Source organism: Heteronotia binoei, chromosome 11 (assembly GCF_032191835.1).
Source record: "Heteronotia binoei isolate CCM8104 ecotype False Entrance Well chromosome 11, APGP_CSIRO_Hbin_v1, whole genome shotgun sequence".
In the NCBI taxonomy this organism is placed as follows: Eukaryota; Metazoa; Chordata; class Lepidosauria; order Squamata; family Gekkonidae; genus Heteronotia; species Heteronotia binoei.
The window spans coordinates 54,810,954-54,955,132 of record NC_083233.1 but is presented as its reverse complement, the minus strand read 5'-3'; the positions used below and the strand labels follow the sequence as shown (position 1 = coordinate 54,955,132).

At 42.8% G+C, this 144,179-nt stretch overlaps 2 protein-coding genes across 13 annotated transcripts; one reads left to right on the top strand and one right to left on the bottom strand.

Moving 5' to 3' along the window:
* The first annotated feature begins 4,069 nt into the window (after positions 1 to 4,069).
* Positions 4,070 to 28,486, top strand: LOC132579468 (acyl-CoA dehydrogenase family member 11-like). Of its 2 annotated transcripts, XM_060249847.1 has the most exons (14): positions 4,070 to 4,648; positions 7,159 to 7,391; positions 12,284 to 12,383; positions 15,012 to 15,129; positions 17,106 to 17,248; positions 17,373 to 17,522; positions 18,731 to 18,825; positions 21,153 to 21,252; positions 22,647 to 22,787; positions 23,561 to 23,653; positions 24,213 to 24,320; positions 24,995 to 25,166; positions 26,021 to 26,087; positions 27,824 to 28,486. In XM_060249847.1, exons 1-14 carry the CDS (start codon positions 4,349 to 4,351, stop codon positions 27,948 to 27,950), a joined length of 1,947 nt encoding a protein of 648 aa, XP_060105830.1. In that variant the 5' UTR covers positions 4,070 to 4,348; the 3' UTR covers positions 27,951 to 28,486. The 2 variants fall into 2 exon arrangements, with proteins under 2 accessions (XP_060105830.1, XP_060105831.1); XM_060249848.1 differs by lacking the exon at positions 23,561 to 23,653.
* Positions 28,487 to 35,145: 6,659 nt separating this feature from the next.
* On the bottom strand, positions 35,146 to 114,346 carry MTMR3 (myotubularin related protein 3). 11 transcript variants are annotated; one of them, XM_060250244.1, is made up of 22 exons: positions 114,168 to 114,346; positions 86,100 to 86,165; positions 84,540 to 84,620; positions 81,872 to 81,961; positions 80,622 to 80,738; positions 78,618 to 78,650; positions 76,014 to 76,096; positions 71,121 to 71,287; positions 66,661 to 66,757; positions 65,534 to 65,647; positions 64,032 to 64,237; positions 56,745 to 56,876; positions 53,963 to 54,074; positions 52,520 to 52,715; positions 51,712 to 51,897; positions 48,308 to 48,478; positions 47,007 to 47,152; positions 45,421 to 46,810; positions 42,573 to 42,683; positions 41,999 to 42,087; positions 39,870 to 39,896; positions 35,146 to 37,773 (listed from the first exon to the last, which is right to left on the bottom strand). In XM_060250244.1, exons 3-22 carry the CDS (start codon positions 84,540 to 84,542, stop codon positions 37,602 to 37,604), a joined length of 3,642 nt encoding a protein of 1,213 aa, XP_060106227.1. In that variant the 5' UTR covers positions 84,543 to 84,620; positions 86,100 to 86,165; positions 114,168 to 114,346; the 3' UTR covers positions 35,146 to 37,601. The 11 variants fall into 11 exon arrangements, with proteins under 11 accessions (XP_060106227.1, XP_060106229.1, XP_060106234.1 ...); XM_060250246.1 differs by having other exon boundaries at positions 35,146 to 37,746; positions 114,168 to 114,339; XM_060250251.1 differs by lacking the exon at positions 42,573 to 42,683 and having other exon boundaries at positions 114,168 to 114,340.
* Positions 114,347 to 144,179: the final 29,833 nt, after the last annotated feature.

Genomic DNA, 144,179 nt, shown 5'->3' with positions numbered 1-144,179 from the left:
GGTTTCCCACATTTAAAACAGTTCCCCGCGGGCCGTTTGCCTCTGTCCCCATTTCCCCGAAGGGCTGCGGCCAGAAGCGCCATCTCGTGCTGCTTGGAGCCCACCTCAGCACAGGCTGTTAACATGTCGGCTAAGGTGTAGCCAGGGCGGCTGACGACAGAGCTCAGAACTCGCTTGCAGTCAGTGTTGGCATTCTCATAGCCTAACTTCACCAGCAACTCGCTTTGCGCCTCGATGTTATCCAGCTGCCGCTGGATGGCCTCTTGGAGGCGATCGATGAAGGCGCCATAAGGCTCCCCGTTACCCTGCCGGATGGCACTGAATGATTTTTGTGCCTTCTCTGTAACTGGGACCCGGCGGAAGGAGCGGAGGATGCAAGCTTTAACGCCTGCCAGATGAGCGTCAGTGAGCTGGGCTTGAGCAGCCAGGTCAGCAAACTGCCCCGCCCCATAAAGCTGGTCGGCGGTAATTTGAGCAGTACCCGCAGCAATGGCGGCGGCCCGATATTCGCTGTCTCACACGACATATTGGGAGGGGGACAGAATCATACGAGCAAGAGCCTTCCAATCATAGGGCAACATAGAATAACCTTGTGCGATACCTTCTAAGGTCCCCTGCACAAAGGTAGACTTCAAGCCATAATCTTTAATGGATTTATTCAATTCTCTCAGGATGGAATAGGGCAACCCTGTCCAAGTTCCTTGAACCTGGTTAGGGTGCCGCGGATCCGGGGTCCGTGTTATGGGGAACAACCCCGGAGATTCCCCACCCCAATCCTCTGACAAGTCCAGTTCCCCTGCCTCTCGGGCTCGAGCCAAGGAGCGTTCTAAGGGACTGAGAAGGATGGCGGGAGAGGACTGGGGCGCCGGGAGGGCTGAGCCCAGCGGCTCACTGGGAGACACAACCGTCTGGGGAGCTCCCGCGGGAGCTGAGGCCTCTGGCCAAGGGGCCAGGGCCGGGTAGAGATAAGGGGGGGTTCACCCGACGTCTCAGGGGGCTTACAGAGGATGTTATCAGTCGGAGTGAACTGGCAAATGGCATGATGAATCCGCTGCCAGGTTATGAGCAGAGACATAGGAGCGCGGGGTTCCTGCCGCAACTCTGCTCCGATTTTCCCCCAGTCACTGGGCTTCATGGAACCACATTGTGGATACCATGGACACTGGCAGTCTATCTCCCGCAGGAGCTCAAGGATCTCTTTCCCTGACGGACATCTGTCGGGCTGCTGTGACTGACATAATTTCCGTAATTCATCCGCATGCGCTACCTGTTCTTTGGACAATGTTTCCCCCATACTCACCTGAGAAGGTGCACCGTGAAGACCGAGAGGTCGGGCGAGTAGAGGCGGGGAGCTGATCACGTCGGGGTCACCAGCTGTGGGAGTCAGGAAATGAGACGAGATGACCGTGGGTGAAAGCTGACCTCCTCCAGGGCGGGAGCGCTGCTTTATTTAAATCCATGTGTAAGCCAGTGATTGGACAGTTTGGCCACAGGACTGCACATGCTCTTTACGCCATGAGACACTAGGCACTTGCTGATTGGGCTACGTCGGGTGCAGGCAGCACAGGCTTCCATGTGGTTTGCCAGCGTGGCGTCTGGTACTTTTCCTACACCCTACAGATTTTGATAATGTGTCATTGCATTGTGATTACTTTCTTCCCCCCTCTGATTAAAATCACTCCTATTATAATTTTTTTCCAAATAAGATTGTTACAACGCAACTAAATAAATAGTGACGTTACACGAACAACTTTAAAGATGTGCGATTGCCACCTTTATCGACCCCCCCCCCAGGTATGGCCTCAAACGGGAACAGGAATTTGATTATGTTTATAGGTTTATATTTTTGATAGGTTGGGGAAACTTTCTCCCTTAACCCCTCTGCATAAATCTCCCCCCCCCCCACCTTCATGCATCTGTAATTTGTTATAGCTTTTAATGGAAAACTGTGTGCTTAACATTCAGCTTGTGTGGATAAAAATTGTGGGTCGCCGACTCAGATTTGCCGGGGCTTAGATAACCTGCCAATGGCAGGGCGAAAGGAAAACACGTGACTTTGCCAGTATTATGCCTCTGGCATTATGTTGTAACGCATACAAAGACGATCGCGTTGTAACGCGAACAAGTATGAGTGTTTAAAAAAAAAAGGGAAATGTATGAGGGAGGGAGAAATTGCTATGATTGTGGGGGAAACTCCGGGAGCAGCAGTAATGCAAAATCGGAACACACGGAACAGATTGGGAATTGGATCCGGGAGAAATCCTCTAGTGCGGAATCGGGAAATCACACCCACATGGAGCGAAAGGGAGGCAAACACCAAATGCCGAATCAGCCCTAGTGTGACAGTCACACTAATGCACAAGATCAGAAGGAATGATAATTCAGGTGTTCTCCTCCTCAGTTAAACCATATCTCACGCATGCAGGTGTGTTGTGTGGTACTCCAGACAGAGGAAATGGAGTGCCAATTGCTAACTGCAGACACAGGAAGCAGAGTTGCAAGCTGCTAGCTAATGGTACAGTGATGGGACTGAGACAGAATTCACACATTCTGCTTGAATCACATTTCAGCCCTTCTTCAGCTGGTAGTGTGCACATGTGAGAAACATAAAGGCAGCTTTAAATGCTCTTGGTTTCTGAATCAATTAATGCCCATGCAGGAAAGCAGATTTATAACAGCATTTAAGCCTTGCAGTCCACAATGCATTTGTAAATCTCAGAAATGTTCCTGTTCTAACTAGCTGAAAGAAACAACCCCCTGTTTGGGCCTCTTTTAACTCTTACCTAGTGAACTTTCCTCTAGCTATAAAGTTGCTCCTATAAACAGGAAGGGGCAGAACAAAGGCTACTTTACTATCTCTCTGATGTCCACATCCTCAAACATTAGAACCACAAAATGGTTCCACACAAGATCCTGCAAGCCAGGATTTGATCTTTATGTTCCTTCTTCCCGCCCAGCAGTTTCTGAATCCTGCAGGGTTTCTTTGCATCTAGTCTTGCCATTTCCAAGTATGGAATTCCTGCATTCAAGTCCACTGTCTTCCCTCCCTTACTCAGATAAATCCCCCATCTTTTAAAACAAATTATTTGTATAAATAAATTATTTTTTTAAACCCCAAATCATTAATTGCGTTGTAACACTGTGATGTTATTAGAGGGGGGAAAAAACTATGTTAATGCAGTGGTCACTGAGTCTCATAACACAAAGCTAATGAGTTTGAATTGGAGGGGAGGGGAGGGGAATATATATCATTTATTTATTTTGAAAAATTGGCATTTTTAAAGAAAGCAACCCCCATCTCTCTTTGGGTTAATGTTGCTGTCTGAGAAAATAATAATCCAGAGAATTGTTCGTTTTCAACATCTTTGAACACACACTTTGAACAATAACATCAGGGAATCATGATTATTTCTGTTGACAGCAACTTTAGCCAGAACTTCTAAAAAAATGTCCATTTAAAAAAAATTCCCCACAAGATTCACTCATAAGCTTTGTATTATGAGACTTATCACTAATCACTGCGCTAACCAAGGTTCCATACAAAAAGCTTCTCAACTTTCTAAGTGGAGCAGGCATCAGAGTAAACAAGGAACTCACCCCCCACATGCTTGTTTCTTTAAACAGCCCTCTCTTTTAAAAAGTATTCCCGGTGGAAGCTGGATTTTCAGGTAGCCGGCTCGAGGTTGACTCAGCCTTCCATCCTTCCGTAAAATGAGTACCCAGCTTGCTGGGGGGAAAGTGTAGATGACTGGGGAAGGCAATGGTAAGCCACCCCGTAAAAAATAAAAAAAGTCTACCGTGAAAACGTGAAAGCAACGTCACCCCAAAGTCGGAAACGACTGGTGCTTGCACAGGGGACCTTTCCTTTCCTTAAAAAGTATTAGGCAAGTTTGTTTACGAGATCAGATTTCGAGCCAAGTGGATAAGTCTTGCTCTCCCCCATCCGCCCCCCTCCCCCCGCCAGCATTCCAGGGTGTCTCCCCCTCCGGTAACGTCACAACACAAATGCAAAGAACCAAGGGGGGAGGGGAAGTATAAGAAAGGCTACAGCATCGTCGTATTGCATGACGGGAGTCTGAAAACAGGGAACGAAAATGCATGATATGTCTACAGCCAGAACTTAATGTGGAACACGAGACGTGGGGGTAACTGCTGGCAACTGCAGACAAAGGTGCTATTGCCGAACTCCTCCTGCCAACCCGAAGCAACAGATCCACCTTCAAGTCCCTGGGAAATGAAGGCAACCCTGTAGCGCGGAAACGGTGGTGTCTCTTTAGTGTGAAGTTCAACCTGTAAACTTCTATACATATTGATGTGTGCTATAACGGCATTTTAAACTGCAATCTAGATGCTTCCGAGGATCTATTATATCGGCTGCTTGCCCATCTGGAATTCTTCTAAGCTGAGCCCGTGCCTGTCAAATTGCAAAGAGTGGTATTGTGTTTTGGGACGCAGAGGAATCCAGCAGTCTAAAAAGTGGAATCAACAAACAGAAACCATGGTGGATGCATACACCGGGCAACATCCAAGAGCATCATTTGCCAGAGCAGAAGCTGGGATCTTTTGTCAAGAACCACCCCAGCTTGGAAACCCATATCTGGAAGACCCTCTTCTTCAGGCTTACCTGAAATCACTTCTACCACCCAAGGTTTGGGTTATGTTTTCTATTATGTACCTCCATAATACCTCCATAATAATAACTATTTGCGTGGCACTTTAGATTCTCCAAAGCCCTTCAAATACATTATCTCAGAAATCCTTGTAATTTAATTTTATAACACCATTTAAAAGTTTTAAATTATAAATTGTTTATATGTGTTTGATTTTATAATGTGAGCCACCCAGAGTCCGTATGTTGAATGGGCGATATACAAATTTAAAGTAAATAAAATAAGTAAATAAATTATGTAAACACCAGTATTTCATATAGAAAAAGCTAGACCTGTTTAACATGCTATTATCACAGAAGGATCACTGCCTTCCTGTTGCACAAATTTAATAGCCTAATGCATAAAATGATTCCCAGTCTATAGGGAATTGGACTGCCTTTGACAGTTCTTTGGAAGCTTCTGTTAATTAAAAATGCAACAGCTAGGCACTGTGATAACCCTCTTATCTCATTCAGAAGGTTTTCTTCTGAGAATGGGGAATGCCAGATTTTTATGGGGGATGGATATATGGATGTGTGTGTAAGTAAAATATGTTGTTTCGACTCCACTTTTAATTTACTGCAGAAGCAATTGAAACTCAATCCAAATAAGACTGGTGCTGCTGTTGACTAATGGCAGCGCCAGTCAAGAAGCTGGGATCACGTGAGAACAGATAGAGTTGCACTGCGCCTTAACTGATAGGTTCATAGCCTGAAGTGTGCTGTCAGAGCTGTGTTTGCAGATGAATGTCAGATTTCATCTGTAGTACACAGCACGTAGCACGTACAATTTCTGACCAGCCTCCTCAGTTGTTTAACAGTTCTTCAGAAGCTTCAGTTAGTTCAAAATGCAGCAGTGAGGCACTGTGATAAAAGAGAACACATTTTGCCACCATATAAAGAACTCTACTGAGTGGTTGTTGATATCCAGGCTCAGTTCAGGCTCTGGTTCTTAAATGTAAAGGCCTAAACAGAGACTAAGGGATATATTTGAACAACCACTTACTCAGTCCAGAGTCTACTCAAGACCTGAGGTTGCTATCTAATGACTGCTTCAGGTGAGACCTTAAGAAGTGAAGTGGGTGGCTCCTAAGGATAAGGCCTTTTCTGTTGTGGCAGCTTCTGGTGGAATGTCTTCTCCCTAACCATAGCACCACATTGTTTTAATCTGTTTTAATTGTTTATTGTTTAATTTGTTTGATGTTTTAACTGTTAAAGTTTAGAATTATAAATGTTTTTATTGTTGTGAGCCGCCCTGAGCCTGCTTCGGCGGGGAGGGTGGGATATAAATCCAATAAATAAATAATAAACTTGGCCTCAGATATACCAGCTGTCTAATACCAAGCTTAGTGATTAGTGTCTAGTTTGTTGTTTCCTGACTTTTGGCTTAGTTTCTTACTGTTGCTAATTTTCTAAGTCTACTTTGTATAATTTGAAGACTTCTAAGATTTATTGTCTTGACAGAACTATGGATGTGTTCACACTACACTAAATAATGCATTTTGCAACTGTGTAAGAATAGCAAAAATCCAGTTGCAAAACACATTATTTATTGTAGCATGAATGCACCCTATGTGTGCTGACATTCATTAAGAGATCCAGATAGATGATACAAATGATCTAAGATTCTGGAAATCCACTGCCAGTCAAAGTAAGCTGTACTGACCTTGATGGACTGAGGGTCTGATTCAGAGGCAGTGTCAGGTGTGCCCAAAGGGCAGACTTTCTCAACAATACCACATTATCACTGTGCACAGATCACTGAAGAACCCCCAAAGCAGTGTGAGAGACTAACTAGCCATTTAATTCATGTGGAACAAGAACCTGTTTAACATCTATTGACAGTTTCTTTTCAGATTAAAGGTGCTAATTTAGGGCACCTTCCCAGCTGCAATCACTCTTTAAAAATACAGAGTAAACACACTTTCTAGTAAATGTAGGGTCAAATCACTAACTTTCAAGGCATCAGTTTTTAAGACTGACTTTCTAAGCAAGCAAACAAATAAATGTCATCCCCTATTGGCATAGTTACATAAAACACTGTTGTGGTCAGCTAAGCATTCCTTTTGGCTTGGTGGGGTATGCTGGTAAGTATAGAAAGGGAGTAATGGGGAAAAGGAATTAAACCAGTGTTGCGGCAGAGTTTATTAGAAGGAGTGTAATTCCTGAGCAGATGAAGATGGAAATGCAGGGGCCAGGGTGTTTATTGTAGAAAAAGCCCATCAGGAATTCATTTGCATATTAGGCCACACCCCTGATGCCAAACCATCTGGAATTGTGTTCCTGTGCATTCCTGCTAAAAAAAAAAAGCCCTGCATGGGCCTCAAATCAGTATTAGATACCTTATTAAAGCTGCATCAAAATGTTCAGCCCCATTTCACAGAAAAATGACTTTAGATCCAGGATCATGTTACAGAGCAAACAATTCAGTAGCTGACTATCACTGCCAAATATTTACTGTTTGTCCTGCATCTCCCCTCCCCCTAAACATTTGCACTCCTACTTTGTAGGTGTTTACTGAGATAAATGCTGACCTCCAGAGGTTTGGGGCTCGTGTGAAGAATGAAATTGACCATCTGGGACATGAGTGTGAGTTAAACCCTCCCAGGTTGCAGCAGTTTGATGCCTGGGGCAGGCGTGTGGACCAAATTATCACCTGCGCAGCCTGGAAAAAGATGAAGGAAATCTCAGCCGAGGAGGGGTTGATTGCTGAGGCTTATGAGAGGCGATACTCCAGCTGGAGGTAAAATATGGATTTTCCCCCCAATTAATTTTTATAAAGGAGATTTTAAAACAAAAGGACAAAATTCCCAGAAAATATTAAGAAAAAGAGATGCAGAACTATAAAATAAAGCAGGAAGGATTGAAAAAAGAAAATATAAAGAAGTGACTTCCAATTTTCTCCATGACAAATACAAAAGAAATTACAAACTTAACACTTAGTATCAAATAAATAAGGTTCTCTTTTTTTCCCTGACCTCTAATATTTTTGCCACCCTTAATCCTCAAATCCACATTTCATCTGTTCATTTATTTCTATTTCCTGCAAAAATCTATAACGGGTTTCCAGTTAGCAATAAATGTAGATAATGTATTTTTCTCTTATTAAGGAAGTAAGCCATCTCTGCAAGTTCCATCATCTTCACAACCATTCCTGTGCAGTGGGTAATGTCAAACTTTCCCATTTTTGTGCAAATATTTATCTTGCTGCTGCTGTCATGTATAAAAATAAAGTTCCATTTTTTTTTCTAGCTGCCTGTCCATTAGTCCCAAAAGAAAAGCCTCTAGTTTCATTAGAATCTTTTGAATTAAAGAGTATATCTGTGTCCAGAATTGTTTAGCTTTGTTACATTCCCACCATAAATGATAAAAAGTCCCTTCATTTTGTTCACATATCCAATATATAGTTGATATACTTCATACATTTTAACTAATTTATTTGATGACATATATCATTGGTGCATCATTTTGTAAAAATTCTCTTTAAGACTGGAGCTTAAAATAAATTTGAGGCCCTTCCCTTTTGTATTTTCCTATTGTTAAATTTCTATATTTCTATAGTTTTAGCCCATTTTATCATAGACACTTTCACACATTTTATCTTCTGTTTCAAATTTCAACAAAAGTTTATACATTTTGGCAAAAACATCATTTGTACATAATTCTGTTTCAAATTCAGTTTTAGAATTCTTCAAAACTGTAAGATTTTTATCTGCTTTAAACTTTTCTTGTAATTGTGCATTAAAAATTGACAAGTATATCCTTCTGTTATCAAATCTTTTCATAGTCGAATTTTACAATTTACATTCCCTGCAGCCAAGTATAGTTTCAAGTCATGTAAACCCAAGCCTCCTATTTCCTTTGCATCTTGTAATACCTTATGTTTAACTCTCTTTTTTCCAAATTCAAAATAAATTTAGATATGTCCTGCCATAGTTTGAATGGAATATCGGATGTCAAAATAGGTATTGGCAGGAACAAAAATAACAACATATAACAAAAACAACATAGGTAAAACATTCATCTTAATCACAGTATTCTCTCCAACAAAGACAACTGCATTTTATCCCATCTTGACATATTTTTAAAAAATTTGTTTGCCCCATGTTTTACAGTGCAAGCCTAAGAAAACGTTTCTGGAAGGAAGTCCCATTTGATAGATCCAAGGATTCTGAATAGACCTGTTTAGGATTAATGTAATTATTCTGAATAACATACAATTCATATTTGTATTTAGTGATTTAACTAAACCATGTGAGATCAAAAAGGGACAAGACAGGGTTGCCTCCTAGAGATGGGCATGAACCAATCCATGAATCACGATTTGTGCGTGAGCTGAACCAATTCATGGTTTGTGCCAAACCAGTTTGGCTCTCAGTGATTTGTTTGATTCATTTTTGCAGTTTGTTTTTCCAGACAGCATAATGCTGATTCAATCAATTCCTAGGCAATGCTGGGCGTAGATTTTGGCAGCCCTAGAAATACCCATAGCAGTTGCCTGTAGCTTGAATGGCAGCTCTGAAAGCCAATCACGAGGGTCCCATTTTGCAGCACGAAGAGAGAAGAATTGGTTGTTGTGAGAGCTGAAGCTGAGCTTTTCTGGGAGAACCCACTTTGGGGGGCTGGAACTTGGACATTCCAAATCCAATCATTGCCATATTTGGAGGGCCGGTGGAGGGGAACCCGTTGAAGACTCCTGGTGAGTTTTATACCTCCTGAAACAAATTTATTTATTTATTTATTTTTCGCATTTATATCCCGCCCTTCTCGCCGAAGCAGGCTCAGGGCAGCTAACAACATTATTAAATATCCACAATAAAACAACAAAACCATAAAGCAATAAAAACAATTACAGTAAGATCAATTAAAAGTAACAATTACTTTAAACATTGAACAGATTTTAAAAACAGTTTTGGTGCCATACTGGCCATCCATCAGCAGATAAAGCTGAGTGTCACCTGCATACTGATGGCAACCCAGCCCGAATCTCCTGACAATCTGGGCAAGGGGGCGCATGTAGATATTAAACAACATCGGGGAAAACACTGCCCCCTGAGGCACCCCACAATTAAGCGGATGCCTCTGGGACGATCGTCCCCCTATCGCCACCCTTTGTCCCCAATCACAGAGAAAGGAGGAAAGCCATTGTAAGGCTAAGCCCTGAATCCCTGCATCGGCGAAGCAGTGAACCAGCAACTGATGGTCGACCATGTTGAACGCCACCGACAGGTCCAACAACAACAGCACTGCTGACCTGCCTCGATCCAGTTGTTGCTGGAGATCATCTACTAAGGCGACCAGCACTGTCTCCGTCCCAAAGCCGGACTGGTGTGGGTCTAGGACGGAAGCATCCTCCAGGAAGCTCTGCAACTGTAACGCTACTGCCCTCTCGATAATTTTACCCAAAAAGGGTAAATTTGAGACCGGCCGATAATGCGCCAATTCGGCCGGGTCTAATGTTGGTTTTTTCAAGAGAGGATGGACTACCGCCTCTTTAAGAGGTGTTGGAAAAAGTCCATCCGAGAGGGACCTATTTACAATATCCCGTACAGGATATTGAAGCTCCATCCGGCAAGCTTTAATCAGCCAGGATGGGCAAGGGTCCAAATCGCATGTTGTTGGGCGTACAATTGCGAGTATTCTGTCAACTTCCTCCAAGCTGAGTGATGCAAAACTGTCGAAAACCGACCCTGTAAATAGGCATGGAGCCTCGAGTTCACTTACTGTTTCAATTGTGGCAGGGAGGTCATGGTGGAGCAACGAGACTTTATCCGTGAAAAATGTTGCAAAAGCCTCACAGCCTATTTCTAATTCCCTATAGTTTGGTCTGCCTTGTGGCAGAGTTGTAAGAGTCCGAATGATACTAAATAATTGTGCTGGGTGTGAATTCGCGGATGCAATCTTGGCCGCAAAGTAAGTTTTCTTTGTGGCCTTAACTGCCATCTCATAGGATCTCATATACTTACTATAAGATGCTCTGGTTGCTTCGTTGTGAGTCCGCTGCCATCGCATCTCTAGTCATCTGAGCCTCCATTTCATCGATCACAAATCCGCATTATACCACGGCGCCATCTTTTCACGGGGGTGCAGAGGACGCTGAGGAGCAATCTCATCAATGGCCATGGTGAGCCGATTTGGCCATAGCTCAACCATGTCATCGAGCGAGTTGCCAGGGGGCCAGGGATCCCTCAGTTCCCTCTGGAACCATAGTGGGTCCATTAGGTTCCTTGGGCGAGCTAAAATACACTCGTCGCCTAGACAGGTTTGGGGTGGCACATCCATGCAGATCTTCAGGGCATAGTGGTCCGACCATGGCACCGCATCAGCAGTAATTTGGGTCACTGTAACCCCCGACGCAAAGATCAAATCCAGCATGTGCCCGGCCTGGTGAGTGGGTGTGGCTACAAATTGAGAGAGTTCTAGCATAGCCGTGGATGACACTAGGTCCGTCGCCCGATTGGAGTCCGCATCATCGGCATGGACATTGAAATCACCCAGGATTAGAAGCCTTGGGTGTTCCAACGCCCAGCCTGTTGCGGCCTCCATCAGGGACGGTAAGGCGCTGGCTGGTGCGCTAGGCAACCGGTACACCAGCCAGATCGCCAACCCCTCTCCCACATCCCACTTCAGACCCGCACATTCAATGCCGTCAATCTCTGGCGCTGGTAGCGCCCTGAAGAAGTAAGCCTCCCGTATGAATAATGCCATTCCTCCCCCCCGCCCACTAGTCCGTGACTGGTGAAAGACTGTGTATCCTGGGGGGGCGCTACCTGGGAGAGGGCTACCATTTCCCCTTCGCGTACCCATGTCTCAGTCACGCATGCCAGGTTCATATCCTGTTCACACAGAAAGTCCCGAAGGATCACAGTCTTATTATTTATGGACCTGGCATTGCATAACACCAGTGATGGAGGTGAGTAGTTCAACCTGTCCCCACCCCCTGTCACCCTTGGGATGGGACACAGACTAGAAGGGGGCCAAGCTCTCACACATCTCCGCCACCTTTCATTACATTTCTGTCTCTTCCCACCATCATATCTTCCCCTCCCCAGGAGTACTGGAATCCCCAGGCCGGTCATCCCCCCACTGGTCTCCACAATCACCTCCAACCAGTGTCAGATAGCCTGTAGTAGTCCTTTGCTAGTTCTGAGCCAACGAACCACAAACTGGTTCTGGCAACTATATGAACCACAAAACAACATGAACTACCATTTCCCCAGTTTGTGCCCATCCCTATTGCCTATTATCCTCCCTCTTGTTTATCTTGGTCCTTGAAATATTGAATAGAGACATAAGAAATTATGAGCAGACTGGAGGTATAAAAATGAAAAAAGAGACTCCCTCTAAGCTGTGGAGTCTTGTGAGCAAAAATTCTACTTTGTGAGCTACTGCCATTAAAGTTGTGAGCTACTGCATAAATTAGCTTGCTCTGGGGCATTTTCCCTGAGCTAAGACAAGAATGTGTGAGCTGGAGGCTAAGAAACTGTGAGCTAGCTCACACTAACTTAGCTTAGAGGGAACACTACTTATAAGCTAAGAGTCTTTGTAGATGACTTGGGATAATTTTGGAAAATCCTTTAAAAGGAATTGAAATATTAAAGGCATCTTGTGTTTCTGATTTTTGTCTTTCTGCAGCCGGGTTTATCAGGTGGCCAAATTGTACCTGTATACACCTTCTGCTGGCCTCTTCACATGTCCTCTGGGCATGACTGATGGAGCAGCAAAAGTAATTGAGGTGAGAATCCAGCTTGTGCTGCATTGTTTTTACATTAATAAAAAAGGCCTGTTACAAATGCTCAAAATGCTGCTCCCAAAGTAAGCTACCTTAACCGTATTCAGAAGGTGTTACCTCCCTAAACACTTTCAACAACACCCTCAACAAACCATTAAGGGTTTTTTTAATACCACATATGGAATCGTCTGTCACCATCTGTTTCTTCCCTTTATGTGCTCATCCACTCTGCCATCTCACATCCCATAAGGAAGAGAGTTGCTTGGATTCTCATCTATGTTGCAGGGTTATGGTGAAGCTGAAAGACTCTTCTGGAGGAAGGGCAGGATACAAACGGAGTAAAGAAATGATTTTTTCCCCTCCCATGTGTTCTTCCGTTGGTCATAGGCAGGGCTTTCTCTCTTTCTTTTTTTTTGAGCAGGAACGCAGTTCCGGCTGGCTTGGCATCAGGGAGTGTGGTCTAATATGCAAATGAATTCCTGCTGGGCTTTTTCTACAAAAAGCCCCATGTAAAACAAAGGCGCTGTCAGAGGGTGTGGCCTAATATGCAAATGTGTTCCTGCTGGGCTTTTTCTACAGAGAAAGCCCTGGTCATAGGAGCTGCCCTTCATCCCACATTCTCCCTTTGTTACGCTGGCATGCCTGCATCTGTGCTGAAGGCATTTTGAAATAGCAAGCAGCCACTTCCCAGTTCCTCTGCAGATAATGACAGCAATCATGATAGCACACCCCAGCCTTAGATCTGGTGAGCCTTTTAGGAAAGGGGGAGTAGTAAATATAACAAACTAAGGTAGCTGAGGTGAAAACCTGATGGGGGACACCAGTAAAACCTTGTGTTCCGTGGTTCTCATAAGGCGGGAGATTTAGGAGTGGACAGGGCTTTTTTGGTAGAAAAAAACCCAGCAGGAACTCATTTGCATATTAGGCCACACACCCCTGACATCACCATTATTTAACACAGGGTTTTTGTTGTTGAAAAATCCATCAGGGACTCATCTGCATATTAGGCCACACCCCCTGACACCAAGTCAGCCAGAACTGCGTTCCTGATTTAAAAAAAGCCCTGGGAGTGGAACATGGAGAGGACAAAGTTTGAGAAAGGGAGGATAGCTCAGTGGGGTACAATGCCATAGAGTCCACCTTCTAAATCAGACATTTTCTCCACGGTGACTGATCACTGTAGTCTGGAGATGAATTAAAATTGCAGGAAATCCCCAGGCCCCACCCGGAGATTGCAAGAATGCCTTAGGTATTATAACCCCAAATAATGAAGAATAATACACAAAATATTGAGATAATTACATAATAAAGCCTTGTCTATACAAAATTATAATAAAGTGATGAGAAATAAGACGCAAGGAAATTTAAAGCATTAATTACACACAGCTGGTTTCCAAGTTGAAAACATACATTCAAACACAGGTTCTTAATGCAAAGAAGAGCATACTAAGTCCAATATGAAATTGATTGGCATAAAGAGATCTCATAAGAAACATGCAAAATCTAGAGCTAAATTTAAACCATAAGGGATAACAGTATTTAATTTGAATATCCACATAGACTCCTATCTTAAAGGAACTTGTTGGATATTCAAGTTATGGGGTGACTAATGCACCCCTGGTTTCCCATTTTATTGAGAAACAACATAACTTTGCTTCTTGTAGACTCTTTGTTCTGTACAAATATGAGGCCAGGGGCTCTGTGTGTGATATCCAATGAGATAATATGAGAAATTTATATTTGACATTTGGACATTGGGATTATATCCCTCTTTGTGGCATTCTGGTTTTAAAATGCATATGAATACTCTGTTATAATTTTGTCTACATAAGGCTTTATTATTGATGTAATTATTACAAATTTTGGATTTGTGTACCATTCTTTGTTATTTGGGGTTATGATACCTATGGTATTCTTCTTGCACCCTGTTGTGTAACCTTCTCTCTATTTTTGCAGTTCTTATTGCACCTAGAGATTGGCAATCCTACCAAGTCCCCGGATCTGGAGCTCACATCAGGCACCTTTGCAGATAGCAGAATACTTTACTCTGAACCTGTGAGGAAACTGGAAACAATCTCTTCCTTGGGGCAGCTGGGATGCAAGGAATTTTTTTTAAAGCTGTTCTAGGTAGTTGTCTTCCAGAGGCAGAAGTATCAAGGTGTATGTGTGCTCAGCAGGAGAGTTAGACGCAGGAAAGTATTTCATTGGAGAGGTAGAACAGCAGCAGGCAGGATTTATTATGTATTTATTTACTTAATTTATACCCTGCCTTTCTCCCCAATGGAGACTAAGCTGTTTGCTTGTTAGAACTAACAGGGATAAACACAAGGATTAGGACACTCTCCATGTGTATTGTGGTTGTCAGACATGCTAATTCAGCACATCAAGTGGTCACAAAAGGGGTTGTCTGAAAGTGTCCCCTATCTTCTTTTTCCCTTAGAAAAGGATGGGATTGTGGGCCTGTGTGCACTTGGTATGAAATCACCATTCTGACCAATGTGTCTCTGTTTCAATCCCATAGCCCTAGGCACTGAGATACACCCCAGCTGATTTAGGGACATTTTCCACATCTAAGGAAATCCTGGTTTTTCTCTCATCCCCCCCCCCCCCCCCACCTTACAACTCAAACAGTCTTTGGGCATTCCCACACCTGTGCAAGAAGCCTATGCCAACTTGACATCACGCGACCCCAGGAAGTTCTGGACCTCTGGCCAGTGGATGACTGAACGCAAAGGGGGCTCTGATGTTGGTAAGCATGCCACGAAGTGGGAGGGCCACCAGATCTCTTCTCTCTGCTGTCCCTGCTCTTTCTCCCATAAAATTGAACTTTTTCAAAAACAGTCAGTGAATGGATTTGAATGGATCCACATTTATTTCATCAATTGCATTTATGTTTTAAAGATGGTCTTCTGTGAAATTTTATTCCTTTTCATCTATTAGTTTCTCTTATTTTGGGATACTGTTTTCGATAGAGGAACCAGGTCTCCTGCTATAGCAGCAAAAGGATAAATTTAAGGTTAAAAGTGATGCTGTGGTTTTGACAGGGCTGGAAGCCCCGTGGCAGTTGCTGCTAAGCTAGTGATTTCCCTCGCCTCGGATGCAAGAACGGGTGGAAGGACTGAACTGGCGCCCTCCCCCCATAGCTGCACTCCAGGCATCTGCCTCAAGATCTCTATAGAGTTTTACTATACTCTAATATAGATATAAATATATAGATATATATATATATACACACACAGGGGGTGCCTACTAGAGTGTCCCAGCAATGTCTGACATCACTTCTGGTTACATGACCTGAAGTGATATTTAGGACCCTTCCCAGAAGTTCCTGGGGCACTCCAAATAGTTGTAAGGGCATTCCAAATGGAGCACTCCAAATAGTTCTAGGAGCACTCCAAATGGATTTGCAAAATGGTGCCCACATTGCAGAAGCAATGGTAATCAGAATGGAGACAGGAAGGGATGGGTTGAACATGGTCCTGGCCACATACATAAGAAGAGCCCTGCTGGATCAGACCAGAGCATGTCCAGCCTCCTGTCTCACTTTTGTCCACACTGCTGCTACTCATCCCTCTCCTCTTTAGTATTGTGTTGGTGAATAAAACCCTGAGGTTTTATCACACACACATACATGCTGGGCAACATCACTTTCCCCCTTTACAGCTGGACTGTGGTTAAAGGAACACAGGCTCAACTGGGAAGGGCAACCAAATATAACTCTTTAAAGGGCTACAGTGTATTGGAGGGGAGCAAAATAGAGCTGGAGAAGAATCTTGAGAGTCCCTTGGAGTGCGGTCACACTCACCATTAAATCCATCTGCAACGCACCTCTATTATAATCCGCAAAACCAATTTTCTGATCAGACAACAGCCAGGCTCCCGTTCTATCCCATGTGGGTCCCGTCGCTGGTTGATCAGAGTGCTCTACCGGACCTCGTTTCATGAGATGTCAATCTGCATTAGCGCAGGTGCAGTGATGCCCGCTATCTGCACTGCAGCCTTCCCACTTCTTTTAAGTTGGAACAAAGGAGGTTTTTCCTGCCTTGAAGGAGAAAACCCCTGGAACCACACATAGTCTTGCTTGGAATGAGGAAGAGATCTTGTAGACACTCCCAAAAGGAGCATGGGAATTCTTAGGGCAACTTCCTTATGGGCAATCCATCTTAAATGGAATATTTTGCATGTTTGTACAGAAGAGCAATTAAGAAATGCATAACTTATTCCAAAACCATACAACCAATCCATGTCAGTGGTGAAATTTGAATTTTGTTCTCCAAGGCCTCAAGCTATTGTCCTGTGTCACACATCTTCTAGCACTGAGGCAATCACTAGGAGAATGTAGGTGGTGATTGAGATATGGTAATTTGTGTGGGTTCTGGTTCTATATGTTTAACCTATGTTTGATATGAAATAAGGCAGCATGCCTTAAACATAGGTGAAACATCAGATCTAAGCTGCTAAGCAGGGTTGGTACTTGGAACAGAGACCACCAAGAAAGATTCTGCAGAGAATGGTGATGGCAAGTCTCTTCTGCTTCTCAGTTTGCTTTGAAAGCCCCTTGCGGAGGTTCCACCAAGTCAGGTGCAATTTGATGGCACTTTACAACACACAAGTTTGATTCAACACCAAACAACCAGTAGTATTTTCTTCCTCAACTTCCAGCCAGTATTGTTTGGTTACAAAGACTCTCCAGCAGCTAAGATCCTGCATTTTTTTTTCTTGCAGCTAATGGCACTGAGACAGTTGCCCGGGAACTGCCTGATGGCAGCTACACCCTCCATGGTTTGAAATGGTTCACATCAGCTGCTGACTCGGACATAAGTCTGACCCTGGCAAGGGTCATAACTGCTGAGGGGCAGGTAGAACAGGTCAGTTTCCCAGGAGAGACTGGGAAGTTGAAAGAGACATATGCATAAGCAGTAGCATATTTACCATTGTCCTTCATTGCTGCTTGTCAAGAGTTTTCTCATGTGAGCATCTCTCTGGATATAGGGCTCTAAAGGCCTATCTCTGTTCTACCTGGAAACACGGGATCACGAGGGGAAGCTTAATGGAATCCAGATACAACGGCTGAAGGATAAGCTGGGCACAAAGCAAGTGCCAACAGCTGAGCTCCTCCTAGATGGAGCCAAAGCACATCAGGTAAACCTAAGAAGGGTTTCTTGGGGGAAATATTGGGCTCAACCCTCCTATCTCTGTGAGATGGGGAAGGAACATACTTTTGGGAAGAACAAGGTCTCTGTGAGTTTTGTGCATTTAAGGGGCAACTGTACAGGAGCTGAGCCTGACAGCCAGTGATAAATGCAGTATGCTCCAAATTGTAGTTTGTTTTCTTTTTAAGGAAAAGGAAGTTGTCACATGAAAAGAGCATGAAAATACACAAGATGCCTAGTTAAATCTTCCAGAATCCAGAGGCAGGCTGAAGAGAGCTTTTGTGCATGTTTGTATGTATGAGAGAGAGGTTTAGCATCCTTTTCTGTAGCTTCCACATAACTCCATCCATCCACCTGTGATCATAACTGTTTCAATACTATAATAATAATAAATCACCCCATCCCAGCCAGTGCATATATTAATATCAATAAAATCAGTTACATTAAAAAGAACTTATAAATTCCAATGGCATCTCATTTAAAGTGCTATTATTCAATTTCCCAGTCGTTACATCAGGGGTAGGAGGATCCCCCCAAGCGGGTGGGAAGAAGGTGCCAGCATGGCAGCCATCACTGTCCTTATGCAAAAGCTTGGTGGAACACCTCTGCCTTTCAGGCCCTGCATACTGCATTTTTAAAAAAATAATCAAGGCCCATGGAAGGCTTTACATTTTAAACACCGCTCTCACTTTCCTTTTCCTTATTATCATAGCATATAATCCACTCTTGACCAATGTTCCCTCTAAGCTGCAGAGTCTTGTGAGCAAAAATTCTACTTGCTGAGATACTGGCATTAAAGTTTTGAGCTACTGCATACATTATTGTGCTCCGGGGTCGTCCTTCCTGAGCTAAGACAAAAATGTGTGAGCTGGAGGCTAAAAATCTGGGAGCTAGCTCATGCTAACTCAGCTTAGAGGGAACACTGCTTTTGACCCTCCCTGCCATCTTTGATCTTGAATAGCATACCATCATCCACTTACCTGGCTAAATGTTCAAAATTTGCATAATTCTGGCTGTGGAATTTGATGTTGGTTACCACAACTCTCTGCATAGGTCACGCCCAGAGTGGAGATTTAGATAGGGTTTAATCTGCCTAGAGAATAGAGGAAGGGGGAGCAAACAGAATCCATGTGCTGCCCTATTCTTGACAGAGCATATCCCAAAACACAGTCTAAGCTATTACTTTGATTCTTCCAGCTCTCTGCTGAGGGTCGAGGTGTGGCCTCCATTGCTAACATGTTGACCATCACCAGGATCCATAATGCCATCTCTTCAGTCGCAATCATGAGAAGGTAATTTCTGTCCCTTATTGTTACCCAAAGGAGTGTGTGTGTGTGTGTGTGGGAGGGATATTAGCTCTTAAAAGACATCTTACGCTTAGTGTGGGGGGGTAACAGTGAGCTCTCTCTACCAATAGTACACCAGGATTTTTCCCTAGAGGACTCTCAGGATTAATCAGATGGTTACTTAACCAAGGGAGGTTGTTTTATTAAGAGAAAATAATAAAATACTACACACATACAGAGAATAAATGCACACAGAAAAACAAATGCAAGTTGCAGAAATACAGGGATAAGAGAGGTTGGGGGAAATATATTTACCATTCAGAGGGCCAGAAGTCCATGGAGCAGAGGCAGTAAAGATGGAAAATGACCCAAACGAATTTGGTGGTGATGCCAGTGGGTGCCCAAGGCAAGACACACCCACAATGGAGAAGTGCTAGTCCAGATATAGGCAAAAATGTTACCTGGGGGCATGCTCATGTATCTGTCCACTAACACAATGTACTGATGGATTTACTGAAAGTAAAACAATGTGCTGGGAAATACTGAATGAGGTTCCCAGGAAAAGACAGAGATGTTGCCATATTTGCATCTATGTGCAGGGATAGATTTCTGGGTGTAAACAGGAACTGATAACATGTCTTGATGTAATTTGGCCAAGAAGGTAAAAATGCTAATGTTTGTTGATGACCTTAGATTGATGGAGAGAAAAATTGGGTGAATAGCTCATCAATTAGGGTGATCGGATGAGGAAGGGAGGAACTAGATGTTCGGATTTGCAAAGGGGGGAATTATCTTCTTTCCTGTGGGCTCCATAATGCTGAGAGATACTTCTTTATTTTTAAGTTGTTGGGGACAATTAGCCTGACAGACACCCTAGAACTTACTTCCAAAACAGCAAATGCAGACTTGTACTTAACTGCCAGGAACCATTTTGTTCGGCTGCACTCCATCTTAGTTTTTACCTTACACTTCCAGGCCACCCTCTGGCTTACTCCTAAACCAGACATAGCTGGCACTTGTACTCTGAGAGAATTGTGGATGAAAAATGATAAGGGATGTCTTTTACCCTGCTTACCCTTTGCAGGAACGCATCACTACTGCACTGTGATCTTTTGTGTAGAACCAAAGGACCTGAGTATAGTAGCAAATAGATTCTGAAAATGCCTCTTTAATCATGGTAGAGTTTCAGAGCTAGCTTTCCAATGTATTGCATACAACAAGGGTTCAGTTCATCCCTCACAATTTCTATTTGTTTGCAAATAAAGTAATTTTATCATTTGAGAAAGAAACAGAGGACATTTCTTCTTGAAAATGGGATAGGTTGTTACACTGACAGCAGGCCACATAGCTAATGTGGGACTCTAAATGTGACCATCATAGGTGAGACTGCGGGGGTCCCCAACATTTTGTTTTTTAAATTTTCAATAACTTTTATTATGAAGTTATCACTATTACAGACATAATTAGGAAGTAAATTAAATATGCCAACGTCATATGTCTATGTTGAATTAATACACAGAAAATACTGCATAAGCTATTTTCTACACATCTAAGCTCATATTATACTGATATCAATATTTGTGGTTATTCTTAATAGTCAGTCTTTACTATTACTTTTTTCAGAGCCAAGTCTGTATATACATAAATCAAAAATAAATTAAACTATTATAATAATGATTCTTCGGAATTAGCTCATGTTCTGCCATATATGTAATAAATGGATACCACACTGCTACTACTTTGTTTTGATATTGTGTTTCTGTTGAGATTGCTAAAGTATATGTTAATTTGTGCATTATAAAGCATTCCCAATTTTTTTCATGCCGTAATTGTATCGTTTGTGGGGAGTGGTCAACCCATTTGACTGCTAAGGTGAGTCTTGCTGTAGACAGTAAAATTGCTATTAGTTCTTCTTGTGCTTTATTACCTTTATTGCTTGTACCTGTCCCCAACATTTTTGAGCATGCAGGCACTTTTGTAATTCTGACAGTGTGTGGGGTTCAGCCACAAAATTACTGCCATGAAACAGCTGCTGCAGGTGGTGAGGCCAGTCATAAAATGGCTGCTGCAGCTTTACTTCAGTCACATAGTGAAGATCCTTGTGCTGTGGTGCCAAACCAACATTTTTTAAAATCTGCACAGCCAATCAGAAACCTTCCTAGGCAAAAGCCCCACCTGGTCCCACCCACTTTCTAAGGGCACTTGGTTGGTGCCAGGCAAAGTGTCAGCAGGTACCTGGTGCCCATGGGCATTATGTTGGGGACCCCTGAATGAAGGTATGGAATAAGATCATGAAATGAATCCTGGCTGACTTGTTTCACTCCCATTCCCAGGATGATAACTATGGCAAGAGACTATGCCACCAAGAGGGAGGCCTTTGGGAAGCCTCTTAAGGAGCACCCCTTGCACATGCAGACCTTGGCACGGATGGAGGTAAGCATTCTGAAGGGCTACTTATCTTTGTCCTTGACTGCTTACAGGAAATGCCTGGCAAAGACCTCAGCAGTCATGTAAAGTTCTCAGTGAGCAAGATCATCCATGTAGATTGGTCTCCAAAATATTTGTCAGTTGTGCTGGAATACACCCCTACCTGCTGTATTAGAGCAAGGGTGGCCAAACTTGCTTAACAGAAGAGCCACACAGAACAAACGTCAGATGTTTGAGAGCCACAGAAGATGAAAGTTAGTTGTTTGAGATTTGCAAGACAGACAGGAAAGAAGGAAGGAGAATAGATGGAGAAGGGAGGGAGAGGCTGAAAGAAAACAAATTTAACTTTAAATGCATTCTCCAAGCAGCTGGCTTGGCTTGGCTAAGTGATTTAAAGAAAAAAATGCCTTCTCCAAGCTGGCCGATGGGGCAGTGGGGGCTTCTAGAGCCACACAATATGTGTGAAAGAACCCCAGTTTGGGCATCCTTGTGTCAGAAGAAAATGGAAGATTTGTTTCACTTGCTGTCAATCTTTCTTCTACAGCACACCCTTCTGGCCTAGGAGCCATGTTCTTCGCATCCTGGGGTATACCTCTTTTGTATATCCCTAGGACCGCTGGAGAATGGAAGATTTGTTTCGCTTATTGTCAGTCTTTCTTCTTGGTGGTCCTACCTTAGGTTAGAGGAAGTTCCTCCAGTTTAAGGAGCTTTTCTCCATTGCAGGTGGTTCTTTCCTTGGAGGAAGAGCCATGTAGGTTGGAGGAAGTTATCAAACTTGGCTCAGTGACGCCAAAGGATATGCATGACTTTTGACCTATATACGCTCAGATTGCCAGGTCTGAAATTCACCTTAAGTCCTTAACTGTTCAATTTAGCTGATGTAGTGCAGCAGATAAGAGAGTGATTTGTGAAACTGGGTCATATGATCTCAACAGCTGGGATCTCAGATGGGTCCTGCTTTGCTCTAATGTTTTGTAAAACCATTGTGTGTAGCATTCACTGACACACATGAATAAGAATAGTGAGCTAGAATATAGGGTCAATTGTAAAGATTAGCAAGAGAATGCATAGTAAACATTCTGAACACCCCCCGCCAAGCTATATAAATGTCAGCACTACTGGAAGCACGTTGATTTTAAGCGCAGCCAGCTGCTATAGTGCACAACAGAACAGCATGGGCTGGACAATGCAGAACACTTGAGGGGAAATAGAGCAACCATTTTCAATGTTAGATTAGCAATTTTGTCTTGTAATGCAGAGGTGAGGCCAAATCCTCCCAATATAGTCCATATCTGTATTTCTGGCTTGGTTCTCTTTTGTTTTTTTGCAGCAGCAGGGGGTGGGGGAGATTCTGCATCCCACAAGCTTTCTGCATCCCACAAACTTTCTTGACTGCACAGGTGCAAGTCCGAGGAGCATTCCTCCTTCTTATGGAGATGAGCCGACTGCTTGGGCTGGAGGAAACCAACATGGCCACCGAGCAGGACCGGCACATGCTCAGGTTGCTCACACCTGTTACAAAACTTTACACAGGAAAACAGGTAGTGTTCATTGGGGCATTTTCCTCCTGTGCTCTCCTGTACTCTGAGGCATAAAGGGAAGTAGTAGAAGAAGCCACAGTGCCCCACACTGGATTTGGTTCTGTGTTTATATTTAAGGACAAAATGTTAGCAGCAACAATTCCTTCAGACTTCTCTTGTCTGGCCTCAGTCTCAGCCTATCTTTGCTTTTTTTGATCAAGTTTCAGCCATCTCTGTTCTGTATGCCTTAAACTAAGAGGAAAGGCAGGGCATAAGTATTTAAACATATAACGTTAAATAAATATAAATGACCTCAGCAACTACAGACAGTTCATGATGGAATGGCTGTATTGTGCCTGTTCTGCACCTTGACAGTACATAACAGGCCCTGACCTGGTTAGCTCAGGCTAGCCTGATTCTGTCAGATCTCAGAAGCTAAGCAGGGCTGGCTTTGGCTGCTAGTAGTAGGAAGGGCAACCTCCAAGGAATATCAGGTCAGAGGCAGGCAATGGCAAATGACCTCTGAAGTATTTGACTTAAAAAAACAAATCTAGCTCACAACCTAATAGTGCAGAATGCTGAAAGAGCTAGAACTTCCAGCTGCCAGACAATCTTAGGATCTCCTGGCTAATGCCATACGATAAGTATCAATTATTAGCAAGCACTGTATATTATACCCAATACATGTCAGTGAACCAAACATAAGTATGAGGACAGCTGAGAATTGAGAGGTGATCTGCCTTTCTGCAAACTATGTGGGGATGTAAACACAACCTCACAGTTCAATTTTGCAGGCTGTTGCTGTTGCCTCAGAAGGGCTGGAGTGTTTTGGAGGGCAAGGCTACATGGAAGACACAGGCCTCCCAGCTGCTCTCCGAGATGCCCAGGTAAGGAAATACCACACAGTAATGTGGTCTTTTGCTCCCCCCCCCCCCAGCTGCTCCTTGAAGGGTCAGAGGAAGGAGAGAAAAGTTCTGCATTATGGGGTTCCAAAGCTTTGTACTGCATTTATTTGAAATATGTATATACTTCCTCTCCCCCAAGCTGCTTGTACCCTCTGGACGTTTCAGATCTTGTTTTCCCTGCAGACACTAGAGTTTGGAATGCAGGGCAAAGATTAAGCAGTTGAACCCCCTCCACTATGAAGAACTTTCTGTTGAGAGGACTTTGCACTGTAGAAGTGAGCTGTTGTGCCTTTATTAGACATGACAGTAGTATAACCATTCCCTTCCCCCCACACACATTCACTCCACACAGGAAAGATTCTTGCAAGCAGAATTAATCACAAAGGACTTGTAGCTGTTCTTCCAGGCTCTTAATAGTCCAGTCTCCTTCAGTAACTTATATTTTGGCCACTGTCTTGATCCGCTGTGGGTGGGAACCTCAATGAATCTCACTTTCCCATACTTGAACAGCTTTAGCACTGCATCTCCCTTCCCATAACAGGTGCTGACCATTTGGGAAGGAACTACCAATATCCTTTCCTTGGATGTCCTCCGCTCTCTCTTGAAAAGTCAAGGAAAAGTGCTAGATGCATTTTTCTCCTCTGCACAGGTAAGTAAGTTTATGCTATTGATTTGCCTTAGGGAATTGTCCCTTGCCGCTCAGTTTGCAAATGCATTTAGCAACAATGTACCAAACCAGCTGCCAAGGAAGACCAAGCAAAAGTGCTGCAACTGAACAGGCCTTGATAAGTTTGTCTTCCTAAAGAAAAGGGAAGAATTATGTTGTGGCGTCTATTGTGCTGCTACAGTGAGTCAAAAATAGTCATCTTGTGTCAGCATCTGCAATCAAGATTTCATATGGCATTACTGGGGGAAAGACATCTCTAAAGAACTGGAATCAGGACAGGGAGGTGCACTTTTCTGACTCAAGTAGGAGTGGCGTTACTCACTGGTAGCAAATCAGTTCAGAGTATTAGTATGAATGACATGTCTGGAACTGAAAAGGAGCAGAAGAGGGGGAAAAAGCACCATATAAGCTCTTCCAAGGTAACCTTCTGGGGTTGACCTCTGACTTTAAAAGTTTTTAAACATATAAGATGAATACACAAACAATAAGTTGAATAACAGCTATGAGCCGAGACAGCAGCAAAATGGAGCATCCCATGTTCCAAGATAATAGAATAAATGGCACTTCCTTCAAAACAGCTCTTTCTAGTTACAAGGACTGAGGTTGGCCAATAATTTTAGACCTTTGGAAACTTAACATATCTGGTTTTCTTGCAGGACAAATTGGAGGCAGCTTTCAGCCTCTCTGACCTGAAGCCTTCTGTGCAGACAGTTCAAAGTGCTCTCCACAAGCTTGGACAGTTTATCCAGAAAGTGGGTTCAAAGAGGGAGGCAGCAATGCAGCTGGCAGCAAGGGACTTTGCCTACTCTCTAGCCCGGATATATGGAGGTAATGACAAAAATTATGGTTTGAGGCAAACATATGGCCCTTAGATCATAGCTGTGGCTTACAGGAGATGCATCTTTCATTCAGATTATTAGAAATCAAATCACATTTCTATGAACGTGAATGAAAATATACCCAGTAGGTTTCCTATTTCCAATCAAAAACCTTTATTGGCATAACAATAACTTTAAGGGTTTCCTATTTATTCCCATACAACTAATGTTTGCACCTATTTATTTACATTTTTTTTAAAAAAATTGTGCAAACAGATAATCCATTTTGGTTGTGCTATATCACAGGCTGTATTTCAAAACTGAGACTCTTCATTGAGTCAAGAATACACAGAAATCTGTATAATTGACTCGATTCTTTCTGAACCCTTCCCAGTATGTACTGGAGGAAGAATCTATTTCTAGCAGCAGCGTTTCTTCCCCGAAATTGCATTCTTTGCATCACTTACATTCAGGCCCTTTTCGCACTTCTCTGAGATTTTCATTGCTTTGTGGATGTTATGTCCATAGTTTAAAATAATTATAAACTCACTGTGCAGGGTTAGGAGAGAAGAGCATTTATGCAGTGGCCATAGGTTATAGACTTGCATTTATGTTATTTCCATAAGGAAGTGTGCCCTTTTTACCCTTGCCTGTTCCTAAGCCCCTGTCAGGTTTTTGCTCATAGAATCAAATTTGTCACAAAGCATCCATGAAGGAGACAGCACCAGAACTTTGAATATTGTGACTTTGATGACACACTGGACTAGATGGAGGGGCTAAATCCTTGGCCTAGAAAAACTGCAAGTAGTAGATACCTCCTCCAGGACTACTAACCTAGTTTGGAAATGCATTTGCTCCTTGCAGGAGTGCTTTTACTGGAATATGCCAGCAGGCCCAATGCCTCAACTGCAGACACCATTGCTGCTCAAAGGTACCAAAGATGCCTGATTTTCTCTCCTATCCTCCCCCATATTGACTGAGCTGTCACAGAAGGACAGTCATAAAATGTTGATGTCAGTTCAGCTGTTGTAAAGTATGAAGGAGACCTGTTTGAATGTGACAAAACCTTCTCTCAGGGCCTAAAGGCAGAAGGGGTGTGCACTGCCAGAGAGAAAGATGGAAGAGTATGAAGTAGACTCATACAGGGTCTGAGACAATGGGCTGTGTAATACTGGTAGTAAGGGGATGCAAACAGATTGTCCCTCTTCCTCTTAGCCTTGCAGGTGGCATTGGCTGCAGCCTGTTCTCCTCCCCTTGCTAACTATATACCTGTTTCTTCCCTGGCTTCCTCTTAATTCCCAAACTCATTAATTCATTTCATTCACTCACCATTTTTGTTGCCTTCCCCATCTTGAGAGCCAGTCTGGTGCAGAGATTAAGTGCGCAAACTCTTCTATGGGAGAACTGGGATTGACTCCCCACTCCTTCACATGCATCTGCTGATGTGACCTTGAGTCAGTCACAGGTTCTCAAAGAGCTGTTCTGCTCAAAAGCAGTTCTGGGAGAGCTCTCTCAGCTCCTCCTACCCCGTAGGGTGTCTGTTGTGGGGAGGGGAAGGGAAAGATGATTGTAAGCTGCTCTGAGAATCCTTTGGGTAGTAAAGGGCAGGGTATAAATCCAATCTCTTCTTCTGTTTCCCCTTTTCTGTCCCCCCACTCCAGATTTCCCTTCCCTTCCTCTTTTTAAACACCCCCCCCAAGGGCCTGGAATGCTCAGCAATGTCACTTATCAACTCTCCAAATGGCCACCAAGATCTTTTAAAGAAGCAGACATTATTAATTTATTATTTATAAATCTATGGTTCTATGGTTTTCCTAAGTCCCCAATGTACTTTTAAGCATTTTTCTATAAACTGGGGTTCCCAAAAGCTTGTAGGAAAATCCTCTGATCTGTCCCTGGACCCATTGTGTAATTTTTTTGTTGTTGTGGGAAGGGGGGGGGTGGCCCACACTCCGTGGCCTGGTTCAGAATTAGATGATTGCAAGTGGGTGACCTGTAAGGATTTGTGGGATTTCCTGTTTTCCTTCTCTTTGCAACCCCCATGTCTTCACCTTTCCTTGCTTTCTTCTATCCTTCCCACTCATCAGTTATTTTTACCTTTTATCTGCCCCAGCTTCAGCCATAAGTATTAATTTATGCTTCATCCTTCTCTATAAAAGGGATCAAAGCAACTTACATAATTCTCCTCTCCTCCAATTTATTCTCATAATCCCCCTGTGATGTAGATGAGTCACTGACTAGCCCCCCTAAAGGCCAAAACAGTCCTAGAAAAGGCCTGCCCTCTCCTTTTTTACTGGCAGAAATGGAGGCTTGAAACCTGGCAATACAGGTGCTCCACAGTGAGGGAACATATGTTTCTTAAAACTACAGGGACTGCTTCTATTATTGGGTTTTTATAAAACTTCCCATATTGTGTTTTTTAATTTTTCTGCAAATCTGGGGTGTTTTTCAGACTTGTACAATGATCTATCTCTGTCCACAGCTCAGGTCTCCACAACCACAGATTTGGCCATGTTAGGGGGCGGGGGGAGAGAGAGAGAGATGACAAGAGACAATGTTTTCCAGTTCAGCGTTAGTTCACAAAAAATCAAAGAAACACTGAAACAAAGCTTAAATCTGAATTACAGTTTAATGTTAAATTGGATAAATGTATTGCTTTTCCCGTAGGTGGTGTCAGCAAGACCTTTGCCCTGTAGACGAAGAAGAAAAGGCTGGCTCATACAACACCCAAGCAGCTTTTCTTGATCTCTCCTTAGTTTATGATGGAGGTCCAATTCTGGAAGGAAAATTGTGACAAAGAATCAAAACATTCCATGCACCTGTTTGGAATGAAAAGCAGCTGGAGGTGAAGGCATAGTCATGTGTATTTGATAAAACAAAGCCATGAACGTAATAGTGATTGTGGGGGAGAATGAATGAGTGCATGCCTCACAGCACTGACTAATCTTCCTCTTTCTAGCAAAAAAAAGAAAAGTGCCTCAAATATTATAAACTTTAGTTAGGTAGAAAATTCTCTAGTTAGGTAGAACATTTTTTTAGACAGGAAGAACCCCCCCCCCAAAACCTTCAGAAGTTTAATCTGATGCCCAGAGAGCATGATTTTTGTTTAAGTTGATTAACCTAGTCAGGCGGCTCAATCTTCCTGCACTCACATCTTAATTTTGATACATGGGTACAGTAATGTAGGAGGGGCTCTGACCTTGATAATTTCTTAGTGTCGTACTGAGCACTTAAGAGATAATTAAGTCATTCATTTCCAAAAAAGAAGCATTACTTCTCGTGTTGTCTGGATGAAGTGCTGGAAAGAATAATAAAAAAAAATTGCAGATATTGGCTAGTAGCTCCATTATTTCCTTTAACCACATTTAGTAAGACCCACACTCCTCCCACATTTGGCTATGCCCCTTTCTTTAAAGAAACAGACATTAATTCAGATATAATTGCATTGGGTTAGGGCTGTGCTGTATGGTAAGGGTGAAATTTTCTCCTCTCATCATATGCTAAAAGAGTTCTTCTGAACAACAGGGGTGATCTAACTAAGCTTATCTGGGGTCAAATGTTAACGTTTCTATCCTGCTTTTTGCTGCTGAAAAAGTTCTATCAAGAGCAACATACGACTCATAAAGGCTTTTGTCTCTTATTGTCTGGAAGAGCTATCAAACATCCAAGATCGTAATTTCAGTGGGGAGGAGGTAGAAAATTCAGTCATATTGAGGAGATCCCTATATTTTAAATACTTAGGGGTCTGGCTTGACCAGAGATTAACTTGCTCAATGCAAGCTGCTCAAAGACTGGTTACGGCAGCATCAAATATATGCGTCATTCCTTTTATTCATCTGGGGCACAGTATATTCCAGCTGTAATCAAACTGTTTAATGCCAGGATGGCTGTGCAAAGTTTATATGGAGCTGGTATCTGGATTGACAAAACGGGGGAGTCCTTCAATTCAATTCTTCTTAATTGTTCCACCTGCAGAATTCCAAATTGTGTAGTGAGGGTAGCTCTCCAAGCTGAATTGGGACAACAGTCTCTTGAAGCTCAGGAATGATTAAAAGCTTTCCTTCTTAAAGATAAAATTATTCACACTGACATACAAAAGGGCTACCTTGACTTAGTCAGAGAGAACTCTTTACATTTCCCACTGGGATAAACCTGTTGAGCAATTACTACAGTTCCTCAATCTTTCCTTGGACTCTCTTTAGTTACCAGACAGAAAGTCATAAGAATGATTAAGAAACGTCTATTTAGGTACAATTATAACAGTACAATCTGTAGAGCATATGCTAAAAGAGCTATTCTGAACAACAGGGATGCTCTAACTGACCTTATCTGCTGTTATTACAGTGAATTGTTCAGGGAGGAGACTCAGGGAGGAAACACAGCCCTGTCTTCATCATGCCTTGACTTTACACTCTGGAAACTCCAGGAAAACCATTACCTTTCACATGCAATGTCTGGATAAAGAATGTAGAAGAGTCTGAATATGTTCTCAGTGTGGGAATTGTATTGTCGCAGAGTTTTCCTACTTCACTGTAGTGCAGTGGTTCCCAGCCTCTTTGGTTATGAGGCACCCCTCCTTTTTGAGATTAAATAAATTCATGGATCTCCTATATAATAGCAGTGGTACCTGCTGATTGAGAAAATGCATCAAAATGACAATGTGTGGTACACATGCAGATTCATGGACCCCTTGCAATGACTCCACAACTTCCTGGGGTACCTGGATCCCAGTTTGGGAACCACTGATCTAGTGTATAACAAATGGGTATTTGGGACACACTGCCTCTTCTGGCAGTGAAGGTATTTCTCATGATTTTTATAGGAGACTTCATTTGTCCAGTATAACTGCAGCAGAAGACTACAATTACTCAAGAGATTTTTTTGAAAAGAAAAAAAAAGTGAATTTGGGTGGATAATGGGAAAAAAGTCGGCCTCTAGACTTGAGTACTACTCAACATGGGCAGACAGAAGGAAATTGAAATGTGCTTGAGTCTAGAGGCTAGCAAAACAGACTATGTTGTTTGTTGTTGTTGTTCAGTCGCACAGTCGAGTCCGACTCTTTGCGACCCCATGGACAAAGTCACGCCAGGCCCTCCTGTCTTCCACCATCTACTACTGCCTAATTGCTAGAGGAGTACCTTGAGCCTTCTGGTTGCTGGGATTCTTACAAAGATTGCCAGACAGAACTTGGGCCTTTCTAATAAAACAGCTCTTGCATTAAACAAGATGATCACTTTACACAGATTAACTACACCTTAAGAGGACCTCAGAATGCACATTTGCTTTGTAACCTCTGCACACATTGGTAGACCATGAGGATGCTAATAAAGTCAGTCCACTGTTGCCTTATTGTAAGTGTGTCACAGGCTATGCCAATCCATGATAGCACAGTATGTTCTGCAACTCCATTCCATACATTTTGAATGCTGTGTGTGCGCCTTTTCCTCCTGGACTTCTTTGTCAGCAAGGACAAGAGAAGTGCTGCCAGTTAATTCAGAGGGCACAACCTGCAAACCTTCATTTGACATAAAGTCCAGTGAGATCACTGAGGGATCTCGATGGCAAAAGCAGCTTCTCAGTGGTCAGTAAGACTGAATAGAATCCTTCCCTCAACTATTTTATTAGTGCAAAACTGAAGGAGATTGAATCTAGCAGCTTGTTTCTGAATTTATATATTTAGGCATTTACCTGGGGAAGAAAATTTTTGTTCAAAGCTTGCTGGGAAATTTCGGATCCATCTTGGAAATTTCATCTTTCTTGTACCTACTGGTTTGCTCTTTCACAACCTTACCGTACAGGTATAGCTTGCCATCCTGGGTATAATTAATCACTTAATACACACTGACCAACTGCTCAGAGGAAATGGAAGGCAGGCTTAGGAAAGACTTCCTGCAGATACAATATCCCTCTACCGCAGCTCCTGCCAAATTTTAACAAAGCACTTAAATAGGATTTCACTATGAACAATGAACCTATAAAATGGTTAAGGAGTTTTGCATTTTTAGCCCATACTGTAAACTGAATCACAGGCATCAGGAACTTCTAGCTACATAAAACTTTGGTATAAGGACAGCAAACACATAAACACAACAATCTTTACTTATATTGGATTGAGAAGGCCAATGCTAGTCTAAATTAGGCCACTGTACATACTGTGCAGTGCTGATCTGCCAAGATGACATACTCCAGGACTGGCTGCCACACAGATTTCGGCACACTTAAAGCTATTGTACACACTGGGCATAGCCGTAAATAAGGCCTTTGACACAAGGAGATGAGAGCACGTCTTCCTACATGAACCTGCTATTTGCTGCCCTCTATGGATGGAAAAAATAATCCTAACCCTCCTCATTACTCACTCCTCCCCAGGCCTGTATGCTGGATGAGATTTTGAGCTTTCTTATCAAGCAGAAATTAATAATGGAAGAAGAACGACCCTGTGTTCAAAGTGTGAGATCCAGTCATCCATTAATTCCTTTCCCTGTCCCCACCAAGGAAGTAGTATGTAAGTCCAAGGCCAAATTCCAGGTGTCCAGTTACAAGTTAACTGGACATTAAGTCCTTTTTCTTGAATGTAACTCTTTCTGCAGCATAGAGTGAACATTAATTCTCAAGATTTGGCACTGAGAACTACTTGCAGGGCTGGTTAGCACAGCAGAAAGCATGCTCTATTCAAAACATGCATTTAGGCTGTGGACAGGGACTTGATTGACTTTGTCCCTGTACAGTGTTTAGAATCTTACAAGTACTTTTAAATGATGTTGCAGACAGAGGATCCCAAATTTAAGCTTATGCAGCCGTTTCAATTTGTAATTCCAAAAGTCAACAGGACCAAGGGTTCCTGAAAATGTGTAATTACTCACTGGTAGACAGTAAGTCCACCCAGTTCTACAGTGGTTACCTGCAGCTGAGAAACTGTGCGTGTGTGTGTGGGGGAGCTGGTAACAGTAGCCTCGCCACACAACCAAAAGAATACAGATAATTGGTTCTTGATGCAAGCCTTTTCTATAACACAAATGTTCTCATGAAGCCACCCAAAGACTTGCAACACTGGCAGACACGCCGTGCTTTCTACAACAACCGAATGGAGAGAAGAAGGGGGTACGACACTTCTAGCACTGAGATTCTTGCCAAAACACAGTAGTTGAAAGGGAAGTGCTGGGAAGTGCCAGGCTTATTCAGAGATATAAGTTGTTGCTCAGTTGCACAATCGAGTCCGACTCTTTGCGACCCCATGGACAAAGTCACGCCAGACCCTCCTGTCTTCCACCATCCTCCGAAGTCTGCCCAAATTCGTGTTTCTTACAACAGTAATGCTGTCCAGCCATCTCATCTTTTGCCGTCCTCTTCTTCTTTTGCCTTCTGTCTTTCCCAGCATCAGGATCTTCTCCAGGGAGTGCTCCCTTCTCATTTAGTGGCCAAACTATTTGGGCTTCAGCTTCAGCATCTGACCTTCCAGGGAACGGTCTGGGTTGATTTCCCTTAGGACTGACTGATTTGATCTTCTTGCAGTCCAAGGGACTCTCAAGAGTCTTCTCCAGCACATCTCAAAAGCACCTATTCTTCTGTGCTCGGCCTTCCTTATGGTCCAGCTCTCACAGCCATACATTACTACTGGAAATACCATCGCTTTGATTTCACGGACTTTTGTTGGCAGGGTGATGTCTCTGCTTTTTATTATACTGCCCACATTCGCCATAGCTGTCCTCCCAAGGAGCAAACGTCTTTTAATTTCATGGCTACAGTCATCATCTGCAGTGATCTTGGATCCCAGAAATGTCTAGTCTGTCACTACTTCCATGTCTTCCCCTTCTATTTGCCAAGGTGTGATGGGGCCAGATGCCATGATCTTATTTTTTTGATGTTGAGTTTCAAGCCTACTTTTGTGCTCTTCTCTTTCACCCTCAACAAGAGGTTCTTTAGGTACTCCTCACTTTCTGACATTAGAGTGGTATCATCTGCATATCTGAGGTTGTTGATGTTTCCCCCGAAAATCTTAATTCCTGCTTCTGCTTCATCCAGGCCAGCGTTCCCCATGATGTACTCTGCATATAAATTAAATGAGCAGGGTGACAATATACATCCTTGTCGAACTCCTTTTCCTATTCTAAACCAATCAGTTGTTCCATATCCTGTTCTGACCATTGGTTCTTGACCCTTATACAGGTTTCTCAGGAGACATGTGAGGTGGTCTGGTACTCCCATCTCTTTAAGGACTTGCCACAGTTTGTTGTGATCCACACAATCAAAGGCTTTAGCATAGTCAATGAAACAGAAATAGATGTTTTTCTGATACTCCCGTGCTTTCTCCATAATCCAGCGAATGTTGGCAATTTGATCTCTAGTTCTTCTACCTCTCCAAAACCCAGCTTGAACTTCTGGTAGTTCCCGATCTATATACTGCTGAAGGCTAGCTTGTAGGATCTTTAACATGACCTTGCTGGCATGTGAAATGAGTGCAATGGTGCGATAGTTTGAACATTCCTTGGTATTACCCTTCTTTGGGATTGGGATATAAACTGACCTTTTCCAATCCTGTGGCCAGAAAAATGCTTATAGCACAGGAGTGGCCAATGGTAGCTCTCCAGATGTTTTTTGCCTACAACTCCCATCAGCCCCAGCCATTGGCCATGCTGGCTGGGGCTGATGGGAGTTGTAGGCAAAAAACATCTGGAGAGCTACCGTTGGCCACCCGTTATAGCATGAAACTGGGAGCACTGGAAAGGTTGCTTAGAGCAGGTGATACCACTCTCTGTCCCCAACAGTATCTCTTTATATACTCTTGTACTGCAGATTTTGAATTGCAACAGAATGAGGTGGTAGAATAGACTGTCGTTGATGGATTTCATCTTTTAATGTTACTCCCAGGGCTTTTTTAAAAGTAGGAACATAGGAAAGCAGTTCAGGCTGGCTTGGTGTCAGGGTGTGTGGCTTAATATGCAAATGAGTTCCTGCTCAGCTTTTTCTACAAAAAAGACTGTGAAACAAGGGTGCCACCAGGCCTAATATGCAAATGAGTTTCTGCTGGGCTTTTTCTACCAATAAAGTCCTGGATACTCCACATAAAAAACTAGATGCAAACAGAAAATCAGCACAGTAGAGAGAAAGCTTCTACCCCTGCTCTTCATGTGTTATGGTCATTTTCTATTTACAGAGAGCGTGGTGCAGTGCTAAAGCTGCAGTACTGCAGTCCTAAACTCTGCTCACGACCTGAATTCGATCCCCGGTGGAAGCTGGGTTTTCAGGTAGCCGGCTCGAGGTTGACTCAGCCTTCCATCCTTCTGAGGTCGATAAAATGAGTACCCAGCTTGCTGGGGGGAAATTGTAGATGACTGGGGAAGGCAATGGCAAACCACCCCATAAAAAGTCTGCCGTGAAAATGTTGTGAAAGCAATGTCACCCCAGATTTGGAAACAACTGGTGCTTGCACAGAGGACCTTTCCTTTCCTTTAACATAAATCACTCCAAATGTGAACTAATGCTCTCTATTTGCATTCCAAGATGACGCAGCCCTTTCTGTCAGTGCATTATTCTACTGCTTTATCCTCAACTTCCTGTATATGTAAAAAAGGCATAAATAACTGCTCCAGAGAGTAGGAATTCTACACTGAGGCATAGCAGGATTTAAGCTGTCAGAAACTTAACTCTTGCTCTCCATGTACTTTTGGATTGTTTGGGATGGGGGGGGGGAACCTTTGGGCCAACTTTTAAATGTAATGGCCATTAAAATGGACAGAGAAATTAGAAGAATTAAAATGCTCTTTGGTTCTTAAGCAAAAAACAAACAGTGGGGCTTTTTATACCAGAAAACCTCAGCCAATCAACTTGGCTTCTGAAGGCAGCAACCTGGGTCTTCTGTGCTACTGTTCTCAAAGGCATGTCACTTTCAGGGAAGCAGGCACCAAGAGCACACACTGTCACCAAATACCAGGCGAGCTTTCTGACCCAGGAAAGGGCAAATCAAAAGTAGGAAGCAGGTCAGCAAATGCTCCCATGCAAAACTCTAAACTTTATTTACTTTTATTTATATATTTAACAATTCTAAAGTATTTACGTCTTGCTTTGACAAAAAAATGAAAAATATAAAGGAGCAACTCTGCTCCTCTTTAGGAAAGAAAGGGTTATATATATATACAGCTATGTAGAGATAGTTTCCTGCTTTACATACAAAGAAAAATATTAATAAAAAAGTGCTTCATTCATCAAAAAAGACTAAGAGCTGCAAGCGTTTATTCACACTGTACATCACAGACCCCAAAAACCCGTATCAGAACCTCTTGGCACCTGTCATTATGAACTGCAAAATATCAGACTTTGTTCTCACCATCTATTTGTACCAGAAAACCACACAGCCATCCGTGTGTAATGCAATCCCATTCCCCTCCAAAATAACCCCCCCCCCCAACATTAATGGACAAATACAGAAAAAAAATCTGTACTTTCTCCCATTTCCCGTTCCAACAGTCTCTGCTGTACCTGAAATTGCAACCTTTATAGAAATTCTATGCACTGCTGCATAACCCCCAATAATTTAATTTGATATTTTAAAAAGTCCAAATTGAAATCTGCACCAATCCTCCCTATCAGAAGAAGTAAAAAAATGGCAAGATGCTAGACCTTACGACTGCCTTAATTATAAAAAGGCTCTTCTACACTAGCCTTCTGGGATCCTGGTTTGCACCCCCCACCCAAAACACCTCCTTTCTCAAACAACCTGAACAATTCAGACATCGGAGTCACATGCTGACACACCCTTTCCATGGATCTATCCGATATCCCAAGACAATCTCAGCCTTATGAATTTCACTTCAGAAAGCCATCACTGTTACATTACACAAAAGGCAAAAAGTCCTATCCTTGCTGTAGATTCTTTGTCTGCAGATTCTTTTCTTAAACCTGGTCCACGCATTCATGACACTACTGCTGCATGAAATGACCTCCCTGTGGTGGCTCTTCTTCCTGCGCAGTTCAGACACGCCATGTGAAGAGTTTTCATGCCATCTTTGTGGCAACTACTGGCTCTGATGTGAAAACTACTAGCACAATTCACAAGAAAGCTGTGCAGAGTATTACTGCATCAAGCTTACCAGGAGAAGCTACTACATCGATGCCATCCCAAGAAGTAACAGTGTAGTATGGAAACATGCAGACTAATCCAAATTTTGGGGATGGTGGGGTAGAGGCACATCATTAATCGATGACATTAGGCAGAAACCACTTCAGCTTAGCTATGACAACAAACGGGGGAAAGTGGCATTATAATGTCACTCCAGCTATCAAGCAGATTAAAAGTGGGGCAAGTAGGCCAATATAAACCCCATAAATGTAAGCACACTGTCAAACCTTAACAGGGCGACATTTAAAAAGTGATTTTAATATAAGGGAAGCTTTAAAAGTTGTTTTGGTCCAGTCATATCCTTAAATATGAGATTTTTTGTGTAGGAGCAAAACTGGGAGAAAAAGTGCCTCACTTTGCGGGCTTCAGAAGACCAATCTTCCCTGGCCAGCAGCTCTCCTCCTTTTCTGGGAAATTCTGCTCAGCATAAAAGCGTGACAGGGAGAATCTGACCAACAACATTATGCAGGCCAACTTTGCATGCAGCCTCCTGTGTAAACCAATCTTTAAAAGCAGGGCAAGGCAAGATGCTTAACAGGTTCTAACAAGCCCAGCCACCAATTTATTTAAAACAGGGTGCATGTACAGAGTCCTACATAGAGGCACCAGTTTAAAAAAACCACTCTGTGAACAGATGGCCTGCCCAATCACCTTCCCTTGCACTTTCCTAAACAAGCTCATACTTCCTTTAGCCAAAGCGTCCTGACATTTCCCACTCCAAGCCACAGGTTGGCCAACAATGGCAAAGAATTGCCTGATGAGGTGATCTGCAACCAGCCCCCATTTTTCATGCAGCAAGGATAACTAAACCCGCTCTAAGAACAGAGAGGGAGAGAGTTCTCTTGAGAAGGCAGCTTCCACTTCTTCTAGCAGCAATGACTTCCCAAACAGCAGTTTGTTGTTAGGAAGTAACAGGAGTGACTGAAAGCACTAGCACTGATACTACAGGTATTCACAATGTCCCTGGACTGATTGCACCTACTCTCATCTTGGTAAGACAGGATTTATCTGTCTGCAGCACAGTTCAACAGCAGGGCAGCAAAAATGCCTGTGGGAGAAACAGATTCCAGGCCCAGCCCTCTTTTCACAGTCTTTCAGCAAAATCAACACAATATAACACACAAGTAGGATGAGAAGGAAATGGGGAGCAACAGATGGAAAGGAAAGATTTCCACACTCCACCAATACATCCTCACACCCTCTCCCCCTCTGAGCAGTGTTCCGTACTCCCCACTCCAAAGTGCACGGCCTCTCCAGTCGAGGATGCGCATGTCCACTTTGAGGGCAGAGGTGGCAGCCTCTCCCCCAGCTTCCTTCCAGGCTGGAGCTTCAGTTTGAAGTGGCAGCAATAGGCTTGTCCAGTTCAATATCAAGGCTGGAGCTACTAGGATGCAAGCTGCTGTAGCAGGATTTGCAGACCCGGCTTGGTTCGAAGAGCTGCTGGCTGGGGACCGGCACCTTCTGGTTACAGCAGCTGGAGCAAAACACATTCCCACAATTCCTTCAGTCAGGAACAGGAAGAAAAGAAATTAAAATAAATTTGCAACTCAGGAGCGCAGTTTACACAACAGCAGGACAAAGAGTAATGTATTGCTTGCAACAAAAAAGGGGTGGTGGTGAGCAACCCACTGGTCTATGTGCTAGCTGGCAGAGAACAGAACTTGAGCAGAGGAAGGGAAGAGCCTTCCCTCCCACAACTTGCAGTGGATCAGAGCACTATGGGATGGTGATGTTGCTATGATGCCAGCCCAAAGCAGGAGTGAGGACCTGGAAGGAGAAAAAGGATTATAACCCTTAAACTTTCAGCTACTGAGATCTTGTCCACCATGTAATGGGTGCACTGGAACACTTCAGCTACTCCTCCACATTTCTCCTGGTTAATGCTTTGCAAGGGTTAAAGGAAGAGAAGTAAATTAGGATCAAACCTGAAAATTGGCAGTCTGGTCACTACTACAAAAATATACAGCAGCAACATATTGACCCAGCTGTAAACCAGAGGAACTACAGCAGCACCATTCTTCAGCACGGAGAGTATGCAAGTCAACAAGGACCATGCAAAGCCACACAGGTGAGCAGCCAGAGATGACACAGCCCATATGCCTTGAATGATAAAACAGTCAACACATTCCTGTCAGGTGTCAGTCAGCAGGAGCATACGAGCACATGCACCTTCAGCAGAAAGGGATATGTGCGCGCACATGTGTACATAACAGAGAGTGAGAGTGTGTCACAAACTAGAAATTGCAATCCCACACTTTTGCTGTCATATCCTCTCCCCCAAACTGGGATTCTGATCAGCTTAAAGTGACAAAGCAGAAGGTTGCTGTCCTCCAAATCTAGGCAAGCATTAAATCAAACTTATGCACTTTTCACAAGTTAATTGTTGAGCTTTTGCAAGTTGTTATTTTTTTTTACACACAAAAGCTGACAACTTGCATCTGTTCCACTTCAGCATTCTGTACCTGTATTGACTGATGGAGGGAGGTCTGAGGCAATCGGCAGGTTTTATGGAGAGAAATATCTGATGACGTATCTCATGCAGCCTTGATTTAAAAGCTCCAGTGCCACAATGTGATTTCTTTATGCTAGTAATTAGTGCAATGGCAACCAAGCAAAGGGACACCCCACACTCCATCTTCCATCTCTCAGCTTGACCCTTCTAGCTTGGCAAGGCAGCCTCTAGGAAACATACTCAGGCTAGACCTGGGCAGTAAATTTGAAAGTCTTCTTATGGACTTCAACAGAAACAGCAGGAGTGAAAACTTGAGTGCAGTGAGCATTTTAAAAAAGCATTATGAAAAAGCCATTCCAGTGTCCTTGTGGCACTGATTCTGAAGGGATGATAAATTACAGCATATACTTGCTAGGGACTAATATTTGTTTTGAGAGAAGCTCATGAATATTTTTGAACAGTACAGTCCATGTATGGAACCTTCTGCCTCAGTATCTCTGTTTTTAAATGTCAGGTAGGGACTATTTGTCCTCAGGCTCCTCACACAGCCTGTCCAAAGTGTCACAACCCATATGGTCCAATTTGGTCCCGTTCCAAAATTCATGTTCACTTGTTTCATTTTTCTCTACCAGAATCCTGGAGCAAACTGTAAAAGTTATGCTCCTGCTCAGAGACTGCACTTCACTTGACAAGCAAAGATCCTACATACCCACGCTGCCTTGCCCCAACTGCTATCCATACTAGCCTGGGCCTGTCAGCTAAAAAAACTCCACAACGCTTTTACTCTCTCTCATCATCAGGCTGCTCAAGAACCACCACCAGACCTCTCTAATATCAACAAGAATTATTCTTGTGATTCCTAAATATAAACTCATTGCCTGCTGTTACAAGAGAAGCACTCCCCACTGCTCACAGAACATACTTGGTGAGGAATATGAAACAAAAGGCTGGATTATATAATTTATTGTGGGAAGAGATGCTTGATCCAGTGGCCATGGACTGAATCACACTATGCAGGCTGTTGCCATTCACCTCAGGCTTCACTACTTTTATGTATGGGCAAAGGGAGCATAGGGGAGAAAGTTAGTCTGGAGAGGTTATCAGAGAAATGCGGACAGACAACAGAGGCTGTTGCAAATGCTCACCAAGTTTGATCAACACGTTCAGGGTCCCTGCAAGGAGGGGAGAGAAAGCTCAGAGGGGAGACTAAACTGAAGAAATTTAAAAATGAATGGCAAGATAGTTTTTCCTTCAGTCTTACAGAGGGTAGTTTATAAATGATTTTTTGTTACAACTATTTTTTTTTTAAAAACTGCTGTAAAAGAACAGTTAGTGCACTGTGAGAAGTAATGACCACAGTACCAGTCACAGAGGATGCTTCTGCCTAATGCATCTCTTTATGATTAAATACCTTGGGTAAGACTTCCAATGTCCAGAACAGTGATATACACAGAGACAAACTGGGTGGGCTCCACTGAGGAGTAATTCACCTTCAGGACTCCCTCCACTATGGATGAAGGGGGAAAATGTGCCTTGGGAATAAAAAGTTTTGAAAACACTGTTCTGACCAGGGCTTTTTTTGTAGCAGGAACTCCTTTGCCTATTAGGCCACACAACCCAGATGTAGCCAATCCTCCTGGACCTTACAGTACGCCCTGTACTAAAAGCCCTGTAAGCTCCAGAAGGATTAGCTACATCAGGGGTGTGTGGCCTAATATGCAAAGGAGTTCCTGCTACAAAAAAGCCCTGGTTCTGACTATTAAGGGAGCTGTTTTGGAAACACTGTTTTGACTATTAAGAGATCAGATGTGACAACCCAAATTTAATAAACTGTTAAGGTCTACTTGTTCCTTATAAGTGTTCTCAAACATCAAGGATAATATGATTCTGATTTCAAACAACAAAAAGGGAGTTTCCAACACTGTGCAAAAATTCTTTTCTATAGTATTTTAGTCCAGGAGTTGTGTGTATTAGAGGGTTACCTTGCGTTCAAAAAAGTTGAGTATAAGGCACAGCAACTACCCAGATGCTAATCAGCAGAATGAATTTAAGAAGAAAAAATTATAAAAACGAGACAACACTGCCCAATGGCAAACATAATATAAGTCAGCAGGACACCGTGAAACAAGTCAACCTACTAAAATATAAGCAGAGGGACAACCTTCTCAAGTCCCTTTGGCACATACAAAAAGCATCACAAACATATAGCATTCACAGAGTACTTTAGATCAGAGAAAACAAGACCTGTCCCTGCCAAATATAGACATTTGGAAGTGCATTACAGTATTAATTTTTCAACTGACTAGAAAGAAAGCAGTGCGGCTCCAGCAAGGTGAAAAAGATGCACAGGCAGCAGAACTTGGGTGCTAGAAATGAGGCAGTGGGGGAGAAGAATCTTTTTCATGGGACTCAAGTCACTGGGAAGTTCTCTGAAACAGCACTGCTCTTTTGCACATTTCGTTCCTTTCAGTGGGAATAGGCGCAAACAGAAATATCCAGTGGGCTGAGCCTCATGTTAACAAGGAGGGAGTGGGTGTACCAAATGGATTTTCTGCCCCAGGTTCTAGCACATTTTGGGGCAGCCCTGATTGAATCAATTATAAAATGAAGGGGATCAGCACATCTTTAATTACAGCCCTCTCATCTCATGTTTGCCCCAGAGGGGAAGAGCCACGCACATAGATAACAAAGGGGTACAGGTATGCTTTCCCCCATGTGCCAAATAATGCATATGGGTGTGTGTTGTTCTCTAGCTGACCACAGGCAAACTACCATTTCTCTGTCTCAATCCAATAGCTTCAAGGAGGAGGGAGAAGGGAATAATAGTACTGATCTCCCTTGCAGGACTGTTATAAGGATTAATTGAATTATGAACAAAAACACTTTGAGCAATTGAAAATATCCTATATAAATGCCAGGGTGTTATTTTATCATCGTGTTGGAAGAAATGAAAATGGGCAGGATATTTCTAAATACTCCTGTAGCCTGAATAGAGCAAATTGCTTCTGTCATAGCCCAGGGAAGGAAAAAGCTGATTTCCATAAGAGACATGAAACAGATGCAAACAACATGAAATTCAACTGCCCTTGCAGTACTGCTTTTTCTAGCAGGGGCTTATACTCTCTGCAACAAAAGATATATAGTTGTGACTGGGGACAAGCTCTACCAAGGAAGAGTGCTGGCTAAAAGGAACAGGAATCCCTCCAAGGCAAGATTACTACCTGACTTATCAGCAACATTCTCATCACATTGTTCTGCCTGTAGCACACATTACCTGCAGTGATGCTTCCTGCTAGCAAGCCAGAATGCACTGTCGCAGCCGTAACAGTGTGCAGCCAAGTGATCAGGAAGCCACCGTGTCACCTAAAAACACAAGAGATAGCTTTAGACAAACTAATGTAGTGAAATTTTAATAAATATAAAAATAAAAAAGAAGGCAATCTCATGATTTGCAACAAACAGCAGACACTGATTACTGCAAAAGAATAAAAGATTAAAATCTTTCAGTGTAACCCAAACACCAAATTCTACCAGCCACGGGGGGGGGGGGGGGGGGGGAGGGGGAAATCACAGCCAAGTCCCCCAATTTCTTTGTACTGTTAAAAGCTACAGAAGCCAAATACACTGATACTGCATGTATTAGTCATAATTTCTTAATGAGAGTCCAGAGACAGGTGCTAACAGGGGGGCCCAAGCATGGAAACAAAGTATTAGGAACAGGAACAAAAGGCAAGATTTACAAAGACCAGTGTTAGAGCTGAAGGGATATATATGAGCCAGATCATTAGTATAATGTGCTGATGTAAGAAAAGGGAGAGGAAGGCCACGGAGATGTATTTTGCCTGTACCTCTGTGTCCTGTTTATCCACCTGCTCCCAGCTGGCTTCAGAGAAAATCTCTGTACTGCAGCGAGACAAGCAGTTCTGATCCAGATTGCTTTCCGAGTCAGGTATTGAAGTCTGTTGGTAAACAAACACAGCTGAACAGAACCTAGTCTCAAATTCTATGCAAAATGGATTAGACAGCTGAGAGCGGGGAATCTGCACATTCCTGCTAAAAAGATTATGGGGGGGGGGGGGATGCCACCAGCCACTTCTACTATTTTTCATGTTGAAACAAAGATGTTGCAGGTAAGAACCCTATCTTAAGCGATTTTAGCTGGAGCACTTTCAAGGTTTCACCATGTTGATAGAGATTCAGGTGCTGAAACTAAGGGACACCTGTTATCTACTCTATCCATCTTGTCTTCATGTAGTAAATACATTTCAGGGATGGCAAAGGTGCAAATGGATATACAGAGACACAACAGAATGTAAAACCTCCAATGGTAAGCTCTTTAACACCCAATGCAGATCCTCTGGTTTCCACCAAGACGAACTCCTCTCATGCCACAATATTCCAAGGTTGAAGTTCATTCCCTTCTCACAGGATGATCCCCCACCCAAGTCTATAATAGTTCAAGGGCACCCAAAGGAATAAGATTTTCCTGAACCAATCTGAAGCAAAAGAGCAGACCAGCCTTGAACATGAAAACATTCAATGTGGATGCACGAGAAAAACCAGCTCAAGGAAGAAGTCGAGGGTATGTCCTAATCCAGTCCAAGAAAGCCTGCCTCTTGGTATACACAGAGATCATGCATGGAAACCGGATGGCAGCAAGTACATGTGTGGGAGGGCAGAATCAGTGGTGGTGTATAAATTTCCCTCTAGGTAAAACTCTGAGCAATTTTGGTCAGGCAATGAAGAGTGACAGCTGAAGGAGTGCATGAGGCATTTCTACTGATAGCAAGAGTGAACACATCATTGGTGAGAGTGAGAACAGTCTTGGGAGTTTGTTCCATTTGCGTACTCTGTGAGCTGGGTCCACCACTGCTCAGGCACTTCCTAAGCCAGCATTCACAGATGCTGCTGTTCCCAGTTGCATACAGTTAACACACTCTCCTCTGTGGATGCTGCCTGTCAGAGAGTCATGCAAAAGAATATACTCCATGCTGCCTCCTGTAAGACAAGCACTTTACAGCAATAGTGGGCCAATCAGGAGTTTCTAGATATGAAAAGGCAGAATGGCATTCACTGATTCGCATGTTGCTGGTGCCTCCTTGACAGCAAACAAGGAGTTCTAAGAACTTCATAATTTCCACAGTCATTCCTGTTAAACTATAGTTTGAGCTCTATTGCTTTTTAAAAGATCTGTTCTCAATAAGATAAATTCAGAGGGTAGTGGTATTGGTCTGCTCTGCAGTAGATAAGCTAAATCAGAGTCCAGTAGCACCTTAAAGACCAACAAGATTTTTTGGGGGGCGGCGGCGTAATAAGCTTTCAAGAGTATCTGATAAAGGGAGCTTTGAGTCTCAGAAAGTTTATACCCTGAAAAGCTTGTTGGTCTCTAAGGTGCTACCAGACCTGAATCTATCTGTTCTTAATAATCTCTTTGGGTTACCCCTCTGGGTTACAAGACCAAAGGAAAGAAATTAAAACCAGAGCTCATTTTCAGTCCTCAGAAGAAACATTCTTTAAAAGAAATTCACCTATCTTTGCTTACAGATTATTTGATCACATAATATAACAAGTGCTTGTTCCCAGCTATGACTGGGAATTCACACCTTGCATTCTATTCTGGCATTTCTGAGTCCAGATACAAAAAAATGAAGGCAATGCCACATTCCAGTATGAAACCAAAGGACCCAACAAAAAGTACGAAGCTCAATACAACCTAAAGTTCTGATGTCAACACTGCCCCAATATTGTGGGTACAGTGGTGGTTGTATCACCGGCACACAGTACTGCAGATTGGCCTCTTGGCATGTTTAGCACAGATAACAATAACGTCAGATATCTGGACAGTACCAGTGTGCAGAATGGGTTTGATCCAATTCCTGTCAATCATTGGCTCTCCACTGGAGAACTTCTGCAGCACTCAGAACTCTTGTTTAACTGCTCATCATACATGATGATTTACCCTCCGTCCCACCCACCACCCACCCCCCCAAGTGCTGCCACACGTTTTCTACACATTTGGGATGGTCATAAATGCCTGTATATTTACTCACAGATGTGTCTGCCTTTAAGTCACCACCAGAGTGAAACTGATGGCAGCAAGTGCTCTTTTGAAAGACAACCAGTGAACATGAAAAGAGGAAACAAAAAACTGACATGAGGTGGTGTGTATACCTGAAACACTGAGTGAGAGCCACCTAACAGACCCAATTGTTGCACAATCTCCTATCACTTCAGTGGGTTTCAAAGCCAGAAATGAGATGAATTGATAGCTATACAGCATCAGTGCTTCAGTGTATTATCCTGATAAAAGCAGAAGTTCTTATAACAGGTTTGAGGAGACCACCAGCCTCCCCAACCAAATAAAGCACGTTTGATTTTACAATCTTTGTTGAGTAAAACCAACAATTTTAAACACACACACCCTCCTACCAAAAAAGCAGTAAGCAGGCTTATAAGCAGCCACTAGTCAGTTGTGTGACACAATTAAGAATTACCTCGAGGCAACTAGAGAGAAAAGCATTTGTGAAGAGAGCGCACCAAAACACTCCTTTTTGTGCTGCAAATTATTAGCATACATGTCTGTGAAAAGATAGCTAGAACATGTTTTGTGGATGTAGGCGCACTGGTAGCTTTGCACAACATTTACCTTACACAGCATCATAGGCACAACCCAGAATGACTGAATTCTTGACTTACCACTTCATCTCCATAGTCACCATTGAAACGTAGCGAGCTGTTCAGGTACTGGCTCTCCAAACGGCTCCTCAACTCTTGCACCTGCTTCTTTAACGTCTCCACCTCTTGCTGATGTCCACTTTCAATCTGGCGGAGGCGCTGCTGAATTACATCAGCATAGATCGGCATCCCATCATCATCCAGATGGCTACGAACAGGCTGGTCTGGGCTATTTGCTGTCTGGTGCCGGCCTGCAATGGAATGAATCCCCTTGTGGTGCAGGTTCCTCAGATGCAATGGAGCAGAACTGCAGCTAGCTGTGGAGACCTGCCGGCTTAAAGGGACCTTTATCCTACCTTCCTCTCCATTCACACAGTGTCCATTTGGCGCAGGGTACTTCTGGGTAACACTAAATCCTGCAGGTTTCTCTGTCACCTTGTTCTCAGACTCTACCTCCCCATTACAGACAATCTCCTCTTTACAGTCAGTTAAAGTCAAGGCACAAGGTGAAGGCAACGAGTTGTGCATGTTGCTAATCTTAGGAGTCCTGTTTAAGTTTGTTGCCAGTCTGTGAAGTTCTATCACGTCATCCCTCTCAGGTCTACTTTCAACAGTCTGGGGAAGTTCATCAGCACTGTTTTCCATGGAATGGAACCAATGGCAAGAGACCTTTTGGATCAGTTCTGGCTTCACTCCATTCTCTGTTAAGGTTTCAGTAGAACTCTCCATGTTTGATATTCCTGCCTCCTGCAGGACAGGCAACAGTGGGCTATGCTGCGGGGTACCATGGGAGTTTTCCGTTTCTACAGATAGTCTAACACTGTTCTCCTCTGCTCTTTGAATGCTACTATTTACAGTGTTGTCCAAAAAGCCAGACTGCAGTCCTCTCAATTGAGATGGCTTCTGGACAGCTATATGCTCATTCTCTTCTCCTTGAAGTTCAAAAGCACCCTGCTGGATGGAAACTGGATTGTCCACAAGAGTATCTGCCTCCTTCTCAGTCTTTTTACATGTGCTATCAGCATAGCCACCCAAGTTTTCAGTCCTGCTTTCTTTATCTTGGGAAACATCCCCTTCCCCTTCTTTATCTGCTGCTGCCACAGTGCTCCTCATGCTTTCCTCCAGGCCCCCTTCCTCCTTTGTGGCCTCCTGCAAGATGTTCACCATCTGTCCTTCTGCTACACCGGCAGCCACAGAAAGTTCTGCTCCAACTAGAGTCTTGCCTTGTTTGCCCAGGTTCTCTCCATCAAAGAGATCATCCCCTGGATTCCCAAGGCTACTGAGCTCCAGAGAACGGCGGTGTTCCTGCCATTTCTCATTGAGACTGGGATCGCTACTGCGCCGGTTGGTTGTAGGTACACTGCTGTCACAGGCCGTTGTCAGATTGTCAAAGGACCTTGTCTTTGGAAGCCTGAAGAAGAAAGAACAAAATGCTACACACCATTTTAACTATTAATTGCATTTTCCTTCAGTCACAACAAAAAAATCACTTTTGTAAACAGTAAATTTTAGCAGGCCGCTGTACTTACCTAACAAGTTAGCACTTCCCTCACATGCCAAGGATTTGGTTACCTTAAATTTCACCACCAACAGCATGCTGAACTCACCTTCCCAGAGGCTGATCTTCAGGAGTGGAGTTTGGGACTGGATAAGGGGCACAAGTATCATCTGCTGGGGTAGAAGGGGATGAACACGGCAAATAAACTGCACTCCAAAGCATTAGGTTCCGTACGTGGCACACAGGATACAGCACCTAGAGGAGAACAAGGAGAACAAATTTTATTTAATTTATTTAGTCTACTATCTAACTACCATGCAATACCCATAACCTGAGTATCGCCTATCTATCAGATAGAAGAAACTCAAGTTTAGCCTTTTCTGTTAGGCTCAATTTTTTTTTTCAATCAATGGGAGTGATGATCTCCTTACATGCCACGTTATAATACGGGTATATGAAAAGCATGTGCTCTGTGGTCTCAACCTCCCTTAATGGGCAAGCGCAGAGGCTTTCTGTGAAAGGAATATTCTTATATTTACTTTCAAGTACAGCAGAAAGGAGGGCAGAGCACCTTGCCAGACAGAGCAGAATGCTGCTGTCCCTTTGTTAAGATTGCCTGTCACTTACCAATGTGCAATTACATATAGAACATATGCAAGAATGGCCTTTAAATTGTCCCCCTCTCCCACTGAAATGTCTTTGCCCACCACTGATAACAGCGTTCTTGCCAGAAGACAGCATGTGCATGCAGCAACAAATCTTCACCACCTTAGAAGAAGACTGGAAAGACTGGAGAAGCAGCGCAACTAACAACCAGACAGGAGTTACCATAAACGAAATCAGATTAACAACTAAAAAGTCAATTCAGTATGCCCTCAAAATGGTTTTATTTTATGAATTATGCTTTTACCAGAGGAGCTGACAGGGACTTGTATTCTATTCTCAGTTTGCTTCCCCAAACAGGTAATATCTAGTGGTTTTACTTCAACAATAGAACTACGTTATGTGCTCTCAAGCCATACCCTGAGCAGACTACCACCTTGGGGTGCAGCTCCCATATATTTCAGTGAGACTTGCACAGGGAGATTTTCCACTGGATTTGGCCCTATATTGTTAGGCTTTGTGCCACACTTACTCTCAAAGTGCTGCAGCACTATGCATCTATTTAGCAACTGGAAAATTTGGCTATGCAGTGCAAAAACTGACAACACTGAATAGGTTCAATGGTTAATAAATACTGTAGTTGTATTCTCCCAGAAGGCAGACTCTCTTACTCTGTTTAGACACAATTTTTTAACCCACAAAACAGATTAGAAGTGCCTCACCTTAAATATATTTTCATTCCTCCACTTAATCTGACAGCTATACTACCCTATTCCACTTGGCACAAGGAATTAAAAAGGTACACACAGATTCCGATTGGGAGGAGTAGAGCAGATTTTTGAAGGCTTTGTTTCCTGCTCGCAGCAGAGACCAAACTGAACATGTCCTTTCTTGGGTGTGTTTTTCTCCTCTCTCCTTCGCATTGTTGCACAGGAATGTACCAAAAAGGCAAGAGTAGGTGTGCTGCACCAACTTGACCTACACAGAAATGACAGTGTCAGCACATAAGCCTGAAAAGCTCTCACACCTGAAGACAAAACATAGAATGATACATTCATTTGAAGTTTTATTTATTTCATGGTTTTGAAGACAGGTGCTGTAGTAAAATGTGCCACTTTTGTATTTTGTACCAGGAAACTTCTACTCTGGACAATCATGTATCAAACAAAGTGGGTTCAAGTCCACAAAAGCTAATGTTGAACAAAATGTGCATTTAAGTTTCCACAAAACTATTTTTTCTAGAGGACTAGCTCATACATGCAAGATGGCTGCTTATTTCTTTCACACACCACATGTACAGATCATATAGAGAAATCTTTGTATGAATCACACTATACAATTATAAAACCTAGAAAAATTGGTGATGTAATCACAACAGCAGTTATTGATTACCATCAAACTGTACTGGGGTAACACCTAGGCTACTCTGATGTATCTCCACTCAGTCATGCTCACAGAAGTGCATGAGCAAAGAAATCAATTCGTTTACATTCGTGTACTGGCCTAAAGATGAACAACATGACAACTCTTTTTTCCATTTGCTAATTTAAGGCAACAAAGGTAAGAAAGCAATTCATTTTTCAATACCAACAATGGAAGAAGATTTATATTCCAGTTTAACAGCTAAGTGAAACAAGATGTTGGAATACAAAAGCCTAGGAGTGTTTTATCATTTGTTTGCATTCTCTTTCTTCTAACTGCAGAAAAGGTTAGGTGGCCCTACAGTCAACAGTTAGAAATCCTTGTGAAGAAAAAAAAATTACCCTTTTCCAAATGAATGCTGGATATACAATTTGGAGATTATTTTATTCAACTGGAGTGAAATTATTAAGAAACAGGAGCATATTGGGAGTTATATTAAACCAGAATTACCAACTGGTAATAGTCTCAGATGTCTATCTAAAGGACTGCTTTTCTCCATATGTTCCCCAGGAATACAAAATCTGTTATCTATCCCTGGACCAAGGGAGGCCAGATTGTGCTCTACATGGGCTAGGGCCTTCTCAGTGGCAGCACCAATTATGTGGAACACCCTCTCAGAGGCCATGAGGACCCTGTGGGGTCTCTCCCAATTCCACAGAGTCTGTAAAACTGAATTATTTCGATAGGCTTATAACACCTAAATGGGAGAAAACTGCCACTTTATATTGCTGAGCAATATCTATTACGAAGAATTGTAACCAACACAGGATCACTGTCAGGGGAAAAAAAGAATGGACAGCTGATTGAAAAAAGTTATGATCCCGCCTATATAAAATTTTTTGGAGTAGCACCATGAATTTTTAATTAGTTTTAATTAAGTCTTATTGTTTTAAATTGTAACCTAAAACTGTTGTTCTAGATTACTGTTAGCTGCCCTGATTCTGCTTGCGGAGAGGGCTAAAGTAATAACTAACTAACTATACAATAAAATGTGCTGATTACAGCAAAATTGGTGTCTAAGAAGGGGTTCCCCTAGTAGCTGCCTAGTTATTAAAAATCATATGCAAAAATGGTAAAATTATTTTATTTATTTTTTAAAGCGTGTGTGTGTGCGCGCATGCACACACACACATGCTTGCATGCCTGGAAGTCATAGATTTTTCAAGGTGGCTTGTATCACCTGCTTCTGCATCCCAGCCCTGGTATTCCTTGGAGGTCTCCTTTTCAAGTATATGCCAGGATCAGCCCTGCTTAGCTTTTGAGATCTGATGAGATTGGGCTGCCTGGGCTATCCAGGTCAGGGCACAAAAATAGTAAAAATATAACTAGTTTAGTTAAAATCAGAGAGGACAGAGATTTGATTAACTTCCGGAACACAGAGATGTCCCAGGCAATATCTAAGTACTATTTTTATCCCTGAAGAGCCCGCTCAGCTACTTGACTCACTGCGAAGCTGGGAGCAATAAAACAGGCTAGCAGACAGCTTGAGTGCAAGAGGAGAAAAACTTCAAATAAATGTGGTTCATCTTCTTGCCTTTTCTGTGGTGGCAATGGCAGCAAAGTTGATTACTTCACCACTACACATAGTCACCAAACTGAGCTTACAGTGAGATTCTTGCAAGGCATTTTGCTCATAATTTTTTTTGTATCCACAATGTCTTAAACTAGACAAATTTGCCAGTTCTCAGAATTACCACAGCTGTCTGATCACAATTACTTAAAGATGAATTTCAGTTTCTGTAGAATGAGGATTTCAACAACCTGCCAAGCATCTTCATTGCTCAACCCTTGCTCATCTTGACATGAAAGAAAGCTAGCTGAAAGGGATTATCTAGTTGTGTCTAGAAGATACTAAATGCCTCTTTAAAGCAGGGAATAGTACCAACTGCCCTGAAGGAGGTGGTTATTTTCCCTGAAAAAAAAATCAACATTGGATCCTGAAGAGCTTAACTATAGTCTTCTAGTGATTATCCCCTTCTTAGGAAATGTGCTTGAAAGATACCTTCAGGCTTTCTAAAAAAATTTCAGACCCATTTTGCTTTAGCTTCAGGCCTGGCTTTGTAACTAAAACCACCTCAAGTCACCCTGAGAATGTCTTCTCCAGGAAAGAGACTGGGAAGTGCAACCTGTTTATTCTCCTTGATCTTTCAATGGCTTTAATACCACTGACCATGATGTACGTCTGCATCATTCACTGAAGGTGGGGATTTGGGGGATCCAATGGTTTATCTGGTTAATCAGTACCAGAAGATGATGCTGAGCCAATGGCACTTGTGCTATGGGATCCCACAAAGGACGACCACAAACACACCTATTTTCTAATATCTACATGAAATTACTTGGTGAAATCATCTGGGGATCTGGACTGAGGTGTCACTAACATACAGATGGCAATTGTTATTCTTAAGATCCAGGAGAAATTATAAATGTTCTGAACCAGTTCCGCACTTCTATTAGCAAAGCCGCAATTACGTGGCTCTGATACATCTATCTTGCACATTTCACGTGAATGAGAGGCATTGGGGCAATTTCTAAATTCAAAACACAAGCAATGCTGCAATACCATGCCACATCGTCTGAGTAAGAATTACTCTATTCCAATGAGGTTCTGATGAATACTCTAATATTTGAACTATTTTGCTTGGTGAGGATTGTCAAGATAGTTTTCACATATTTTATTGAACTATGCCACTAAGATAGCTGGAGAAGTGAGAACTTGCTACAGCCTGGTTATTCAGAATATTCATCTGTTGATTTAGATGTGGTGTGGAAAAACAGACTCAACTCACAAGGAATGCTTCGTTAAACTCGAAAGAGCAAGGGAATTGCCTCTGGAGCTGATGGACACAGTCGAGCCACTGCAAAAACACCGGGCAGCGTTCATTCAGGTCATCCGAATTCTCACCATGGCCACAGCGATCAGCAAACTTATGGCCAAAATCCAGCCACTCTGTTTCCACCAGCACCTGGAAACCCTGAGGGAAACAGTGAAATGAGAGCTGCTCATTTAATTCCCTTCCACTCCAGTGGACCTGCCAAAAACATTTTGAGATCTCAGGTGGAAAATCCAAAATCCTTCCATTCCTGACAACTACTTCACATAGGACACAATCCACCAGAATGTACTCTAACCATGATTAAATGAACGACTGTTCTCATTCATTTCAATGAGGCTTGCATAGAACTGTTTCCTTCTAGATTGTGTTCCAAGACTCTGCCACCATCAACAGCATCTAAAATCCATCCTTATCTTCCAATAAAGCCACCTCTGCCCTTCCAAGACTCTTGTCTGATGAAGTGTGCTTAGAGCACACGAAAGCTTACATTCTGAATAAAACTTTGTTGGTCTTAAAGGTGCTCCTTGATTCCTGCTTTGTTCTTCCAAGACTCAATTACACATATGCCCTACATCCCTGAAATGTCAGCATTAAATTTACTCTTTTCTCCATTTTTACTCTGCATTGGTTCTCTGCCCAGGGAAATAAAATATCAATATTTTAAATAGTAAATATACTTTAGAACCCTCACTAAAATCTTTTCCAGTAATACTCAGAGGCAGCCCAGCTCTGCTACTACTTCCCATCCCTTGTTACAAACCTCTATGGTCCTGTAATATGGATCCAGTAGCAGCTTAGCCAAAGCCACTATCTGTGGTGTTCGGTCCCAGCCATCTGAACAATGCACCAAGACAGGCCGCTGGTCTCTGTCCACTGCATGAACGACCAGCAGTGCCGATTTCAGAAGTACAGACAGGTGTTGCAGCCATTTGGTGCTTTCCAGAGCTGACAGCCAGCTGCAGATAACCAAGGCAGAATAGTCTGAGCCTCTTTATATCATAAAATGAAGTTTCAGGTCAGCAAATTAAATTACTGTTAAAACAGACACTGGAGGACTCCTCCTATCTTTCACCTGCACTGAGTCCGTATAGTTCAATGCAGTGATCCCTGGGGTGACCTGGTAAATCACCTGTATTTATCTGAAAAAGGAAAATGACCCTGAATGTAAGACAACTCACCTAAAATTTCTACACACTAGGAGGGTTTTTTTTTTTTAATTACAGTGCATACTTATAATTACTTGTAGGTGAACCTAAGACAACCCCTCCTCCTAGTCTTCCTTTTGGGTAAGTACAATACATCAGAAGTGGAAGTGAATGGTGATGTAGTGATTAGTCAGGTCACGTCCAAGAAAACCCAGATTCAAAACCCCACACAGCTATAAGCTCACCAGGTGCCTTGGCCTAGTCATCTCTCTGCTTAACCTACACAGGGTTGTTCAAAAGATAGAACTGCACATGGGAAAACCACCTCTTAGAGGAACTCCTTAAGAGGATGTAACAGTGTGAAGACAGACTGCCTACCACTATTGACCCTTCCCTGCAACAAGCAACTACAGAGGGATCATGGTTACTCTGTCTGCAACAACAATGGTCAGAAAGTCTATGAACTGAGCAGGAGTGCACTTTACAACCCACTGCAAACCTGCAGGGTTTCCAAGCAAAAGCTTTTCTAGTGGGAAGATTTCTTTAAAGATAGAAAATAACAAAGTTGCTGAGCTAGTGGTCATAGTAATGTCACTAGTCAAAAGTCTGTATACATCATCACATAGCTGTTGTGAAACATGAGGGAAAGCAATCATACACTGCCCTGGAAAAAGTTTCACGTAATCTACGTCAACTAATTTAACTTTCTAAGGAGGTACTGATCTGTTGCACTACAATATTTTAAGAGGATTTTTTTTTAGATTTATCTGGGACACTGCAGGCAACTCAGTGTTGCTAACAGACAGAAACTGAAAGCACAGTATTAAAAACTCCTTAACAAGAGAGGACACCAGCCGAAAGAAAGCAAGAGTAAGTTTTTAAATTGATTTTTGTAGAGATATGTGGTCTAAGCTTTATCATGTGTTGCCTAAAAATTTCTATGTGAACTGGTCAGAACCATGTCAAATTTACTTATATATGGTGTGTGTGTATACATGTATAAATAAAATTAAATGCAGCACTGGAGCCTAACAGGGAGCAGAAAGGATGCCACTTACTTTCCAGGGTCTGGCATTTGCGTGCAGAGCAAACGCAACGACTGAAAACTCTTCCGGATGGAATGGATGTTTGCCATTCCCATGAACACTACTTCACAGTTTGGATAATACTCTGTTAAAAAGCAGAAGCATAAGAGAAGCTACTTCAAACAAAGCAGAAACTAAATGAATGAAGCAGCTTTACCATAAAAACAAGCTGGCAGCAGCTGTGGCCCCTGCTAAGCTCTATTATCTCATCAGCCTTTGAGATTCTCAGGCAGTCCAAACATTAAAACAAAGAGCGATTGTTATGACAGAAAAGAGGGGGCTATTCTAACACACTGTAAGGAAAACACATGAACTTATTTATCCACCAGACTGGGAACAATAGGGTTCCATCCATAAAATCCCTTTCAAACCTCATTTTACCCCCACAAAATGCAATTCTGATAACTTCCTTAGTTGGCAGTGGGACATGATGTGGGAGAGGGGAGTGATGCAGAGCGCCACTATTCCTAGGGCCTCCCAATTTCAAACTCTTTAGCAACACATTTGTATCAGTCACCACTTACTAGGATGTGGCACCTGTTAACTGGATGTATTATTTATGTATTTATTTGTTAGATTTTTATCCTGGCCTTCCTTCCTTGCAGGGCTCAGGGCAGCTCACAACAATTAAAAACGCAGACACAATACAATCAAAACCTTTTACAGTTCTAAAATTTGGCACACACTAGATACACCAAGGTGGCACGTAAACCTAAGAGCATGCTCCTATAAATCTACAAAAGTGCCCAAGATTAAACAGGTAGTGGGCAATCAACCTCAGTAGATATACCAGATGGGGGGTGGAGCAAGGAATGTCAGAATAAATGAGACACTCATTGCCTCAACCAAAGACTCAGCGGAACATCTCCATTTTATAGGCTCTGAGGAACTGAAGCAGATCCTGCAGGGCCCTGATCTCACTCAGGAGAGTGTTCCACCAGGCTCTAGTCAAGGCTAAATGCTGGTCCTTCAGGCTGGGGACCACCAGAACTACTGTTCAGATGAGCAATGCTGTTCAAGGGATATAGTGGGAGAGGCGGTCCTGTAGGTATGTAGGTCCCAGACTGCTCAGGGCTTTGAAAGCTAATACCATAACCTTGAACCAGATGTACCAAACCAACTGCATCTACACACTGCACCCTATGCAGGAATCTCAAATATTCCAAGTGACCGAAAGAATACAAACATGGTAGTTCTTTGGTATAGGGGAAATATCATCACAGAACTTGAGAAATTTTGATATAACTATGATGTCCTTTTGGGCTTTTGTTTTTTGTGGCACTGGGTTGTACTTTTACAGTGGCTTGTGTTTTTAAAACTGATTACCGTTATTGTTATGGCTTTACAGTAAAGATGCATGCTAAACAGGGTGACAGGCTGGCACCTTGTTGGGAGTACCATTCTTTTTTACACAGATGTAAAAAAGGCTAAAGAATGAATACGGCACAAAAGTACTGACCTGTTTTCAGCAGAACACAAAGTATATCAGGTTTACTAAGAGCACATCATGCTGGGTGTATGCTAAAGTTTAATCACGCACGTACACATATTCCATATGTTTACGTGGGCTAGGATGGCCAGTTTCAAAGTAGCCACAATTTAAATATTCAGGACCAACTCCAAGTTTTAGGAATCCTGGGCAAGCTGCCCTTCAGTGACACTCCACTAAACATCATCACCCTTTCCTGCATACAAATACAACCATACTCTCTCCTGGAGGACAGCGGGATGCTGTTTGAGCCCTGTCAGCACTGGCAAGGCTAAAAGTGAGTCACGCTGCTACAACAATGCAGTGTTTCTTTTTGGCATCATCTAGCGCAGGGGTGGGGAACAGTGGCTCTCCAGATGTTTTTTGCCTACAACTCCCATCAGCCCCAGCTATTGGCCATGCTGGCTGGGGCTGATGGGAGTTATAGGCAAAAAACATCTGGAGAGTCACTGTTCCCCACCCCTGATCTAGCAGAAGAGGCTTCAGAAGGTCATCAGCTGGAACATGCATGGGCATTTGTCTATGCGCAAAGAACAAACATGTTTCTTACATGTTTACTGGCAATGATTCTTTACCAGTATGCATATGAGACAGGGAGGGCACATAGCTAAATACGACACATACTTTACATGTAATAAGGTCCAAATTTAATCCCTGGCATCTCCAGTTAAAGTGGAGGTACAAAAAGCTGGGAAAGACAGACCTCTGCCTAAGACATGAACTGTTGCTGTCAGAAAATACTAGGTTAGATGGACCAATAACTTAATATAAGGTACCTTTGTATGACAAAAATACAACATTTATACAAAATACACCTAATAATTTCCATTTGAGTAAATTCTTAAAAATCACATTCATACTATTTTAAATATTTCACCAACCATGTGCTTCTGCATGATGTGATAAATGCCCACTGATCCAAGTATGCCTATTTTGGAACACTACTGGTTATTATTATTAGACCTCCCATCATCATTGTTTTACTCATGCTCTTTATAACATGTAACTACTGTATAAAAATTGCTAATAAATAGTGTTTGAACAAATGAACAACTTGGGCCTCAGTAATGTTGCTTAAAAGGATGGACATAACCCAGGTCTAAAGTGATCCTCCATTTTTGGATCTCTAAATTTTAGGGCATTTTCCTCCTTTCTCATCATCTTTCTGTCTCTACAAGCAGCTACTCTAATCAAACTGACGCAATTTAGATAAGATCTCTATATAAAGGTACTAATACAAACAATATGCACAACACTGTGACTTACCTGGGCATTCACAACCTCCTCCTTTGGCCCTGTTTGCCACAGCAGCTGCATAAGAACGTGCATCCAAGATCAAAAGTTTCTGAGGCTGGATAGCTAAGCTTTCCGCTCCTGAAGCATTTGACATGGAGGAATCTGTATTGGGGGTGGGGGGTGGGGTGGGGAGAGTTATTCTATAGCAGTTATCCAAAAGGACAGGTTTCTTACCTGTAACTGATGATCTTCGAGTGGTCATCTGTGCAGTCACACATATGGGTTTATCCGCCAGGATCGAGCCCATCTCGGAGAATTCAAAGCAATCCTAAGCGTTATTTTTGGCGCGCCTTTTCCCTCGTCCCGGGGAGGGGGCAGCGACTGCGCATGCCCAGACGAGGGGAAGGCGCCCAACCCACTCAGTTTCTTCCAGCCGCCGGGCAGGTATATATAAATGCAGTGATGCAAGAATGTGGAGGTCCAGCAGCGGGGAAGGCTGGGTGGGTATGTGTGACTGCACAGATGACCACTCGAAGATCATCAGTTACAGGTAAGAAACCTGTCCATCTTCATCGTGGTCTCTGTGCAGTCCCACATATGGGTGACTGGCAAGCTCCCTGGCAGGAGGCGGGTGCTGGATCTGTAAAGAAAGTCTGCAAGTTAGAGTAGAGTAAGTAGTATGAATTGTACTCACAATAGGATGCAGGTGACTTCAGTCGAAAATTGATCTCAGCACAGCCTGTCCAAAGGATGTGTCACGCCGGGTACGAACGTCGAGAGCGTAGTGCGAGGCGAAGGTAGATGGAGACGACCAGACCGCAGCAGCGCAAATGTCCTCCATCGGAACGCCCTTACAGAAGGCTGTTGAGGTTGCGACAGCTCTGGTGGAGTGAGCTCGCAAGTGCTCAGGTACGGGCTGGTTAGCCAGTTCATAGCATAAAGATATGGTGGAGGTAATCCACTTGGAGAATCTTTGAGTAGAAATTCTAGCACCCTGATTATGCGTAGCATAAGAGACAAAGAGTCTATTGTCTTTTCGGAACTGTTTAGTCCTTTCAATGTAGAAGGCCAGAGCTCTGCGTACGTCCAGGTGATGCAGGGTGCGCTGGGCCGTGTCTGTAGGGTTCTGAAAGAACGCAGGTAAGACGGAAGGTTTCCCAAGATGGAAAGGCGATACCACCTTAGGTAAGAAGGCGGGATCAGGGCGCAGCACCACCTTGTTATGGTGAAAAATAGTGTACGGAGGGTCCGCCCTGAAAGCGCAGATGTCGCTTGCTCGTTTGCCAGTAGTGATGGCTACCAGAAGGGCAGTCTTCCACGTCAGAAGGTGTAAGGAGATAGAAGCCATAGGTTCAAATGGTGGCTTCATTAGCTGGCTGAGGACCAAAGATAGGCTCCAAGCAGGTTGTATTTTGCGAATTGGAGGGTGAAGGTGAAGGATTCCCTTCAAGAAGGCCTTAGTGGCGGAGTGAGAGAATACAGTGGAGCCGTCTATGCATGGATGGAATGCCGAGATAGCTGCCAGGTGCACTTTCAGGGAAGAGTAAGAGAGTCCAGCCTTGGAGAGAGTCAGGGTATAAGTCAAAATCTGATTGATGTTGGCTGACTCAGGTCGAAAGAGATGTAATTCAGCGTACTTAGAGAAACGTTTCCATTTGAGGTTGTAGGCTTTCCTGGTAGCAGGTTTCCTAGCATTGAGTATGACATGACGGACTTCTGGTGTGAAGGTTAGGAGTTGATTCTCCAAGCCGTAAGGCGGAGGAGAGTAGAGTTGTGATGAAGAACCCTGCCCCTCTGCTGAGAGAGAAGGTCCTGAGCTTGCGGGAAGTGGTGAAAGAGACCGTGCGACAGCAGGAAGAGAGTGGTGAACCACGGTTGACGTGGCCACCAAGGAGTCACTAAGATGCAATTGGCACTGTCCGTCATGATTTTCTGCAATACTCTCGTAATGAGAGGAATTGGTGGAAACATGTACAACGTTGGGCCGCTCCAAGATTGTAGGAAGGCATCCCCTGCTGACAGTGGAAACGGCTGGCCGCGGGTGAAGAAGCGCGGGCATTGAGTGTTTTCTTGCGTTGCAAAGGCATCTATGTCCGGCACACCGAACTTCTGAAATACAGGAAGGAGATGACGGCGGTTGATGGACCACTCGCGATCGTTGATGGGGTGTCGGCTTAGAGTGTCCGCCTGAGCGTTTTGGACTCCGGGTAGATGCACTGCAGATAGGAAAATGCCGTGGGCAATGCTCCAGTGCCATAGGCTCAAAGCTCTCTTGCACAATCTGATGGAAGCAGTGCCCCCTGGACGGTTTATGTAGAAGACAGTTGCAATGTTGTCCGATGCGACTTGGACATGCTTGTTGTGAAGTGATGGAAGGAACGACCGCAGGGCCCTGTGGACTGCCATCAACTCCAGACAATTTATATGAAGGGAGCGCTCGTATTCTGTCCATTGGCCTTGTACGGTGAGCTGTTCTAAATGGGCTCCCCATCCCCACTTTGAAGCGTCCGAAGTGACAATCACCGATGGAGGGGTCCGGATGAAGGACATTCCCTTGAGAAGGTGATGGCGCACGGTCCACCATTTGAGAGACGGAATGATGTGGGCCGGGACAGTGAGCACGGTGAGCTGATGTTGACGCTGAGGATGAAAGGTTCTCACGAACCACAGCTGAAGAGGGCGCATATGCAGTTTGGCAAACAGGAGCACAGAGGTGGTGGCGGCCATGAGGCCTAGCATCCTCTGAAAGGTGAAAGCTGTCTGGGAACGATGCAGGATAATGTCTCTGGCCAGAGACATGATGTGTTGTGCTCTGTCTGCTGGTAGATATGCTTTGCATGACAGAGTCGAAAGATGAGCCCCTATAAATTGAATGGATTGAGTAGGTGTTAGGTTCGATTTGGAAGTGTTGACTTGAAGGCCCAGAGTGGCCAGTAGGGACAGTGTCACTGAGACATTGGACTGGAGCTGTTCCTTGGAATGGGCGACGACCAGCCAGTCGTCTATATAAGGGTAGATGGAGATGCGCTGTTGTCTCAGAATCGCTACTACTACCGCCATGCATTTCGTGAATACTCTCGGGGCTGTCGAAAGGCCGAAAGGAAGGGCACGGAATTGGTAGTGTTGCTCCCCTATGGCGAATCTGAGAAATCTCCTGTGATGATGGCTGATGGAAAGGTGAAAGTATGCGTCTTGGAGATCTATCGACGCCATCCAAGCTTATTCTGGGAGTAACGGGAGGATGGATTGGAGTGTGACCATCCGAAATTTCTTGTGAAGAATATGGTGGTTGAGTTTTCTGAGATCTAGAATGGGGCGCAGGCCCCCGTCCCTCTTCGGAACGAGGAAGTAGCGGGAGTAGAACCCGGTGCGATGGTATTGGGGGGGGACTGGCTCTATAGCCCCCTTGGCCAGCAAGGTTGCTACTTCTTGGAGAAGATGGGGTGACGGAGGAGTAGAGATGTACCTGCGGTGAGTTGGGGTTGAATTGAACTCTATTGAGTACCCGTTTTGAATGATAGAGAGTACCCAGGAGTCGGATGTTATGGTTTCCCAGCTGTGGAAGAACGGCTGCAGTCTGATGTCTGAGTGAGGAGTTGTAAAGAGAGGAGGAGGAGAGTCAAAGAGACTGCTTATTGGTGGGTGTTGTCTTCTTTGCTGTCTGGGGGCGAGCCCTCTGCTGGAATGGTTGCTTAGTCTGGGGAGGCTTGCGTCTCCAGGGCTCATTTTGGCGAGGGGATCTGGAGCTTTTGAAGTAATTGGGCTTCCAAGGTCTTTGTTTGGAGGTGGATTGTGGCAGGTTGACTCCTAGCCGCTTTGCTCGTTTTCTGCTATCGTCGACGTTGGTGAGTATGTCATCCGTTGTGGCATTAAATAGTCCAAGACCATCAAACGGCAAGTCCTCAATTTTGAATTTGATGTCCGGCTGCAGAGAAGACCACCTGAGCCAGGCGTGTCTGCGCAGGGCAATGGCTGAAGCTAATGTCTTGGAGGAGCATTGGGCTGCATGACAGGCAGTATTTATCTGCTGCTTGCTCACTCTGGAAAGTTCCTGAAGGGCATGATTGGCTTGCTTTTGGGTAGCTTCCGGAAGGGCTGTGACCAAAGAGCTCAGTTGAGTTGTAAGGTTGTGGGCATAAGCGGAAAAATATGCCATGTAATTAAGTATCTTGGTGGTAGCAGTAGTGAGGGAGTAAATTTTTCTCCCAATAGTGTCTAATTTCTTACCCTCTTTCTCGGGGGGTACAGGGTGTCTGGTCTGCTTGGACTTTGATGAAGAGTGGACGATCACAGAGTTGGGGGCTGGGTGGCTGAAGAGGAATTTGGACTCTGGTGCATGTACCTTGTATAATGCTTCAACTCTCTTGGACGTTGGCGGAACAGAGGCCGGCTTGTCCCAAGCTTCCCTTAAAGTTTCCAGATGAACTGGGAGCATAGGAAAGGATGATCCCGTAGGGAGGTCTGCATGAACCAGGTCGTAGACCACGTCCGTGACTCTCGGGACGTCTGATGTCAATTTCACATTGAGAGATGTAACCATGTTGGATAGAAGGTCAAGGTAAGACCTAGGGCCCTCGGATGGAGAGAGGTCCGCCGGCTTGGCTATGTCTGAATCTGGTGAGTGGAGGTTTGACGCTGAGGAGTTTGATGATACGGATTGTTCAGCCTCCGAGTCATCTAAGGTGTCAACCTCTGGAGTTTTTCTGATCTGCTCAGGTGCAGAAGGCTCGAGTACAGGTGGTTGCGTCGGATTGATAGGGGACGACAGTTGAGGCCTAGAATCACGGTGCTGATGAAGATTGAGGCGGAGCCTCTGGTAGTCATGAGGAGACTGGTCCCGGTACCGAGGGCGGTCGCGTTCACGGGAGTAATCCCTGTCCCTGTAATAAGGTCTCTCTCGGGATCTGGAATGTTCACGGTTTCGAGAGTGTCCTCGGGTGCGATGTTTGTAGGAGCCGGGGGAGGGCGATCTATAGTATCTGTGGTACCTGCGAGGAGATGGAGATCTAGACCTCGAAGGAGAATAATAATAATAATGGCCCCTGCGTCCACTTCGGGATCTATCATCTCGGCGCCGAGGGAGTTCTCTCGGGGTCGAGGGGTTCCTCGTTAGCAGAGGTGAAGTGATCGTATGTAGCGCAGGGAGGTCCCGGAGGCGGTCAGAAACCAGGCGCTGACTCTTGGTCGAAGTCGGAGACTCGGTATCTAAGCTTTGCTCTGGTAAGGATTCGTGCACTGATGGAGATCTTGAACTAATGCGCACAATTTCCAACGGCGTGATGGCCAGGTTCGAGGTAGACGTCGAAGCCTGGGTCGTCCGTGTCGAGGCAGCAGCAGTCAAGGCAGGCCGAGGTGTAGATGGCCGAATTATGACGACGGGTTCGAGAGGAGGTCGAGTAACTGCTTCGGGTTCGAGTGCCTTGTGGACGAGTTTTTGTTTCTTGGGTGACTTCGGATTCGAAGGGTCCCTCGGAGTCGAGGTCGAAGGGTCCCTCGGAGTCGAGGTCGAAGGATTTCTCGGGGTCGACTCGGTACGATGCCGTTTCTTGGAGTCGTCAGACTTCTTGTGGTGCTTGCCGGATTTATGCTTGCTGGGAGTCTGTGCCACGGAAGCAACCGGCTGAGTCACTTTCTTTAGAAGAAGGGAAGACGGCGAGGACTGCGAGGCTGCGGCTTGCGCCATTACTGGGCGTAGAGACGACTCTAGCAAGTGGCTTTTGAGTCTCGCCGCGCGGTTCTTCCTCGCCTGTTTACCGAACTGGCTGCAGTGCACACAGGAGTCTGTTCGGTGGGATTCCCCGAGACAAAAGAGGCAAAGAGAGTGCCCGTCCGTAGAGGGTATTTTCGCTGAACAGCGAACGCACCTCTTAAAAGTAATTTTTTCTTTTTCCTTCCCTTCCATCCGCCCGGAGAGGGGGGGGGGGGGAGAGAGGGTCGAAAAATGAAGTAAAGAGAAAGATTTTCTTTCTTTTTTTTTTTTTTAATACGATACCAGAATGAAGAGAAGAGGAATCGGAAAGAAGAACGTAGATCGAAGAACGGGAACGTAGATTAGTAAAGGACTGCAATGAAGCGGGAGATCAGCGAGATAGGTGTTTCCAGACGGCGGTAAAGAAGAAACTGAGTGGGTTGGGCGCATTCCCCTCGTCTGGGCATGCGCAGTCGCTGCCCCCTCCCCGGGACGAGGGAAAAGGCGCACCAAAAATAACGCTTAGGATTGCTTTGAATTCTCCGAGATGGGCTCGATCCTGGCGGATAAACCCATATGTGTGACTGCACAGAGACCACGATGAAGATCCACACAAATCATATACCAAGCAAGTTAATGTATATTTCACATCTGAGGTACAATTAGGCAGCTTAAGAATCTACCAACTTCAGAATATCCTAATTGAAAGTAGGCCTATAACCAGCACCTTTAATATCTATATATCTTTTATACAACAGTACAAAGAATTGGAGTACAGATACAAAATTTCTTGAAATTTTTCAGTCATGAGGGGAATAGACATTTTCCCATGATTATCTATCCCAGCAAAAATTAGAACTTGAAGAAAAACTGAAAAATATGCAATAGTTAGCTTATCAAGCCTGAACATTTTGCTGCTTTAACAATTGAAAATATGTATTTTAAAACACAGTAATCATATAAAAGTGTACTGTATCACATATTTATGAAATGTAAAGGCACAAATGCTTATACAAGCCAAATGGTTAGTGTACCCCATACTAAAGAAAGAGAGCTGCAGACGGACGCACTCTGTGCTATATTACCACGTGTATCATTAATTTTTGCCATATGAAAGGCAGGAAAAATAGTGAAAATAGAACACACAAATTTTGTTGTAACAAGAAACTATTTGAACAGAAGCACAACAAGGATTAGCAGCATATTTGAATACTGAGATAAACTTTGTAATTGAAAACACTGAACTATTCAATAGTGTATTATAATCAAATGCACACTATGTTGTATACACTTATAATACACACCAAAATTATTATATAATGCTGTCTTGTATTAAGAATTGGATACAAAATTTACACAGATTTTGGGTAAAACTCTGTCTTTAAAAAATTTCACTTGTTTCAAAAGGCAAAATATTCTGTAATTTCAGTGCTCCAAGATAATAGTTTCAGTGCTCCTAAAACATCCTCTTTTACTGAATTTTGACTCTGCCCCTTGGGGGGCTTCACATTTCTAGACTGCAGGAGAAGACTGCCATCCATACGCTAAAAGTCAATGGGGGCATCTCATTTTTAACTTAATGGAAAAAGGCATCCAACATTTCAAATGTAAGGACTTTGGAAGCTTACCAAATTCCATATCAGAAAAGTCTCCTCCATTGGAAAAATCTCTTGAACAGTTTCCATTCATTAGTTTACTGTTGTTTGACTTAGAGTCTGAGGCACAGGCTTTGGCCACTGACTGGACAAGATGTTCATCATCAGCATTTCTCCAGCCCCACCAACTGACTTCAGGCTGCCCACAACGGGAAATTACAGCTCCATTACTCTGGTGCCTATACAGGAAACAGAAATCAAACCATTTAAATGTAAACAGAATAAGAGGATCCTAAACACAGACAGTGCTAGAATAAAGGCACCTACTGAATCAGGCTCGGGGCCAAGGTACTTAAAGGATCATCTTCTCCTGTGCCATCCAGCCTACCAGTTAAGATCCTCATCCCAAGCCCTGCAGAGGTGAGGTGGGGAGCAACCAGAGACTGCTTTTCCAGTTGTAGCCCTGCACCTCTGGAGTCCTTAAGGCTTGCTAGGTGTTTACTTTACTGCTCTTTAGATGACAGGCCAAAATACTTTTCTTTAGCCAGGTTTTTAATGAAAGGGTTTCAGCTTGTCAATTGTTTTGAAAGGCCACATGAGAGTACCCCCAAAAACAGATTCAAAAAAACTGAACCAAAGGTTCCTTGACCATTTACAACATGTTATTATTTGAAACTGCTTTTGTGTAAGCAAGTATGCATGTAATAGACACCTAGAACTTAGCAGCTGCCAGTTTAGTCCACGAGAGAGTCAGTGACGCACAGCTGAGGTTAATGATGATCAGCACCTTCAACAAACCAGGCCCACGTGTAGCTTCATATAATCTATGCATCCTTAAAGCCAGATATTTTGCTATGAGCAAATGAGAGCAAGACTGCAGAGTTAAGATGACTCTTGTTATATGATATTATTTCCAACATGCAACTGGTCATTTGTGTCTGTGTTAAATGTTGTTACTGCAGAGCTGCATTTAATATATTTTTGAGCCTGAGTATGTGTTTTCTCTGCAGTGGGAGATGTTCAGAGAAGATCAAGAACATTCTTTGAAAGTAAGAGGAACCAAATCTTTTTCCATACTGAAATATAAGCTTCCTTATGCTGGTACAACTATTCAGTGAGGAAAAAATATTGTAATTTGTGAAGAAGGAAATCTGGAAGGCTTATTTATGGCACTGAAGGCAATAGTGTTCTTATACAAACACAATACAGCAATCAGTCTTGCAAACTGTACATATTGCTGCAAATATTAAGTATATTTTTGGAGACAGTGATTTTTTTTCTTAGGTATGCTGAATTACTCTGAATTACTCTGATTTTATGTGTTGTCAGAAATGACAACACATAAAACATACATTATCATGGTTTTCCAGCGATTTCCCAGTGTTCCTGCTGATTCTGCTTGTATCACAGCAGTGAATGGTTGATTGCCTGGGAAAGACAAGTCAAAGATGCCCGTTTAAAGATCAGTGAGGTTGACTTGGGCTCAGATCAATTAGTTTTGACTACAAGATTACTATTTTTGAGGAATGTCTTACCTGTAAACAACAGCAGGGATGCGTTTCCAAGATCGAAAGCTTGCCACACTTTCCAGCTCTTTGTCTGTGATCCAAGCAGGAACTATGAGTTCTTGAGGGTAGCTACTACAAAGTCTACATGGAAGAGGTACATTAACTCCATCATATTTTATAGCCATTAGTGTGGAAGCAGTATGCAAATACATACACAGCACAGTGGAAAAGTACTAGGGCTTGTCTTCTGACACCCTTTAACTGATTTATAACTGCTTCATATCAAGCTTCATGGTGTCCCTTTCCTTGCCCTCTCCTGACTCAATGTTCTTTGTTAGCACTACTTTCTTGTCAGAGCTACTTAACAAGCACTCGGTAACAACTGTTTTCAAATTATCAGACATGGTCCTACGTTAGAGGACAGCTTTATTTTGTTCCTGTTACTGGACCTGTTATTGCATGCTAGTGGGTATTTAAGGCCAAAAGAGAACCAACAGTAAGGTCAGAAATTAATTTGCAATATTTCTATGACACCTCTTCAGAGTCCTGCCCAAAGCAGCTTACACTAAAATACAATGTAAAGCAACAAGCCATTAAAAACAAGCTATCGGACATCTAAAGTGTAAACACTAACTATAAAACAGACTTCTAGAAGCAACCATTAAAAAGCTGTTAAGGTAAAACATCTAGTTATATTGAGTATACTGAATTATCTGATATCTCAAGAGCTCTTTATGGCTAGATGGCAGAGTGTAGGTACACAGCTACCACTGTCAAGGCGCACAGATGGCAACAGGCACTGAAGCTGTGCACCCTGCTCTCTATGGCTCTACCATTTTGTTTTCCAGGTCTTAATTACTATTTGTTTATTTACATTATTCCGCCTCTCTGAGGCTCCAGGCTGACTGCACAATATAAATCAGTGCAATCAACAAGATATGGCATTTGATAAACAGTAATAGGACTAGGATTACAGAAATTTGAAAACAAAGCATATCAGCCATAATCTGTCCTCTTAAAACCTAAACGTTATTGAGAGTGCCAGGCTCGGCAACAAGTTCCTGTCACAGCTGGAGCCATGATTGATCTGCTCCAGAACACCAATATCAACTTCATCTAGTCAAGGGGTGTCTACAAGTATCCACTGAACTTACTTATACTTCTCGTTGATATTGGAAATCCTCCAGGCATTGTTCATATCAAAACCCATCCTTTCAACCTCATTTTTAAATCTTGCTGTTACATGATCCCCTAAACATAAAAAAGGACAAAATAGCATTTAATTTTTAATAGGACACAATTTTTCTCACTGATTTAGAAAGGAAAAAAACAACAACAAATCTGCTGAATTTCTCCTCATTGCAAGAAATGGCCCGTGATTTTACTGGTAATGAACAATCAATAGTCAATGGCTTCATGAATAGTATCAAGACTCAAATTCCTATAGAGTTACCCAGAAACTACCACACTGCTGTTTCAACAAATCAAGTGCAGCATATCAGCAAACAGAAGCTCAGTTTGTTAGCTCTCAGGGAAGGTTCAGATGACATTGTACAACTTCACGTATGAAGTACAGAGCCTGCATTCATTTTATTTCAAGTATGCTAATTAAACAACTGCCAATTAATACATTTTCCACCCTGTGGGGAGGATGATACCCAAAACAGAACTGGTGTCACTTATGAAGATGCCTTCAGAAAGCCATCTCTATCATTTCTTTTCAATCTGGTTCTATCACTGTCTTGACTTTGTAGGTCTTAAAGGTGCTACAGGACTCAAACTTTGTTCTGTTACTTGACTATACTTATTTATGGGTTTTTATTTTCTCAAAAGAAAGCTAAGATACAGAAGGAAGGAGGGGTTAGGGGAAATAAAAATTCATCAAAAAGTTATCAAATATCATGCATAGTTACATATAACAAGGGAAATCAGCTATATTAATCAAAAATATTTTTCAAATATAGTAGCAGATAAAAAACCATCAGAATAAATAAAATGTTTCAAAATATTCAAAGAAAATCTAGTAGAAATAAGAAAGGTTAGAGGAGGGTAAGGAGCTGTTCCTGTTGGCAGCAGAAGATAGGACTCACAATAATGGATTTAAATGAAAGGGTGGGAAGGTACCACCTGAATATTAGGAAAAACTTTTTTACAGTAAGAGTTGTTCAACAGTGGAATCAGCTACTAAGGGAGGTGGGGAGCTCCTCCTCACAGGCAGTATCTAAGCAGCAACTGGAAAAACACTTGTCAGGGACACTCTAGGCTATTCCTGCACTGAGCAGATAGCTTGGATGGTCTCTTCCAACTCTGTGATTCTATGACTCTAAGATAAATATTAACACTGAATTCTGGCCTTCATTATAACCTACATATTATCTTAATCATTTATGTAGATCTTATTCTTACTAAGTAGTTTAAATATTTAAAAGAGTATTAAGTGAAAAAATGGTTCTATAATCAATGTTCTCAACTTTTATATAATAATCAAATAGATTCAAAAATGTTCACATTTTGTATTAAATCAAGAAACTAATTATTCCCATAATCTGAATGATAAGCTTCCCATCTCTTTGGGCAGTCTTCTGTTTACATAGTTAGCTAGTTTTGCTAGTATCGCACACTCAGCTAGTTTTTCTTTCCCAAACTCTATTTCTATCTTCTATTTCATTGCAATGTTACTCTGGCAGCTGTTAACATGTATCTAAATAAGTCTTGTGAAAGTTTTATTTCTATATTGTCTGGTAAAATTCCCAGTAGCATAATCTCACGTTTCATCGGGAATCAAATTTAAAAATAAATAAATCAGCATGTATATTTTCCCAGAATATCTGTCTTGGTGCAGGTCCACAACATATGGTAAAAGATGCCTTCTACATACTTACAGTTCCACCAGGACCCTTTTTAATTCTTATACATCTTTTCAATATCTTTTGGTGTGACATACCATCAGTAGAACATCTTGTACCAATTTTCTCTTAACGCTTGGCAGGCTATAAATTTTATGCCCTTTGTTCATGGGTTTTCCCAGCAGTGAAACAGTAGTTTCCCCACCAAAATTTTGCATCCATTTAATCATACATGTTTTTACTTGTTCTTCCTCAGTATCAGATTGAGGCAGTACTTTGTAGATTCATCCTAATAGGTGATCTTTAGATTGTAAAACAAACTTTTCAAATTCTGTCAGATCTTTTATAAACCCCTTTTTATACAAATGTCTTTTTGAAATCTAGAAGCAATGTAAATCCACCATTGTATCTTCTTTAATTTCTTGCCTCTATTTAATTTCTCTTTGTGGATTTATCATATCACCATAAATTATAAGATCATTATTCTTCCTTATATGCTTACCATAATAAGCATGTGTTGGTGACATTGCTGGTGAAATTGAGGGACTGATTCTTCTTCTTTGTATTTCCCAAATTTTAAATAAATTTTCATTTGGATTTCTAATCCAATTTGATATCCAAGCTAACCCAGCAGTTTGATAATATAATTTGATATTAGGTATTGCCTGGCCACCTTTTTTCTTCTCATTTTATAGAACTTTGAATCTTATTCTTGGTTTCCTGTCATATACATGGAGTACTCTTTAGCAAAAATCATATGAAAGCCAATCCTCAAAGTCCAGACACTGCTCTGAATGTTCTTACAGTATTTTGAAAATGGAGACAGCTGCAGTTCACTGTGGAATGTATTTTGACCTGCCCAGGTATGCATAATAATCAACCTGCCACTAAGACCATAATTCTCCTCTTCCAAAGTGTGGCAAGCAAAAAAATAATAATAATCTAAGGAGAAGCATGCAAATATTTGTGATGATATTATGAGTGCAGAACAGGCCTCCCACTAAGCAGGTACCAAGGATGGATACCACAAGATTTTTATTCATTAAACCACTGAAGTGATCTCTGGAGAAAAACACTATGCTACAGCACATCTTAATTATTTATTTTTGTTGTTTATAGAACTCCTTTCACATTGAGACTCAAGCTGGATTACACTGCATTCTGATTTTTTAAAGAGGGTATTCGTCTGTGGAGGGAGAAAACCTTTGAGTGAAATCAACCTTAGTCAACCCAGTATTCTTGACTGGTGAGCCTTTTTGTTCTTTATGTAACCTATCCTGCATGGTAGAATCCCACAGAACTGAAACCAATGGAACTAAAACTAGGGGCAATCTTAAAGACTATCATCTCTCAAATATGACAATGAAGGGAAGCTGGGACAAGTCTGTAACAGCTCTCACATTTTTAACAGTTTTTCTTTAAATGTCAAACATAGGTGGACTAGTTTGCAAGCAATCATTTGGTGGGAAAAGGCACACAGCTCTTTGCATTTGCAATTCAGTTCCTGTGTTCCTTGCCAGGACCATATGGGATAACCAAGCAAATTTATCTAGTCACTGGAAAGGAGTCTCTTGTGACTTTTCTGGGAGGTGTTCACTTAGATAATTATGGTGCTCCACCTGCCACTTCACAAGTAAACTGGAGGAAGTGGTGGTGTGTGGAGGTAGATCACAGCCTTGCTTAGCATCTAAAGGATGGTGTTCCCAAGGAAGATGATTTAACAGTGCTCTTTTCCTGGAACTCCTCTGCCTGGCTTGCCTTTGTCAGAAGCAAACAAATGGACTACTCATCAGACTAAATCAGACAGTGCTGATTCAGCCCCTTTAACTGTGGATCAAGTTCAGAGTGCAGCACCAAAACCCTGCAGCTCCAAGCTCTACAAAAACAGATCTGTGCACTGCACTTCATTAGCTAATTTAACAACTGAAAGGATTTATTAAAGTCCAGATACTTGCTATCAAACAGCCAAGAAGCCACGAGACATTAAAGCAACCCTCATTCCAAAATCTGGTCTCTAGTTAGGCCAAGTCTCTTCTCCCCTACAAGACAACAGCTTTAGCTGCTTTTGCTGTCAAGCTCCTGTTCCTGGATCTCCCCACTCCCACCGTCTAAGGAGTCCTACTCCCTTTACTGCAAACTATTAGCCAACAGCCCCTCCTCCCTTGGCCTCTCCTGCTCTCAAGGTATCCCACAGCCTCATGGGCCCAGCTTCAGAACACTGCTGTGAAATGAGGTGATAAGTAACAGCATGGTTGTACTTACAGGCCACAAATCACAATTTGGAAACCAGTCAATGAATTAATTTGGACCTGAATTAATCTCAGGCTGGTGAGAGAAATTCTAGAATCAATTTCAATTAAAATCAATTTTGTAAACTCAAGAAGTTAGCACAAGTAGTGTGTAACTTATTTATAACTGGATGCCTCTATAACACCAGTAAGATGGTATGCATTTTGTTATTTTCTGTATTCTTCTACATGTATATATTGTAGGGCTGAGCCAAAATGGGGTAGGGAGCAGAGTATAGAGGGGTATATTTGCTCATTGGCTAGAACTGCCTTAGGAAGAAGCCCATGTTTTTAAAAAGTGGCACAAAAACAGCAAATGGGAGGCGGGGAGGAATGGTTGCAAGTAGACAGGGATGTGCAGGAAAAGAGGTTTGGGGAGAAACTTTGTTCCCAAATTCTCACAGGCAAAAAACTAGTGCAGTCCTGAAAAAGTTGTCATGTTAGTTCATATTTTGGGTGTACACAGTGTCTACATCATACCTGGTCGACACAAATCACCATGCTGTTCTTTTTCACTAGCATACACCTCCATACACCACGCATGGTAAGCAAATGAAAACAGATCTTCTATTTTTGATGGAGGGCGGATTGCATTATTCAGCCGTTTAAGCCACTCTTGACACTGCTCAAAGGTAGAAAACTGACACCTATTAAAAAACAGAGAAAAATGTATTAGTTTTCACCAGCTGAGAACCAAACCATAGGATTCACACCAAATCAGAGCAGAAAGCACACTAGCATTCATGAACTTATTTAATAACAAACCAGATGCAACAAATGCAGCAATGCAAATATAATGCTATCATTCACAGAACACCATAAGCATTACTATGTATGAAGGTTTGGAAAAGTAGGATATTAATTTTTAACGTATTCATTCATTTCCTATTTTTTCTAAATAAGCTTTCATTCCTTTCTCATGGTTATCAAGTCAAGCAAAGAAGTGTTATAATTCCTTACATTAAGAGATGTATCTAACAGAGAAATGGATTGATTATGTCATCCATATGGGGATAATAATTTTTGAGCTATTGGATTATAGCTCATCAAAGTCCAAGGCACAAAACTTTGAAATAAGCTACAAAGGATTGGCTCTTGGATCAAACCAGCTTTTCCACTAGTGAAAAAGAGAGGAAGGGATCCCCTCTGACCATGAAAAAATTACACTGGGGATCATGGAGTTGCATGGGCAAAAGCTACATAGAACAGAAGCTATAATACGTAGTAGAGGAGAATTTAATGAGACTTAGCAGGAAAGCTGGTTGGGCCTAAACCTGGATAGCCCAGGCAAGCCCTCCCCGCCCCCCCCACAAAAAAAGAATAGAAAACAAGAAAGCTGGTTGGATCCAACCCACAATCCTTAATTAAATGGTTCCAAGAGCTGTACTCTCAAAGGTATGAAGATGAGACTAGTTCAAATTTAGTATCTTCTGATTTAAATGAAAATTTTACAAAATCCATATACAATTTGTACCTAACACATAAAAGGTTGATTCACAGGGTCTACTTGTGTTTCTTGGAGATGTTCCTCCAGTACAGCAGATTCCATACATATGTTTTGGACCTTTCTGGCTATCAATCGTTCTGGCAACAAATTCTGTTTATTATTATTTATGAGTTTACATGGTACAATTTGCCACAAAAACCTATAGGCCATATTTTATCTAAAAGAATGAGTCTTAGCCACAGACAGGAAGTACTAATTACTTCATTAACAAAGCATGACAACATATTGCTTCCTGATGGAAATCAGTAGCATCGCCAACAAGTGGCTGGATTTTGACAATTTTGAAAATAGCATTAACGTCTACACAGAAGTCTTAAGAACGTTAATATAAAATCAGATAAATTCATCAAAAATGGTCAGCGTAGCAGTGTAAAATGATAAACTTAGAGATGAGATTAGGCTTCACACAAGTTCTTTAATCTTCTGTGATATCAATGAAATACATCTGTAGTTTTGTAAATTAAAAATAAAATTAAGAAACAAGAAGCAAATCATACCTACAGCCAATACTTCCACTATGTTGTGGAGTCTTGTGAGCAAAAATTCTGCTTCGTGAGCTACTGCATAGTTTGCTCTGGGGCCATTTTTCCTGAGCTAAGACAAAAATGTGTGAGCCAGAGGATAAAAAAACTGAGCTAGCTCACACTAACTCAGCTTAGAGGGAACACTGCCTACAGCTCTGTCAAATACTGACCAGCTTCAATGTTCAATGACAAAGAAAAAAGGACTTGGAAAATACTGTTGAGAACCCTGTTATTCCCTTCCCCTTTGCTCACAGGTGTCATTTAATCTAACTGGTGTGGCAAGATGTGTGATTTTGTTTCAGCTTCTGTGACATGAAATGGAGCACCATGGCATTGAAGTCTGAGTTTGGACTGATCCTTCCTTTGTTTTCCTAACAGATTATCTTTGCCTGGCCTGTCAGCCTCCTTCAATACCACCAACCATGACATTGTTCCTGGATAGGATAGTTGAGTTGGGAGATGAGAGCCCCAAGCTCTGGTGTTTTCACTCTTACCCAACTAGTTGTTTTTAGCTTGTGGTACTGGGGTACCACTGCTCAACTGCACAGCACAATATGGAATCCCACAAGAATGCCATCCCTTAAGTTTCTTAACATCTGCATGTTTGGAGAAGTTGTCCAGGAATTTGGTACAAGGTAGATGATACCCAGCTCTATTTTTCCCTTTGAGTTCTCTTCCAACTTGATTTGTTTGATTCAAATTGGATGGGGGAGCGGTTTGGGGGGAGGGTGCATGTGCATGCACCTGGAATTCATGGTGACCTGTGACTGACCACCTACTGGTGGCCTGAAGGATATTCAGAGAGGTGGCTAAATAAAATGGTCGTTTTCGCACTCACCTTCCGCCGGCGCGACCCCCCTCTTCACCGCGCAGGATCTGCGTGGATTTCGCACTAAACGCTGCGGAGCAGCCAGAAAAGCCGGAAGCTCCCGGCGCAAAAGCCTCTCAAACTGAAACCGCCAAAAAGCAGTTTGGCGTTTGCGCGGCTTTTGCGATGGGAGCTTCCGGCTTTTCTGGCTGCTCCGCAGCGTTTAGTGCGAAATCCGCGCAGATCCTGCGCGGTGAAGAGGGGGGTTGCGCCGGCGGAAGGTGAGTGCGAAAACGACCAATCTTTCCCTGCCTCCAGTATTTTAAGGAGGTTTCCCATCCAAGTATTTGCCAGAGTTGACCCTGCTTAGCTTCCAAGATTTGACAAAATTAAGCTTGCCTAGGCTATCAAAGTCAGGGTGGATGGTGGAAGTCTTGAACAGATGCTTGAATAAACAAATGAAAGGGTCAGTGCCAATAAATTACAGCTTAATCCAGGTAACCCTGAAGCGCTGATCAATGGAAAAGCCCTCCAAAGAATCAGGAGTCAACCAGTTTTTCAAGGTATGGTTATAGCTGGCTTATCCACTGGAGCTGATAAAAGACTTTATGTCTTACGGAAGAGCCCCCACCTATAGACCAGGGTCTAGCAGTACCCTCAGAATATATAACAAGACTTGGCCATGATAATCTATGTTTTGATCATATCTAGTTTAATTACTTCAATACACTCTACATGTAACTATCTCTGAAGACCATCCTGAAACTTCATTTAAGACCGGGGTGTCAAACATATGGCCCGGGGGACAGAACCAGCCCATCCAGGGCTCTTATCTAGCCCACAAGCAACTGGTGTGAGGGAGGGAGGGCAGGAGGTGCACACAGTGGTGTGTGTAGTCAAAACTGTCAAGAAATAGAAAGGAAACTGCTAGGGGACAGGACTATGAGGCTAAGGTAAAACAGTGTAGCGGGAATGGCAGTGAAGGTGGAGAAAGGGATGAAGGGATAGGGCTGGCAGGAAAGAGAGGAGGTGCATGCATCGGGAGGCAACTAGGCTGTCTTGTGCATACTATTGTGAGGGGGGAAATGTCCCGTCCTTCAAAGTAAGTGGAGGAATGAAAGGAAAAAAGGACATGGCTGGGGATCTGGGAGGCAAAATGACTGTGGGGGAGGGTGATTTCCCTTCTCCCCGTACCTGTTCTTAGCCCATGAAGGAAAAGGGGTTACGTGAGGACAAAAAGCACCCCTTGGATGTCTTGGAAACAGCCTCTCCAGTGGACCTTCCCCTTAGCTCTGCCATTTCTGTGAGAAAAGCAGAAGGGGATCTGGGAGAGCCAGGTTCAGTCCCTACCCCCTTCTGTGCCAGGGCCCTGCCATCTGGGTCACCTAGGGCCAGTTACTCAGCCTGTGCCACCTCACAGAATTTTGGGGGCAGTGGAGGGGGAAGTGCAGTATGCCTCCTCAAGATCCTCCAAGGTAGGACAGGGGGAGAGAGGAAACAAAGAGTAAGAGTAGCTGTGCTCGGCTACTGAGGCTATGGGGGGGTGTTGCTGAAAAATGACCCTATTTACTTGCAAGGAAGATGACTCATCTCCTAAAAGTGATACACACACACACAAAAGTAACTGATTTGTATAGAAATGTAAATGCCTTCCCTTTATGGTATACCTTGAAAATAATCTAGTTTTGCATATGATTAAATACATTTATTAAGGCTTTTGTGGATTCCCCAGTAAATCAATTCCTTTCACTCCTAGGAATCAATTCATTTTGCTTATATTCTGAGTAAACAATAATATCCCCAGTACCTGGCATTACATTTTATGGCAACCATGGCACAGCCTGACAAAGTAACATTTATGTCAGATCCAGCCCTCATAACAATGAATTAGACACCTCTGATTTAAGATATACCTGAAACACTGGCTCCATTCATGCTATCCTTCTTCCCCGTTAAGATCCTCATTTCAAGCTCTACTCTCTGTGTCCTGCCAGAAGATGGGAAGTTATGGACTGCTGGAAAGGACTTTTTATTGCTGATTTTATTAGCTTTAGCTTTTACTGTTTTATTGTTCTTACATTACAAGCCACCTCAAGCAGCTTTTTTGGGGAGAGGTGGCATACAACAACTGATAAATTGACAAATTCTCATGGGTTACCACAATAGCATTACACAGCACTGTGGGAAACAAAGCTGAGGACTGAGGGCAAAGGTGGATGGTGGTGATGAAAGGAGCTGCACTGTAACAATAGAAATACATTGAAAGAGCGCCAGGAACGGGAGACGCTTTTTGCAATTCATGAAAATGAACACAGAAGACTTTTCAGTTCAGTCCTAATAGGACCACCAGGATAGGACAGACTCTGGGAATTCCATTATTCTGTGACAACTGGACACCTTCAATTCTGATTAAATGTAAGCTGGACTGGATTGTAAGATGTTCTACTGGATAAGTACAGATAACAAAACATTTCCCTATTAAAAAATGGCCATTGATTGCAGTATTGTCTAACTTCAAAGCAATTTATACGTACCTGATAACTTTACAGTCCTTACAAGTCAAGTGAAGCTGAAATATGTCACGGCATTCAACATTTTCTATAAGCTGTAATGGAACCTGTGATTTAAAAAAAGATTAAGTACCCTTACTCAAAAAGGCTCTGAAATGGTAGTTTCTTGTCATTTATTATTAGGATTTATTAGATCATTCAAAATCTGAAATGAGCTATTGCTCTTAAGTGAATAAACTCTCAAACTCTGTCCCAAATGAACAGACACCATGTACTAAATCATGAAGAAGGCTACATTCTTGGAAACATCAGTGAAGTTACAAGAGGTCATATTAATTTAACCCTCCCCCCACCCCTACTTTGATCCTAAGTTATTGCTGCTCTCCACTTCCCACAGATGCATACTGTGTTGAAAACAATCACTCCTAAGGCTGGGAGGAGGTAGAGAATTCTCTACTGCATGGGTGAGACAAAAATCCCCAGCCTTGATATTGGCATCACTAGAGGACTATTACTGAATAGTAGCCCAATAAACAGCATTTTTACCAACAAGACTGAATGGCAGCTTTACAAAGTGAAATGCCACATCTACAGATATTGTGGAATGAGTCAAAGCCTATAATCCTTAAACTATGATTGACCCAGAATATGCTGTCAAGCACCTTGTGGTGAGTGCAATATATTCTCCCAAGTAATATACAAGCTTGCCCATCATAATGATGTGCATCTTGCAAGCATTTATAAGTTCTGTACTTCTGTCTCTTCAAAACTCAATCTTCTGGTGGAGGAGACTGTGCACTCCTATCAACAGAAGAGCAGCCAGTAAGATCAAGCAACAATGAAGGCATTGTCTCCAGAATTCATGGCGCACACATTTCTCCACACAAGTGCAGAGCGGACAGTCACAGAAGCTAAACTGCAATGAACAGAGAAGGTCAACCTCCTCTCACCCCTTGAGTTGAATGAAAGCAGGATGGCAGCAACTCTGCAACAGGAGCTACAGGGACAACAACCTGTTAGATTAACAGGAATCAAACCAGTGGAGACAAGAAAGCACTAATACGGCCTTGAGCTGACTGAGCCTCCTTTCAAGACAAGGGCTTCCCCTCATGTAATTTTCTGTTTTTGGAACCAAGCTGACTGAAAGAGAACCCTATGTGGGCTTGGTCCTCAATATCTCTCTGGCAAAAAGGACATGCAGTTTCCTTAACACTCTGCCATTTGATTAAGAAAAAGGGTTGCTGAGAAAGTATCAGCTGTCTTTTCCAAAGGGAAGCCTTGCCACATTACTGATCCAAAACTCTACGAAGGCACAAACATATAGGTACATGTGATCTGGTAAACATTATATACTTGCAGAAAGTTTTTGCCAAAGTCCCTTGTTAAACGCTCATAAGAAAACACGATTATGCACGTTTCACTGTAGTTCAGCTCCCCTTCATCAAAACTTCCCAAGATCTAACTTGTGCATCTAATTTAAAAGCCTCCTCTACCTTATTTGTTCAAGCAGATGTTTCTTAGCACCCTCTCATCTTTTCCCCTGGCCGGTCCTTTGCCTCCATGTGTTTCATTTTTTTTCTTTCCTTCTCAACAAACTTCCTTTATCAAATATAGCCTTCTGCATCATATGCTACAAAATGTGGCACATATACTTCCCAGGTAAAACTTAAATATCATGCTCCATTTTGTCTTCTTGCCATGCATACTGCTTCACTTTGCCATGCAAATTCCACATGCCCTTCCACTTTCTCATTTGACCATTTGACAGTCTAAACCTCTTTTCCCCGACCAATTTCCATGCTCGAGTATATCACAAATCAAGTCACACCATGCAATCAGTTCACTCTCCAAACAGTAATTTGTCTAATCTGAGAGACGTATACCAGTTCTGAGTATGAAGCAACCATTTTGCCTTTTTGGTGATCATGCAAAGCTGCCCAAGTCTCATTTTCCTAAGGGTGACTGCCAGTACTTAAACTAGCTTAACAGATGCTGGGGGATGGGTGGGGAGTGGGGGGGAGAACAATATTTCTTAATTTATTGTGGTTTGTAGATAAGAACTACTTCAAGGGATATTAGATGACTGTAAATAAGCAAGGGGATACAAATCAAAGACATTAATTGAACGGGGGGGAGGATGTCATTAAAACTGTCATCTCTGATTCCTTAAATCCTATTGTGCCATATTTGATAATCCACTTCAAGAGGTCTCAGTTCGTCTCTATGGCATTCAAAACCACATAAACATATTCATTTCTCTGTATTTTCCAGATGCCACAATGTAAATGACTTTTTTAACTGAAGCCAACCAAGAGACCAGTCTAAGCATTCAAGTTTCGATCTGGACAGAACTTGTCACTGTTGGATATACAAATGATCCCATGGATGCATGTGTCAACATTTTTGAAAGTCAGCTTACTGCTTGGCTTATTAAGCCTTCTGTCTTTTCTACAAGGAACATCGACTTCCTATTGCTTGGTCATCCATGAATGTATCCACTCAAATGCCTCATGCATGATAGCTCCAGGCCTACTGCAAGGTGAGAACTGATCAGCACAAGTTTATTCTGTTCCAAGCAAAGGTGCAGCAGGGGGAAAAAAGTGTTGCACAACATTACTATTTACTTACTGAGGTCTCATAAGCAGCAAATTTACAGACATTCTATTGAATTGTAAACAAAGAACAAAATTAGGATAAAACCAGAAGGCAGACTTTGGACAATTTCAACCAAATTTCACTTCCTCTACCTCTGACATGCCACACGTGAGTAACTAGGGTCCTGGCTGCCACTGCCCTACCCACAATTTCCACAATAAGTGGCTTCGGGAGCATTATTTTGTGGGGATAAGTAACAAACAAAATCTTTAGAATTTCATACCCAACTTTACGTGCTAAGTGGCAGTAACTTTCCAAGGAGCTCATTCAAATTTCTTATTGTATACAATTTCTTATTGTATACAATTCTGGAGGCCTCACTTCAAAAAGAAAGTGGATAGAATGGAGCAAGCACAGAGAATCACAAGGATGATCAGGAGACCAACCCCTATGAGGAAAGGTTGAGAGGACTTAGGAATGTTCAGATCGGAGAAGAGGAAGTTGCAGGGGGACATGATTATTTTCTTTAAGCATCTGAAGAGCTGTCACTTAGAGGAGGGCATGGAGCTGTTCTTTCTGGCAGCAGAATATAGGATTTTGCAATAATGGGTTTAAATTAAGAGCAGGAAAGTACTGGTTGGATATTAGGAAACTCCTGTTCAACCTTCAATCATTGAATCAACTACCTAGGGAGGGGTGGTGAGCTCTCCCTCATTGGCAGTCTTTAAACAGCAGCTGGACAAACACTTGTTGGGGATGCTCTAGGCTGATCCTTGCATTGAGCAGGGAATTGAACTAGATGGCCTGTATGGCCCCTTCCATTTCTGTGATTCTATGAATGCTCACAGACCCTGCAGTTATAAAATTTAATTAGGATAATCGCATTAGTAAACAATACGCTGTATTTACTTTGTTCGGTTGACATAAAGCCACAAAACTTGCTCTTCAGAACGCTGAAGACTACAGCTAAATTATCAGTGACATCTGAAGCACTTGTTCACCCAGACAGCTCTCAGGGGTCTTCACATTCTCTCAAACATGCATGAATGCAAACAAAACTGATGAACTAGGATCAGACTACAAGACCAAATCTTACTATGGAATGACAAGCTGAATTCTAGTCTACCTCATTTCATCAACATAACTTCCACATGACTCACAGCTAGTGAGGAGATATGAAGCAAAAGAAACACTACTTGAGGTATCAGGTGTGGTTTGCAGCTGCAAACAAGAGAATTGTTGTAACTTGCAACCAGAAGGATTATAACATGGAAACCAAAATATATGATTTTTAAAAAATTATGCAAAGCATTTCCTGTCCTACTCAACATTTTTAAAAGACTGCAACTGATCACTAAAACTCAGACTGTCTGGCCACATTAGCACAAACAGCAAAAAGGGATGAGAGAATCTCTTTTAAGCAATGGAACAGCCTAAAAATCCTGAATGAGAGCAGGTGAATTGTAACATTGTACAGAGCAGAACAGCTGTCTCTGCAGGAGTAGGACATCAACTACAAATGCCACATGAGCTATTTACAAAGCATTCTTTCCAAGCACTTTCCAATACATGGTAGGGGCTTCATGGGCTTCCTAACTTCAACCAAAGAAGCGCCCACTAACTGAATCTAGCAGAAAGCTGAATAAAGAATAGTATGATTCACTGTATGTAGCAGCCTCTACATGAAGAATAGTGTGACAGCCCACTTCAGTCTCTTTCAGTTTCCAAGAAGCCTCACTTTTCCTCCAATTTGGAACACATGCATCACAGTCCAAAGAAGGCTTGTTACAGAAAACAAACCCTTCTCTCAGCAAGTGGACTACATACTCAGTAGAAGACTGGCCACTATTATTTTGTTGTCTGTTGATATTATTCCCAGAGGTTGCAAAGGCATCGATATGGAACTACCACTCTCTGGCTGCACATTATAAAGCTGCAGCTCCTGTTCCTGCAACAAGCTCACTTGACAGAATCACCAGCAAAATCACCTTTAGGAGGTTCTCATCCTAAAATGTAAAAGCAAAAACTAACACTTACATTCACAACTGATTCCTTAAATTTGATGTGAAGCCTGTAGTTGGAAAGTGCAATAATGGCATCTTCTGCTCGTCCCACGTATTCTGTGCTTTCACCGTGGAGTTCAAGAAAAGGGACCTGCAGATCAAAAGGAAAAGGGAGAAAAATAAAAGATTCATCAGCTCAGTGGGTGCTAACACCGCCCCCCCCTTAAGTAGAAATATGAGACATGCCATAATAGATGTGTAGCACTTCCAATTACAGAAAGCACTGCTAGACCAAAGCTTGAGACACAGAAAAACTAAGGAAAGAGGGGACATTTTGGTAGAAGTTATTCCTACTTGATGTTCCCACAGCAAAAATAACCTTGCTAAAAATGACATTGATTTAGCAGGCAGTAAATTCAGAATAATTGTACAGGATTCTCTCTATAGAACGGCATTCTCTCTATAGAACCATTTTTGACACTTTGGGACTCACAGGACAGCAGATTTTGTAAAATAATTACCCTAAATAATTTTGATTCTTAGAGCATACACTATACTTGTCTGGAACTAAAATTTTTAGAGGTGAAGCTCAGCCTAATTTCAAAGTTTCTAGAAATTTTGGAACGGTGGGAGAAGACATAAATTTTTGAAACCATTTGGGGAAAAAAGCAAAATATTTTTCTGCATTGTATTCAGCTGCAAGAAGATTTTACTTGCTTGCAGAGCATTTTTTGAGCAGGAATGCAGTTCTGGCTAGCTTGGTGTCAGGGTGTGTGACATAATATGCAAATGAGTCCCTGTTGGGGGGTTTTTACCCAAAAAAAGCCCTGTGTGAAACAATGGTGATTTCAGGGCGTAAGGCCTAATATGAAAATGATTCCTGCTGGGCTTTTTCTACCAAAAAAGCCCTGCTTACTTGGGTCCATCTTCTAGCTCCTGACACACACAAAGAAATCCAAAATATTCAAATACGTTGTCCTGCTGAAGAGTGAACCTTTCTAAGATACACGAAAGACAGAGATGAATATAAGTGATTAATGTTATTTCGTATTGATATTTCACAGGAAAATGCTGAATAATTAAACGCTCCATTTCCTAGACCCTTCAACTCAATTAAAAATTAAATTTGTAACCATAAACATAAGTGCTGCAACAAATTTCGAAGTATGGTTCCATTACACAGATTAAATCAAACTCATTTAACATCTGCTGTCTGGTCTTGGCCAGAAGTAACACTACTAGGTCTGCACATGCTATAAGAGCAAAAGGTAGCTAGGCGATTACCTGGAGATTCTCATCCTCTCGGATCAGCTGCTTCCTGGGGAAGATCTGATTAGCTTGGATGCATTCAAGGCTGTGCTGAGTCTCTTCATCCTGAGAAACAGATCATTAAGTTGATTTCTTTAGTAATATATTCAGACATATTTCCAAGTTAGTAAGAAATACAAAAAAAAATGTTTCAAGACACTGACTGGAGACTTGAGTTTTACAAGCTACTCCTGAAAATGTGAGGTCCCCCTAAATTCACAACCATTATCTATTCTGGCTGGAAACATGAGGAGCTTCTTACATGATGCCCATGCAAATGTATGGATCCAAGCAAACAGAGCTACTGATCTCTCTTCCCCAGTCTGTCTCCCTCTCAAATTCAATGTCTGTCAATAAGGACATTCAGGCACTGACACAAGGACAGGAACTGAGCAACATCTTCCTCCAGGCCTGAAATTGGCAGGCAGGGGGAGGATATCCAACTCCATCTTTCAGTGGCAATCAAGTCCCCCCTCCCTCAGCATTTGCAAACTCACAGCAGATAACCTGTACACTCACACACAAGGGATACTGATTCATGGAAGCTCAAAGCTGTTTAAAAACTATTGTAACTAAATGCAAATGTATAGAAACATTCACGCTATTTTACATATCTTTCATTTTTAACCATGAAGGAAGCAGTTTTCATTTACATCACTTTTAACCATGAAGACAGCAGCTTTCATTTACGTCATACAGTTGTTAGAAGCCAGATTATATATTCACATGAAGTCAAATAATAAGTTTTCAACCTGTAGTTCAAAACTACTCCATTTTAGAAAAGTCACAATGTGAAATTTGTCAGTGGTCTCTTGCAACAAATCTCATTAAATGTCTTATACAATTCTGTGCAAATTAACTTATATTTTAACTAAAAATAAAGTTTCCATTTCAGTTGTAGCATATCATCAGAACATAAAAGGAATAACTTCCTCCAAATTACAGGTTCTTCAACTTTGGCAGCTCACCTCCCCAGAAAGTATGCATGTAACTGCTAAACTGATATCATTTACAAATCCTGACAACCTTGCAAAAAACAATGGAAATTCCACATTAAATAACTCTAACTTGGATCATTATCAATTACAAACAGACAAGAGAAAGTCTTTCCCTAGACTCACACATTGTGATTAGAAAGGAGGGTAAAAGACTAAGTAAGAAAGAGTCAAGGGCATCAAGAGCTGCAAGGCCAGGAGACTGGGAATATATGAGAAAAGAACAGTGCTGTAAAACCTCAGAAGCCATGCAAATTACCACATAAACTGCCGATCTTTCCTAGGATTAAGATGAACAAGAGGGATGAATTCCAAACTACTTGACAAATCACACTTCAGCACATTACAGTAGGGTTAAAGTGCAGGGCTAGGTTCTGGGAGGTCTAAATTCAATCCATACTTTGCCACTGAAGCCTGCTGGACGGTTAAGGGCCAGTCGCATACTTGGCCCAAACTACTTCAGAGGGTGTTGCAAGGATAAAATGGAAGAGAGGAGAATGAAGTAAGCTGCTTTGGGTTCCCATCAGAGAGGAAGATGAGATTCAAACCAAGTAAATAAAACGGTTAAATTATGGCACAGACAAACACAGCAGACGGTGACAAAAAGGATACAGTTTATTTACTACACCATTCTGGTACAGTTTATATACTACAAAGTACACCACTTTGGTGTAGTGGTTAAGTGTGTGGATGGACTCTTATCCAAGAGAACCGGGCTTGATTCCCTACTCCTCCACATGCAACTGCTGGAATGGCCTTGGGTCAGCCATAGCTCTCGCAGAGCTGTCCTTGAAAGAGCAGCTTCTGTGAGAGCTCTCTCAGCCCCACCCACCTCACAGGGTGCCTGTTGTGGGGGAGGAAGGTAATGGAGATTGTGAGCCGCTCTGAGACTCTGAGATTCAGAGTTGGGGGAGGGATACAAATCCAAAGTCGTCGTCTTCTTTATCCAAAATCCTGAAGCAACTGGATAGGTGTCCTGCTCCACCTACATCCCCTTCCTTCAACAGAAACACAGGAAAAAAGGCTTGATGATGTACAGAGCTCACTGACTCTGACTCACTCTGAAAATGGGGATTAAGAGATTACACTGATTTGGTCTAGCTGCTATAGTGTTTCTTAGGAAGAGTCTACCTGCCTTTTTATCTAAAACATTCAAGATAAAGGGGGAAACAGGGAAAAAAACAAAACTGGTAGGAATGAGGAAGAACAGGCTCTCCCACAAAACCATTTCAGCGCATCAAATAGTGAGCAGAACCTATAAAATCAGACTTTTGTTTTCCACATATCTCAAGCAATCCCAGAAAAAAAAGCCCTGGTCTCTAAGACTCAAGGATGACTACTTCAAATAGAATGCCCCACTTCAATGGTGGAGAAAAAATACATTTATACTGTACTGTAGAAGAGCTGTGGATTTAACTTGAATCCCTTACGCAGGGGACCACTGCAACTGGCATCTACATATTTATATTATGTACTTAAGTACATCAAACAGAAAGGACAGTTGTGGTATCTCCCAAAGGAAACATAGTCTCGGTTTAATACAGCTGGACAAAATCTGCCATATGTATCCAAGGGCTGCCACTCCCCACTTTCTCATGCTTCAACCTGTTTTGTGCTGATCAGTACTGAAAAAAAAATTACATGCTTACCATGACAGAGCCAGGTTTAGAGGCAAGGTCCTCGTCACCCTTATTTGCAATACTTTGTAGCACTGTATATAAAGCCAAGTTCTGGAAGGAAAAAAAACCCAGAAGATGGGGGAAACATGACAAAAAATTCACCAACTGTTAGCAAATATGTAGTTTACATTCATTTAGGCTGCAATCAGATGTCACAAACAAACTTTACTTTGTGATCAGAACAAGTCAACATCCTTGGGCACACACGGTCCCCTCACTTCTCCAATCATGTCCAATGCTGAAATTACATGAAGTATTCTATAAACTATAATTTGAATCATAAACCGCCTGAATCTTGCAGTTTAACAACCCGCAGGTTGTTTTTTCTTACAAACCAAGTCTGTAAACCAAGATTTAATTGAGATTTAGAATCCAAGTTTATTTGTGACATCTGAATGTTCCTTGCAATTTTAAAGACTAAACAGAAATGGAAGAGTAAATTTTAAAGAGTAAACAGAACAGAACAAAACATACACAAATACAAACCAAGTGAAGTAAAACTTACAAAATGAAGTTGCAAGCTCTCTGTCACCAATTTAGCTGCAGGCTCTCCTTAGAATTACCAATTTTAATATAATTAAGATTCAGGCTTATGTTTCTCAGTCAGCTGTCCATGCCACAGAGTAAACAGCTTTTAAAATTTGGGTGGGTGGGTTTAAATTTAGCCTCATATGGTAGGGGGAGTTTCTCAGGGGTAAATGGTTGAAATCCCATTGGTGTACACATCTTAGGCATTCCTAAAGCAGGTATTATTCAGGTAACTGGAGCAGTATTACAACAAAATGTTTCAGAAAGACATTTTGGTAAAGGGATAGGGGGCTATGGGCTATACTACTATACAATACCACTCCCCGTTGGTATAAGTATGATTCTCTTGTGTAGTTTCTGCATTGTTTAATTGGTTAATGCTTATGCTTTCTTTCAAGCTCCATTTTCAGATTTCTGCAGTCTAAATTTATCATTTTGTTTACTGGATGTCCCATCCAGTTGATTATATTAGACCTCCACTGTGTAATCTGCCATAAGAGTCGGTAAGCAAGGTTGACTATAAATAATATAAATATAATAAAATTAGTCTATTTTTGTTATTATTAGTGGTACTCTAATAAAATAATCTCCACATAAAACTGTGAAATGTGTTGAACATAATACTAAAACCGTATTGTGCCCTTACTTTAATCTCCTTATGAACAAATATTTCTGTTCAAACTCTTTGTAGTTACTGGAAAACTTCTGACATTTATATTGCACATATAATTGAGATAGGTTACATTTTTTAGTTTTTAAAATTCTGAATATGAGATATTTTGTGTGCCTGTTGAGGGAGAATGCATGCTAGTCATTAAAAAAGTCAAACAAATATTCTAAATCAAATCACATAATTCACAGCATCAGAAAGCTTTCCTGAAAACCCATATCACTGGATGAGAAGATGGTGAAAATCTACCTGCTCTTTAAACAGACTGATAGGTTCCACATAATTTAAGAGACTAACCTCTCTCTTTTTTTGCTTGGCATCTATCAACTTACCAGCTAGTAACACTCTTCCTTCAAATAAAGGTCAAAAGTTGTTCAGATGTTCTTTCACATTACAAGCTGGGGGGGAAAGAAGTTATACTATAATCAAACTGTAGTGGTAGTTACCTGACCGAGCTACTTTGAAAACCTAATTAATTGATCCAGATGATATATAAATTCTTAAATAAAAATAAAGTTACATAGTTTATAAAGGCGTTTAAGCAGTCAAATTAAGCTATACAAGCTCCTTCAGTTCATTCATCAAGTTAAAAAAACAACAACCCTGTAAAGCAATGAAAGAGTTTTGAATCTTCTACAAGTATGATCTGGGCTTTAAATTATTTTTCAGACACTGAAATACAAGTGAAATCATTTTCTACACACATATGTTATTAAGAGTTTTGGAAGTCCAAGCAGCCAGAATCTTAGTAAAGCCTGGACTATGAAGACTAAAGTGCTAGTCAACTGTTTGTTCAAAATCTAGAGAAACCCAAGCGTTTCTAATCTATACAGCTTCAGACAAATTCTTGAAAACATGCTTTGAAAAAAATAAAAAATAAAAACACAGATAAGTGATCAGGGAGAGTAGTGCTTTGCTTTACATTCAATTGGTTCAACTGTCAAGCATTCCTGTGATCTCTCTAATCTTCCTCTCAAACATCTCCAAAGGTTTCAACTCTTTTTTCCCATAAAAGAGGAAAAAATGAAACATGAAAGAAACAACTCACAAGGACTGCAAAACTGCTCCTGTAAATCTATGCATCCTAGTTTATTCTTAGAGCAAAAAACCTCTAATGCACTTCCTACCTAAACTTTCTGTATTCAGAATCAGGACTGAAAATACTCCGCGGCTTAAGAGGAAAATACAATACAAAACAATGTTTTAGTTTAAGACTAGTCATCTAATTAGTTGCAGTACTGGAAAGCAATTCCAATGCCACTTCCTGTATTTATTCAGTAGAATACAGCATGCACATATGAATATCTTCCAAATGCATATGAACATCTTTCAAATGAAAAGCAAGCAGCTGAGCACAGGTAACCAGGAATATATCTATCCTCCTTTTCTACCAAATAGCCAAGATCTCACAGCAGATAGAAGGAGCATGGAGAGTAGAGCACCTGCTGTTTTTACCATCCCAAATAAGCAATGAAACATTTTGCTGATCATCGCCAGGCCATAGGCTAATAGCTAGAAGACACTGTGATATGACAGGGAAAATTAGTAAAGCTAACAAGATATGACTGGATTTTGAAAGCATTAACTCTGTTAAAGAAAAATGCTACTTTATTAATTGAAATTATATCCAAGTAGGCAGCCGTCTTGGTCTGAAGTAGTAGAACAAAACAGGAGTCAATTGCACCTTAAGACCAACTTAGTTTCATTCAGAACATAAGCTTTCTTAGAGCACATGAAAGCTTACATTCTGAATAAAACTAAGTTGGTCTTAAAGGTACAATTGACTCCTATTTTGTTCACTGAAATTATGTTAGTTATAGAAACAGAATTTATTGTGAAAATGATAATTATTATAACATTTTTAATGATTAAGTCAGGTTTCTGTGTTGTTGAACTGTTCCTTTCTTCAGCTGCTGTCCTGGAACACTAAAGGCAGTTGAAATCAAAAAGTGATAAACAGAAAAACCAATATAGCACAGGAAGGGAACAGCTCCCTAGCTCTTGTAGCAAGCAAGATGGAGATGAGTAGTTGCAGGGAGAGATCTTTGCCCACAGATGACTGTTTACATTTCTGTTTGGGGATGTCTGCAATTATAGCAGGAAGAAACTTTGTTATGCCTCCACTTACTGCAAGGCACATAACCCTTACTTTTAACCATTCTGTTTGCTAACAAATTAAACTGCAATATGGTAAAAAAAAAAAAAGTAAGCTGCCATCTAAATATTGGTATATTTGAATGGTCAACTAGCAATGCTGAATTGACATACCAACTCCAACTTGTACAAATGAATACAATAAAGAATGGTAAACTTGGTTATTATCTTTGCTACATGACCAATATAGTGAGTGATTCAAGATAAACTGGCATAAATTCTAATCCCCAGTTGAAACAAACCTCTGGAATGTATAACTGCATTTGTGTATATTAAACCTGTCACTCTTGTCTCTCCCCCACCTTCCCTCACTGACAGGATCTAGACTGCATGTTTCTAGGGAGCAAAGATCTGTCTTTTCTGCCTGTGTTAGCCTGCAAAGTGCCACCTATGTTGTTGACACAATATAAATAAAAACAATAAAAGGAAGAAAACAATGAGGAAGCAGGTATTTATACTTTGCACTAGAACTTATCTAGAAAACCCGTATCTCAAAAACTAGACATTGTATTTCGAGTCTCCTTTATCCAGTGTTACAGTGTATAAGGACTGGAAGCCTGAACATCTGTTTAACTGGAAGAGGAGGTTGAATCCCCATTCTATCACATAAATTTGCTGTGTGACTTGGGGCCAAGCACTCTCTTTGCTTAAGCTAATTCACAGGGTGCTTGTTCTGAGGCTAAAATGAGAAAGGGAGAATGATGTTTTGAGCTGTTTTGGGTATCCACTGTGGAGAAAAAGAAGAGGATACATATATAAATGAATACTTAAAGAAGGAACTACCAAGTGAGTAACTAAAATATGGAATTCAAGATTATGCCATAATGGCCAGAGGCATAGATTGTTTTAAATGTGAATAAAATGTGCCAAAATGGTCTGGTTTAGGGATCCACCACCACTACACCATCTGACAGACATAGCATCAAACAATAATGTTTACTGCCAGATTTAATAGTGTTAGATTTTGAAATGTTTTAATTAATTATTGATTGGTTTTAATGTGATTTTAATGTCTTATTATTGTATTGTTCACTTTTAAATGTTGTTAGCCGCCCTGAGCCTGCTTCGGCGGGGGAGGGCGGGATACAAATAAAATTTTACTTTACTTACTTTACTAATATCAGTGGTTACTAACATTGGTGACTAAAGGGATCTTCCACATTCAGTCTGAGTACCAGTGCCAAGAAGTAAAATCAGGGGAAGGTCTTAGCCTTTAAATCCTATTGTTGGCTTTCCAGAGTAACTTGTTGGCCACAGTGAGAGAGACAGGATGCCAGATTAGGTGGACTACTGGTCTGCTTCAGCACGGATATTATGCTCCAGAGGTGTCAAACATGTAGCCTAAGGGCCAAATCAGGCCCCGGGAGGGCTCCTATCAGGCCCCCGAGCAACTGGCTGTCATCTGCTTCCTTCTCCATCTCTCTTGCTTCCTTGCTTTGCCAGGCTTGCTCAACTGCACAGGAGCAAGCCTCTGTTTTCTCCATTGGCTGAGGCTCCTTCCTTGGGGAGGAAGGGGGGAGAGGGAGAGCTGGTTTTGCCAGGCTCTCTCAATCGCACAGCAGAGGTACTGAGCCAAGCCTCTCTTCCTTCTATCGTCTGAGGCTCCTCCCACTCCTGGTCCCCTGGGGAAGGAAGAGCCAGAACTTCCTTTGTCCAGTTCCCTGAATTGCATGGGAGAGATACAAAGAAAGCACCATTAAGACCAATGAGTGCTAATGTTTTCAGCATGTTTTATTTTAAGGTTTTTTTAATTTTTAACTGTGTTTGTCTGTGTCCTTTATAAACATAAGAACATAAGAGAAGCCATGTTGGATCAGGCCAATGGCCCATCCAGTCCAACACTCTGTGTCACACAGTGGCCCCCAAAAAATTATTTAGATATATATATCAATCACACATATATACACACTGTGGCTAATAGCCACTGATGGACCTCTGCTCCATATTTTTATCCAATCCCCTCTTGAAGCCACCACCACCTTCTGTGGCAGTGAATTCCACATGTTAATCACCCTTTGGGTGAAGAAGTACTTCCTTTTAACCGTTTTAACCTGACTGCTCAGCAATTTCATCGAATGCCCACGAGTTCTTGTATTGTGAGAAAGGGAGAAAAGTACTTCTTTCTCTACTTTCTCCATCCCATGCATTATCTTGTAAACCTCTATCATGTCACCTCACAGTCGACATTTCTCCAAGCTAAAGAGCCCCAAGCGTTTCAACCTTTCTTCATAGGGAAAGTGTTCCAACCCTTTAATCATTTTAGTTGCCCTTTTCTGCACTTTCTCCAATGCTATATCCTTTTTGAGGTGTGGCGACCAGAACTGCACACACACAGTACTCCAAATGAGACCGCACCATGATTTATACAAGGGCATTATGATACTGGCTGATTTGTTATCAATTCCCTTCTTAATAATTCCCAGCATGGCATTGGCCTTTTTTTATTGCAATCGCACACTTAAATTTCCTTTTGGGCCCTCTATTTCAACCCAAAGCATTTCTAGAAGGGAATCTAATTCTCTGACCTCAGTCTTACTGGACCGTATATTCTCTCCGACATACAGAGCAACCCCACCTTCAACCCTTCCCTCCCTGTCCTTCCGATATAACTTATATCCAGGAATCACCGTGTCCCACTGATTCTCCTCATTCCACCAAGTTTCTGAAATTCCCACAATGTCTATGTTTTCTCCCAACACTAAACATTCCAATTCACCAATTTTACTTCAAACACTTCTAGCATTTGCATACAAACATCTATAATTTCCCAGGCAAGCTAGACCCACAACCTTCCTCCTGCCGCCTTGAGACATTGGCAGACAGTCCATACTGTTTGTCAGCATCACAGTGGACAACTATGATCCATTACCCGGTAGAAAAGTAACAGCTAACCCTTCATCTCTTTGAGATGAGCCCTCCCGAACCAGAGACATTTCATCTCCTATCGGCTTTCCCCCAAGATTTAGTTTAAAAACTGCTCTGCCACCTTTTTGATTTTAAGCGCCAGCAGCCTGGTTCTATCCAGGGACAAGTGGAGACCATCTCTTTTGTACAGCTCCCGCTTGTTCCAGAAAGCATCCCAGTGCCTAACAAACTTAAATCCTTCCTCCTTACACCATCGTCTCATCCACACATTGAGACTTCTAATTTGTGGCTGTCTCTCCTGCCCTGCATGTGGAACAGGTAGCACTTCTAAAGGTTATATCTCTGCTATCTAATCTTAAAGAGGTACAAACATGGCCTAGCCCAGCCCAACAAAGTCTCATTTATGTCTGGTCCAGCCCCTGATCTGAATAGTGTGATCATAAGAGTTGGTCAGGCCTTGAAATCTCACGTGCAAGTTTCTCTTAGCCTCAAACTCATTGGACAGGGCACTATCTTTGGACCTACTGCAATTCCCCACTCTGTACCTCAAGCCCCATGCACAGAAAGATTAGGAGTGAAGCTCAGTATTAAAATGATACTTCCTGACACCTCAACCCATCATACAATGAATGTAACACACGAAATGGGAGACTCCATGAGACCTACTCCAGATTTCATTGCACACAGAAGGTGAAGTATTTTCTGAAGTCTTTTAGATAGTGCCTCAGCAGTCTGATGGTCTTGAGCTACTTCTAGTACTTCATGTACAAAGGTAAATAAAAAGAAAACACTCACCAAAACAGAGTAACTTTTAAGAGTTTGTTTAGAAGCATTTACAGTATAGATACTGGTAACCACAGCCCAAAATCCCAAATGAGTTGTTAAAAACCAAGCCAAATCCCTGTTATTTTTAGATGTTTTATTTGTCTGAACAGCCCGTCAGGAACCAGTTTTGAGCTAACAAGTATCACAAGTATAATATGCTCAAAGTATTCTATGGATTCACTTCTATGCATGCTTGCCTGAAAGTAAGAGTCATTGAACACAGTGCAACTGACTTTTGAGTAAATACTCACAGAACTGCACTGCAGGTTTGTTAAACACCCTTATACTGCAACCTTTATCTCAAGCCAGCAGCAAGGCACATGACTATGTCATATGTTGAAAAACGCAATACTTCTAAGCCAGTTTGCTGATAGCATTTAACAGTATTTCCTCCTGCCCACTAATTTTTGTTTTTCTGTACAAAACCGATGACTTCCTTGCCCGTCCACATGTTCAAATAGGCTTTTATAAGAGTGCTCCTCTTTTTACAAGGCTGATGTATAACAACATGCTCAAACTGAATTTATTTTCCTAACATACTATTTTCTGCTTAACGCACACTACACTCCCAGCTTGAGATAAATACCTTCTTTAAAAGTTTAGCAAAAGTTACACAATGCTAGTATTGAAATGTGTTACACACACAGCACATCTAAATTCACAAAATGAAATAAACAGCTCCTGTTTCTTCTTCACTTCTTACATGAGTACAGGTATGCTGATGTGGAAAGAATATATATACAGACTGTGCTTTATAGAGTGTTTGTAGAATCCTCTAATCAAAATGTATACATGCAGAACATAATGTATACAAATTTTCTACAATAATTATTTTAATATACCACACAAGTATAATAAAAAAATGTATACAGGAATATTTAGCCATACTAATGATTTATAGTGTTTTTTTAAAAACACCACCATTTCAATATCAAATTTCTGTTTTTCAGGTTATTTTAAATTAAAATTTTAAACAGCCCATGTTCTACTAGAATGCAAATACCAAAATGCAAGTTCACAACATTTACAAAGGATTTATTGAGTGCACCATATGAATGTTTACCCAGCTTTAAGAAAAAAGGTTCATTTTGGTTTTAATGGCAAGCATTGCCCCCCCCCCAAAATAAACTTTATTTGTGAAGTCAATAGGATTATACAATGGCATAAGTGACAAAAAATAAAATAGCAAGCATTTTAATGTTTTCAAATAAGAGGCTTTTAAAATGAGATTCTTTCTCACTTCTGTTTATATGGCCCTGTGACTATGCATACTGCTTTACAGAAGAGGAAAGGGATGGGCACCCGCTTCTGGAACTTACAATATAAATTTCAATAACAGTGAAGAAAACAGAATTTATTATGATCTTCAAGAACAAGGCAGCTTCAACTGTGACTTCCTTCATGATGGTGCACAAGACTCTTTTTTGTAGAAAAAGCCCAGCAGGAACTTATTTGCATATTTGGCCACACCCACTGACATCATCATTGTTTTTACACAGGGCTTTTGAAAAAAGAAAAGGCCCAGGAGGAACTCATTTGTGTATTAGGCCACATCCCCTGACACCAAGCCAGCTGGAACTGTGTTCCTGTGCGTTCCTGCTAAAAAAAAAGTCCTGATGGTATATTGCTATTCAGGCTTCAGATTCAGCAGGAGATCACAGGAGCACAGCTCCTGAACCTTTCTGAGGGTTCTACCTCCACCTTGCCCATTGAATAGTAGGTGCAGCTGCATAACAATCCCTGGATGAGCTCCACCACTTATTTTTCTACAAAACAACCCCTGTTGCTATTGGCCTGGCTACTAACTCAGACAGATGTACAATGGCTGCAGGAGACGAATGGTGACAGATTATATCCACCTACTGAAATCAGTGAAGCTACATAAGTACTCTTAATATGTAATCCTGCATGCATCAAAGTTGCAATTGTTTATTCTCTCCCCTCCTTTTAATAAGGTGGATGTCTTAAATGAAGACAGAATGAGTAGGAATATGAGGGGTGAGGCAGGATGGGCCAGGAGTAGGCTCTTGTATACAGCAGTGCCAAGTAGGAAGATGAGGTAGGGTGCCCAAATGCATACCTAAAGACCTCATTAAATAGTCAAAGACTGTACATGTGTGCCATCCTCACAAAGACCACCAAAATAGTACAACTGCTCAGCCAACAAAGAAGGGTGCTTCACAGAGAGGAGTAAACGGGAAGACAGGAGGGAAATCAGACAATTTCCGAGGGGAGGGGGAAATCTGTCTGTCCTTTCCCCAGTCCCCCCTGTGGATTCAATGTTTCTGGAAATTTTACATTTCTGGGTCTTCCAACAATCAGTTCTAACACTTCCTCCAAAACAGAGGAGCTGCTAAGATTCTCTGCTCAATCTGTTGCCTCTGAACGTGGAAGTTCTATTGAGCTATCATATCTAATATAGCCAATGACAGTTTCTCTCTTCAAGGATTAAGAAAGGGATCACCCAGAGAATCACCTCTATTCAGGCTTCGGATTCAGCAGGAGCTCACAGAAGCACAGCTCCTGAACCTTTCTGAGGGTTCCCCCACCTCCTCCCCACTTTGTCCATTGAATAGTAGGTGCAGCTGCATAACAATCCCTGGATGAGCTCCACCACCTATTTTTCTACAAAGCAACCCCTGCCTCTATCACTGCATCAATCAACAGTACAATTTTCATGCAAACTATGTGATAACCCTCAGGGGTCTTGCTTTTTCCTACTGATTTGAGTCAGCCCACCCCTATTCAGGCGAAGTTGAATAGCTACTTTGGTAAGAGAGGATGGGGTGAGGAGGCTGATGGACAGTTATAATCCAAATTGAAGATACACATTAGTTCAGTGTAAAGGAGTTTCTTGCACAAAAGACAAACAGGAGGAATAAGGAATGTTTGCTTTGTAACAGCAAATGTCTTCCCATGCAGATCAGATTTTTGTGGAGTTAGATCTTTATAGTTGTATCTCATTTTTCTCCCACTTTTGTTAGTTTTGTTTACTACAAAATCTAATATACTGCTGGCACTAACCAAACATTTAAACTAGTTGTGGGTTTCAAATAACATGTAAACTGCTCTAAAACTTCTGAATCAACATACTAAAAACTTTTCAATATGTGAAAGCTATGCACTAATAAGGTTCCCCTGCCCCATGTAAGCATTTTTAGCATTTTGTTTAATCTCTTAAAGCATTTTGTTTAACCACTGATCCTCTGGAATATATATCTATGTATTCCTAACTATGTTGCTAATGAAATCCCATTGTAGCATATTTGTCCACACTACTGCTGCAGCCTAAGTGCTTTCACTAGAATAGTTTCAAAGCAGCAGTTTTTTGAAGCATGAGTTAAGTTCCTACTTGGCCAGCACCCAAGTCTGACATCACACTTAAGAATGAGATGCCTTGTTTCCATTGCAGATATAATGAAATAATTCCTACCATGTATTTCATTATCTTGCTTTTCATTCAGGACCTAAAAGCATCCTAAATGATGCTTTTGGAAGATGAATGTAGGATTCGGACAACCTTAATTAGATTGTTAAAAGGATTAGAGCCCAGAACAATTGCGGCAATTGCAATTTGTGCCGGTCACTTGTTAACTAAATACTTGCTGCAAAGTTTACAGCATGCCACAGTATATCGATAGAAAAATGTTTTAAGTACTTCAGCATGAGGGTGCTCAACTTGTGGCAAAGGTGCCAGAAACAGCAGGAGTAGTTAGCTGATGGCATACTTGAACAGCAACAAGAAGAGCTCTAGGTGTGGTTGTGGCATAGCCATGCATGACTTCTCAGCTCATAACAGTAGAGGCTAAAACCTACTCTGTGCCACAGGAGTCCTTATACATATTTAAGCACACACATGGCTTTACCACCATCTTTTTTCAAAAATGACTTGTTTTTGTTCTACTTTACCACTATCAGGTACACAAGTTTCAGTATGCCTGTGCTACAACCAAGCTCAGGCAATTTTATCTTATTTTCATCCATAAACAGGATGGTGTGATATGCAAGAGCTCTGAGACAGAAATAAAGATTGAGGTTCAGATGAAGGCTAATGATTGGTCCATCACTGGCTTCCTGACTTTAGCATTTAAAGTTGTGGTTTGGGAGGAAAAATTATCTGCTCAGATATACCACAATGTGAAGATCACCCCCACTACAGGAATGTCACAGAATGGAAACTTGTATTGAGGGTGCTACTCAGATCTCTATGGTAAGAAACAGATCCATTCACTACAGCAAGAACTTATTTCAATTTTAAGCCATTTTAGACAGCTTGAGTGGTTGTGATTTTTAGTCTTACTGATTATTAGCTATGAAGGTTTAGAGTTTTTAATTTTTATGGATTTTATAATTGTTATATATTTACAATTGCATTGTGAAAGCCACCTTAGTGGCTCAGTTTTATGCAGACAGGACAGCTATTCTACTAGCACTGCATACTGGTCTATATAAACAGCACTAATAAAGGTAAAGGTAGTCCCCTGTGCAAGCACCAGTCGTTTCCGACTCTGGGGTGACGTTGCTTTCACGTTTTCATGGCAAACTTTTTACGGGGTGGTTTGCCATTGCCTTCCCCAGTCATCTACACTTTCCCCCCAGCAAGCTGGGTACTCATTTTACCGACCTCGGAAGAATGGAAGGCTGAGTCAACCTAGAGCCGGCTACCTGAACCAGCTTCCGCTGGGAATGAACTCAGATCATGAGCAGAGGGCTCTGACTGCAGTACTGCAGTTTTACCAGTCTGCACCACGGGGCTCTTATAAACAGCACTACCATGACCCCAAACAATTAAAAACTCAACATCTAAGTGAGCAGCAGAGTTTGGCAACTGTTCCCCAAATGAATGAAGTAATGATGGCACACAGAGCAGAGCAGCTTCTCTGCAAATGTTCTCCAGGGAATTTCAGTGTTCTTGACCTCATTTTTTGTATGAAGTCTGTATTACCAAATTTTAATCACAAATATGAAGCAACCAAATGAATTAGCAGGGAAACTTTATGAAAAAAAATGACTCGCCAACTATAAAGTCCTTGCTCTAAAGAAAATTGGGTTTCTGGTGCTGGGCATTTATCAGTGCAAAAGTCTGTCAGTTTCCTACTGACACAGAACCGTTACAAGTAACAGGCGACACAATTTTCTATGACCTTTGTATCACAATTTTTTTCAGAGCAGACCGATGAAAATCACTTTACTAAGTGGTTTTGGCACTGGAACATTTAAAAGGCACATAAATCTGTCATAGAAATTGCCTAACAATTAATTACTAACATGAAACATTTACTCATAAACTAGATTCTAATTTTTGGTGCAAATATTTCATATCACATCTGATTACATGCACCAGAAATATGCATAATAACTGCTCTAATGAGACTCACATGTCACTTCAGAAAAGTGTGTAATGTCTAGCTAAAAGGTGATTTATATAGCCCCCAGAAAGGAGTGATGAGAAAAGACACAATTTTATTGCAAGGTAGTAGTATCTTTTCCAAAGTTTAAATTCGTGAGCAAAAAGCTATTAAAATATTTATTAAAAGTGACTAGACTTTGAGATATTATAGCATAGAAGATAAACATTTAGTGCAGGTGCCACAGGTAGTACAATTAGAAGATCTTTGCAGCACACCTGTGTGAAAGCATGAAAGACTATGAATCTTAGTGTGGTTCATAACCAGACCAGCCACTCCAGCACCATACTGTAGCTTGCTATGTGGATTAGAGGGAAACAAAACAAAACAAAGCGTATATCCTCAAAGGTTGACCAAAAAATGGATAGCTGACCATGACTGGATGAGTTTGTTCAATGTTTTCCATACTGAGAAAGTATGACATATTATAAACTAGATAATACAAACTATATTATAAACTAGCTATTTACACAGCAGCTGTGAGTTTTAATTATTCTGTAGAGATCAAGATGATCCCCAGGGAAGCTACATGAAAACCAACACCTTCAAAATATACAATATTTAGATATGAGACAGAATGGGTTTAATTAAATTACAAGCCAAAGCCATAACATGAACAACTAGCTCTACTCAACAGGACAGATCAATATACAATACAGCTACAAACCAAAGCTTACAAGAATGCCAGTGGTAACCAAACCATTAAATCTCAAAAATGTTTACTTTGCAAAAACAGAAGTTAGGGATGCAAACAGAATTCTTTCTAAAATGAAAAGGTACATTATTTTCTGCAGGAGCTTGTCTATTAAAGAAAAAAGGTTCACCGAATTCAGACAAAGAACATAATTTGATTATGAGTGCTCTGCCAGAATATAATGCTCCTGTTCACAGCACATTCTTGTTACTAGGAATATGAACAACAAAAAGAACAGAAGCATTTGAGTTTTCCCCAAGTGTGTTATGCACTTGCTAACTTACATGTGACCCTTTTTCAGTATAAATGAGAATTCAGAACATTCTCCTCCTATCAACACAATTATTTTCCCTACAGCCAGCCGTTTGACTAGATTTCACAATAATTATAAAATCTGATACTTAATACACAAAACTATGATGACTAAAAACAAGTCTAACTCCCATACAGGCCCTTGCCAGAGTGGCGGCAGCCAGAAGAAGGCCGTTCCTGGTCCCTGATGTGACAGCCCCCCCCCCCAGTGCCCCATCATCCATTATTTCCAATGAAGTGAAGGCATTTAAAAGGAGCACAGTCACTTTAAATGTGACGGCCAGAATTCCCTTTGGAGTTCAACTGTGCTTGTCACAACATTTCTCCTAGCTCCACCCCCAAAGTCCCCAGATATTTCCTAAGTCAGACCTGGCAACCCTAGTTTCCAGTCTGTCTTTCTGCCTCCCAGACTCAGAGTATGGCCTTAGGCCTCTCCCCCCCCCACTCCACTCCCACTTCTCCCACAAACCTCATTTTCAAGAAAGCAAAACTTGGCTGAGAAAAAGGTCACTATCTTTTTTGTGTGTGTGTGTGTGGGGGGGGGGAATCAGAGATACTTTTTCACCAGCAAATGAGGTGAATCATACTAGGTGGCTGAAGATGGTGACACCAATGGGTAGAAGGGCCTGGGTGCAGTGGCACAGCAAACAACCTTCTAACCTAAGGACAGGCCCAGTGACTGGCTTGCTACAGCAACATGTAACCTCAGTAGCTGCTGACCAAGGCTCCTCAATGTCTTCTGCTCCTCAGGGACAGCAATATCACATGTACAGCTCCCTGAGTACTAAGATCACAGGGAGAGGCCTCCTTAACTAGCCCACTGATCAAAGAAACTCATCTGATGAGTACACACAAGATGGCCTTTTCAGTAGAAGCCCCACAATAATGGACAACCCTCCAAGGGAGGTGTGCCTGGCCCCCTCACTCTCTATCCTTTTGGAGTCAGCTGAAGACAGTTGTATTCAAGACAGCATGAATTTCAAACAGGCAGGTTCAAATTATTATTTTTAACTAGTGTTTTTAAGGTATTTTGTTGTATTGTACTAAGCCATCTTGAGTTACTATATGGTAAGAAGGCAGCTTTATAACAGACTGAATACGCTGAACAGGAGTGCAGCGCCAACCACTGATATGAAGCTGCTGGCAATAACTGGAGGTAAAGCCAGGAGTTCCAGTTGATGACACTGCCACATTCTTTTTTAAAAGCCCAGAGTTGCACTCTATGCCTCAACTACATCTCTGTTTCTGTAGTACAGAAAGGAAGCTGATATGCCAAGCAAAGTGGTCTGAAATGCTGCCATTTGCCACAGGTTGCCCAACACTACTGTAGATTTTCAGCTGTCATCCTTGTGAAAAGCACCTAAAACATATTTCTCCAATTTACTTATAATTCATGCAAACTGCATTAAATGACTCGGTAATATGCTCAATCTACTGCATTACTCTCAGCCAAACCATTTATGCTACCAAGAGAAGAAACTGGAGTGGGATGAGATCATAAGTGCTATTTAATATGTTAAAATTGTTTCATATATTTTGATGCGTAAATATTAAATAAGACCACATTTAATCTTTTTAACTAAGAAGCAGGCAGCCCACAAACCTATGCTCCCCCCTCTAAAAAGATAATCACCTTCTTCTTAGTAGCTATACAACCTCAGAAGTCTAGCATAGCATTCCCAAAAAATACAGTTCAGTGATGATGCTGAATCTTAAAGTGGAACAAACAAAAATGGTTAACTGAGAAGTCCCCTGCCCAATCATAGACTGGCAATTCTAAAAACTGCTCCTGATTCAGAAGGGACTCAGTTCATTGCCAACATTCTGCCTGCACAGCACTCCTTTTCCAAACTTAGCCTGGTATAGATGGGATCAGGGGTTGTTTTGTAGAAAAACAGGTGGTGGAGCTCATCCAGGGATTGTTATGCAGGTGCAATACTATTCAATGGACAAGGAGGTGGAACTCTCAGAAGGAGGAAGAGGAACTCTCAGAAGGGTTCAGAAGCTGCGCTCCTGTGAGCTCCCACTGAATCTGAGGCCTGGATGGGATAGATAGCTGGTTGTTTCTCAGTACACTGATACAAGCACCAAGGAATCATAAACCCGAGATCTTCCAGATAAATTTGGGGGGAAATTATGGGTGTGCAGAAAGTTAGCAGCAACAGAGGCTTCAGTCTGCAGGTGAGGTCCTATTTTTAAAAGGCCCAAACTCAGATGAATTGAGGCCTAACTGAATTTGACCCAGGAGAGATCACTTATTATAAGCAATTCTAAGAACTCTAGCAAATTTCCTTTTGTTTATGAGGCGAGGTTGTAGACAATTCTCCTCAAGTCACAAGCTCTACTACCTTGCCTTTGGTTTTTCTTCTATACTAGTTCTAATTAGATAATGCTACAGTATTTAAAATAAAAGTTGCCACTGAGCAACTTGGTCCTTTGCATCTTACTTCCAATTTTAAGGATGTAATATGCAGCGAAATGGAAGCTGGGAGAGTGTCCTTAACTATTCCCTTTGCAGCCCTTCCCCCAGATTACATCACAGGGAAGTGGTACACCCTCCATAGGTCTGTACACAAAACTGAGTTGCAACTCTCACAAGTGAATTATTTTTTAAAAAAAAAAAAACAGGGTGAGTTGGGAGTAGAGGCTCTTGGCCTGTCTCCTCTCTTCCTGTCCCTTACACTCCTTTGCCCTGTGGCCCTGCTCAAGCACCTCTGACCATCCAGAGTCTAAGCATGGGAAGGAACAAGCACAGTAGGCTGTCACATGCCATAATACATTGCTGGGTCCAAGCTAAGTACTGGCTTGCAATGCCACAGACTCAAATTACTGGCCAGCAATGCTGCAGGAAACAATGGGCACATCATATGTTTGTTGCCTCCCAGACTGATCCTGCCAGTGACTGGGTCTGAGCTGAGCCATGGCAATGGTGCTGATCACTTGCTCCCATGTATGCTACCTTGACCACTTTTGGAGGAAGGGTGGATAAAACTGTGGTGAAATGGTCAGCCCTTGCCAAGTGCTGCTCAAGACAACTAGCTTACCTATTTTATTTTTTATTTATTTTATCAAATTTATATCCCCCCCCCTCCCCTGGTGGGCTCAGGGTGGCTAACAACAGCATATTAAACCACATAAAACATTAAAAACAAATTACACAATAAAATCAACCAGTACAATTTTGTTGTTGTTGTTCAGTCTTACAGTCGAGTCAGACTCTTTGTGACCCCATGGACAAAGTCACGCCAGGCCCTCCTGTCTTCCACCATCCTCTGAAGTCTGTTCAAATTCATGTTTGTTACATCAGTAATGCTGTCCAGGCATCTCATCTTTTGCCATCCCCTTCTTCTTTTGCCTTCTGTCTTTTCCAGCATCAGGATCTTCTCCAGGGAGGGCTCCCTTCTCATTTGGTGACCAAAGTATTTGAGCTTCAGCTTCAGCATCTGACCTTCCAGGGAACAGTCTGGGTTGATTTCCCTTAGGACTGACTGATTTGATCTTCTTGCAGTCCAAGGGACTCTCAAGATTCTTCTCCAGCACCACATCTCAAAAGTATCTATTCTTCTGTGCTCTGCCTTCCTTATGGTCCAGCTCTCACAGTCATACATTACTGGGTTCAATTTACAATCATTTAAAAACCAATATGTGCATTTCTATTACTCTGAATGTTCTTACTTCAGTTATGATGATTCAGTGGGATTACTGGTGCCATGGAGTAATAGCTACTTCCCTTCAGCCTCTAAAGGCGAGTTTGAATAATTCGGTTTTACAGGCCCTGTGGAATTGCAGCAAGTCTTGCAGGGCCCTGATGTTTTCAGGTAAGGCATTCCACAAAGCAGGGGCTATCACTGAAAATGCTCTGTCTCTGGTGATGGACAGTCGAGCCTCTTTCGCTCCGAGAATCTTAAGGAGGTTTTGGGACCCCAAACAAAGTGCTCTCTGGGGCACATATGGGGAGAGGCGGTCCCAAAGGTAGGCAGGTCCCAGGCCATATAGGACTTTAAAGGTTATGATCAGCACCTTGAAGTGAATCCAGAACACCACAGGCAACCAGTGCAATGTTTCCAACACAGGTTGGATGTGTACCCATACAGGAAGCTCCATTAACAGCCTGGCTGTTGCATTTTGCACCAGCTGCAGCTTCTGAGTTTGAGCCAAGGGCAGTCCTATGTAGAGGGCATTACAGTAGTTGTTCCTTCTCTCCAGTACTGGCCTTCAGGTGAAAGCAGGTAACATCTCATGCCTCATTTTGGCTTGCCACCAAGCAGCAATTTAACTGTGCTTCCCTTGTACTTCATCCTTCCTGCAGAATTCTGTTTCTTCAATCAAGACAGTGGAAACTACTTCATACATTACATTTTTGTTGCATACCTAATACTTCTGAGTCCACACTTAAAGATGTAGTTTGCATTCACATTTGATGTGAACTATGGACAACACACTAAAGAAGGTGCAACTAGCTGCAGCTCTTGTTGAGAGTACACTCAACAACAAAAATGGGTTTGCTTCTGCATATTGTGTAAAACGACCATGAGATCTTTATATAGCCTGCTTCTCAATCGTGCAATACATTTCTAAATATTAAAAATGAAAAAACCCACAAAATAAAGGTGATCAGTGTTATATTCTAGTCATTTGGAGGTGGCACACATGGAGTTAGTTTGCAAGTAGGCTCTGAAAACTAGAGTAAGTTTAGACATAGATCCCACTTCAAAATATGAGAGAACTACTTTCACAGGGAAAACCATCTTATTGCAGAGGAAATGGAAAATGGCATATAGGAGAAGGGTTAAGCACCTCATCATTACTACCTTGCAGACTGCATCCTCTCCCTGCCACTGTGCAGTTGTTCAGAGGTGATCAAAGTTCCCAAACCTGTGTCTGACATTTTGGTTCCCACTCCATATCAGCCAGTGCAGCACAGATAAACTTCCAAAGGGAGGCAAAAACACAAATGAGGAACTATGGTAGGGCAGACACTTTCCTTGCTACCATTTTCCTCAGTCCTATTCTGCACAGGAATCAACCAAGCTAGGGGTGTATTTAAACATATGAAAACGTATATATTTATGTAAGTAGTGGCAATATGCCTATTTAGCATGCTTCAAGGATACACATATCCTTTGGTGAAGCCCACTGGCCAGCTTTAAAATTGCCAGCGTAGCTCTCATACAAAGACTGTATTTGAACAGAACAATGGATAGAACTACAATCCATTACATTTAGATGCTGCATTTATCTTTTCCATGATAATTAAAAGAATCATCCTGTGAGCACTATATACAACTAGCAAGCATAAGACAGATTTAAAATACTTATCTCACCTTTCTTTGGAGACTTAAGGTGATTCAGTTTGGTGTAATGGTTAAGTGTGCGGACTCTTATCTGGGAGAACCGGGTTTGATTCCCCACTCCTCCACTTGCACCTGCTGGAATGACCTTGGGTCAGCTATAGCTCTGGCAGAGGTTGTCCTTGAAAGGGCAGCTGCTGTGAGAGTCCTCTCAGCCCCACCCACCTCACAGGGTGTCTGTTGTAGGGGAGGAAGATAAAGGAGATTGTGAGCCACTCAGATTCGGAGTGGAGGGCGGGATATAAATCCAATATCTTCTTCATCTTCTTCTTAACACTAGGCAACACTAGACTGCAAAGTAATAACCAACATACATAATAAGCAGCACCCAATGTTCAACACCCTTTTGTTACAGTGTACCATAAAAAAATGGTCACTTCCTTAACCTTCTGAATGGCTTCCTGAACTGAAAAATAGAAAGAAGGTCCGTGAAAAAAACATACATGCAATATATAAACCCTACTTTCACACATGTGAAACCTCCTATTAAGACTATTTTCAGAGTCCAAAAGAAGCAGTAAGAGCTTCTCATTCTTGTTTTTAAGCCTGCTGCTGTCACAATGTTTGGAACAAGCACTTTCAACAAAAAATTGAAATTATACACTCTGTTCATGTGGGTAGAAACTCCATAAACTCCAGTAGGTGGTGCTGGGGGACTGCTGCATGGCCCTATGGAATTTAAGATGTGGGGCCCACAACTTCTCCCTCATACTATTTCACATCTACATGAAAATGGGAGAGATCATGCAGGGACTTGTAGTAATGTGCCATCAACATTCACATGACACCCAGCTCTACTTTTTAACAGCTGAGTCAGTAAACTCTGTGGAGGTCCTGAAGAAATGCTTGGAGAACAGAATGTGAGAGCCAATAATAAACTGAAGTTCAATCCAGGTGCTGCTCGTCAATGACAAAACCACTTAAGGACTGAGTAGTCAGCCTGTGATTGAGGAAGTTGCACTTCCCTTGAAGGAGCTGATTAGTAATTCAAGGGTACTCCCAGATCCTGGCCTACAGTTGGAGACTCAGATCTCCTCCATGACATGTAGCACCTTGTACCAACTCAGGCTAATAAACTTGCTACAGCCATTCCTTGAAAAGCATGTTTTGGCCATGGTGATTCATGCTGTGATTGTGTCCATGTTAAATTATTGTAATACTTATTACATGAGGGTGCCTCTGAAAACTGTTTTGAGTCCAAAATGTAACAACTATGCTAGTACTGTGGGCTGGATACAAGAATCATATCACTCTCTTCAGAAAAATCCATACAGGCTACCCATTTCTTTCCAGGCACGACTTAAATTACTGTTCTCATCTTTAAGGACCTGAAGTATCACCTCCTTCCCTACTGTCCAGACTGATGGTAAAGAAGTTCCTTGAGCCATGCTATGTACCTCCAAAGGCAGATGACAAAAACGAACAGAATTCTCAGTGGTAGTACCTCATCTTTGGAATGGGAAGTTGGCACTTATCATAAAAGTTCTAACTGGAACTCACAGGACACCATTTTGATTGCTAGGTACTTATAACCCTAGAGAAGGAGGAAGTTGATTGCAGATTTCTATCTTCACCTTCTTCAAGTGCCCATCAATCCCTTCTGTTCAGAGACTTCTGCAAACATGGAAGTTTTAAAAAATGCGTAGGGCTCATAAAATTACTATGGAAAGTACATGAAGCTCAAAAAAACTTCAACTGATGCAAAATAAAATATTAACCATAAATGGCTAGAGGGCAGAACTCAGAAAAGGCAGAAAAAGAATACACAGTAATTGGTGGTTAACACATTAACAAGCATGAAGACTTCCCCCTCCCACTTCATTTGGAATAGATGGGGTGGGACAAAACGTCCTCCAAGCTCTAGGTAGAAGAGACTTTCAAGGTGTGTTCCAACATTAAATTCTCCTGTGGAACCTTGGACATGATTTTGATTGCTAGGATGTTATAAACCAGTTCAGATTAACCAATGGATCAAACTTCTGAAGAATCAGTTGAAGGACCCTTTGTGCAAAAACTTCATGTGTATAGTGTAGCCAGGAGGTCCTAAGATTATCTGGCAGCCACAAGTTCTAGAGTTATTCAGGATGCACCATGAGGAGGCAAGCTGGAATTGTGCAAAGGCTGCATAAACTGAGACAATGGAATGTAATGTAGCATAGAACAAAACGGAAACACTGAAACCCAAGCTACGACCTTATGAATTTCTGATAAGGGAGTACACAACTGTACGCCAAATTAAGTATGCTGTAATCATGGCCGGTGGCAAAAATATTCATGGATTCAAAAGCAGCACAGATACAGACCCACTGCAATTTACTAAGAAAAGTAAATTGTGTCTCTGCCTTTGGCTGTTGAGTCAAACACAGCGAGTTGGACTCACTGAATGGTACCATCTTTCAAATATAAACGTGCAATGCCACATACAGATCTAAAATGCACCCATTCTTCCCTCTGGGATTCTATGGAAATGAAAGTTCACTTTCCAAACAAAAGTGGGATCTGGTAATAGTACCGCCTTATCTTCATGCAACAGACACAACACCATTCTGATGAAGAGTGTTCCATAATACCATTCAGATGGAGAGCTGTCCACCTGGAGCTGGTCTTACCAAAGTTATAGCAACAAGAAATAAGACCTTGGATGTGAAATAATTCAGAGATATTAAAAGGTATTCTGTCAGGGCCTGGGAAATAATACAGAGCTGCCAGAAAGGAAAATCATGAATTGTACAATATTGCATGATAATGATGCTCCCTGAAGAAAAATTTTTACAAGCAGACATCTGTACATGAGAAGACCTTCTGTATGTGGAAGGATGAAAACTAATTTTCTTACTTGCTAACACAATTTACTGCGTCTCAAGCCCTGTGTAAAACCATCTTGAAGGAAAATAATTACTTGAGGCAGCACAGTTTGGTTTCTTTGCATCCTCTTCCTTCATCATCAGTAGAACACCTGCCAGGCACAGCCATACATTCTGGCAGTAGAGTGTTTCCTCAAAGTGGTGACCTGTTTTGAGAAACCATAATTCAATACTGGACTCTTGCTTTTTTCTACTACTACAGATAGATCAAGATAGATAGCTGTGTTAGTTTGCCAAGAAGGTTTGCTACTCAACTGCCATGAAGGATCTGGGAGTGTCATCAGACTCTGTGTTAACATGTCTGGTGGGACTGAAATCCTTTATGGCAATGCTAAAGAGTTGGAGAACTCTCCTGCACTAGTGTGCTGTGACAAACATTTAACATTGCCTTACCCATCGGAGTTTCTTCAGCAACTCTGGAATGGTAGAAAGACACATAATGGACCTCGGAGCTAAGATGCCTTGAAGACATTAATTTGCTCTACTTCTACGCATGAAAATCAGGAGAAGACCCTTAGAAGCTGTGTTTTGTGGGCATGCACTTGAGGGTGCCAATCAATGTTCCCTCTAAGCTGAGTTAGTACAAGCTAGCTCATGGATTTTTAGCCTCCAGCTCACACATTTTTGTCTTAGCTCAGGAAAAATGGTCCAGAACACAATAATTTATGCAGAAGCGCACAACTTCAAACTAGAATTTTTGCTCACAAGACTCTGCAGCTTAGAGGGAACATTGGTGTCAATGCATCAGCAGATTTTCCTGATCCAGTTACTGTCTGCTAGGCCAGTTCCCAATAATACCATGGGCTCCACTGATGTGTTCCACTCTCAAGAGTCAGAAGTCTTTCTAACTAGCAAAAAAAATCTGTGTTTCCCACTGTAGAAGGCAGCACTGGGTGCCCTCCTGTTTGTTGACATGGGTTCTGGCTATGGTATTATTCATTAGGATGCAAACATGAAGGCTCAATGTTCTCCTGATAGTGTAGTAAAGTGAAATGAATTGCTCTCACTTCACTGGCTCATGATTAAGGCTAACAATGATGGGGAGCAGACCCGTTGTACCTGGTCCAATGGACAGTATGTCCCTCCCACCCATGGAGGCTTCTACCAGGTGCAATGATGTCCTCCTTGATGTGAAAATATTTCCTATCCAACAGAGGACTGACTCTCTATGGACCACCATTTCACGTTGCACTGGAGGCTGCTGCATACTGAGATACTTCCTAGTGTTTCACTTCTGGAAGCACAAGGCACTCCACTGAAGATGCCACCAATGGGCTCTTATTCAGGGTACTCAGTCTATGGTCACAATCATGATACCCTAAAGTCTGGGTTGAAATAGTATGTCCCCAGAATCCATCGCTGTCACTGTCGTGACTTCCCTCTAATGTATGTAATGCTGCCACCAGGAATTTAATTCCAAACACTTTATTTAACGTTCCAAACTGAATTGTATGCAAGCTCCAAGGCTTCTTCATTGGACTATGTGTTCCTGAGGATGAGACCCTTATAATTTAATATCACAGGACTCCAAGTTAACAAAATAAAACTTTTATTTGTACAATAAACACATTGGTTTCAAGATTTTATAGCTTAATTTTTCAGTGGATAACTTCTGACTGGGGTGTCATTCTTTCACACTCCTCTCAAATCCTTTCTCCTCCTAACTCAACTTTCTGACAGCTTCTGTCTCACACCCCAAATACTCTGACAATATTAGGTTTTGGCTCTCTATCTAGCCCCTAATATAGGGGTGGGGAACCTCTGTCCTGAGGGCCATATGTGGCCCTCGAGGTCACTTCGTGTGGCCCTCGGGGATTGCTGGGCCAAACCAAGCCATGTGGCAGCCTCCCTGGGGCCTGGCTGGCCAGCGAGGGTCATGGGGCCCAGCCACGCAGCCTCCCCAGGGCCAGGCAGGGATCACAGGCCCTAGCTGTACTGTGCGGCAGCCTCCCTGGGGCCTGGCTGGCCGGCCAGAATTGCTGCAGGGCCTGGAAAAGTTACTGTCAAAAGTTCAGTTTGCACTTGATTATCCCAGATGTTGTGGCCTAATATGCTAATGAGTGTGTTACCTAATACGCTAATATCAGGGGATGTGGTCTAATATGCTACTGAGTTCCTGCTGGGCTTTTTGTACAAAAAAGCCCTGGACCTAGGCATTTGCCTAGGGCGGCAGGCCGTGTGGGTGTGCCAGATTAGGCTCTCCCCACATGATTTTAAATAGAAAAACAATTATTTGCATTAATTTTGCTGGCCTTAATCCTTCTCCCTTGACAGAGCACTGTTTTTACGTTGATTTTTTTTATGGCCCGCGAATGATGTTATAAATATCCATATGGCCCTTGGCAGAAAAAAAGTTCCCCACCCCTGCCCTAATAGTCCTCTAAATTATTCTACTTTTCTTCTTTAGAATTTAAGTGCTTTTCACAGCACTAGTATGGGATTCTAATCAGAAGACTGCTTCTTGGACTGTAGACTGCTGAATGACCACGAAGATTAACTGCTGTCACTCTGCTGAGAGTTAACTGATGACTGACTTCTCTCTCTTTCTCTCCATGCACTTAGCTCCACCTACACTCTCTCAGTCACCATCAATCACCTCATTCATTCTCCCCCTTTCATCCCCCCTTTCTCTACTACCAACAATAAAAAAAGAACACACATATATGAGTTCAAATCATTACAGTCATCTTCTGCATTCTTTTCAGAAGAAAGAATGTTTTTTCCTGGACAGTGCCTACAAAAGCACTCAGATGAAGCAGATATTGGATAGGTGTGAGACTGATCTTCTTGATGTGGATTAGGAAGCCAAAGTCAATGAAGACTGCATGGTGTGATGGTGGATGACCTAAACCGGTTCATTCCTGGATATAGATCTGATCTGTAGATCATCCGAATAAGGGTGCAGATGAAAAGAACACCAGGACATAAACAGGGAAGCACTTTTTTTCTCCCTTTTGGAATGGAAATTTGTTTTTAAGATAAGGGTTTATTTGCTCAAAATGTGTAGCTTGAAGACATCTGAGTATTTTTCCCCAATGAAAAAGTTGTATAAAATTCCCTACAAGTTTAGACAATTCCTAAGTATATTGTAAAAATGCACACTTGTGCAGGTGTTAACTGTTTAAATTTGACTCATTTCTGCAACACTTAATATACCACATGTTTGATAATAAATTAAAGTGTAATGTTTTTACTACTGCTTTTATAATTTCTGCCTTGTTAATTTTAACAATTTTGTTGTTGGCTCTTATTGATGGTTTTTATTATTTGTTTTATGCTTTTCTTAGTTTTGTTAGCTGCACTGAGCAGGTTCCTCACTAAGTGCCTACTAGCCAGGCAAGTAATGAACAATCTCTTCTAGGAGAACTGTTGACTATCTATTTTGACAGGCTAATATCAGACATCATGCCAAACCATGGTTTAAAGCAGGGGTGTCAAACTCGTTTGATATGACCAGATCTGATATAAATGAGACTTTGTTGGGACAGACCATGTCATGTTGGGCCAGGCCACGTCAGGCCAAGCTATGTGTATACCTAATTAAGATTAAGTAGCAGAGATATTAAACTTTATAAAGGACACAGTCAAACACAATTACATATTTTTTTTAAAAAAACACACACACATTAAAACATGCTTAAAATGTTAGCACTTGTTGGTATTAAAGGTGCTTTCTTTGTATCTCCCCCATGGGATCCAGAGAACTGGGCAAAAGAAGCTCTGGCTCTTTCCTTCCTTCCCCAGGGGACCAAGAGGAGGAGGAGCCTCAGCCAATAGAAGGAAGAGAGGCTTGGCTCAGTAGCTCTGCTGTGTGACAGCGAGCCTGGAAAAACAAATTCTGCCTCCCCCCCTTCCTTCCCAAGGGAGGAGCCTCAGCCAATGGAGAAAACAGAAGCTTTGCTCTGTAGCTGTGTGACTGAGCAAGTCTCGCACAGCAAGCTGTGATGCAGAAGGAAGCAAGAGAGAGTAAGAAGGGAGTAGATGACAGCCAGTTGATTGGGGGCCTGATAGGAGCCCTCGGGGTCCTGATTCGGCCCCGCAGCCGCATGTTTGACACCCCTCGTTTAAGGAATCACAGCCAGATTAGACAGTGCTCTACCTCCAAGAACTGCTGTACCATGGAAACAGGAGTGAACTCATGAAGCAAAGTGCTAAAAGGAGAGAGTAAGTGCACAATGAAACCTTGGCAGAGAATGTGACTAGTACAAGGTCACCCATGGAGCTTAATGGCTGAGTGAGGATTTGAACCTGATGTTCCTAGTCCATCATGCTTAAGGACAACATCTCCGAGTTCCAGTGGGACAAAAATGGAATAGCTATGAAGTTCTGAAGATTTACTTTTTTAAAGGCTTGTAATCCCTATAAGGTACTATGCATGCTTTCCCAGAACCATTTTAAACATGTGCTTGATTAACATTTGTCCAATGTTTCTACTCTAGTCAGTGAGAACTACAGGTAAAAGTGTTGTTTTTTATTGCACAATTTAAAACCCATTTAAAATGACATTGCTAAGTGTATAACTCTTGAGCTTCTACTGGGTTGGGTGGCATGCCAACTAGCACAGGAGTTCTCTGTTGGATTTTGAGAAAGGAGAAAACTAAAAATAAATAAAACAATCCTGTGGTATATTTCTACTTAAATCATAATGACTTATTTATATTATTGGAGTTTCTGACATTGCTATGGAATTTAGACTCATTCCATTTTGACATTCAGTTAATTACCCAAAGCTGAAACTGCAGATCTCAAAATAACCTGAAATGCGTACATAAGAAAAGCAATATAGAAATATTTTAAATAAACATAAACACCAGGCAGAAGAAAGAAGCACAGAGGTTGCTGTGATGACAAACTGAGAAGAGAACCATGTTCACATCCCTGAGCTCCCTGAAGAAACAGTGTGATAAAAAATTAATATATACAGGTGGATATTTTCATGCAACAAATAAGATTTGAGTATGTGGATAAGTCCACCAATACTTGCTATGTCAGAAACTAATTTTGTTGTCCCTAAAAGTTTAAAGCAGGACAAGAATTCTAATGAACTATTTTCTTATAATGCTCATTTTTATAGCTTCAAAGCTGTAAAGTGTGCTTCTTGAGGCATATTATTATGCTCCAAAATGGTGCAAATTCTTTTACTAGATATAAAACTCTAGGCATTCATTAAGAACACCTAACATGAGCAGAATGGAGTCAGCTAAAATCACATTATGTACTTTATTTAAAGTATCAAAGGAGGAAAACCTCCCTTCATAATACTTGATTATGCATTCTCTTATGCATGACAACCACTTGCAATTTTGCCCTGTAACAATAAGTATCCATTATGCATTCATTTTAGCTCCCCCCTCTTCTCTTAACACCTCTGCAGCAACTTAATCTCAATGCACAGCTCAACATGGCACCACACATTATAAAATATCTTGCTAGCTAACACACCAAATGAAACAACAGACATTAACTCTAATCTCCAATCTTCTAGAAACCAAATAATACTCTTATCCAACAGTTAGATGCTGTGCAACTACCCTTTTTGCATCTTGCAAATCCCATACAGCATTACTTCTTCCCATCCATCTCCTTTGAAATCTGTTCCTCCATTAACCGCTTTCTAGCATAGAAGCTAGAGAAACCACCCCATATTGTAACACAGCACCATATACTTTTAACCATTCTAACAACTTATGTTTTTCACATTTCTGCAACATTGCTGCCATTTTCAAGGCCAACAGGGATCTATATTTATATACAACTGTCAACACACAGCCAGATCTAGACTTTTGAAAAGATGAGGGGGAAATTAAAAAGTAATAAACATACACCATATGTAGTAAAGGGCAAAAATGTGGAAGCCACACTAAGTATTTACACACACAGTACCTGCATATTGAATATACACAAGCCTTCTAGCCAGCCAAAAGGAAATGATAGCCCTGCTCCACAAAAAGCAAGCACAGGACCTACTCTCCCAAAATAGAAAGATAAAAGAATATGTACCTACTCAGTTTCACCTACCCTCTTCCTGTGATATGGCTTACTAGAGGAAGTTGAGTATTTAAGAAGTCCAGGATTTAATTTTAATTCACTAATTTCCATTAGTGAATGGAAGACTCCTACAAATTCACTAAGGTCAAGTGCTGAGACTTGGAAGAGAACTGAAAGATTCACTGGCAGATCTCTGTATAAAAATGTGTTATTCTTTGTGTGAATACCAGCAGCACTGATATTTAACACAGAAAATGGTTCATTAACACTAAGCTACTCCTTTACAGCTGGATAGGGTGATCATAAAATTTAAAACAGAATTAAAACCCCTCCAAAAATTAGGGAATATTCTGCCAGCACATGCAAGAAAATTCCAATTTACCAATTGCTAATACATTCATTCCCTTGTGTCCAGAACCAAAAATATTCTCTGAAAGCCTGCAAGGAATCTTCCGCATAACAGGACTCATTTCCTTAGCATGCCACATAGTATCTCACATCTGAAACAGTGCAAAGTAGAACAGAGTCCTATGATACAATTCTTAAAGTCATACCCTTGCAGCTACAGAATCCAGCCTTTCTATTCAAAACACATCATCCACCAATAAAAGGTTCCATTAATTGTTCTCCACTGGTCTCCACATTATTATCACCTATACGTTAAATGTAGCTTATCACTCAAGAGGAAAACATAGGAAAGAAAAGCAGTATCTATATCATAGGAAAACCTGAATTCATATTAGGAGCAAGATGAAAGGAAATGAACTCAGGTTTCTTCACCAGCAAGGAACCTCCCTGCTATCCCACAACAACACAGAGACTACTTCTACGGAAGTGAGTGAACAGCGTCTTTACAAAGACATGTGGGAGAGGAATGCAATGCATTTAGGCATGTGTAGTCTACAAGATGAAAAGAACCAATTTCTGTACTGTGTCTGCTTGTGGTTGCATCAGAGCATTTATTCACCGTAAGTGACTTGGTAAGTAGCCATTCATAAATCAACTTTAACAACCCCATCATCTTCATAATAGAGACAAAAATGTGGATTTCCCCATCCGCCTTTTCCATCCACATGGTGATATTAAATATGCAAACAAAAGGAAGTTACTCTGAATCATAAGGGTAATACAGAAGTAATCTGAAAACAATGTTGATGCAGGGGAGAAGTCAAAATCCCCAACTCCTTATAAAAAGGAAGGACAAAAATAATCTAACAGAAAAGCTTGGGTTGAAGAAAGAAACCGTACAAATCAGATTTCAGCCGAAATCACATATGTGACCAGCCAGGAAAGGCCAACCGTGCCCTGCCCGCTGTATGTATACACACAAGCTACTACCGCCGCTCCAGGTTTGTACAGAGACTAAGCTGCAAGAGAACCAGGAGCTCACCCTGTCCAAATCTCCTCTCAGACACAACCTTAATGGGTTGGTTTAGGAAAGTCACTCTCGGCCTCAGTGTCCCCCTTCCCATCTACAACACACCGTCTATTACTACCCACAAATATAACGACCTAATTTACAGGGCTGTTATCCCCGTGTTACAAGACTGGGCTGGGGGACTGTGAATGACTTACCTATCTGAGCCCCCTCCCCCGGCTAATGTTGGCGAGGGCTGCCTGGGACAATGCACCCACAGAGCCTCTCTTAATTTAGCGCCATATAAACATTTAATACTAAATAAGTATTCGGGGAGTGGGGGGAGCCGAAGAGCTCCCAGACAAGGACAGGAGTCGGGGTCGAGGTCGAGGGGGGAAAGGGACAGCCCCAGAGAGAACCGCGACCCTCCAGGGACTTGGGGGGAAAACCCGGCGAAGCCCCCTCCCCCTTCGTCCCAGCCAGGCCCGAGCTGCCTCAACAGCGCCAGGCCCCGGCCGCGCTCTTTCGGCCCCGTCCTTCTCCTTCCTTCCTATTCCGCCCGCCCGCCTTCCTACTCCTTACCCGGCGGCGTCCGGCCATGGTGCGGTCCCTCCCCACCCCCCAACGGGGCGCAGCGGCGGCTCGGAGGGGGGTGGTCGCTCGTCTCCCCTCCGTCGTCGCTCCTGCTCTATCGCTTTGCCTCAGCCTCCGCCTCCCTCCTCACAACCACAACAACATGGCGGCCGGAGCCACACTGAAGGGGAGGGCGGGGGAGGAGGAGGGGCGGGGCTGCCAGGGAGCGAACGAGCCAGCACAGGAGGGCGGGGAGAAGTCTTGCTCCGCCCACTAGAGCCGAGGGTGAGTCTCCTTGCCAGCCCGCCCCTTCTTCATTAGGTGGCTGCCTCAGGAAGTGGTGGTAGTGAAACTTACTTCCCGGTCGTCTTGCTTACCCCAGCTTACCACGACCGAGCGCCGCTTCCCCGCCGAAGTTCCCTCTCACGAAAAGTTCTCCCTCGCAAACTGACGGGGGGAAGAGAGATGGTTCCCTCCCCCCACCAAAAAAAAAGAACAGAAGGCAAGGTCTTGTTTACATTTCTGGAGGAAAACAAGGCTCTCAGCGGCTCTACTCCTGTCTGTGTGGAAAGGCGACCGACCCTTTGCCCCAGAAGTCAGGGCTGCTTGATGACTTTCGTGGGCCTTAGAAGAAGAAGATTGCAGATTTATACCCCACCCTTCTCTCTGAATCAGACACTCAGAGCGGCTTACTATATCTTCTCCCCCCACAACACACACACTGTGAGGTGGGTGGGGCTGAGAGGGCTCTCACAGCAGCTGCCTTTTCAAGGACAGCTCCTGCCAGAGCTATGGCTACCCCAAGGCCATTCCAGCAGGTGGAAGTGGGTGAATCAAACCCGGTTCTCCCAGATAAGTCGGCACACTTAACCACTAAACCAAACTGGCTCTATTCCCTCCCACCATAGGCACTTTCCCCTCCCACCATAATATGAGTTTTACAAATTATTTTTGATACAACCTTAAATGCATTTTTTCTGTTTTAAGCCAGATTTAACAGATTTTTGTGGCCCCTAAAATTTCATTCTTTTCTGATGTGATTTTTTAAAAAGTTAAAACATTGTCTTTGACCCTAAAAGTTCATTTTTCTTCTTCCGAATTTAAAAGAAATTAAAACATTTTTGCGGGTCACTAAAAGTATCGTGGGTTCTAGGCACTGTGCTTACTGTGCCTCATGAGTAAGTTAGCCCTACCTCGAGCCTTTTCCAGGAAGGGGGAGTCTTGTGGCATTTTAAAGACTAGCTTTTTTTTTTTATCTGGCAGAAGCCTAGAGAGCTTTGACTCTTGAAAGCTTATTCCTCAAAAATCTTGTTGGTCTCCAAGGCGCTACTGGATTAAAATCTTCCTGTTCTACTGCAAACCAACACAGATACCCTCTGAAATTATCCCCCACTGTTTATCTTTAAAAAATCCAAAACTGCTGGCTAAATACAAACCTTCCATGAATAATATATACTGCTGATCCAGACATAAAAGTAGTTCATGAATAAAACAAAAAATATGATTAAAAATTATAATAAAATCTAACAGAAAAATTGTTTAAAAAAATTGTGAGGAGAGTATTGTTCAAAACCTTTGAAGAGTTACTCAGAAACATGGGGCTTCCGGGGTTAGAAAATGCCGAGCTGAACTGCTTCTCAGAAGGGGAGCAGGCTGGAACTTCTCTTCGGGATAGTGGAAGGCAATCTAATGCCTACTGCCTACTTTTCTCAGTCAAATATCAGTCCAAGATATGCACAGGAAACTTTGAGGAGATTTACCTTGGCTAAAAGGGAGTCCCGGGGGGGGGGGGGGCGCTCCTTTGAGGCTTTGAGGGATCTCCGGAGACGAATTGCATCTTCATCATCTGCAGAAGTTTCCAGAGTCATTTATTTGACATAAGCTCGACAGGATCCTAATCTTCTTTGATACTGCTAAACATCTAAAGCTATACAAGACTGGTGTTGATCTGGATAACTACAGAAAAGCTACAGATTGCTATCTTTCATTCCGGGACTAATTAAAGTTAAACAAAATAAAATCAGAAGGTGGGAAATTGAAATCTAGAAAGCTTGGAAGAAGAAGGGGTGAAATTTGGACTTTGTAAATTTAAAGGACAGTGCTAAAAAGTGGAAAGGAATTTATTGTTTTGTCTATTTGCAGTTTTGGAGAAAAAGCCCCATCGTCATAGACTTGCAGCTTCCACAGCCAACACAGGAAATACGTCAAGCACCCAGTATTATATATTATTGTTTGATTTTTACCGCCAAATATAATTTCAATAAAATAAGGTTTATTTTAAATAATCAAGAATTTAAAAAAATCACAATTAAACAGTCAACACCATTTGACAAAACAGTAAAAACTATAATAATAAATATACTACCAGATGACGATCCAGCAGAGTTGAGATAGGGGTGTGCAAAAAAAAAAAATCAGAATTAATTGGATTTGGAAATATATGGGGCCAAAATATTCAGAATACCATATATTTCCGAATACCAGTACTCAGAATAGCCGTATATACAGTAGGTGTACGGCTATTTCCAAATATATGGCCCCATTATACCCTATGGCCATTGAAATCAATGGCAAAATAAGGTATATTGGAAGCTGCCTGGAGGGGAAGGGGTTTGAGGGAGAGCCCCCAAATTTGCAGGGGACTCTCCCCTACAAACTCCCCCAGTCCCAAAAAGATTGGGCCAGGGGGTCCCATTCTAGGGGCACCCAAAGAGGATGCCCCAATCCCACCATTATACCCTATGGGCCATTGAAATCAATGGCAACAGGGTATATTGGAAGCCGGCTGGAGGGGAGGGGGTTTGAGGGAGAGCCCCCGAATTTGCAGAGAACCTGTAGGGGACTCTCCCCTACAAACCCCCAAGTCCAAAAAAGATTGGGCCAGGGGTCCCATTCCAGGGGCACCCAAAGAGTGTGCCCCTATCCAACCATTGTACCCTATGGGCCATTGAAATCAATGGCAACATAGGGTATATTGGAAGCTGCCTGGAGGGGAGGGGTTTGAGGGAGAGCCCCCGAATTTGCAGAGAACCTGCAGGGGACTCTCCCCTACGAACCCCCAAGTCCAAAAAAGATTGAACCAGGGGGTCCCATTCCACGGGCACCCAAAGAGCGTGTCCCTATCCCACCATTATACCCTATGGGCCATTGAAATCAATGGCAACATAGGGCATAGTTAGAGGCTACTGGGGGGCACGGGGTTTGAGGGAGAGCCTCCAAAACCACAGGAAACCCACAGGGGACTCTCCCCTACAAAAAGATTGGGCCAGGGGGTCCCTGTCTTTGGCTCCCCAAAAGGCCCATTGCCACCAATGCTGGGGAAAGCCCAATTAGCCACTTCCTCCACTCTAATTGCTGTGGGGAAAGTGGCTCTGGTCAGAGGGGGGTTTGAGGAGAGCCCCCCCAAACTGCTGTGCAGCTTCAGGGCACTGTCCCACACATAACTCACAAGAACAAAAAAAAAAATTGGACCAGGGGATCCAATTCCTGGGGCACCCAAAGCCAAACCTAACTTCACACCAGAGAATCTCTATAGGACCCAAATGCACTACATACATCTATCTACTCTATGAACCCTGCTGGCCTGGAACCAATATAAATTCAGTTGCCGATGTCACTGCCACACAAAACACAATCTGCTCAAGGTCTGCTCTGCAGACCTGGCTGCAGCAAACCCAGATGCCTGCTCTCCAGCCCTGCCCCAAATAACGCGGGGAGAGCTGGCCAAGCACAAGAAGCATGCTGGTTCTGGGTCTCTCACCCAGATGCCAGCTTCCCTGCCACAGAACACGCAATCTACAGATGCCAGCTTTCCAGCCCTTCCCCAAACAACACAACTCTCAGACAAGAGAAGCGGTGGACCAAACCTAGCTTCACATCATTCTGTATCTGACAAAAAGCAGGAAGCATTTAGACTTACCTTGAGTGATGGATGGTTGGCTGGTCCAGGCTCTTTTGCGTTACCCAGGGTGCACCACGAGGAGGCAAGCCAGAGTTGCACCCCAAACGAGGAAGATCACTGGGAGGGCCTCAGATTGTGGGAGAGGAAGGGAACCGTTCCTTCTCTCTCAGCTCAGCAGCAACATACCAGCTGTCACTGTCCCATTAGAGGGACCTCAGCATTGGTATGGCTGCTGGCTGCCTGTCATCATCACAGGCACCTCCCTCTTTTTTCCTCCTGCCCCTGAAAAAAAACTTGGGTTATCCTGGCTGGGCCTGTGGGTGCTGTCGGTTACAGCTGGGGGCTGCAATGGCCATTTCAGTATTATTAGGCATGTGTGGATGGGGACTGGGGAAATTTGAATTGCTTTGCAGATTTTAAACCAGCATTCACTTTTGGTTTGGGGATGGATGAGGGGTGCATTGACAATCAATTTGTGAGTGAGTTTTTGGGCTGTCTCGGGGTGGCAGGAGGGGCTGGCCACCAGGGGGAAGTGGGCAGAGATGAAGGCACCTCATGTGTCTCCATTTCTTCCCCCTCCACCCCATGCGGCCTCCCCTCCTGGCCATCCTCTGAAGGACTGCTGGTGCCCGAAGGAACCGAAGAAGGGGGCTGGTCCTCCTCAACCAGCTTCTCCTCCAGCTCCTGCACGACACTCTGCACCCTCCTTGGGGTGATTATTTTGACAGAAAACTGTTCCCAAAGCTCATCTCCAAGGAGGGCTTCTCTTGCTGCCCCTTCTCCAGTTGCTGAGGCTGAGCGACATCAGCTGGAGGAGAGACTGCCCAAGCAGCAAACCTCTGCTCAGTGCCAGCACCTAATAGCACCTCTGCTGGGGGCACCCCAGCAGCAGCCTCGATGAAGAGCCCAAGGCGGAACTTCTTCATCACACTCTGGCCAGAGGTTGGAGTGCTGGAAGGCGGCTGTGGAATGGCCCTACGCCCAGGTGGGGGGGGGAACTGGGTCCTCCCCCTCCCTTCCACCCCTCTAGTCTTCTCCTTGGCCTTGCCCCCAGGGCCCCTCTTCTGCTGCCTGTCACTCAAGTCACCCTTGGCCAATCTCACACAACCTGAACTGAGAGTGGGGTTTTTTATAAACCTAATTCACTACACTGTACCCTGACCAACAGGTGCCCTGACTTCTTTTTAAAAACCCTACCACCAAAACTTGTTTGTTTGTTTTTTTGATCCCTAACCTGTCCCTTTTTGGGTTGGGGTAGTAGTTGTCTGGAAAAGTTTGGGAGACTACGTGATCCTGCCTCTACTTGGCTACAGTTTTTAAAAGGCTACCTTGAGATGAAGGCAATCCTTGTTATATCCTCCTAGTTAAACTTCTCCTAACTAGATCCTGGGACAAACCGGATTTCCTCGCAAACTAGAAATCAGGTGTCCCCTATAACTAGAGAGAAGCTGTGGTTTACCCTATGGAAATCTAAGGATGCACCGGCTTTCAGTAGCTGAAAGCAAGATGCACTGCAACCCTAGTCTCTTTAAAAGGGAGCCTGATGTGGCCTAGTAGTCACACTGCCTTTTATGAAAAACCTAAAATCTTTTTAAATCACCCCTATCTGGCCTAGTTGAATTTTGAAAGAAGATAAAGCCCTAAACTGGATTAATTTTTTTTTAATTTCAAAAAACACAATCCCTAAAAACACCCTTATTAGTGGGGCAGCCTATTTAGTGGCCCTAGCCAAACCGAAAGCACCCTCAGACTCCAAAAATAACTCTTTAAAAACATGAAAGTGACCCACCCCACACAGCCCACACACCAACCCCCACACCAGCTAGAGGTAATTAAAAAAAAAGTGACAGAAAGAAACTTAACTTTTAATCCACCCCAAAACCAGAACCAGGAAAAGGGACAACAGGACAGGATGCAAAACCAACAACAACAGATCCAAACAAATCACTGAGAAAAGGCCAAGAAACTCAACTGTTAAAAAAGTGACCTTTTCAACAATAAAAAACCTCAGGCCAAATTAGTCAACAACCTACCCACCCACCCCCAAAAAATCAGAACCAGGAAAAGGCACAACAGGACACGATGCAAAACCAACAAAAACAGATAACTGAGAAAAGGCCAAGAAACTCAACTGTTAAAAAAGTGACCATTTCAACAATAAAAAACCTCAGGCCAAATCAGTCAACAATCCCACTCACCCCCGCAAAAACCAGAATCAGGAAAAGGTACAACAGGACACTATGCAAAACCAACAACAACAGATCCAAAGCAATGAGAAAAGGCCAAGAAACTCAACTGTTAAAAAAGTGACCTTTTTAACAATGGAAATTAGGCCAAACAGCTCCCCCCCCCCCAAGAACCAGAACCAGAAGAGAAAAGGAACAACAGCAGCACAACACAGCAGCAACAAATCAAACACAGAATACTTTTAAAATAGTAAAAAGCTTGACTTTTAACAATACAGGAACTTAACCAACCCCTCCCCCCCAAAAAAAACTTCATCCTAACCCCAAGAAATCCAAGCCACCCAAATCAGAAAAAGTAAAAGGACACTGCACTTTTAAAAGTCCTCTCACTAAAGTAAGATATAGGCAAATTGGTAACCCCCCACCCCCCAGCAGAACCCCCTAACCCTAACCCCAAATAAGCTACCCAGTACCCACCCACACAAATCTGGATAAGTAAAGGGACTCTGAGTCTTAAAAAGTCCTTTTACTTTTATCCTAACTAAAATAAAAACAAGAACCCCAAGACTGTCACGGCTGGGGCCGGGTCAGGCAAAGTCCAGAGGCAGTCCGAGGTCTGTAGCCAGCAAGCAGGAGTGTCCGAGGTGCCAAATCCAAATCGCTGTGCAAGTATCGCAGGTCCGAGGTCCAGAAGCCGAGGTCAGGGAGTCCAGAAGTCAAAAGCCAAAGTCAGGGATTCAGGAACCAAAGTCAAGCCGGAGTGGATGCTAGAACGTCAGGGAGATGACTAGTTGCTTCCACAAAGCCTCCTCCCAAAGCCCACAGCTATATAGCCCTCTGCTGGCTGTTGCCCATTTGGGCTAATTGCTGGCTCTGGGAGGCAGCCAGGATCCTGTTACAACTCAAGCATCCTTGCTCTTAGGAGGGCCAGAATCCTCTCAAAACTCAGGACTCAGGGAGCGTCTTGCTTGTGAGCGTGCCGCTCTCCTCCGATCCCTGAGGTCCTGACGGAGGCGGTCACGCACACGAGCCACCCGAGAGGGCGAGGCAGGGGGGCTGGGATCTTCTTCAGCAGGAGGCAGGGGTACTGGTGCAGGTGGCAGGGGTACAGTTTCCTTGGCAGACTCGTCTTCCTCTGCAGGGTCCCCAGCACCCATGACAAAGACTGTCTTACCTTAAATGTCTTCTTTTCTCTAGGCAGGTCAGGCAAGGCTGAGAGAGAGCAGCAGCAGCTGAGGTCAAGGGTCAGCATAGCACAATCTCTCTCTCACACCAACACAGCAGCAATGGAATGGAGTCCAGCCAGGCAGACTCCTTAAAAAGGTTCTCAGGCCCTACACAGAGCAGTTTCAAAAAATACCACTGCTCTGTGATTGGCCAGAGAACAGTGTTTACTTGGATACCCAAGTAAACAAAAGAACAACAATGTTACTGATGGCTGGGGGATTAGCCTAGCCATCAGCTACACAACAGCCTTGCAAAGCATGCATTTGCAATGCATTTTGCAAATGCATGCTTTGGAATGGCTGCTGGAGCTCCTCTCCCCCTCTCCCTCCCTCCCTGATCCCAGAGAGGCTATGAGAGAGGTGGGAAAAGGCTTCCAAAGGCGAGAAAGGAGGCAAGCAGCTCCCCTGAGACTGCAGAAGCTCCTTTCCTGCCTTTTCTATGGACTTCCGTATGCTTCCGAATATTGATTTGGAAGTATATGGGGAGCTGTATACAGCTCCCTGTATAACGGCTTCCAATTGGATTTGGAAGGATATGGCGCCGTATACTTCCAAATCAGGGGTGATTTGGAGGTTTCTTCGATTCGGCCGAACCGAATGCACACCCATAGTTGAGATTGCTCCCAGAAATTACTGTATATAGGCGCACCCATGATGGACCAGTTCTTGGGAGTAGACAAAAGCCAGGACCATAACATATGAGGCAGTATAGATGGTGAAGCAAAGTCAGGCATGTAGAACAAGGTATTTATTTATTTATAAAACGGGGAGGCCAGTTTTGAACCAGCTGAAGTTTCTGGATCAAGCAGCTCTGCATAGCATGATACAGTCTGGAGGGGACTATTGCGTGGATCACTGGAGCTAGGTTGTGAGAAAAGAGGTAGGGGACTACCAGTGGAAGATGGTAACAAGATTTGACAATGTTTGTGACTTGGGTCTATGTGGCAGGTTGTCTGCTTTTCCTTGCAGACCCAGTTCTGCCCCCTCCCTCCATTGGGTTGCTATCTCCTGGAGGGAGCTATTCCATGTCCTGCCACTAGGGCATGCTGCCACCACCTGCTCAGTTTAGGGGGTCCTGACTGAGAAGAAGAGGATTTTCAATGCCAGTTCTGAGGCCCAGGATCAAGGTTCTCTGCTACCCAGCACCTGGTTACCACAGAGACCAAAGTCCTTCTGGGGGGGGGGGGTGCTCCTGGAGGATTGGCACCTGTGCCTTGGCTTCTTGCCTTCCCCCTTCCTGGGACTCCCCTCTTAATGTAATGTGGTCTAAGGCAGTTGGGGAACTATGTGGCCCAGAGGACACTGCCAGATTTAAAAAAACCCCATGTATTGAAAAGAACAAGTCTTCATTTACACTTTTAATCCAGCATCAGTTCAGCAAAATGGAAACAAAAGAATTTTAAATAAACACTTTCCTCTTTTCCCTCCTCTAATACATACTCTAGCTCAGGGGTCCCCAACCCCCAGGCCGTGGACCAGTCTGGGCCCATGACCTGTTAGTAACTGGGTCATGAGCTGTATAATTATTTCATTATATATTACAATGTAGTAATAATAATAAGACGACATTGGATTTATATCCTGCCCTCCAGTTCAAATTTCAGAGTCTCAGAGTGACCTTTACCTTCCTCTCCCACAACAGACACTCTGTGAGGTTGATGTGACTGAGAGAGCTCTCCCCAGAAATTGCCTTTTTAAGGACAACTCTGTGAGAGCTATGGCTAACCCAAGGCCACTCCAGCACCTGTAAGAAAAGTGGGAAATCAAGAGTCCATACAGTTAACCACTACACCAAACTAATAGAAATAGTGCACAATGGTATCATCTCAAACCTGGTCTCTCATCTGCTTCCTTCTCCCTCTCTCTTGCTTCCTTCTGCGTCACAGCTTGCTCTGCAAGGCTTGCTCAATTGCACAGGAGCTATGGAGCAAAGCCTCTATTTTCTCATTTGGCTGAGAGTCCTCCCTTGGAGAGGAAGGGGAGGGAGGAAGAGCTTGCATTGCCAGGTTATCACAATCGCACAGCAGAGCTACTGAGCCAAGCCTCTCTACCTTCTATTGGCTGAGCCTCCTCCCCCCTCCTGGTCCCCTGGTGAAGGAAGGAAAGAGCCAGAGCTTCCTTTGCCCAGTTCCCTGGATCCCATGGGAGAAATACAAAGAAAGCACCTTTCAGAGCAGTGAGTGCTAATATTTTAAGCATGGTTTAAGTTTTTTTTTTTAATCTTTAATTGTGTTTGTCAGTGTCCTTTATAAAGCTTTTACGCCTACTATCTAATCTTAAATAGGTACACATATGGCCTAGCCCAACATGGCCTGGCCCGCCAAGGTTTCATTTATATCAGATCCGGCTCACATAGCAAATGAGTTCGACACCCTTGGCTTATGGGGCCAGTTAGAAGCTTAAAGATAATACAAGGTTCAGCATTTGCCCAAACTCTTCATTAAGTAAAATTAGATAAGATTACTTAGGGCAGAGGTGGCCAAACTCAGGAGCCACATGCAGCTCTTTCACACAAGTTGTGTGGCTCCCAGAGGTCAAGGAGGAATATAATGCAGGCTTACTCTCAAGTAAGCATGCTTAGCATTGGGACCTCAGTCAGCCTCTGAGCACTGACCGATAGGTAGGCAACTATAAATTCTGCTTTGTGTGAAACTGAGAAGGAGGGGAAAATAGGCAGGCTTGCAAGCTCTTCTCTTCCACCGCAGAGGTCACCCAGAAATCTAGAGTGGGGAAAGAGAGCACAAGAGCCAAGGGAGCCACTGGAAAAAGAGACGGAATTATAGAGGGTGGTGCAGGGTTCCCCCTTAGTTTCATAGCTCTTGTAGGAGCTGTATTTACTAATGAGATCAAGGCAAAGAGAGATGCAAAATGATGCAAAAGTGGTCAGTGATTTATATGGTACATGAGTATTTCTTTCTCCCACTGGTGCCAAAAAATGATTCCTAACCTTTCCTATGCTGGCCTTATGGGGACTGTTATTCCCAACTTCTGCTTTTTAAAAAGTCTCCTTCTAGCATGGTTGTATTGTAAAGTTCATACATATGTATTTTATCTTTCTGTGCAAAAAAGTAATGAGTTTTAATTAAGACATTTGTGTAACATCTGTTCATGTCTTGTGACTCTCAAACATCTGATGTTTATTCAATGTGGCTCTTACATTAAACAAGTTTGGCCACCCCTGATCTAGGGCAATTCACAAATAGCTACCTCCACTATGGGACACCATCTCACAGTAGTCAGCTTGGAGCTCCTTTTGTGAAACACAACTCCTCTTGTGAAATGGTATCCCTCCTGGGGTGGACTGGCCATTTGACTTACAGAGTATATTCCTGGTGGGCGACTGCCCTAGAGAGCAACTGGTGGCCAGTATGTAGCAAGGAGATCCAGGCCTCAGCCATCACCTCAGGAGCTCACATCTTAGATCTTTCATCATCAATGGTCACTGGTATCTGTTCACCAATTTTGTTTTCCTGCACAGATGTCAGTTTCCAGGGGGAAACTAATGTCCACTGTTTTCATCACTGAGTTGAGTGATCGCTTCAGTGCCATAGGGCAGTGGCCCCCAACCTTTTCGGCACAGGGACCAGTTTTGTGGAAGACAATTTTTCCATGGACCGGTGGTGGTGGGGATGCTGCGGGTTTTGCTGCCCCCATGCCCACAGCCTGTCCCTGCTCCCCATGGGGATCTTTAAACAAGGAGTAGGTGAAGGTCTCTGCCTCACTCCGCAGCCACGGTAACAGGCCACGGACTGGTACTGGTCCATGGACCGGGGATTGGGGACCCTGTCATGGGGGCTGTTATTTTATATAGGTGTAATTCAAAATACCACTATCTTTAGAAAAGTCTGCAAATGGGACATTTTGACATGCAGCTATCAAAATGAAGGCCAAGAGGTTTACCTTATAACAGAGGACAGAACTCTGACACAGAGAAACCCAAGTCACACATGTACTCATAAGTTCCCTTTTCATACCTGCATCAGTCTAGAATTTAACTTTGGTGGGATTTGCAGCACCAGCCAGGGACACTTCACTTTGCATGCAGCATTCAAGTTGTATAGAAATTTCCTCTCTGCGCTATATCCAGTTCTCACAGGATTGAGACATAGATCAGGTGAATGTCTTGCTTGGAGTTTTGCCATTGTGATTTCTATTGAAAACAAGGAAGAGAAATTGGCAAGATTGTTGTATATATAATATAAATTAAGCAGGCTGCTGCAGTGGAGAGTCTCCCTCAAATAAATGTTTTCTAGTTTTTAAAAGGAAAATGGAGTACTGTTGCAAGGGGCGTGGGATTCAGTTCAGCAAGAGTGAAAAAGTGACCAACAAAAAGGATTTGCCAATGACATACACAATTGTTGGTGTTTGTGAAACATGCAGCCACGGCTGACATAATCACTCACAATGGCAAAAGAAACATTGACTGAGCAAAAAATGCCACAGCAGCAACCATTTGCTTTATCCTGCAGCAACGAACTGTCTGTTATTAGCCTATGGGTTTTTTTAAATATTTATATGAGTTTCTGTTTTAAACATTTTTATGTTTTAAATGTTCATCACCTCTGAGTCCCTGAATTGAGTGGAAAGGTAGCATACAAATGTTTTCGGTAAATAAAATATCAAGAAAAGGGTCTGATGGCCCAACTGGACCTGATTGAGATTACAGACCTCCATTTGTCTTTTTAAGGCAAATTGCACCACTAAACCACACACACACATTTTTTATATCAAGTCAAGTCAAGTTAGCCTTTATTGGCATTATATATATATATATATATATATATATATATATATATATATATATATATATATATATATATATATATATATATATATATATATATATATATATATATATCAGAGCAAATTGTTAAAAAAAAAGATAAAATGGAATGATTGCATACATATACATCAGGAAAAGCATAAACATAAACTATTTCTATGAAATCCTCTGACATGCCTTTAAAACAGAATAAAGAAACTTAGCCACTTTCTCAGTGACACTAGTTGAAGTATCGTTCAAAAGACTATAGACCTGAAGTGCATCAGAACAATCAACCATGCTAACTAAAAGAGGATGTAAATACTTGTGACAAAGATCTATATACAAATTACAATAAAGAAGAATATGAGTAACTGACTCCACACATTTTTGCTTACAGAAACAGTATCTGATTGAGTAGGCTGTCTTGTTAAATCTGCCATAAAGAATGGCAGAGGGCATGGCGTTGCATCTGGCAAGGGGAAAAGGTCTACACTGCTGTGGCACCTGCAAGACGGATAGATATGAGGCCATTTTCCCAGTACTAAGAGAGATCTCAAAACTCAGTGGGGAACAAGTTTTCTTAGCCAGACTGTATAGGTCTTGGCGCTCAGTATCTAGCAACCTGTTTTTAATTTGTTGGACTGTGGTGGTGGAGGACAGCATGGACAATAGTTCTAGGGATAAACCCATTGCTTTGATTTTTCTCTCAATACGTGCTGACCAATTTGACAAACCAAATTCAGAGAGCATTTGAGATATATAGCTCCCCGGTTCAGAGTTGTAGAGCAATCGTAGCCAGAATTTGAAGGTCATGAGCCATGCACTAGTAACCATTAAAGACATGCCAGTTTCTAAGCAGATAACTGCATATGGGACACATTTTGGCATGTCCAGAATTTTGCGCAAGAATTTGGATTCGACGCGTTCAATAGCACATTCATAAAATCCAATCCAGATTGGGATCCCATACAGAAATTGTGAAATCACGTTGGCTTTGAATATTTTTATGGCAGCTGGCACAAATTAGTTACCTCTGCCATAAAAAAGCGAGCTATGGCAGATGCACTGATGTTAGCTATCTTCACGCATACTTGCAATGGGTAGACCAAGTCACATTATATTGAAAATAAACACCTAAGTATTTAAAATACTTGACTTGCTTTATCTCTTTACCATCAATAACCCATTTGTAAAGTTTTCACTTTTTTGAGAAAACTAACATTTTGGACTTCTCATAATTGAGCTGGAGCTTATTACTAGTAAAATACAGAACACAACGGGACAACAGATGTCTTAAGCTCACTCTAGAGCAGGACAACAGCACCATATCGTCAGCATAAAGTAACAAGAGTACCTGTAATGCACCGTGTTTTGGACTATGGCAGTCAGGACCAGACAGCTGAATAGCCAGGTCATTAAGGAAGAGATTGAATAAAAAGGGAGCCAAAATGCAACCCTGTTTGACACCCTTATTGCCAGCAATCTTCGATGTTAGGTTGCCTGATAATGAGCATTTGATCTGGCAGGTGGTAGAAGTGTGTAATCTCTTAATAAGCATAAGGAGTCTTTTATCCATGTTTAGTTTATCTAACTTAATCCAGAGGAGGTCCCTGTCAACTGAATCAAATGCACCTTTTAAATCTAAAAAAGCAACAAATAATTTCTGGTTATTTTGCACAGTGTACTTGTTGACTAGATGGGATAGGGTGATGCAGTGGTCTAAAGTGGTCTTCCCTTTGCAGAAGCCCAGCTGTTCAGGGTCTAGAATTTTTTCCTGCAGCATCCAGAGATTGAGCTTGACTAATAGATGTTTGGAGTAAAGCTTGCCAATGATGGAGAGTAAGCTATTCGGCCTGTAATTGGCAGGGTTAGTGTGATCACAGTTTTTGTATAGCGGGACCACTATTGCATTCAACCATGCCAAGGGAATTATGCCAATTCGATCTACAATTGTAAACAGAGATGCAAGGGGAGCCCTATTGTCTAGGGCTAAGGGCCCTACCCCCAAACTTACTTGTGCTAGCGGTAAGGTTATCAACCTTCCAGTGGTGGCTAGAGATCTGTCACTATTACAACTGATCTCCAGGTGACAGAGATCAGTTCAGCTGGAGAAAATGGCCACTTTGGAAGGTGGCATTATGCCCCAAACCTCACCCTCCTCAGGCTCCACCCCCCAAATCTCCAGATATTTCCCAACCTGAGCTGGCCACCCTAGCTAGTGGAGATTCTCAGACAGGCCATGTAGGCCATGTCAATGACTAAAGTAGCTATGGCAAGCCTCCAACAGAAGTCCTACTAAAAAACAGGCAAGGAAAGGCTGGGTAGCCACAGCACAGAGAAGCTTGGCTGGGATGCTCCGATGTCAGCCACCATCTCCATGCATTGCAGAAAAGAGGCAGTGCTCTGCTGATGAGCCACGCCCACAGGCAATCGCATATGTAATGTAATGTAATGTAAAATTTTATTTATATCCCGCCCTCCCCGCCGAAGCAGGCTCAGGGCGGCTAACAGCATTTCAGGTAAACAATAGTAATAAAAACATTAAATTCACATTAAAATTCACATTAAAATCAGTCAATAATCAATAATTAATTAAAACATTCCTAAGTCAACATTGGCGGTAAACGTTACTAATCTGGCGGTAAACATTAATTCAGTTATTGGTGAACGCCTGTTTGAAGAGGGCGGTCTTGCAGGCCCTGCGGAACTGGTCTAAGTTCCGCAGGGCCCGCACCTCCTCTGGGAGTTGGTTCCAGAGTTGTGGGGCCGCAACAGAAAAGGCCCGGGTGCGGGTGCTTTGAAGTTTAACTTCTTTTGGCCCAGGGATATTCAGTCTGCTTTTCCCCACTGACCTCAGTGCTCTCTGGGGCTCATATGGGGAGAGACGGTCCCTCAGGTAGGTCGGTCCTTGGCCATATAGGGCTTTAAAGGTTATGACCAGCACTTTGTACTGGATCCGGTATACGATTGGCAGCCAGTGCAGTCCGCGCAGCCCTGGCCGTATATGCTCCCATCTTGGGAGACCAAGTAGCAGCCTGGCCGCCGCGTTCTGCACTAGCTGCAGCTCCCGGGTCCGGTACAGAGGCAGCCCCATGTAGAGAGCGTTACAGTAGTCCAATCTTGAGGTGACCGTCGCGTGGATCACCATTGCTAGGTCCTGACGCTCTAGGAAAGGGGCCAGCTGCCTCGCCCGCCTCAGGTGGAAGAAGGCTGATTTGGCAGTGGCTGTTATCTGGGCCTCCATTGATAATGAAGGCTCCAGTAAGACGCCCAGGCTCTTTACCCGCTGCGCCGTCTTCAGCGGCGCCTCGTCAAAGGCCGGGAGAGATATTTCCTTCCCCAGAGTGCCACGACCCACATGGAGAACCTCTGTCTTCGCTGGATTTAACTTCAGCCCACTCAGTCTAAGCCACGTTGCAACAGCCCGCAAAGCCCGATCCAGGTTCCCCGGGGCGGAGGCGGGCCGGCCGTCCATTAGTAGATAGAGCTGGGTGTCATCTGCGTATTGATGGCAACCCAGCCCAAATCTCCGGGCAATCTGGGCGAGGGGGCGCATATAGATGTTGAATAACATCGGGGAGAGAACTGCTCCCTGGGGCACCCCACAGTCTAGTGTGCGCCTCTGGGATCGCTCACCCCCAATCGCCACCCTCTGTCCCCGACCCATGAGGAAGGAGGAAAGCCATTGTAAGGCTAGCCCCTCAACCCCTATGTCGGCGAGGCGGTGGATCAGCAACCGATGGTCGACTGTATCAAACGCAGCCGACAGATCTAGTAACATCAGTATTGCCGCACCGCCTCGATCCAGTTGCCGCTGGAGGTCGTCCACCAAGGCGACCAGGACCGTCTCCGTCCCGTGGCCCGGTCGGAAGCCAGACTGGCACGGGTCTAAGACAGAAGCGTCATCTAGAAATCTCTGTAGCTGTAACGCCACTGCCCTCTCGATAATTTTACCTAAAAATGGTAAATTGGACACCGGTCGGTAGTTTGCCAATTCGGCCGGGTCTGCTGTAGGTTTTTTCAAGAGGGGCCGGACCAAGGCCTCTTTCAGAGGCGCTGGAAAATGCCCCTCTAAGAGGGATCTATTTATGATGTCCCGTAGAGGACATCTAAGCTCCCTCTGGCAGGATTTAATCAGCCAAGAGGGGCAAGGGTCCAAATCACATGTTGTTGGGCGAGCAGCAGAGAGAATTCCATCGACTTCCTCCAGGCTGAGTGGGTCGAAGTGGTCCAGTACTAAATCTGAAGACAGGCGCGGAGCCTCAGTTTCACTTACTGTGTCTAATGTGATAGGCAGGTCTTGGCGGAGCGATGAGATTTTATCTGCAAAATATTTCGCAAATGCCTCACAGCCTATTTCTAATTCCCTAATATTTGGTTTGCCTTGTGGCAATGTTATAAGATCTCCAATTACTCTAAACAATTGTGCTGGGCGCGATTTTGCAGATGCAATCTTGGCTGCGAAGTATTCTTTCTTTGCAGCCTTGACTGCCATCTCATAAGACCTCATAAGCGTTCTATAGGATGTTCTCGTCGCTTCGTCCCGAGTATGCCTCCACCGTCTCTCTAGTCGTCTGAGCCCTTGTTTCAGCTGGCGTAACTCCAAGGTATACCATGGTGCCAGCCTCTTGCGAGGGCGCAGAGGGCGCCGAGGTGCAATTTCATCGATAGCCCTGGATAGCTGGCCCTGCCAGACTTCCACCAGGTCATCGAGAGAATTGCCAGTGGGCCAGGGATCCCTCAGGGCTGTTTGGAACCGTTCCGGGTCCATCAAGCCCCGGGGGCGAGCCAAAATAGGCTCTCCGCCCATACAGGGTTGGGGCAACGTCTCCATACGGGCCTTAAGGGCTAGGTGGTCCGACCATGGAACCGCTTCAGCCGCGATATCGTTCACCAAAATCCCGGATGCAAAGATCAGGTCTAATGTGTGCCCGGCCTGATGCGTGGGAGTTGTGACAAATTGAGAGAGCCCCAGTGTCGCCATGGAAGACACTAGGTCCATCGCCTGAGTGGAGGCCGTGTCATCGGCATGGACATTGAAGTCACCCAGGACCATAAGCCCCGGGAACTCCAATGCCCAGCCCGCCACTGCCTCCAATAGTGATGGTAAGGCGCTGGCTGGTGCGTTGGGCGTACGGTACACCAGCCAGATCGCCAACCCCTCTCCAACATCCCACGTCAGGCCGGCACATTCAATGCCATCGATCCTTGGAGCCGGGAGAGCCCGAAAGGTGTAATCCTCCCGTATGAACAACGCTACCCCTCCCCCCCGCCCGTTATTCCGTGACTGGTGAAAGACCGAGTAGCCTGGGGGGGTCATCTGGGAGAGAGCTACTGTCTCTCCGTCCCGCATAGTCATCTAGCAGCATCCCCACTTCTCTTGGGCCAGAGCAGAGGCTCTATAAGGTAGCAAGAGAGGGAGGGACACAATATAGGAAAGCCTACGCCAAGAATCCAACCATCTCTGCACCCATCAGAACCATGCCCTTTTTAATGAGGATCCCAGGGCTACCCCACCCACAGAAAAACTTTAAAAAGGCAGGAAGCAGGGTAGCCAAGCAAGATGGGTTAGACCTGTGCGTTACAGTGTGAAACAAGAGAGAGGGACTGGGGTGCGACAGAATCTTCCTTCTCCACAACTGAGGTTTTGTCTGCTGTCTACTGCTGGAGGGTGCTGGAGGGCATGGCAACCCAGGTTCCATCCAGAGCCTGATATGTGTTTGTGTGTGTGTGTGTGAGGAGACTTTTTGATTTGTGTAATTACAGAGACAAAAAGGATTAAATCCATTCCTGTCAGTTGAGGTCTCCTGTCACATCCCAAAGGTTCTGGCTGCCTTAAAATCTATGTATACTGGCTGTTTGAAACTTTGATGGAATGTTGTTGTTGTTTAAGTAGGACAGCCTTATTCACTGTGCTTTCAGTCTGCTTGCCTTATAGGTGAACAATGCATAAACCTCAGGGAACTAAGTTGGAGGAAGGTGTCAGATGAGCCATCAGGAACACTGTAGCAGGGGCAGGGCTGGAAACTCTTTTTGTTCTGTCTCAGAACTTCTGCCGCACAATAAATCCTTAGACCCAGCTGACTTACTTGCTTTGTGAGTTATTTGATTATTATCTTGCCCTTCCTCCAAGGAGCTCAGGACAGGATACACAGTCACAGCCCTCCTGTTTTATCCTCACAACAATCCTATGAGATAGCTTAGGTTGAGAAACAGCTGCTGGTCCAAGCTGAGGTTTATGGCACAGTATAACCAAAGTCTTCCTGGTTATAGTAGGACACTCTAAGCACCATATAACACTAGTGCAGTGTCCAGGAAAAGGAAAGCAAAGGTCAAATTGCTGAAAATTATTGCAAGGGGCAGGAAGAAAGGGTTTTGCTTAGAAAAAAAGGCAGATCTTTGTCAATGTTCTCTCTGCCACAGTGTGGAGATTGAGTTGTGCTGTGGTTTTTCTGGTCAAGAGGAGTCTGATTAGTGAAATGAATAATCTATTCATCATTTCCATCCAGTCCCTGTCTCAGCTGATGCCTCTTCCCTGAGGGGATTTTCTGGAGAGCGAACCCAGCATAGGATAGTTTCCTCTCTGCTTCCCACTTTTTCTTTTTGGTATTTTTGTATTTTCTCTGTATGCATGTATGTGTGTGTGCATGTGAGTGTGTGTGTGTGTACACCTGGATGTCATGGTGACCTCTATTGACTGATCCCTACTGGGGGCATGGAGGATATTCAGAGAGGTGGCTGAATAAAGCCAGCCCTGCCTCCAGCTCTGGTATTCCAAGGAAGTCTCTCATCCAGCTACTTGCCAGACTTGACCCTTAGCTTCCATGATCTCATGAGATTGGCCTTACCTGGGCTATCCAGGTTAGGGGTGCTGCTTCTCACTTTTGACAAGTGTGGAAAGAACAAAAGGCAAGAAAGTTAGCAGTGCAGGGGATTTTTTTACTTGGTGTATAGGAACAGGATGGGCTGTGTGTATTATAATGACAAGCAGATGGCACAAACGTTCATATGAGTCAGGCTTATAGATTTCAGTGATGAACCCCCATATACACACCCTCCCTCATAATGCAACCCCTGCCAGTACATACCATTAAATTAAACTCTTGCAAATTATTGTTGAGGGTTTACTATGATGACAGCAATGATAATTCAGAATTTAACTTCTGACATGAGATACAAACAGTTTATCTTTGCAACGTTTAATACTAAAAACCAGTTTGGAGAGAGAAAAAGTCAGATCATATAATAAATTCTAATGCTATACATGTAAGAAAACACAGCAAATATTTAAAGAACCTTCATAAAACCCATGCAGTTTGGCAAGATTGATAAAGGTTACATTTAGTTCTCCAGACCTTTAAACATGAGGAACCTCCTTCCTCCACTCGAAGCATTCCTTGTGCAAAGAAGATTTTGGGCGTTTTCGCACTCACCTTCAGCTGGCGCGACCCCCCTCTTCACCGCGCAGGATCTGTGCGGATTTCGCACTAAATGCCGCGGAGCAGCCTTTTGCGCCGGAAACTCCCGGCGCAAAAGCCGCTCAAACGTAAACCACCAAAAAGCAGTTTCCATTTGCGCGGCTTTTGCGACGGGAGTTTTCGGCTCTTCCGGCTGCTCCACGGCATTTAGTGCGAAATCCGCGCAGATCCTGCGTGGTGAAGAGGGGGGTCGCGCCGGCTGAAGGTGAGTGCGAAAACGCCCTTTATCTAAACAAAGAGCTGTGACTTACAGCACAATCCAGAGAGGGGGGGTGGAAAGTCTTTTGGGAGCAGACGAGCTGCTATGTGGGCGCAGGAAGGGTGTGCACCGACATATGTGTGGCGCCGCCACAGTGGAGGGGAGTTACGTGGATGGGGGGGTCGCCTGAGCGCTGCTCTGCCCAAGGGCAGCGGTGCCTGAGGGCTGCACCCGAACACGGGCGGAAGTGAGGTGGAGCATGGCGTTCAGGTGGAGGAGGGGGTGGAGTTGGGGGCATGGCCAGGCTTAGGCTGCTTCCTGAGCAGTTTGGCCCATGACACGCCCCCCCCCCCCCCCGAGAGGTCATGCCGACAAAAATAGTGGTGTGTCCCATAGACACTTGTTGAAACCAAAAACAAAGGTCGCCTCTGCCACTGTGGAAACTTGCAAATCCCTTAGGGAGCGGCGTGATTGCCTCTCCAATCCCCTTGTGCCTCGGCCTGGTGATCCCGCCCCCTAGAAATACTTCCACTCTGCCTCGCACAACTCAGTTGTTAGGGACAGGTTCACGTGGCGGGAAGCTCTGCTGGTGAGGTCCCGGCCATACAGACTTAGAGTGAGGGACAGGCAGGCACATTGGTGACGGGTTTTGCACCACACGGCTGCTTTGACAGTATCTTTGACTTGTGAGGGGGAGAGAGAGGTCTCTCCCCTGGGGCTGGCTGCTCTTGTTTCCAGGTCTCCACAGGTTCCGGGTTCCCAGAGGCTTTGCATGCGAGGACTGTCGCCCATGGCTGGGCAAGTTCTGCTGTCTGCCCCCGGCCTCCCCCTCCCCTTGCTCTCGACTGCTTGGTGTGTGAGTGTCTCTGGCACTTGAACCAGGCATTTGCTGACCCTGCTTCCCTGTGCTGCTGTCTGCTCCCTTCCCTTGGACTGCCCTCTGCCGCATTCCCAACCCCTGGAAGGGCAGGGTGTGTGTGTGGCAGCTGCCCTGATGCGGGGAGGTGGGTCAAAGACTGTCCCTTTAAGAGAGTGCCCGGCTGAAATGCAGCCTGCTCTTCCAGCCACCTCCCCTGCAGGTGCTCTTGATCTCTGCCTCCGTTTTACAGGTGGGACTCCAACACAGAGGCTTCCATGTGTGCCGCTGCACCCCCCCCAGTCCCTCAGCTGTTTCTGCCTGCCGCTCGGAATGGAGCCCCGCCCACGGCAAGACTGCCTAGCGCACACCAGGGAGACTGTCGCACTCTGTTCCAGAAAAATAAAGTCTGAGCTGTGCCCTCTGTTGTTTCTCCTGCTTGGCATCTGCTGCACGTTCCCTGGACAACACCCCCCCCGTCAGTCCCGAGGGAATGCCTGAGAGGGTGGGCAGACGGTTTTGGGGGCGGAACGGTCTATGAGCTGCCACACTGCTCCCTGTGTGGCTGGACAGGGGAGGGGAGTGCCACCCCTCAGCTTGCCTGGGCTGACAGCCTACCCGGCCCCACAGGGCTGTTGTGCGCAGGGCACTGTGGGGGGGGGGGGCTGATGAAGTGGACTCAGAGTTCTGCGGCTGATGCACTTGCACTCTGAGTTCTGTAGCCCCCAGGGGAGGTGCTCCGTGCACATGGCAGGGGGCGTCAGGGCAGCACAGGGGGTCTCCGGGTGGGGGGGGGGTGTCTGCTGCTGGGCTGCTCACTCCCAGACACACATTCCAGCCACTGTCTATGACAGCGAACTCCTGCACTTGGTACTTCGTTAACATTTGGCTTGGTTTTATTGCATCTGAGTTAAAATCCCCAGCCGGCAATGAAGCTCACTGCGTGACCTTGAGCCACTTGTTCTCTCTGCATGTCCTACCTCACAGGGTTGTTGTGAGGATAAAGCAGAGGAGGGGAGCATCATGAGCTGCACCCAGAGCTCTTTGGAGGATCAGCAGGATAAAAATTTGACAGGTAAGACTGCTTGTATGAGCAATGTGCACCTGTGCAGTATAACATTTAGTGTTGGACTTAGATAAGGGAGACCCATGTTCAAATTGCCTCACAGCTGCACAGATCATTGCTTCACACTGAACCAGTTGCTTTCTCTTGGCCTAACTACCTCACAAGATGGTTATGAAGATAAAACTGGTGTGGCAACTACCCTGAACTCCTTGTAGAAATAGCAAGATAAAAATAATTAAGTGTAATTTTGACAGATACTGGAGTGTTAATTCTGCCTCCCCTTCACCTTTCGCTGATTAAGATGACTTCTTTCCCAAGGGCTCAAAAATTATGAAGCTAGCACTAAGACTCATGCACAAGACATTTCCAACAAGGAGATAATTTCTTTGTCTGATGGAGGCAAGTGCATATCATCATGTTTGTAAATTAAGTGCAGATCTATTTTGTCAGGAGCCTATGTTTGGAGGTCATTCCATACTGCATCATTTCAAATACAAGAAAGGCTTGCGTGATTTCCATACAGGGCAATGGACACTCCCCTCATGTCATAATTTTTCTCTGTATAGGAGAAATTTAATGTATGAAGCAAACCTGGTGTGTCCTAAACTATTGATGGATTTGGAGAAGGACCTCAACTGCCAACTGCATCAGTAAACTAGAAGGAGAATACTATTGTAAATGCTGTTGATTCACAAGTTAAAGTGTACCTTTCTGGGGTAGAGGTAGGGATTTAAGATAATCAACATTTCTAAAAGTTTTCCTCCTCTGATCATTATGTCTGATTCTGAACTGAGCCATAGAGCATAGATCAAAAACTTCACCCCAGTGGACCAGGGGCAGACAGGCCCCAAATGTTAAAAAAAAATGCACTTGGGGTTAGAAAACTGTCAAATCATAGAAGCATTGTCTGTTTCTTTAATAAAATAATGTGACTGAGATCTTACAAGTCTACATAGTGAGTACCATTTTGGGTGTTGCTAACCATCTCCAGTTGCTGAGGATTCCAAGCCTGTCAGAGTGGGGAACAGGAAAGTGAGAGAAAACCAGACTGGAAAAAGGTAAAAGATAGGAGGGATAGAAGGTAAAGCTGGAGAGGAAGGGCAGAAAAGTTAAAAAGGGGAAACTGAAGATGCAAGAGGGAAACCAGATAAAGGTGGGTGGAAAAGGGTGAGCCTGCAGGCAGTGGAAAGCAAAGAGAAAAAGCAAGAGGGAGATTCACCACTCCATAAGTCCTACTAAGTTCCCCACTTGTAAATATTTAGCAAAGCATATCTAGGGTTATGGCATAGAATGGGTTATACATGTGGTCAAATAATCCACTCTAAAAGTTAAGTATCTTCTAAATAAGTGCCTCAGGAGTTACAAGTAGCAGGAAGGAAAACATGACCCTCAATACTGTTTGCCCAATATTACATAATAATTACAGCAGGAAGAACTTTCTAAACACACTACGGGCATTGTAAGTAAGATGATAATGCCCTTCTCTGCAGGCATTCCAGTGTGGTTCTGTATTATAATAGGAATGATGTTTGATATACACATAAGTAGGGCTTTTTTTAAAACTGGAACACAGTTCTGCCAGGCTTTTTCTACAAAAAAGCCCTCTGTGAAACAATGGTGATGTCAGGGTGTGCGGTTTAATATGCAAATAAATTCATGCTGGTTTTTTTCTATAAAAAAAGCCCTGCACATATACCAAGGAAGAAACTTGAAAGTGGTAGCAGCTCTAGATGACTCAGAGATCTGGTGCACTGAACAAACTAGAAGAATTCTGAAGTATTGAGCCAGCTAGCTGATGAATTAATTTAGGCCCCATTGCTTTCAGTGGAATTGATAGCACAATCCCAAATAGAGTTATACCCTTCGCAGCCCATTGATTTCAATTAATTTAGAAGGGTGAAACTCACAATTGCATTATTGGTCAAAAACAGCTTTCTTGGATTGGGGCCATTGTCTGTTTCCTCACATCATTGGATAGTAAATTGATCCCCTTGGAAATGGCAAGATGAAGCAGCCCCTTTGGGTAGTTGTTATACTGGGAGACAGATTACGTTGGGGACAAGTCCAGCAGGAAATCCTCTTGCCTAGAATCTGTTGGAATGAGGGTGAGCTACACAAAAGCCTAGCAGAAACCAGCAGGAGAGATTTCCAAGGAATTGCGTCCTGGGTTGATTAGCAGGAAGAGGTGCCATGTGAATTTCCCCCTCAAAGTATCAGCACAGCCTACCAAACTGCATATCTATACACAAAATGCTACTTAATAACTGTTCCACAGCTATTCAGCAATAAATATAAAAAGACATATTTGAGTATTAAATGTTCTTTTTTACATTTCTTAAATTAAAGAAACACCTTATCATGAGCTGCTCATTAACACAACTAGCTTCAGAATTCACTGAAGAACAGGCTATTGCAGAGTAAATGAATATAGCAAGTAGAAAAAGGTACTCAGTAATACAGAAGGGAGGGGGGAGAAAGAGTTCAGGCAATGGTTTTTGGTATGAGGATAGAGCAGATCAAGTACATATCTGATTTTTGTGAAACATTCACTCTATCCTGTAGGGTCCACCCATGGTTATGGACTTGAGCAGACACCTCTCATTACAATGAATAATAGCAACTTTGTATTGAAATCTGTAAAGGCAGCTATATAAGGAACCATGATAATGGAGAAAAACTAAGAAACCAAAACATAGCAAGTAGCAGTATGGCAGAGCTTATTTAGATGGTAGCTGAAGCACACTATAATTTTTTACATGTTTTTTAAAAATCAGAATGCAAAACAAACCATCAATTTAGATTTGATTATATATGTTAATATTGTTCAGCTAAACAATTCAGATGTGAGGAAAACAGTGAAGTATCTCGATCCTAATTGGAAAGAACAGCTTGCAGGCTGCAGATCTAAAGCACAGTTCTTAATAACGTGATGTTTGTCTAAGGCTGCAGTCAGATGACAGGCTTGGTGTGATCTGGCCATGCCTCTATTTTATCTGGTGTTTGTTGTTCTGGAGAGTTTTTTCCAAACATGTTTAATTTAACATGCCTCACCATGCATTCACTCCATGGCTGACAGTTCAGATTGTTGCAGCATCCTTTTTGTTTCTTTGTCTTTCACACATGTGGATAAGAAGCTCCAGCTCCTTTTTGACAGCTCTGCAATCCCTCTGCCAAGTACTGTGGCCCTGCTCAGGTGAGGTTGGGGGTGGGGATTGTCACTCCCCTGGGGGCTCCCAATCCTGACAGTGTGTTGGGAGCAGAAACACACAAGCAGTGATTCAAAACCCTGGGATGAAGATCTGCTTACATACACACCACTACCTGGATTATAAAAAAAAGTGGAATGGAAGAATCACATTTCCCAACTGCCTTGAGTTCACAACAGGAGTTCAGACATCCAGAAATGCAGGGTGAATTGACATCCATAAAGACTAGTCTTTCCCCAGTGTCTAATAACTCTGACTCGAAGGCAGGTCAGAACAGGGGGCCAGCAACTGGGGAATGGGAGGCAGATATTGCTGCCTGGTTGTGCACTTTAAATCCGGAACAGAGCAGTAAGGATATCAGATCAAACTGCTCGTCTGACTGCAGCCTAAGTCCACTGAAATCAATTGACTCAGAAAGGTCAAGGACAGTAGTGCTAATAACTATGTTTGCCTAGGACAGTAGTTTTAATTTCAGGCATTACAGTCTTCAGCCTTTTTGGAACTACAACCACCTTTAGCTCCAATTTGCAACATGGTGTCTATTTTTTAAAAAAAGACATTTTATATACTGACCTTTTCTGTTTTCCACTCTCTTTTTGCCCTCTCCCTTTCTGTGCTTTGTTTTAGCTCTCTTCCCTTAAAAGGACTAAGCAAACCAACTGATAAATAGAAAAATATGTTGATAGTGCAACTCACCTTCAACTGGGATCTGAGAGCAACCCAGTTATGAGTCCTGGCTAAAGGCTAGGACTAAAGGCTCCTCTTTATCTCCATTCTGCTGCCTCTGTTCTATGCTGAGCTGTAAGTAACAAAGTTCCCAGATTCTAGGATTTTCCCCAGCCTGCCAGGAATTAAGCTTTCATCAGGTCAGGCTTTTATTTTGTTTGGACAACTATTTTAATATTCTCATAAAGGAAGTTGTTATTGGATGCCCACTAAATTCTCCACAGGTCTTAGTCTAAGGCTGCCAACTCTGGGTTGAGAAATTCTGAGAGATTTGGGGACAAACCCTAGGGAGGGTGCAGTTTGGGGAGGGTATGAAAGGGAACTCAGTGGAGACATGATGCCATAGAGTCTTCCCTCTGAAGCTGCTATTTCCCCCAGAGGAGCTGATCTTGTGGCCTGAATATTCAGAAGGGCTCCAGGCCTTACCTTTATATTGACAACCTGACTTTAGTCCCAGTGCTTCAAATTTCCCAATTTTTTCCCCGCTTGCTCCCTTGGCTGTCTTTGACCAATATCTGGCCAGTGGAAGGCAGTATGTGATATCCCTCCCCCCAATAACTAGAGATGAGAACAACAGAGTTTGCAAGCAAGAAGCATTGTACAATTCCTTATTCCTTTATTTCCCATTCTTAATCTAATAAATATTTTACACGTCTCTGTTATTCAATTAAAGGACTAGGATGCCATTTACACTGTAACTGTTTCGTAACTTCTGGATCTCTTCTCTTATATCCCCAGCTCCTAAATGTATAGTTTAACTTGTTCATTCTCCTCAAGCTGTTTGACCTAGTTGTGGAAAGAAGAGAGCACAAACTTCAGTCTGCAAACACTTCTTTGTGTTCTCCTGGGGGAAAAAAGAATGAAGAAAGCACAACAAGTCAACAGTAGCCTTGTTTGCATGCAAGAAGGAAGGTCACTTGGCTGCACTGAGGTTAGAGGCAGCTGGAGAAAAAAGACCTTTGGACAGACCTTGACTCTCTGAATGTACAGAAAAGCAAGTCCTTAAAAAAAAACAACCCGTGACTTTGTCACTTGGAAACTCATTTGATAGTGAAATAACCCAGAAACTTTGGCCAGCTTTTTAAATTCCATACAACAGACAAAATAGTAATATTTGCACTTGCAATTTGCAGGAGGCATGCATGGAAAACCAATCTCAAGTTGTCCTTCTTCTGGCTCCTCTTTGTGTTTTCTTTGAAATTAAAATGTTTTCTTGTGTCTTATCACTGGCTGGGCCAGAGGGAGTTCCTTTAAGGCTTGAAGAAAGCCAAGGAGATGAGCAAAATATATCTGTCAAACCCTTGTGTAACATCAAAAGCTCCGAGGGACATTGTGCACAAGTCAACGGTGACTTTCAATGCTCAACAACTTCCTGTCAACAAATCAGCCTGGGACAAAAACTTTTCTCCTTTTGTTTTAGTAATTCAAACCCAGTTTCCTAGCATTTATTTGTTTGAAAAGCACTAGGATCTCATCCAAATCTAATTTATGCCTGAGCAAAACACTGGGTGTAACCTTGTGAGTTTTTTCTCCATATTTGATGCTGCACTCCTAAATACATTTTCAAATAAATAAGTCCCACTGAATTCAAGGGGATTGATCTCTTGTTGACCATAATCCCGTGCAGAGCAGAGGCTGAAGCACTGACTCTGAGATCAAGGAGATCAGGCCTGGGGTTGCCAACTTTGGGTTCAGAAATATCTGGAAATTTGAGAGTGGAGCCTGGGAGAGTGGGGTTTAGGGAGGGGAGGAACCTCAGTAGGGCATAATACCACTGCAGCCCACCTAATCAAACAGCCATTTTCTCCAGAAGTGGAATAAATGTTTTATATAAATAAGTCATAAATAAATAAGTGATTTATGTAGTTAAAACGCACAGTGCAGCCCTGCTCATTGCCAGCCTACCAGAAAACAAGGCCTTTCTTCACAAACCCTGTTGCATTCCCACTGCTCCCTAAAACCCACCCTCCCTAGATTCCACCTCCCCAAACTCCAGGACTTTCCCAATCCAGAGCTGGCAACCCTAACTGGAAGGATAAACAAATAAAGGAATGACGTCAACATTTTAAGGGCATCTCCAAGCTCTTTGAATTCGCTTCTTTGACCTTTGCGTGGATGCTATTGGGCTTCAGAATACAGCTATTCAGGTCAGCATAAAATTAGAAAATAACCACCTGCGTACAGAATCACATTTCATCTGTCAAATATTAGCTCTCATCTTTATAATCTTAACTGCGCTTGTTTTATTGCATAATGTAGTAGACCTCAAATATGATAAACATCCTGAGCTGCAGCAGCACAGCCAGAAATGCTGGGCCTTCTTTTATGCTTGGGTGCATGATGTTTGCCAAAAGAAAATTAATCATGAATAATTAATATTTGTTTGTTTGTTTTACAAAAATTAACAATTTAGAAGATGTGACAAAGGAACTATTAACAGTGTAGCATTTTAAACAATTTCTCACATCTCTTGAAAGGGAAGTCAAGTCAGCAGAACCTTTCCTTGGTTTATTCTACTCACAAAAATATCTTTCTTGAGATAAAAGGCAAATGGTGTTAATAAATAAATATTGAACAACAGTGAGTCCCAAAGAAAATAACAGAATATGTCTCTCTTAATGTGCCAACACACATAGCTCAAATATTTCATCGCAATTTCATATCTTATTATTGTGTTTTATATCGACCCTAACTATGCCTTGCAGAGTGATTTAAGTTGGGGGGAAAAGACAGATTCCTGCCCTGAGGAGTTTACAACCTAAAGGACCAAGGAATCACTTGAGTATATAACAGCCAGACGAAATAGCTTTATTTATTTTAACAATATATTTTGATCTCCAAAATGACTTAGAATGATTAATTCAAAAGTCCACAGTGGTATTCAGATGCCACATTCATTTATCATTAAACCAGGATGTGTACAAACCACAACAGTTGTTGCACTTGAGAGAATGGGGAGGAGGCAGGAACGCACACATGCAATTATGACAAGAAGCCAGTTTGATGCACATCTTGGCTTAAAGCTGGTTTAATGAGACATTGGTATGCAGCAGTAGATTAAATAATACAAGAAATATGGAGTGTAGCTTTGGGCTTGTATCTTGGTTGAAGAGAAGTGTTAGCATTTCCACAGCTCTCAAATGTGCCTGCTAATTATGGGGCTGCAATGAGACTGCGGGAAATCACCCTTAGAGGAACTGCACTTACAAGTAGCACCAGCTACACCTGGCAGGGATGATCCCAGTGACTCCCAGTTTTGTTCTTTTACTGGTGAAATAGCAGAGATGTGGAGAACAGAAGAACACCAGTGCAAAAAAAAAATCAAGATTTTTAACTGGAGGCAAGAACAGAGGGAATGCAAGGTAGAGACAGCATGATTAGGTATCTGCCAAGGCCTGTGGATCTGCCTTTTGCAACCCATGGCTGGAGATGCTGGGCCAATCTTTCATTTCCCAATGAGCTAACAGCAGGAGAGGAAATAGTGAGCAAGAGAATCATTAATCATGCACTCCAGCACTATCTCCAGCAATACTCCCTCTAAGCAGTGGGGTCTTGTGTGAGCAAAAATTCTACTTTGTGAGCATTAAAGTTGTGAGCTACTGCATAAATTCATTTGTGCTGGGGCCATTTTTCCTGAGCTATGGCAAAAATGAGTGAGTTGGAGATTAAAAGACTGTTAGCTAGCTCAGACTAACTCAGCTTAGAGGGAATACTGGTCCCCAGGCATCTCACCTACTCCAAAGTGGAAGATTCCTTCAGAGGCCACTTGGCAGCATCAGAGAAACCTGAGACACTCTAAGGAAGCAGTCCCCTTTCCTTCATAAACGGATGTAAATGTACTAGATCTGTATCATGTTTCCTGACCTGAAAGTATTGTACATTCTGTAACCCTGCTTTTTTTATCTGCGTTTGAATAGTCACGTCTAGTTACAAAATGAGAGATGTCTCTGTGATTGTTCAATGATTAGATGGGGCTAACACACAATGCTTGTCACTGCAATGCCAAGAGTATATTATCTGATAAGCTCATAAAACAATGGTAAAGAAACCCCCAATGTGTGAAGGATTTCCCTGTGCAGTTTCCTGGTTGTTACAACTTGCCTTATCAGATCCTTTGAGAACCATTTAAATTCCTCCTTTATCTATGACAGAAGATGAGTCTGTCAGTCTTCTCTAATATGTCAGGATTATTTTGTTAGACCATGAACACTGGCATTTGCAGAAGAAACTTTGCAATTGTAATTTTCATAACATTTGGTACATAGGTGACTTTATGTGAGTTACACCTATGCCTGAAATTATGTGCAAAAGTAAGACCAGGCTAACAATACACCCATCTAACTCCAGGTGTTTTCATACAAGGGGTTTAAAGCAGCTCATACTTCAGTTGGTTTGTAAAGAGAATGTAAAAC

Excerpts from the sequence above, each read along its gene's own strand:
- LOC132579468 (XM_060249847.1), top strand. The coding sequence starts at position 4,349 with ATGCTTCCGAGGATCTATTATATCGGCTGCTTGCCCATCTGGAATTCT. Across the intron at positions 24,321-24,994 it reads CATTTTTCTCCTCTGCACAG|GACAAATTGGAGGCAGCTTT; the intron begins GTAAGTAAGTTT and ends GTTTTCTTGCAG. Across the intron at positions 26,088-27,823 it reads GACACCATTGCTGCTCAAAG|GTGGTGTCAGCAAGACCTTT; the intron begins GTACCAAAGATG and ends CTTTTCCCGTAG.
- MTMR3 (XM_060250244.1), bottom strand. Across the intron at positions 42,684-45,420 it reads GTGACTATGGAGATGAAGTG|ACTTCAATACCTGACTCGGA; the intron begins GTAAGTCAAGAA and ends GTTTACCAACAG. Across the intron at positions 39,897-41,998 it reads AGCAGGAAGCATCACTGCAG|GGACCCTGAACGTGTTGATC; the intron begins GTAATGTGTGCT and ends CCCTCCTTGCAG.